At 43.2% G+C, this 105,148-nt stretch overlaps 2 protein-coding genes and 2 long non-coding RNA genes across 14 annotated transcripts; all 4 read left to right on the forward strand.

The window, feature by feature from the left end:
• Positions 1-4,666: 4,666 nt before the first annotated feature.
• On the forward strand, positions 4,667-86,291 carry RIN2 (Ras and Rab interactor 2). 7 transcript variants are annotated; one of them, XM_030021640.2, is made up of 12 exons: positions 4,667-4,741; positions 33,960-34,050; positions 47,306-47,400; positions 56,541-56,733; positions 57,506-57,617; positions 60,137-60,209; positions 63,152-63,243; positions 66,323-67,453; positions 76,431-76,736; positions 78,814-78,945; positions 81,093-81,256; positions 84,423-86,291. In XM_030021640.2, the coding sequence occupies exons 2-12, from the start codon at positions 33,997-33,999 to the stop codon at positions 84,738-84,740; spliced, it is 2,670 nt and encodes an 889-aa protein (XP_029877500.1). In that variant the 5' UTR covers positions 4,667-4,741; positions 33,960-33,996; the 3' UTR covers positions 84,741-86,291. The 7 variants fall into 7 exon arrangements, with proteins under 7 accessions (XP_029877500.1, XP_029877496.1, XP_029877498.1 ...); XM_030021636.2 differs by lacking the exon at positions 4,667-4,741 and adding an exon at positions 4,914-5,421; XM_030021638.2 differs by lacking the exon at positions 4,667-4,741 and adding an exon at positions 5,510-5,553.
• Positions 73,274-74,349, forward strand: LOC121233463. The gene is made up of 2 exons (XR_005932929.1): positions 73,274-73,317; positions 73,433-74,349. It is a non-coding gene; the product is annotated as an uncharacterized LOC121233463 (long non-coding RNA).
• Positions 86,292-87,683: 1,392 nt separating the features above from the next.
• Positions 87,684-93,160, forward strand: NAA20 (N-alpha-acetyltransferase 20, NatB catalytic subunit). Of its 5 annotated transcripts, none has more exons than XM_030021643.2 (7): positions 87,684-87,759; positions 87,807-87,868; positions 88,002-88,026; positions 88,115-88,205; positions 90,126-90,261; positions 91,265-91,410; positions 92,831-93,160. In XM_030021643.2, the coding sequence occupies exons 2-7, from the start codon at positions 87,816-87,818 to the stop codon at positions 92,914-92,916; spliced, it is 537 nt and encodes a 178-aa protein (XP_029877503.1). In that variant the 5' UTR covers positions 87,684-87,759; positions 87,807-87,815; the 3' UTR covers positions 92,917-93,160. The 5 variants fall into 5 exon arrangements, with proteins under 5 accessions (XP_029877503.1, XP_029877508.1, XP_029877507.1 ...); XM_030021644.2 differs by having other exon boundaries at positions 87,714-87,868; positions 92,831-92,918; positions 93,121-93,160; XM_030021648.2 differs by lacking the exon at positions 91,265-91,410 and having other exon boundaries at positions 87,699-87,868; positions 92,831-92,918; positions 93,121-93,160.
• A 2,724-nt stretch (positions 93,161-95,884) lies between these two features.
• On the forward strand, positions 95,885-97,544 carry LOC115344406. Its single transcript, XR_005932930.1, has 2 exons — positions 95,885-96,292; positions 97,088-97,544. It is a non-coding gene; the product is annotated as an uncharacterized LOC115344406 (long non-coding RNA).
• The last annotated feature ends 7,604 nt before the right edge of the window (positions 97,545-105,148 follow it).

Genomic DNA, 105,148 nt, shown 5'->3' on the forward strand with positions numbered 1-105,148 from the left:
TTCTTCCCAAGTTCCTGAGGATTACTCACAGCTAGTGTCTGGCAGTCATCCTCTCCCTGGACAGAGATCTCATCACTACTTTCATGTCACTTTGGCTCAGGCTGCAGAGAAAGGAATAGCTTTTGGCACATACACAGCTGGAATGAGCTTTCACTGGTGGCTGGAGGCTCGTTATTGCACCTTTCTTGCTCCGTGATTTAATGAGGCTGCTGGTGAGGATGATGGGATCAGATGCCCTGGCCCTCACGTCTTCCTTCCATGGTGCTTAGAGAGGGCAGGACGTGCATGGTGCCCCTGGGTTGCTCTTGGCCTGTGCTCTGCAGGGTTTTTTTGAGGAACTCGTGGTTCTGGTCCATGTGCTTTTTGAAAGCTGGGATGTCAAAGTGCTCCCACATCCCTGTACAAATATACATTTTATTTGAATACTGTTTTCAGAAAAATACTTCAAATTAAAGAGAAGGAAGGTAAAAAGTAAGTGCTACTGAGCTGGAAATGCAGTTATGCAGCATTTCCACTTACTCATTTCCTGGCTGTCAGGAAGACACATGAAGACTAGCTGCTGTCAGATCTCTCATCGGAACCCCACGATGCAAATCCGTCTTGATGTGGGGGAGTGTTGAAAAGATGTTGGCCAGATCTCCCTTCATGGGACAAGGCTGAGAGAATTGCACTTCAGAGCACAGCACCATGAAATAATAAAAGAGTAATTTCTTCCCATGGATGTAGTAACTAACAATCATAAACAACTTGATTCCAGTCCTTTGCTACCAACCTTAAAGAAGGGGGAAAAAAAATTGAAGCAAAAAGAGTGGCTCTGCGACGAGTACAGAAAATAGAAGACACGCATTTTCTCCTTCCATATTGGAGAAAGGCCATATGAAGAAGCAGAAGTGACCTGGGGCTTTTCTCATAACATTTGTCCAGCCTGTTTTTTATCCCATTTGTGTAGCCTTTAGTTCAATAAATACAAGAGCACTGTGTACTTTAATAAATGCATGCTAATGCCCTGCAGTTAATGGGATGACCAGTTAAAAGAGTTACTTGTTCAGAATTGTGCATGCGGAGCTGGGAAGGGAACTGAAATCTTTTGAAAACCAGGTTAATCTACAAGACATCGTCTCTTTCAAGAAGCATTCTCCGATATCATTGTCAAGCTTTTCACTGAGAGCAAGCAGGTAGCAATCAAACAAGACATGGGTGAATATGCTAGGCTCATCTGAGTACCAAGGCAAGTTTTTACGCAGTAAGAACTTTATCCAAATACAGTAATGAGGATGTGAAGCAAAGTGCAGTACTGGGGAGCTACTGTATTGCCTCAGAAGGGAGAACTGACAAGACACAAATCCCACTTTTGAAGCTATTTCTTTGCCTGACATTGGTGTCTGTGCTTATGGAAATGGCAAGAGGTAGGCATCAGCCAGAAGTCAAACAGTTCAACCTTCAGCCTTCTCACAACCCACCCTCAGGGTTTAAGTCACATCCCTTTGCCTGCTCCCTTCATTCAAACAGTGGCTCTGTCTGTGCAACAATCCAAGTGTGCCAGACAGCAACAAAATTAACCACTTTCTCATTTGCAGGATGTCAGCATCTCGTCTCGCTAATTTCGGGCCCCAGCACATTAATGATCAGCTCTATTTTATTCTCATATTGGCAGGATCACTCAGCCCAGGCTATCTGAAAGGACCAGGATCATTGTCCTATCCAGATACAGGGAACACCCGTGCCTACAGTGGTATCTCATGTTTGCTTTGTTCACACTGAGCAGTGTAACATGGCCAGGAGGTTGCTCTCGAAGGGGAAGTTATTTTTTTCAGGGGGAGAGGAGGCAAGATGGCTCTGCCACACGTACCAGGCAGGCATGGGTTAGCAGTAGGGCAAGCAATGCTCACAGCCAGCCAGCCTGAACAGCACCAGCAAGGCTATGTTGGAAAGGCTGCTTTTGGGGAATCCCCAGAGGTGGGAAGGAGCCAGCGTGGATTGCCCTGGCCTGGCATCCAGCTGCACATCTGCACCAGCTCTGAGCTCCCAGCTGCCTAGGACTTCTCTTGGCACTCTCCTTCCACTCAGCTTTTTGAGGTTCATGGTGTCTCTCTTGTGGCTTTTGACTATATGGAGTTTTGGAGTATATGGCTTACAGGGTCAGGATAGCCATCTACCTCAGCACTAGTGAATCTTGAACTACAAAGTACTCTCTGTGACACTGAAATTTTGATGAAGATGGAATATCCTCTGGATCTAGAAAATGAAGAGGTGGATAAGGAGAGATTGTGCCTCACCGTACACGGCAGGTCATGCCTGAGCCCAGAACAACTCAGGATCCCAATACGTTGCTTCCAGAAAAACTAGTTGGCTCAGTTCTATGGGTTTTGTTCACTTGTTGGTTTGCGGGTTGGTTTGGTGTTTTTTTTCCTTTCCGTGTGTGTAAGTATGTATATCCCCTCTGCTTACGGTATGAAAAAGTCATTAGGAAAACTAAGCAAAACAACTAGGTCTGTTTAGCTCTTAAGCAGTTTTTGCTGTGCCTCCTTCCTGCAGTTTGATTCTCATCTCCCTCCTCCTTTGTTATAAAACACAGCTAAGCACCAGTGTTGTTTTGCAAATCAGAACAAGAAATCCGACTTACAGCCCACAGTGTAATACGCACAATACTGCCAAGGGATAAGATTTTGAATGTACTGAAGTAATCGCTGTCACGTGCTATAAACTGAAATACACATCGTGTTTTAAGGTGAGAAAAGATCACTCTGAAGTCACCATTGAACATGACCAGGCTCTGGAGGGCTGGGGTGGATGCACCTCCACAGCTGGGAGACCGCACAGGTCTTCCTGTGGTGCAGCAGCAACGTGTTCAGCATGCAGGAGATAGATCCCAGTGACTCATCTGCCTTTCCTGTAAAAAAGTGCTGCAGTTTCTCCTCTCCCTCCTGCAGAACTCACAGCCTTGTGGCAGGCTTCTAGGGTAGGAGCCAGTGGAAGAGGAAAGTCTCTTATCGTAGGAATCTTCGCTACCACATGAGAAGCTAGCTGAAGGAATTGATAGTTGCTGCTCCTTGCTGCAGTTTCCAGGGTGTGACAACAGATAAGCAAGTCTGTTTCCTGTCCCCTCAGTATCCATTCAAGACACTGGAGATCCTGGTAACGCAGTTTTCCTCTGTGCTTGTGATGGAAATAAGAAACAGGTGTTTTGATTTGGAGAGCTAAAGTACATACTGCCCAGGCCCAGTCAAAACCAAATTACATGGGAAAACCTCCCTCACCTCACCTCACAGGGGTGTATGATGCAGCAATGCAGCAGCTTGGGAAAGGCTAAGTGCCATTTCTTGTCCAGACTAGCCAAGTCCTCTGGGCATCCCACCAATGCTTAAAGCCTTCTGCCTACATATTGGTCTCTGTCCCACACCCATATGATGATAAATACAGCCCAGCCATTCAGGGCCTGGAAAAATCTGCTTTTCTGCAGGCTTGCTGTATGTGTAGAAAATGACACCAAGCCCAATGCTCACAGCTGGAGTGAGTGAGTGAGAGAGTGTGTCTGTCTGTCTGTCTGTCTGTCTCAATCAGGGATAAATAAGAACACACAAGCCATGAAACTTCACCCAATATCTCAGGTACCTGAAAGGCTGTATGCAGCGAAGTATTTTCCAGTAAATTTCCCAGTCCTTAGAGCTCACTTCTGCCCCAGTTTGGCAGGACTGGCTATGTACTAACCTGCCTCTCATTTACTGCCTCTTGTTTGCTCTTGTTTTCCTCTGCAGCTGGCAGGCATCTTACTGAACCGCTCCCAAATGCATTTGAGGGGCAATGCTGTCTCGCTCGTCCTTGTAAGGGTAGCCAAGGGCTCTGACAGCTATGCCAAGTGAGGCACTGCAAAACTGGACTTCAGGACTATCTGCTAGGCTACCTGGATAAACGCCAAGAGCTTCCAGAGGTAGCAGGACTGAAAAGTCAGTCACAGTATCCCTTATGATAAATGCTTTTTAATGTTGAGGTTCTGTGTGGTGTGTGTGGCATGTGGAGCAGAAGGGTTTTCAGTGGCCCTTGGGACACCTTGCAGAACTTGCCACTGCTTTCACAACCAGCAAGCAGGATTACTTCAGCTGCCTCCAGCTCATGCCAGAAAAGCTTCACACCTCTCTGTCAAAAGACAGCTATAGATTACATGAAAGCTGCAGCAAGAGAAGCTGCTCAGATGCATTAAGCGGTTCGATCCCTGAGCCAACCAGGTCTCTTATGCCTGAAGATTAACAGCCACTTTCACGGAAGCCGTGGATTAATGTAAATGTCACCACCTTGTAAATAAGACAGCGTTGCTTTGCCCTACTTCCTGAAAACTAGGTAGTATCCACCTTTCATTTTAATGGTCTGAATTTTGGAATTGCCATACCCTCTTTAAGTAGGTTTTTTCCACTGCTGTGTGTCTTTGAATGCGTTCCTAATCACGCTTGACACGTTGGCTGCCGTCTTCAGTGTGGTTGCTAGCATTTTTAATGGGTACTCTATTTACGGAGAAAGCAGCTGCCAGACTGGGAGGAAAATCTTGCTCTCATTGTTTTGTTACTGAAATAACTTGCACTGAAATAAATCTAATAAACTTGTGACACACTGAGCGTTAGGATCCTGGAATGAACTGTGGAATGGGCGCATCCTAATGGCATCGACGCTGTAATTTATTTTCTCCCCGTTCGCCAGCCCAAGTCAGTGAAAAGCGTACATCGGACGAATCCTACAGCTGGCAAAAGAGGTATATGAGAAGAGCACCCCTTCCCCCCGAGAAGGTAACGGGCCATGCCTAGAGCAGGAGCTGGCGCCGGCCGTTCGGGCTGAAGACGGCGGGGCCGCTCCGCCGAGCAGCAGCGCACAGCGTCCTGCCCGGTTTTAAGCCCGGTCGGTCAGAGGAGGGGCCCGGGCTCCGGGAGCGCCTCGGGAGCCCACCCTGGCTCTCCGTCCTCGGGGCGTCCCTGATGCCGTTGCCGGCTCTTCGCGCTTCGCCCGCCGGGCGGCCAGGCGGCAGCGGGGGCCGGAGGGCCGGACGGCGGGCAGGCGAGCGGCGCCGGGAAGCTCCCCTCTGGCCCGCGGCAGCCCCCGCGCCGCGCAGCACCGCCTCCCGGCCCCCCGCGGCGCGGCCCGGCCCGGCCCGGCCCGGGGGAGGATCGCGTCGCCAGGCCGGCCGTGCGGAGCGACCCGGGCCCGGCTGCCGAGGGAAGGCCGGGAGCGGAGCGGGAGGCGGGCGCATGGCGCAGGCGCCTGGCCCCAGGGGGGAGCCGGCTCCGGGGTGAAGGGAGGGGCGGCCCGAGCCGAGCGGAGCCGAGCGGAGCGGAGCGGCGGGCACAAAGCCGCGGCCCCTCCCCGTGCCTCGGCCCGGCCCGGCCCGGCCGGGGGCGGCTCCCGCCAGCGCTGCCCGTTGCTGGCCGGCGGCGTGAGGTAAGTGAGGGGCGGGTGAGACGCGGGAGTCGGGCGGCTGCGGGGATCGCGGCCCGGCGGGCCCCCGGTGGCCGGGGACGAGCGGGGGCGCGCCCGCCGGCGCCGGGCGGAGGGGGGCCGCGGCGGCCGTCGGTAAGCCGCCTTCCCGAAAACGCGCCGCGGGAGCGGGCGGGCCGGGGGAGGCGAGGGCCGCGGAGCAGGCCGGGGCCGTGGCGGTGCCGGGCGCGGGCTGGCGCCGCGGGGCGCTGGGAAGCATCGCCTTCTGCCCCGCCGGGACGCAGGTGAGGAGCCGGGCTGCAGCCGGTGCTCTCTTCCTCACCCCCTTCTCCCCCCGGGCTGCCTCCTTCCTCCTGCGGCGGCCGCGGCCAAGGGAAGGCCGGGTCGGGGCCCGTCCCCCCGCGGCGGTTCCCGGGGGACGTGCTCCAGGTCCCGCGCAGCCCGGGCTGGTGGTCCGCCGCTCGGCGCCAGGCCTTTGCGCGGGGGGCTCGGGGCCGCTGCCTGCCTGGCGGGGGACTCCCCTGCCTGCCTTTGCCTGCCTGGCTGGGGACCCTCATTGCCCGCTTCCAGCCGTGCCGTCCGGCCAGCGTCCCTCCTGCTGCTCTTCCCTTCTGTGCAACTAGGTCACACAGCCTTGGAAGGAGAAGCTTCGCGCGTGTTCGCAGCGCGGTGCTAACCCAGCTTAGGGCCTGTGGGCAGTACAACAGTGCACACTGTAAAGAGTAGTTTAGCTAGGCTTAACGGAGAGTTCTCAGCCTGGGCATCTGCATCCCTTTTCTGACTGGAGTAGGGTTCCAAGGGCCCAAAAGATGGGGATACAGCGTATGTCTCGCCAGTTCCTCTTCTTCAATATTTTCTTGTAAATATTACGGTAAAAGTTTATTTTAAATCACACGGGTCTGATTTGATATATGTGGAAAAGCAGAAGGTGTGCTTTCCTCTGTTGGCTTGATTCCTCTGTCTTCTCATCCTTCCAAGCTACTCGGCTCTCATTTGTTTTATTTGCTTATTTCCTGAAGTGTAACTCTTAAGCCCTTTTAAGTAAAGAACATCTTTATGTGCCTTTCCCAGCACAGCTCTGTTGATGATGATTGAGCAAAACATGATTTCCACCTGGCTATTTCTGTGCGGGCAAAAGCCCCTGGGGGTAAACAGGACAGTGCTTGCAGGAGTGCCCTTTCTCCATTAGAACATAGCTTGTGGGGAACAGCTGAGGGACTTGTCAAGTGACTCAAGTTAATTGCATTTGCAGAAGTGCACGTTTGCCTAGGTATAGGCTATAAGGCTGATGAGGCAGTGCTTAGAAGGGCAGGTACTTGGAGCTAGCTGTAGACTCTACTGCTTTGCAGCAACTCCAACTTCAATTCGGCTACGTCTGTGCTGACTGAGTAATTCTGTGTTTTGCTGGGATAAAATATGCTAATTACTATGGAACCAAGCTCTTACCTTTCCTCAGGCCAGATCTATGTTAAGTTTCGTTAGTTTTAGATCTATTTAGCTCTAAAAATATTTAACTGTTAATAGCTTACTTGGGACCTGAAAATTTACCTAAATGAGCAGGAAGACTATGGTACATAGAGTTGTCTGTTAATCAGAGAGCTACGTGAGAAAATTGTGCTGTGGTTCTGAAGATGTTTATACGGAACAGTCCCCTGAGTTTTACCATGTGTAATCCTACAATGTATTTAACTTCATTGAGAGGATTTGTATTCAATCCACTGCCTCATTCTTTGTGTTAATTAAAAACATAAACTAAGTAATAAATACCAAGAATATCAGCAATATTGACTCTTCCGAAAATAATGGTTGAACAGCCATGTGGAACGAGATTCCTGTATATGTCTAGGAACGGACTTACCAAATGGGTTCTGAGGCTGACTTTTTTTTCTTCAAGGTATTTCTGTAGGTTTCCGTCTGTTTGTATTTGGTAAACTTGTAAATTGATTTTTTGTTTGTTTGCTTTTGCCCCTCACCAGGTTTGGAATCAGAGAGTACTGTTGTAAATGGGCTTCCAGGGTAAGGTATCCCTGGTAGGTCAGTCTGTCAAGACTGGTTTGTGCAGTAGCTGAGATGTAGGTTTCCTCTCTGGCTAAGACTTTAAAAGGACAGCTAGCGTAAATATTAGTCTGTGCTGAGAAATTGATCCTGTTAAGCTTCAGGATTTCAAGGTTGCTTGAAAAACTTCTGGTGGCTTGGGAGACTTTTGTGCTGAATAGGGTACAAACCTAGGAACGCATAATCTCTGCTATTCACACCACAGGTGGCCCAACTGTGGGGTTGTTTGGTGGGGTTGTATTTTTTTTGTTTGGGTTTTTTTTGGTTTTTGGTTTGGTTTTTTTTTTTTCCCAGAAGTTCAAATTCTCTTGCGTCAGGGCTATGCTACATGAGTGGTATGAGGCTGTGCTGGCCAGGGGTTTGCTGGCAGCCTGTGCTCCTGGCGCGGCTGGATAAGGTGTGTCGGGGGGCTCTTGTGGCTGATTTTGGTGGATTGCTCTATCACCCTGATATACTCCCAGCCAACTTGGTGTCCCTTGCTCCAGCTCTGAGGCCCTGGGAGGTGTGGTCGTGGTCTCTGTGTGAAACTCTGCTCCAGTGTCCCCCTCCCTAGCTCACTGAAACATATAGTGTGTGATCAGCTGTGTGAGTGGTTTGGTGTGTGGCTAACAGGACCAGGAAAGTTGGCTCTTGTTACTCTCAAGTATGTCTAATGTAGAAGATGACTCTAGCTCTTAAGGCTCAGGGCATTTTTGGATTGTTTCTAAAGATAGATCAAACATAGTAGTTACTAAGGCACCGAATCAAGAGTATGGTGACTGAATTTTTCACAAGGGAGCTACTGCTTTTAAAAAAGAAAAACAAAAAAAGGCAGAACAGTACTGTCAATATAGCAGTTGAAGAGCTTCTGTTATCTACTAGAATAATGTAGCTGTCACATCGTATTGATAAGTAACGTAAATAATCTCCCATCAGCAGGAAGGAATTGATAAGAGTACTATATGAAGTAGATGTGGTCTTGGTCATTCTCTCAGCAAACATTATGAAACTGCAGACACAGCTTATTAGCCCTGTAGGATCACTGAGGGGCTCTGGATCAGGAGCTGAAAGGGGCTTAACAGCAAAATCATGGTCTTACCTTCCAGACATAGTGACTCCAAGCACAGAGTGGAGCAACATACGGAAAACTGGTTCTGTGGTCATGTGTATTGCAGGCTCCATGGTTGTGCAGGACTTGCCTGTGGCTCTAAATACTTGGCATACCATACGGATCTTGAAAATAAGAGGTTTACGTACCTCTAATCTGTAATCGGAGATTTATCAAGATGTGTCTTAAAAAAACCTCTAAAATTCCTTACTTAAGAGTTGCTTGGGGAAAATGCTAAGCAGAGTCAAGTGTTGCCTGTTAAACTGTTTTGTTCAAGTTGCTTATCATTCAGTTAGTAGTGTGTATCGGGAGAGGGGATGGAAGTGTAACTAAATACTTGGCACCTTGTGTTATTTTGTCATTGTGTAACAAAACACAGAGGTGATGTAGTAGGAATTGGATGGATATGGGGCTCTAATTTCCAATACATGTCTTAGTTTAGAACACTGAGAATAAATTATTCCTGACACAAAATGCTACAGAAGACACTTAATGCAATACAGTTATCCTATATCTTCTTATGGAGCACATTAGTGAGAGCTGGAAGGGTTGTCATGTCCCCTTCTTAGCATTTATGGTGCTTATGACCTAGAGTAGGACTACTTATGGTCATTAGTTTTATCTGATGTTCTACCACCTGCAGTTACCCAATGCTAAGGCACGGTGGTTCAGCCTACCATACTTGTTCAGGAGTCTTGAGTATTTGCGGGTTGAGCAGGACAAGGAGAAGGGGCTGGCAGGGATGTGGAATTTTCTTTGTCTCTTGGCTGCTGTGAGCCGCAACACGGTTTGTTTGTGGAAGGGCGGCTGCTACTGCTTCGCATTCTTGGCTGTAGAATCTGAAGTGCTTATGTGGTCTGATCCTGCTTTTGGTCTGGGCCCTGTGTGATACTTACCTGGCAGGGGAGACGTTCTGTTCTATAACCCAGCCTGTTTTAATTTGGCTTAGAGGGCCTCTTGTAGATAGACCAAGACAAACACATACAGTCTTTCCTTTGCCTTCTTGTTCCGCAATGCTGCTGCAGAAATGAGAGGTGATGAAGGACCTACCAGGCATCATGGCGAGTCCCAGCCCACGGCTGCCTCCACACTGGACCTCCTGCCCTGAAAAGCACCTGCTCTCCCAGCTGATGATGTGGTTGGCAAGATGGAGACAAAGATTCGTGCAGTGTGGAAGCACAAGTCCTTTCCTCATCCAGGCGCTGCACTGCGCTGCTTGACCCAGTCACGGCAGCCCTTGTGAAAAGCGCGTGTAAAACACGCGCTGCCGCTCTGCGAGGAGGTGGTGCGTGTGGAGCTGCCCTGTGAGAGTACAGCAACAGGGAGGTGTTCATGCAGCGCAGGCCGTTTTGTGAGATGTCACGCTGCGCCTGCAGCGCTTTGTCAGAGAGGGTAAGGGTTGACTTGCTAAGCAGCAAATGTTGTCCTGACGAGTGTGCTCCTCCAGCCTGCCCGGCTGAGTGGCAGTGGGCCTGCACCTGTGGGGCCGGCTGGTGGTGGTGGAGGTGAGGGCCTCCCCCTCTGTGGCAGCGGCCTGCGTCCCCAGTGGTCCCTGTGGTGTGGACAGGCATGGCGGGCTCCAGGCTGTCCCCATCGCTTCAGCAGCTCTGGCCCAGGCTCCCCTTTGATGCCCTTCTTGTGGAAGCAGCGTTGCACATAAGCAGGTGTTGTCTTCCTGAGTTCTGAAAAGTCTGGAAGCGCTGAATCGTATTGTATGGTATTTAAAAACTAAGGGACAAATCCTTAGCTGCAAATTACTGTTGCTCCATTATAACCAGTGGAGCGCTGCAAATTGACTCTGGTGAGGGGTGCTAACAATCAGCTCCCCCAATCTCATATATACAGGCTTAGAGGCAGAAACAACTTTATTCTGATGGGCTTTCCTCAAAAAAAAAAAAAAAAAAAAAAAAAAAAAAAGCTATTCTTGCTCCTCACTCCACCAGCTCCAGAATGTGAATGTCATCTGGCCAAATGCCCAGGACTAAACACAGGGCTCTAAAGACAGTCTCACAAGTGGCTTGTAAAGGAAAAGAAAAACCAAAAACTTTTTGGACTTTTAAATGGTTCTCTTACTTTTTTTGCATCCAAAATGATGTCTTTGGCTTCTACTTTATATTTGCTGAATACAAATCTGTGCTTTCCAGTAATTAACTCCAGGGCTTTTTGACCCCGACTTTGTTGAAACATACTTCCAACATGAAAATAACCCAAAGTCTTACTGGTTCTCTTTTCATGCATGATGTGTATTACATATGCTGACATTCCGTTTCTTAACTTTCCTGCAGATCCATAGCCTTGTTGTCATCTTAATCCTTTGCTTAATAGTTTCTCTTAATGGGTGATGCTTTTTGAGCATATGCCAAAACCTGTATTTAAATACATTTGAGAATGAATGTGTGGAAGCAATGGAAGTATTTTCTTGGCTGACTTGACTGTGTTCCTCACTGAGCTTACTGGTTCAGATGAAGACTCAGAGCTGTGGAGCATGTGAGGATGGCAGAAGGCAGGTTTGAATGAGTGATCAGAGCAGCCCATTGAGTCAGTGCATGGAGAAATTTTATTTACCTTAGAAGAGTACCCTCTGTTATCTTCCTGCCCTGCACATGCCTGGTCAGGTGCTTAAGGCAGAAGCCAAATGTTCTGTCATGGGGTGGGTTTCTCCTGTGTGCAGCAATGGACAGAATTGCCAGCTGTTGTTTTCCAGCTCAACCTGTGCCCCTGGACCAATGTGGCAAGGTGCTGCCTTTTACTTAAGCTGCATGCTGATTCTGTAAGTGAGCCTTGTGATAACTTTAACTTAGGAATTAAGTAAGGCCCAGACTGAGGTCTTGGTATGCCTGCTGCCAGTTTTGGATCTGCTTGTGTGGGAAACTGCTCACCACTTTTTGCAAAGAAGTTAAATTTTTAAACTGAATTTATCTTTTTTCTTTTCTTTTTTTTTTTTTTTAAATACAACCATAAAACAAAACCATAACCTTCACAAAAATAAGCATGCGTCCTTTTGCCAGCTGGGGCCTTGGCATGCTTTATGACACATAACTTGCGGAGACTGTAATTTCTTAGGAAAACAGTTAGATATTGGCAACTATGAGATGCCAACACTCAGTAAAGTCTTGTAATAAGCTATTTTAGCTACAGCTGGGGATTTAAAAAATAATAATTTCTTCACAGTATTCATGGTAGTTAATACAAGATGAGAAATCATAATTTGAACACTTTGAATAGCTTGGGAGAAGGAAGCCAAGGTTCTTGCAGTGTGTTTGCTAAGGGCCACACCTGTTGGTTTGCCTGTCCGGGAACCTGCAGGGTGCTGTGGATTATTTAAATTATGTATGCCCATGTGCCACAGTATAACCCCAACTTTGTACATAAGCTTTCCTAGCATCTATCTAGAGACAGCTGTTTAAAATGGTCGTTGTTCTGGAAGTTGGCAAGAGTTCAGTTTTGGGAGTTGTGAGTAGAAAATGTGAATTTTCAGTCCTGTGACTTTTACTGCTAGTAGTTTGAACTTGATTGATTTAAATAGTAGCTGCAGTAAAACTCATATCTTGAAGTGTTTCTCTGGACATGTGTTAGACCTGGGAGTTGCTGCTGAAGTCTTCATAAACTGCTTTTAAATAACTGAAATTTTAGAAAATTATCTTTGAGCCATGAGTGAACTTTTCCAGTAGTTAAGTGTGTTGGACTTGTAAAACTGTTTAGTTAAGTCAGTTACGAATGTAGGTCAAGAGTCTACTACCTCCTCTCCCATGTCCCAGAAAGGTGCCATCCCTGCCTGCCCTGCCATGTGAGAAATAGACTGTGGCTCTACTTTAAAGTGGGGTAGAATCCAGGAACTTTTAATGCAATAAAAACAATGAACAAAAGTTATTGCATAGCAGCAATGTTAGAGTCTTACCAACTTGCCATGAGAAATTATGCAGAAAGCTTCAGTTCTGACTTGTATCAGTGGTCTTCATTTTATATAGTATATACTTCTTTGCAAACTGCATTGCTTGGAATTTTTGGCTTACTTGGTCAGAGAAAAAAAATGAAGATTCACCATCAAGCGAGCAGCTAGCTTTCCTTTGGTTAATTCAAATTTTCTATTTAGTGGTTCTGTAAAAATTCTTAATTCGTGTTTGTTGCACTGATAAATGCACAGCTCATCCGTTTTGGCAGGAATTCCCTACCAAGATATTCTCAGCATTTGTTCTGCAGTATGTCCCTTTAAAATGTTTAACTTTATTGCAAATTTTTTTCCAGAAGGTATGATCTGCCAAGATAAATATTTGGTTTGTTGTAGTGCGGATTAATTTTTTGATGGCTATGTGAAAAACGTTATTTCATCCCTTTGTATTTCGTGAATGACTGGACATATGTTAGCTATCACTTGCGGTGTATTTCCTATATTGTTAACAGCAGCTCTGGAAGCCAGAGAAGTGTTTTAGCTCTATCTTGCATGTCTTGTTCCTTGCTAAAGATAGTATACTAGCATGTGCACACCCTTTTGGCAGACATACTGGGCATTTTCCTTTACTGCTGGTAGTCTTCTATTTGCCATGCCATAGTCTAGGCTTGAGAACTATTGCATTTACTACTCCATGGTGAGCTGGAGGCGTGTTTTTTTTTTTTTTTTTTTCTTCATTTAGTATCACGGCCCGAGAGCTATGTCTAAATTCAACCTTTTATTTAAGGTTTATTTCAGGCCAAGGAATATGTACAATTTCACTGATGCTCTCTGTGTTGCTTTTGTAATGTTCTGTGTTTTGCTTGGGATTTAAAGTTGTTCTACATGTTTTAAGAACAGACAGTAGGTGATAGTTGTCTTTCAATAGTTACTAAAAATGTTCTAATAATGGCTAGAACATTATTAGTTCTAATGTTGACAATCTAATGATAATGTTCCTGGCAGGCTTTTGGTTACACCACTGGAGTACAGAATGTAGAACTAAGGAAAAGCCTTAGGATAGTAGTACGTCTAACTGAGGATTGCTGGACGGAGACACTAACTTGGAAGTAGTGAATTGAAGAAATTAGTCTTAATATCAACACATTGTTTCATACCACCTTTTCCTTCACAAAGGCATATGTTTATCAGTGTAGTTAAAACTTCTGCTAGGAGGCAATGAATCAGTTGTGATGGGAAGACTCTTTGGGTTTTTATTTTGGGCCTTCCATTTCCCATGTGGGTGGACATCGTGTTCCCTGAACAGTTCTGTCAGTCAGGATGTTTCCTTTTCAGGCAGGGATGGGTTTGTAACACTGATTACACGTGTTTCCTTGATGTCGAGGCAGAGTGTGCCCTTTGGGCCCAACAGAATGGGAAGATAGCCTCTATTTCGCTCGAGGAAATCTTCATTTGGAATATTTTACTGGTGCATTAAAAGGACAATGAATTTAAGAAAGATAGATCATAGGTTCAGCTCATGTCAGTAAGCTTTCCATTCAGCAAGGTGTTTATACTTTATATATGTATAATTTTAGCTATGGATGGTCCATCAGTTTTTCTCTGTTCGTGCTTTTCCTAATTGACGCACTTCGTTAAAGGAGCGCTAATGCAGCATAGGCCAACAGATCACATTTAACTCTTGAAAATATGGTAAAGGTCCTGACAAAAATAAAACACTAAGTCTAGCAACTTACAGGTTGTATACACTATCCCTGACATCTCTAAAGCCCTATTTAGTCTGAACGTGCAATCTCCACAAAGATAGCTCATGTGAAGTTTTGACAAAGTTCGTTATGTATGACGCTGTAGGGTGACTCTTTCAGCATGTTATGGGATCCCTTGCTTTTATTCATCCCCTGTCTGGTGGCTAGCATAGAAAGCTGGTTGTCAGTTGAAAGCTTTTTGTCTCAAGCTTGCCAGCTTTTAACTGAAGGCAATATGGTTATTTGCCTTGGCCACTTAAACCCATTTCTAGGCTAGCATCTTTTCCCTGCCTTTCAAACAATCATTAACCCCAGCAAGGCCTTAGACCTTCCTCTTTCAGATCCAGTTCAGCAAAGTACCTGCACTGGAGTCAGTGCCACTCTAGTGTGTTGAGTCCTTGGGTCTGTTGTGAATGTGTAGGCTAATTCCAAATTGCACATAAGATGAGCATCACTTAAATGCTGGACCTCCCAAGGCTACACATAAATGTCTTGGGTTGTTGGAAAGTGGCTAAGTTATCATTTCCAGGCACAGTCTCTTAAGTTCCAGCCTTGGTGGTCATGAAATGGCAAATTAAACTGTTACTATTCCAGGCCTGAACATGGCACAGTGGTGTTGGTGTAATTTGAATGTAGGTGTGAAATGTGCGAGTGCAAGGCTAGGTATGTTTCTGTGTGAATTTATGCATTTGAGGAGATTGGAGAGAGATGCTTTTTTGTGGCAAGCTGCTAAGAAGCATGGTAGCTGTTTGAAGGTGCTCGTGTGCTTGGAATGCATTTCTGATCAAGAGATTAATGAGTAGAACTTGTTGAATGTTCACTGAACATGCAAGCTTCAAACAAGTAGCTATTGCTGCTGAATTCTGCAGTGCTGGTAGCACAAGGTCGTCTGTGTTTGGTGCTGTACAAAGCAGCAATGGTAGAAAGCTTAGACTAATATGTCACTGGCAGGATGGGCAAAGCGTGGAAGGAGAAATGGAATTGCGGAGTGAAAAGTGTTTTTAAAGGTGTTTTCAAAGGTGGATTACAATCTGGGTCTCTTTCCACTATGCATTGCTGGTCGAACAATAGATTCCCTGGATGATGAGAGGGACCACTGCAGTTATATTCTGCAGAATATAACTTTTATCTGAAGGGGAGAAGGGGGAAAAAATTGGTTCTAGCCCTTCAGGCTAAGAATAAATGTGGGAAACATGAAATGAATGCAGTCAGACTGGCAGCTGACAGCAGCTGCTTCTATAACACTTTGGGCTGTAAAGGCAAGTGAAAGAGCTTTGCACCCGCTTGAACCCTGTAGCGGCATTAGGAAGCCCAACTGATTGTAACAGCCCTTCTGGGCTGTTGAAGGAGGGGATGGGAAGAGTAGACCTGCAGTCCCTCTAGGCTTACGCTTTCCTGGTTGTCAAGGGGTACTTGGCATCAAATGCCAGCTTGAGGGGCATGGGGTGTTGGCCTCAGCAGGGTCTTTCTGGACAGCTCCTGTTGTCCTGTGTGCGGGCCTTGGGGGAGATAATGGAGTATGCTTGATTTCTGTCTTTAGGAGGAGGCTGATACCAGCTCCTTGCTGAGCATTGTTCATGTTCACCTTCTCCAGTAGGGGTTGGGGTAGGACTTTGCAAGTAGGAGGAGATGCAGGACAGTGATCCTCTCCATGGACTGTGAAAGAAAGATGTTTATTTCCTCCTTGATTTGCCTTTTGGTGTGATGGTTTTGGAAGGAAGGCAGAATGCGAATGAAATAATGAGTTTTAGGGGTGGATTGAGTTCCCCTAGCTCAGTCACAGCAGGTCAAGTTACTCCCTAGAGAGATTTGTGACTCCCCAGAGACATGGGTTTGTGTTTGCGCAGGGGATACATCATAGCTGAGATACAGAAGAATAGAGAGAAATGAACTTGTTGGTGATTACTTTAAGAGTAGTTGATAGACTTTGAAGGTTTTTTTCCATGTTGCTGAATTTATACAAAGAAGCTGTATACAAATAACTGGCACCAGATGTAGAACCAATAAAATAATGCCGTGTTAAGTCTTGAAACTGTGGTGTGTAACCCCAAGAACTATTTTCATGCATTGGCAGTTTTCTCTTTATTATCTGCAGAAAGTGAATGATGGAATTTGTTAGCTGTTAAACAATTTAATTTTTCATTTGTAAAAGGACCAAGTAAACCTGTATCCCAGTATGCTTAGTCCCAGCTCCCCACATGCAATGATTGCCAATGTTTGTTGCTAGCAGTCATGGGAATCTTCTGGTACCAGTGTGTCAGCAAGAATAAAACCTAGAAAATATCTTGTCATCTGACTGCTGCCTCACTTTCTGCATTTTATCGCATTTGATTCAGATCAGAAAGAAAAAAAAAAAAAGCGACACTAACAAACCCTTTATCTGACCTATGTACATAATGTAACCCCTGATGCAGTAAACATGTGGAGTCACCAATGTGTTTTACTTGAGAATGGTCTGCTGTTGTCAGTACTTTGACCCAGTTTCAGTAAATGAGGCTTATTTTCTTCTAAAACACTTATTTTGAAACACTTTGTCCCAGGAGAGAGAAAACAAATTGTTTACACAAGCAAACTAACAGTGGAGAATTAAACACCCACACTTCCTTCTTCAGGAGTTCCCCTGCTAGTAGCTTCTATGAACTCATAAATCCAGCAAGGAAAGAGAAACTTTTAGTAGTAATCAGATGGGTCTTGATGTGACTGCTGATGCTGCTGAGGAAGCAAAGTTTGACGATGATGATATTCCCTATACCACTGGGGGATCAAAAATAGGTTGGTCAGAGAAGGGAAAACTCTTCATCCCAAAATCTAGGGAGGGGGGAGGACCTTCTTTCTTCCTTGTCTGGATGAAGACAGCCTGGGAGAGGCATTAAGCCTTTCTCTGTACTGTAAGAGCCAGTTGGTGGCTGTAGCGTCAGTACCTCCCTCTTTATATATGGGAGTATATATGTCCTGGTCTTTTGAGGGACTTGAGGAAAGAAGCAGATAGGTGAATTATTGGGGTGATCATCTTGGATGACCTTCTCAAATACAAATGTGGTGTTGGAAGAAGGGGAAGGGACGAGAAGGCTGCTCAAACCTGTGTAAAATGCCAGATCTTGGAGATGTCATATAATATGAAATACATCTGCCTTTCCAGGATGCTTATGCAGATGGCTAGGGAGAATGGGGTGGAAAAGAAGAGCTTTAGTAGGAAGTAGAAAATAGTGAAAACTGCAAAATGTGAAGAGAATTGGGTTAGTGGATGGAAGGCTTAAAGGTACAAGGAAGAAAGCTGACAAAGTCATGGGGTTTTATCCCCCAGCGTTCAGCTGCAAGAGTGAGGGCAAGTTGGGCGTATGGGCTGGGGGAGGAGAGGCTGGGGCTGGTCAGGATAAGCAGAGCGAGAGGAGAGAGCTAGTGATGGACAACCTGATGGAAAAAGGGAGGAGCACCAGGAAAGCAGCAGTAACCTTTGCATTGTTGATGAATTGCAAGTCAGTAGTGACAGAAGATGATGGAGGTACCAGAGATGGTTATCAGAGGGAAAAGTTACAGGGAGAGGTCAGAGGGAACAGTTGTCATCTGAAGGAGGATCAAGAAGAGCAACATGAGGACAGGAAGGATGACCTGTGTTTACATGACTTCGAAGTTACACAGATTGAAACGCAAGCCAGGAAGTTTAGTTGAGGCTAACATTGTCAGTCCCATGGTGTATATATAAAAAACAGGAAGAGGAGTGGAATTAACTTGGGACAGATATTTCAACAGCTTTCAGCTTTGAATTTCCTGGGTTTCACTGGTATGTGTCGTAACCTTTTTGTTTTCCCTATTTAATATTTTTTTCCATAAATAAATAGGATGGAAGAAGAAACAATAAACAGTGTTTATCAGAATAGTATGTCATGTTTGGCTTCTCATTTGGTGAAAGAATATTTAGAAACTGAATTGTAGATTCTAAATATTTGAGTATCTGAAACTCCCTTGTCCCTCAAAAAAAAAACCAAGCCATCTCCCAAATTAATACCCCCAGCCCCCCAAATATGCAGTAGTTCAGTTTTATGGGGGGGAGGGGGAATTTCAGAGCATAGTTGGTCAAAGTTGCGGGTGAATTTTTGTGTAAAACAGTCACTCTTTATAACCAGTCTTATAGTCTTGATCCTTATGGGAAATGTACAGGTGCCTCAAATGATTTTGATAATTTAAACTTCTTTCCCATTTTTTCCAAATAGGTCAGGTAGGGGCAATACATTGTATTGTGCTGTCTGCAGACTTGGTTCTGAAGAACTTTTAGATTGCCCTAGTTATGCCTCCCCTCTGCCTCCAACCAGATCCTCAAACAGGCAAGAAATAAAGACTGTTCAAATTAAGTTTTTTTTCTCCCTGGGATCTTGTGTGTTTTGTTTTGTTTGTTTTTTTGTTTTGTTTTGTTTTAACTCCTGGTAACATTATGAAATAAGTCTAGCCATTTTATCTCCTGTGATGTGTATACAGCATAGCTGAAAGGACAATGAGAACGCTGTGCTTTGGGGTTTATCCTGCTTGCTGTGTTGGCACACTTGTATGACAGTGAACTGACTCATGGACATGGCTCAGTCTGTTTTTTCCACTCTGTATAGTCAAAGTGTGGTTCAGGAACAAATTACACATTCTGAGCTTGATGGTAGCTTTCCCTCTACATAATACAGGTTAGCAGCACTGTGTTGTAGTAGTGCAGAAAGTGTGAAGTCTCTAGTGGCGCAAACCCAGTTCACCAGTCTGTCTGTCTAAAGCCAAGACAAACAATTATGCAAGCTTTCTACATTGGGTAGCTTATCTATTCATTGCTAGTGGATCCTAACTAGGTTACGTCAGTGAAAACTCTCTCTGGTGTAGGCATAAGAGTTTTGCTGTCTGGTATATTTACATGGGAGGTCTTTGTATGGAGAGCAATGAGTTTGGTTTAATTAAGTGAAAGATTTTCTTGCAGTATTTTCTGTGAACAAAACAAAATAAATAGATCAAGACATAAGCACAGTTCTTTTAAAATTTTTCTAGTGAAAATATTTTCTTTCATTCATTGAGAAATAAATCTTTTACTTGATACTCAACTTTATGGTTTGCTGCATTTGTGCACTGATTCCACAAGAAGAGTTGGTAACCGCTTTGGAAGTGTGCCACAAAAAGTGGTGCTTAAGGCAGCTGATAGCGTTCTGCAAAAATAAGTAGTGAGCACTGAGTGGATAAAGCAGCAAAGTGTCTGTAATGTCTATGATGCAGTTGCACTGTTCATTTTAAACAGCTGCACAAAAACTTACATGTGATTCTCCTCATATAGACTGTTTGATTACATTAGCCTCTTGGTCAGAAAGCAACAGTGGAAATGTAGCTAATGACATGCAAGTACATTTGTGGATTTGTTTTCTGTTCAAGAACAACTGCGTAGCTTGAGTTAGTCACTTGGTGTTGACCTGGTGTAATTCATTATGTAGGAAGCTTTGCATTCTTAAATAGGCATGTTGAAAATTGATCCTTTCAAGATCCAAGAATTTCAGTGGATTTACACTAGCTGACGCAGAACACTTAGTCTAATTATTTTAGGAGGGAAAAATCAAATTCAATTGCTCTAATTTTTTTGCATTTATTTAAGCTTAGATAAATGTTCACGTATCACTCACTAGGTGAGCTGCTAATTTTTTGGACGCGTTTTCCAGGGGTAGATAAATAATAGTTGTGGTTTGTTTAGTCAAGTTGTCCCTTTAGAAAACGAACATCCAAACTTTTCTTGCTCCTGCTGACACATAGCTCCAATAGTATGTTCAATTGTTTGCTCAGAGTTCAGAGCTTGCTGCACCTGGAGGTGCTTTCCCACCCAGCCTGTGTGTTTGTATACTTAGGCGTGTATCATTTGCTAATAAATACAAAGCTAGAAGTCTTATTTATGAATTATTTAAGCTGATGATGCTTTTTGATTTTGTGCTTTCTATTGGGTTATGCAAATCCTATGTGACGAAAAGTAAAAAAGGGTTTTGGAGGAGTGGGGGGCTCCCACCCCTGTGAAAAACTGATAAAGAAAAAATAATGCTTTACCTCTGATAACTTGTTCTTTCAAAACAAGCAAACAAGCTAGCAACAACAACAAAAAAGCAATCTGGAACATGAGGTCTTATGCTTGATTTTGTTATTTGTAGTGTACTAAATAGAAATTCAGGAAAATACTCCAGTGGTGAATGGGAACACACATACCTTTGTGAAGTCTTGGCAAAAACTAGAGGTTGGAAGGAACTTCCAGAGGTCAGCTAGTCCAGCCCTCCTTCCAGTCCGATCAGGGTGCTCAGAACCTTGGCCCACTGAGTTTTCAGTATCTCCAAAGGTGGCGATACCTCAGCCTCTCTGGGTCCCCGTTCCAGTGTTTGAACGCCCTTGTGGTAAAAATCTTTTTTTCTTATGTTGAGTTGAAAGCTACTGTGTTCCACTTTGCCCTTTGTCTCTTGTCCTTCTAGTAATGTGCTTTTGAGAAGAGTTTGGCTCTCTTCTCTACACCCTCCCATTAGGGAGTTGTAGACAGCATTAAGATCTCTCCTAGCAGAGCATTGCAGAACAAAGAAAATTTAATTGAAATGAGCCAAATGGGTGTAACACTTCTTCATAGTTTGGGGGTAATGTGTGTTTGTGTGTCTCAGTTGAAGTGAGTTTCCTTCACTCACACTTGATATTCATTCTTCTTTTACATGGTCTCCTCCCATTTCTTTGTGATATGTCACGCTCCTCCGATCATACCTTTCTTCCCTATTTATACGCACTGATGACAGTAAAGGGTTATCATACATCACTCCCATCATTACAGTATCGGAAACTGTCAGTGCTAAGTTGTTTACTCCTTGAAAAAACCTCTGAGGTAGAGCAGTACTGTTCCCAATTTTCATGGGAAACGAAGACTAGTTATGTATCAAAGTTCTCACGGAATCTGAGACCGGTTTCTTAAATCTTCAGAGTGCATTAACCACTGGGACTTTTTGTCTTAATGGAACTGTGCTTGGGGTCAAAGAGGGCACACATGCTTCCTGAAATCGCAAAAACATCATTCTCTTTTAAAGATGATGCCACTCTGTTTAGATTTGTCTCATTTTAGATCCACATGTAATCTGAAAAATGATTCAAATACTCCCCTTCCTGTTGGACTAATTCTTTTAAAAGTGGCTGGAGAATGAGACACCAGCAGGATTTGCAAAGCAAGCCAACCTGGGGTGCTAGTAGCGTGAGCGTCAATGCTAGCCAGTGCTACAGAACGTGATGACGGTTTTCTCCACTGCTCCAAGCAGTGAAGGCCGTTACTTTTGCACTGGTGCTACTTTTTGTATTGTTAAGGTAACTTAACCTGCTGGCTAATATGTCATCACGTGAGGACTGTGAGGACACTAGTATTGAGTACAGGCTCCCACAGCTATAGTATAGTATCCTGTGGGTTGTGTGTCTTGGGATGTGTTATTGTGCAGCTCCTCGATACTGTGAACATAGTTTTTGGTAGAGAGCCCAAGTTTATATGGTCCCCAAAATTACTATTTCATGTAATATGCTAATAGCTTGAATAAAGAAAAAGGGATGAAATTGTTCCGAACTAATACTAAGGGCTAAATTGAGAAGTGGCCCAGGTGGTTACGTGTCTTACTTGAATTTCTTTGTAAAAACTGTTATTAGCCCTTATCATGGACTCAGCTGAAATAAAGCTACTGTGTATTTAACTGCCTTAACTTATTACACTCAGAGGAAGAGCAACCTATGTACTGAAGAGTAGCAGCTGCTGTCACTGGGAGCCAGCTGAAAAACAAGGTGTCGAGCATAGTACATTTCCGATGACCTGATTTGTACCCAATAGGTAAAAACATTAGATCAGTGAGGGTCCAATGGCACAGTTTACATATTTACTTTTGAATGTGTCACATGGAAGATGAGCCTAAGGTCAACACCAGAATAAGAAAATGCTGTTTGTTCCCTAGTTAATTGTTGCCTCGATGTCTCATGCTGTGCTGAAGTTGAGGTGCGCAGCAAATGACGCTTTCAGCGTTTGTGTTCAACCATCTCAGGGTGAGCAGTACAAGCTTTTAAGTAGAGCTTGGAATAACAGATATGCTCAGTGACTTAGTGGTTTCTTATAGACTCTTCTTGCATACCATTTAGTGCACTCTATGCTGAACCTTGTTCCAACTTGTGGACATCGGTGGAGATCTTCCTATTGATTTTATGAAACACAGGATATAGCTTCTTAGGCATTGGCTACCTCCTGAACAATAGTTTACTACTTTTAGCTACAGAATTGACTAAAGAATAATCTTTGCAATTTCTTAAGGAATAATGAAACAGTTGCAATTATAAAACAGCTATTTTCTTATAGGGAGGTATCTATTAAGCAGATCAGTGATGCAACAAACACAACTAAAAAGTGCTGTGGCATTATAATTGAAAGAAGCTATGTTTTGTCATTGTTCAGGGGTGTACAAACTATTTACCATTTGATTTTATTATTTTTTTTAATAATGAGGAGCCTAAAAGGTATTTAGGGTTATCAATTAATTGGAAAAAAAAAAATTAAAAAAAAATGCAGCTTTTGCAGTTCTCTTAATGTCACTTTTCTATCTTGCAATCCATGGCTAATTTTTACTTTTAAGGTCAAACAAACAGCATTTTAGTTCTGTCTACCCTTCCCCCTCACCCCTTCTGTGTGCTGCTTTCAGTAAACAAATGGAATCCTTTTCAAAGAATTATATGAAGAAGAATTTTTCAAAAGCAATTTGTTTTGCCCTGTCTCTGAAAAGGGAATTGCTTTTACTTGAAATCAGCTGAAACTTACTGCTCAGTATTTCTGAAAACACTGAGCAAAACGAGCGAGAGCTTTGATGTACATAATACTCTGCCGCGCTGGAGAAATGTTTTAAAATGGGAGTCATGCACGGTTTAGAGTGCTGGAGAAATTGAGCCATCTGATGTTTATAAAACCGTTTGGACCTGATGATGAGTGCTAGAAATGCACTTATGCTAACCTGAGTAATGTTATAGGACAGTACACATAGTCTGTGGTGCCTGTTTCACTGCCTCTCATACCATACGCTGAAAGTATGTATTAGCACTTGATGGACCTGAGAGGAGGTTGTGCAAGTGCAGAATGCTGTAAGTAGTGTGCTTGACTGTGCAGAGAAGTTGTGCTTCTGTTACCAGACTAAGAAAATAGGTGAAATTAATTCCTGGCTGTTGTTTATAAGTCTCTGAGATGTCTCAGCAGCATGTGGGGAGTTCAAGATTGAAATTATCTAAAGAAAAGAGCATTTTGCGTGTGAGTTACTGATGTCCAATGTTAGAGGAGTGTGTTGGTTTTGTTTGTTTGTTTGTTTGTTTGTTTTTTCTTGAGGCAGGTGAACACTGTGACATTTCAGATTATGTTTTGTGAGGTTTCAAGTTGCCCAGTGAATTTAAGGTACCAGAAGTCAATTTGGGTTTAAAAACAGTTATCATAAGCACAGAGCATCAGCCACATCATCCTGGCTTTTATGTGTGGCTGGCCTGGGTTATTCTGTTGAATTGGAAAAGGTTTGATATGTACCTGCTAATCTTTCTCAAGAGCATCTTAGTTGTTTAATGGAAGAACTGGAAAAGGTTAACTTCAGCTGGGGCAGCTTCTGTCCCTAGGCTTTCCCTGTAGCCCAGGAGGGTAGAGGCAGGTTTAGAGGACCTCTGTTAAGTGTCTGTTCTGTGTCCTCCTCTCCAGAGTTACCCTTTCCCCGCTGACTGAGAGGCACCCGAGAGATTGTCTCTCTCTGAAGTAAAGGTAGTCCTTGTTACTGTCTACTGGTGTAATATAAAACTTTGCAAACAAGGAAAAGTAGAGCATGTATAGGGTTAATCCATCAGAGGAAAGACCCACAAACTCTGGCAAATAAATGGTAAACTACAAGGCATCTTTCCATATCTAGTGCTGAATTTATCATTGCTTCAAACAAGTATACCTCAATCATTAGGTAAGGATACCTTGTATGCAAGAATCCTCTTGCCGTAGTATGGATGTAAGTTCAAGTTTGCTCTGCTATATTATGGTGTTGCAGGATTTCTTTTCCTGTGTATTACGGATTTGCAGAATGGTGATAATGGAGAAAGAATATTGATCATTAAGTACTCCTAAAAATTTACAGATCTGGAGAATTGATAAATACCACATAGTAGTTTTAAGAATGTTGGTGTACATTTTGGCAAGTTCTTAAAAATGTAGGTGAGGGTATCCCTTTCCTTCCATCAGGTTGTTTATTTTAGCAGGAACATCTTATTTATACTTTCTCCCATCTTTTGAAGTTTTGCATATCTATGGATACTGTGTGTGCATTTAATAAACAGTGACATATACTTCAGGTGGTCATTTTCAAAAGCATGCTGCAGTGTCCTTACCTGGCTTTCAGCAGAGTCAGCATACCTGTAATTTTTTTTTTTCTAAACATGATGAAATAGAAATTATGGTGGATATCCGTAATTGTTAGGTGCAAAAGAATAAACTGTAGAAAAGGATGCTGTACTAGGTGCAGCTATCTAATACCAGAATAAGCATATCTAATCACTTAACCCTAGATCATGGAAATATTTGAGTAGATAGAAGTGTTTAAGCTCACTGAACTGGCAGTAGGTCAGGTCTCTGCTTCCCCCTTGCTGCGTGGAGGAATGTTATCTCTGGCAGTGGTATGATCAGAGCTTTGCTTGGTGCCTCTGTCAGGCAAGAAGGTAGGAGTTAAGAGCACTGAAAGCCTCATCCTTCACTGGGATTCATGGTACAGGAGATAGAGATATGCTTTTCCCAGGTGGCTAAAATAACCCACAGCCAAGCACAGCAGGTGGCTATCTTGTGCATCTCCATCTAGATGCAGGTGCTGTAACCCATCTCCCTCTGCATTTGACTTAATGCTTCATTATGAATTCTTGAAGCTTCTCCAGACCTTGAAGCTATATTGCACAATTACCTTTTCTTGCTTCTTCCAGGAACTGCAGCTCAATGTTAAATGCTTTTTAAGAGGGTTGAAAACATATTTCTGAATGTTTTCACTTTTATTATTCGCTGGTTTTGGCAGGAATAACAAATGGAAATTACGGAAATACTGCAAAGAATTCTAGTTTTGTGAGATATCCAGGCCAGGGAATTTGGGAAGAATATGAACCTCCTGAAAGGTTATCCAAATCAAAGCCAATCTTATAAATGTATTTCTCTGACATGTCTAGAGACAAAACAAGACTTGAATGTATCAATGTACAATCATTCTCTTATTAGAGATGTGGTAGTATCCTTCACAATTAAATGCTGTGCCAAAGGAAATGACTTGGGTTTTTATTCCTTTTCAGTAATGTGGAAAGTATGCCATGGGAGCAAGCAGGAAGAGGTTGTTTAGTGGAATAGAGGAAGAAGAAACTGTTTGGAAGGGGTGCAGAGAGACAGCACTAGCAGCAAACATAATCCTCTTGGTAGTGTGCCATTTTCAGCAAAGCTTAAGGATTGGATTTTCTGAGGCATTCGGTGTTTGCCTAACTGTACACTCCTATTGGAAAGAGTGATACAATGTCTGTTCATGTCAGTGGGAGCAGAGTCAAGCCAACTCTTGCACACTTTTCAGATAGGATTTTCAGATACTTTCATTTCTTCATTTATGACTTCAGCATAGATAAAAGAAGTGGGTAGACAGCTGGGAGACGGCAGATCTATCCAAAATCTAATGAGACTCAAAACCTCTCCTGAGAGTGCCATGCTGAAACAAGTTCAAGTAATTCTTCCTTATTCTCTTAAAAGACTGCCAGTGAGTAGGATCTGGAATCAAGGGTCAAAAATAAGCCTACAGGCAAAAGGTTGGTTGAGGCAGGAGTGATGACCAGCTGAAACCAGTTGTAGAAAGATCAATGTGTTAAGTTTAGCAGTGATGTTCCCACTTTAGATTCTAAAGTCAGATAAATATACCAAGCCTGATGCATGGACTGGTTCACAGCCCCTGAAGATCCAAGTCTGTCCAGGTAGTAGTTCCTTAAGCAGTTGCTGATATTTTAGGGCTTAATGCATAGTGAGGTGAAGGAGTCCTTGGAAAGATGGCTGTGATTTTAACAACATTGTTATGTTGTGTTAACCAGGATGCGGAGCATTGATACTTCAGGATACAAATACAGGTGTAAGAAAAGATCAGCCAAGGAAACTGAGAACAGCTGTGATCTGTAATAAATAAGCAAGTTGACAATATTGGGAGCTGAAGAGTAACCTCTGCATGATACAGTTTGGTATCTAGGAGAACATCACTGTAAGTCAAAGCTATGAACGGGGAGGGCAGTTTGCCAGCTATTTGTTTTAGGAAGGAGGACTCCTAGGAAAAAAGCAGCCATACTGCATCCAAGAGAGGGTCCCTCTAGCCCATTATCCTCCTGGTTATAAGGAGGGTATGAGGTTACAACGCTGTAAACTCTTCACTGCACCTTCAGATGCTACACCTTGCTCCTCAGACTCATTTGCCTGTTCTTAACCATCAGTTCTGCCTCAGGATTCACAGCTGCACTGCACCTTTCCCTCACATTCACATGAGCCAAGGCTGTGTTGGGTCTTGGCTAAGTTCTGGCTGTCCCCAGGGATGTGGGCACTGGTGCTAGCAGCCCCAGAAGCTCTTCTGCTTGAGGAGATCAGAGACTTCTGCAGACTCTGGGGTCACACTGCTGGCCGGGCTCTGGCCTCTTCTGTGCAGGCCTCCAAGAAGTTCAGGAAGGCCCAGATGGCTGAGGCTGCCAGCCCAGGAGTGGGCAAGTGCTCAGTGGCCTTCCCAAGCTGCCCCAGCTGCAGGCATGCACGGTAGGTCCCAGGGACAGGGATGCTACACAGTGCAGGCTGTGCTCTAGGGACTGGATCTCCTGCCTGCCTTGAAAAGGCGTCAGTAGGAAAGGGGTGAAGGGCACTGACTTTGTGCCTTGGCTCGGGGAAGCCTCTGATTTGTGAATTATCTGGATCCCTTCGCCAGGTCTCGAGACTCAGCTGTTCCTCTCTCATGTTAACCATTTTGCCATGCTCTCTGCCTTCCAGGGGTTTGCTGGAGCCCAGAGCTAGGGCTTCCTCCAGGCAGCCCCTTCAATGAGCAGAGCAGGCTTGCGTGGCCCTTGCTTGTTATCCCTATTGCAGGCCATAGGGCAGTGACCCTGCATGGATACCTACTCTCCCAGCCTCCAATGGGTTTGTGCACAGGTGATGTCCAGAGCCCAGATGTCACTGTAGTGATCCTCAGTGATTGTACTTGTCCTGTCCTCTCCCAACCCATGGAAATTCAGGTCTCGGATTAGCATTGCGAGTGAAATGAGAGACAAGGATTTGTCTGAAAGACGGGACTATAGTGAAGTCCATGACCTGGCTGCTTTTGTAACTCCCGTTTAATACTCAGGCTGTCTGACTGACTGTCCTGGTACAGACTTTGAACAAAAGGGAGCAAGAGGCAAGGCAGTCTTACAGAGGGAGCTTCGTACCCTGATGAGACTGCTCGCTGCTGTAATGGCCCGAGAGGAACAGCCGTTGCTGTGGGGATACGCAGTGCCTTGTTCTACCTGTACCAAGAAAAGAGGCTTAAGAGTGACAGTGCCTAATGTGACAAACGTAGCAACTGAAAACACTTAAAAGCATAAAATGGTCTATCAGCAGTTGGGACATAACCTTACATCACTGATCAGAATATTTGCACATCATTTAATTCTGCTGCTTGCCTTTAACTACCTTGTATCTTCTTTTCTTTTCTTCTTTATGGGAAGAGTAATAACTTCCTTGGAGGAATTAGTGAGAGGTGTGTAACTGGTGGAAAACTAAGTAGCGTTGCATTTCAGATTTTACAAAGATGCATTAAGAGGCACATTGGGGGAATAGTAAGCACAGTTCACCTGTGATCTCCTCGCTGTTTTTGAAAAGTTAATGTGTTGCATATTTCTGTTTCCTTTTTAGTTTTTAAAAAAAGTACTGTTTCCTGAAAAGGATTGCAAACAGTCATTTGTGGCCTTTCTGCCTACATGTGTACTGAGTGTCTGTCTTTGGAAGATTTTTTTTTTTTTTTTTTTTTTTTTTTTTTTTTTTTTAGCTCATTATGGGTAGAATACTGTTGCTCACTGACATTATACTGGTGGCAACTGGGCTTGCTTCAGGGGAGTAGCTCACACAAACTCATTATGTTCAGGTAGCAGAGATAAAAGTAAAAACAGAGCTTGAAGAAAAAGGAGGTTGATCAGAGAATGTTTGTAATTTCCAAGTTTTTTCAAACACTTTAATTAAAATGACAAAATACAGAAATATGACACTGTAAAGTAATGACAAAATATGACAAAAGTGTGAAGTAAAGAGTGACTTGTCACTTTTGCTGTATGCATTATTTGTTTTCTACAAGTAATGTGCCCTTGCATTATTTGAAGGAAAAAAAGAAAGGACTGTAAACCCTTTCTGCAGCCAGAAGAATGATGGAAGTTAGAATCCTTTTTGCATAATCCCCTCGCTTTTTGCTTGTGGATACAGCTGTGCTAACACAGTGCAACGTTTGAGTTGAGAGGTCTGCAAAATCCTGGCACCAATGATAGTTTTCAGACTGAGGCTCTTATTTGATAGATTTTCAAAGTGATACTGTGCTCAGTTGTGTCTGTGTCCCTGGAAGTAGGCTTTCAGTTAACTTCTCAGAGGAAATACTTTCAAAAGGAAAAATTTAATTTTGCCAAGAATCAGATAAGGTCAGAGTAATTAGACAAACCAGAGCTTTGTAGGTTAGAGATGAACACAACCTTCTCCATGGGGTAGTGCAAATGTGCTAGGGGAATAGGAAAATGAAATGCATGAGGATGCTTAAATTTGCTGAAAATCTGAAGTTCTGTGTATATCTCTTAGCATATTCTCAAGCGTAGGATTGCATTTTAGAAATACTGTTTTCACATTTTTAAAAAAAGTAAAATGTATTTATCCTTCCTGTTTCTGGTTTCCAGTTTAACCCACCAGAAAATGGGTCCACTGAATTAATTGTATTTTCTTTAATACTATATATTTATAAATTACTATTATAATTTGATTGTAATATATATGATGGTAATTCACCATAGGTTTTCAAGTACATAAGTAGTAGGCTTTACCTAGCTTCCATGCATTTCTGTTATGAGACAGTAGGGATTGTATTTTAGCTCCTCTGCTGTACACTGCGACTGGCAAAGTGGATGGCCTAAGGACTACATTGACAGGTGTCAATCAGTGTTAGTCTTCTGACATCAGCTGACCTTTGCCAGTTTATACTAAAGGTCTGGACTGATATTTTCTCCTGTTCTTCCTTGGCTGCACAATAGCAAAACCCTTTTTTGTTTGCCTAAAGTAGTTTCTGTGAGTGTCTATGCTCAGTAGTTGCATGGCCTTTACAGATTGAGAATGAAAGAGGGCAGCCAGTTCCTTCAGTGGGGTAACTTATGCTTAAAATACAAAAAAGTGGGTTCTGCTAATTCTGTTGGTCAGCTGGCAAAAGGAAGGCTGCAGATACCTCCTCTTCCTTCAGTGATGGCATTAATGGAGTCTCTTCCCTCTGTCCTTTTGTCAGTATTTGTAAACAGAGACTCTTTTCATCTGTCTGATCTTGTTAAGTTGGCCAAGAGATCAAAAATCATAGTTAAGAACTAAGGAATGGAAAACCGGTGCAGTTGTATAGCCTCAATTCCTTAGGAAACCAAGCAGAGGTGGGGTAAGAAGGATTGTGGGCAGCAACTTTTTAAGTTCCCCAGATTGCTGTGGCCTGAGGGGAGGAATACAGACTTTCTTATCTTTACTAGGACTTTTAGCTAAAGAAAATGGGATGTTTTGCCTTGTAAAAGCAAGATTGGAATGAGAGGATTAAAGGGAAGGATCCTGAGAAGTCCAGGAAGACAGTGATTGGCACTACTATGGTTAAGTATAAGAACATAGAAAATACCAAATAAAATTGCAGGAGAGGGAAGGAAGTAGGAGATGTTTTGATAAGAAGTCAGAAGTCTTGGTTACATCCAGGCACCTGAATGGTGCTCTGGCATTCCTGTGTGAATGAAAACCAGGAGGAGAAGGGAATGGAAGAAAGAAGATGAAAAGCACCAGGTTTTTTTGAAACATACAGCTTGTGTGGGTGTCAGCATCCATGGAGTAGCACTGCATTTCAGAGAAATTTGCCAAGCAGACAAATAATTCCTTTTCCTTGCCCTGTCTTGTCCTTTACACACATAAGCTTTGTCCTGGATTTGAAGAGCTGCGGGAAGACAGTGCTGCTTGCAGGAGAGGCTTGTGCTGCTGGAAGGGAGCCACCCGAACATCAGAGCAGCAGGCAGTAGTCTAGCACCTGCTGCCCTTTGAGAGCTAAGAGCTGTGGAGACTGCGAAGTAGGTAAAGTACTGACCACTTAAACACAGAAAAGGCTACCTTCCAGATGGCTAGACAAAAGGTCACATGAATTATACAGTGAGTTAGCTCCTGCAGCTTGATGACATTTTCAGATGGGTTTCTGAGCAGTCACCCAGGCAATGTCTAAGCAAATCTATCTAGACTGTCTGCCTCAGTCCTTAAAACACAGAGGAAGGAGAAAATGCTTGTCTCCAGTATGTACAGAAGAAGCCATCTTTCTCTACCTGCCTTCCCAATTAAAGAAGGGAGATTTTTTTCCTTTCTGACAGCCTCATACTGTCCGAACTCAACAAAGACAACTTCAGAGCAGTGTTTTTTCAGCCTGGTTTGGATCTGAATAAGTATCAGATGTGGACAGCTGTGTAGAGAAATGAAACCTCCTGACAGTAGGTTTGTCATTCTGCAGTTGTTTCTGTGCACTGTGTGGAGGAACCTCTGAATTCCGAGGTGGGAGATGGATAGGGGCCCAATCTCAGTTTTTGGAGTGTTGCACCCACCCCTGGCCATCCATTTTACCAGCAGAGGTCTTAATGTCTATTTGCATATTGGGTGGCCTGAAAAAAGCATATGCACAAAAAAAAAAAAAAAGGCAAAAAACCCAACAACAGTGTTTCCTACTGTGCTGATTTTCATCAGAAATACTAAAAACTACTCAAACATGGAACAGTATTCAGATTACCCTAAGTCAGTTTGAAGTTACACTGTAACCATAAAGGGTAGCGTGGATTCATTCACTGGCTATGTAGAGAGCGGAGAAGAGCAATTGAGTGACTTGAGCTCAGCTGAGGCTCAGAGTTACGGTCATACAGATAGTAATAATATCACATACGTAGTAACGGTAATAGCAGCTATGGAAAAGGTTAGAGCTTCAGAACCTCTTACAGGCAAAATAAGCAGTGATCTTATTTGAGGCTTTCTTCTGACTTAGTCATACACAGTTTGCCCTTCAAGGAGTAGTATTTGTATGTTTGTGTTCTTCTGTATGTTTGAGTGTGGAAGCTTATAAACTTCTGTTCTGTTTCAAAATAAGATCAATGTAAAAATCTTGGCATGGTCTTATTTTGGTAATAGGATTCATGTGGATGTCCTTGTGGTTAAATTAAAAAAAAATAATTAAAAAACATTAGATTTCCTGTGAAAGGGTGGTTGTTTGCAAATGGAATTATTAATGACTGAGATGAGAGATGCACATAAAACTACATGATCTTGCTCATGACCCCCTAATGTAACTCATTTAAAATCTCTGGGTTTTTTTCTGTGGAATTGAATTTGATATTGCCATTAAAAGGATAGCATCAACTTGGAAAACTGAATTTTTATTCTAATTTCTTTTGGGGTTTCCTGCTTCTCCCTCTACCTTAAGTCTTTCAGGTGCAAATTCCATTTCATTGAATTCATTGGAAGAAAACAGTTTTATAATTAAAAACCTCTTGTTATCTGGCAACCTTTAGATTGTTTAGAATAGCCAATATCAAATACCAAAAGTCTTTAAAATGTCTGATGCTCCCCGGAGTGGAACAACTGTTCTGTACCTGTGTGTATGTGGCAAATGATGACACAGAGCTCAACTAATTTAATAGCATCTGCAAGCCCACCCACTTCCCTGGACTTCAATCTCTTACAGGATTAGTGCAATCAAGTTATTTAGGCTGATTTTAAATAAAGCAACACAGATCACAGTGAAAGCTTTAGAGCCTCGTCAGGAATGTATGTATTCCTTTAAATGTGCTGGTATACAAAGAAAGTTTGATTTTATTTTTGTTAATTTTTTTTTTTCCAGTGCTGTTTTTGTCTTCTCTTGGTCATCCTCTAGTGTTTGGCTTTCACAAGAATGGAGAATTCAGGATTTTTCTTTCAACCTTTAAAGTCTGCAAACTCTGCCTGGAAAACAGGCTGGTTCCTGAGCTTCCTGGCACGGCTGCTTTTTAACCAGAATCGAAGTGGAAAAATGTAACCTTTTGTAGTGCTCTTGTGGTATGACCTCTGGAAACAGGGTGAACAATTTAAAGCTTCCTGCTACATGTTAAAACCAACAGAAAATGTTTTGGGTTTTTTTTTCCCCTGCTTCTACCTCTTACCCTCTTCCAATACTTTTGCTTGCCAGAGCTTTTCATTTAACCCTTTTTTTCTTTTAAGCTCTTCCTTCCTCCTTGGTCCTGTTTACCCTTGTTGATGCCCTCTCAAAAGGCATTAGAGGGAAGCAGAATAGTGTGTATGTATATGTGCGCAGGGCAGGGGGGACAGCAGGCGGGTATGTGTCAAATTTGTTTTTTTAACTGTCAGCATTCTCTGTCCCAGCTGCTTTGTTTTGCTCAAGCTCCATCTGCAGCCATGCCACTAAACTTGTTTTTCACTGCTGCTCACTGCCATTTATATTTTAATTTCTGCTTGTATCAAATCAAAAGCTGTGCCTCTATCTTAATCTATAATGTTTTGCACCTGCAATATTTACCATTTGGGTAACTGAAACTTCCAACATAACTACCTACTATGTGGTCAGTAAATGTGTGAGCGAGGAGAAGAGTTAGGCTATTTAAATGCAATTATAAGCTCACTGTTAAAAATCGTAGAAGGACTTTTTAGCCATGGAACTTGGCTCCTGTTTAGTTCAGAAGTTTGTTCACAAATTACTGGTGTGAATTGGTTGTGACTTTAGACGAACTCTACTAATCAGCTCAAGATCACCCCATGATATTTCTGATTATGTCCATATGTTCTAGTTATGTGTTATATTCGTCTGGGTGTTAAACCATTCGTTCAGTTTACCTGATAGTAGAAAATGCAGCTTCTTACTAACTGCATCTTCAGTTTCTCACTCGGATATGACTCTTGGAAGACTTAATTGCATTTTAGGAACTTCAAGCAGGATTTTTTTGGGGGGTGTTTGGGGTTGGTTGGTTTGGTTGGTTTTGTAGGGTGGGGTTTTTTTTTTTTTTTCTTTTACATTCATGGTAATGTGTTTTCTCCCTTGAGGGTGATGTTTAATTTTTTCCCCTGTATTAATACTGTAATATTTAAAAGCGGATTGTAGTGACATCTAACATTTTGTTCTAATTGTACTTCAGGCTGAGGTCAAGCAAACAAACAAAGCAATCGTTATGTTTTTAGCATTCTTTTTTTAATGAGCACATTAAAATCTACTCGCAGCTACACGATCAGCTGTGAAGAGAAGGGAGAAACATGGAACTCTGAGTAGCACTGTCTTTTTGAACCAATTTATGGAAAAATAATAGACTAAAGGGATATGTAAGGACTCTGGTGGGAAATAAATGGCATCATGTTGTTGACGGAAAGGGTTTTGGCATAAGGCTTGTTGTGACTGTTTCTGTGGCTTAGAAAGGAATTTCCTACAGACTGGACTAACCATTAAAAAAATGTCTCTACTTTTAGGAGTTCAAGGCATACAGTGGAGTCTTCCCCGGGGAAGATGTCTTTGACAATGAAAGCCCGTTGTCTGGACAAAAGAGGAAGTTTCTTTAAGGTAAATGGGATATTTATACAGAACATAAAGCACATGGTTTTATGTGAAATGAGTGCTGCAGAATGCACAGTACAGTCAGTGATATGTAGCAAGCCTTTTCTGTAAAATGGGAAGCACTTTCTTAAGCATCTCTTCTTACAGGTGGTATTCATGGTTAGATTACCACCCAGTTATTTCATGTGTATATCACTTTCCTGGACACCAAATAGAATATTTGGTGTAAAACAGCTTGTGGCTTTCTTTGCTGCTAATGCTGAGAACTTTATTATGCACAGGCATAAAATTATTAGAGCTTTCATAAACTGGCTTTGTGTAGCTTAAAGTTGTGGTACAGGTTTATGATTTCCATTATTGGATTGAAAATTGGTTTCATTTCCTTGCCTATTTTAAGAAAAATTGGTGGGAGCTCCTTGTTTCTGTGTAATCTGAACACTCAAAAAAATACTGTCTTTGTATTCTCAATGTATATTTCAGTCCTTTTTGTGTTTTGGTGTTTTTGCTTTGTTTGTAGGTTTTGGCTGGTTGGTTTTTTTAAAGTCTAAGTGCATCTTGTTTGAAATCAACACGAAGCTGGTGCTTAGCTCACTGCCATACTCTCAAAAAATGCAGCAAGGCAGATGTCTGTGTCTTTGGGTGCCTACGTACTTTTTTAAAAGAGTCTAATGCTTCCTCCCTTAAGATACTGAGCCCAGCTTCCTGCATGATACAGGCACTGAAAGCTGGTAGTTCTGTTCTGGCATGGATGTGCTTATAGAGAGAAAACGGAAATAATTCCATTTACTGTTTCTGTGTTCTGGGGGCTGTTTTGAGATGTTGTGTGGCTTACAGCACACCTAATACAGCATATTCCAGTGAGAAATATGTTTCAGGTGAGAGCCCTTCTGTCTCCCCTCAATTCCATTCCATCACAGAATAGAGTTGATGCATGGCAATGTACAAAAGGGGCCAGGAAGGCAGGATGCAACATATGGTCTCCTAATGCCCCTGGGAAACACCTGGGAATACAGGGATGGGTAGAGAGGTCTCTCCAGACTTGAGGTGGTACTCAGAGATGCAGGGAGGTAGAGCCCTCTGTTGAAGCACCTTCAAATACTCCCTGGAACTCTTTAGAAATGCATTTCTGCTTGGGTGTGAATATCTCATTTTTCTCCCACTAACCTCATTATAGCTGGAAACTGGAACCTTGAGAACTGCATGAGAAAAGAGGTACTTCAGAGTCACTGCCTGCAGTCATTAGGTTTTGTGCATCTTATGTGATCATCTTCACTTCTACATAGTTATAAATCACTTCTGTCTCTGGGAACTTCTGTCAAGGATTAAACTTGATGACTTAACTTTGCTTTTTCCCAGTATTTCCTGCAGAGTTAACTTGCATGATTGGCCCCAGATTTGCTGAGCAGCAGTAGCTTAGCTCAGGTGTGAACAATCACACTGCAAAAGTAAGCATGGGTAACAGTGTCCTCTCTCCTGCCTCCTGCTCTATGTGATGTTTGTTAAGGCTTTGGGGGATCAGTCAGAGGGCTTTCGGGGCTGCAGTGAGCTTACTGTTTTCTAGGGGAATGTAGGAACATGTCTTGGTCTTTTTATATGACAGAGGCTGACTTTGGAGAACTGTCATCTTTCAGGTTGGCGTCACAAAAAGCAGAGGTGCAGCAGGAGTTATCAGTACATTTTTCAAAAGACAACTGAATCCCATTAACTTTTTTTTCATTTATGCATAATGGAGGAGGTCTGGAGGCAGTGCTGAAATTAATTGTAGAGAAGGCTGTAGTTAAAATTTTCTTCCAGAAAAAGGATTAGTTGATCTGAAATGTAGTTAACAAAGCCTTCATGTGCACTGTGTGAGTACAGCTGCAAAGACCATATACTTCTAGAGAGCAGGACAGGAAGAATAGTGTCCAGGCAGTGCCACTGTACTGAAAGCATGCTGACCTATCAAACTGTGGTGTCCTGCCACTGGCCAGGAAGATATGTGTATCTTTTTGATGTGAGGAGGAGAGTAAACTGTCACATAGACCAGCTTGGCATCAGGGTTAAATACAACAGAGTTGAACTTGCCTGTTCTGCACTGGAATTTTGCTTTTTATATAATGCCAGGGTTACAGTGGCTGTCTTGCTGGGCAAGGCTTTGCTCTAGGGAGCAATCAAAATTTACAGGTGCTTCTGAGCACTGAATTAACTTACCTTGATTGCTTCCCTTAGAATATTGGTTGCCTGGTGTAGCTTCTTCCAGTGAAAGATGCTAATACTTGCTGCCATCTCAGCTTATATTAAGAAAAAGCATACTGCTTTTCTTTTTCTAGTACTGCAGCAAATGTGATTGATCATCCAAAGCTCTAAGTAGTGGCAAGCAGCTGCCACTTTACTGACTGTTCCTAGCTCCTGCCTCCTCTGCTGCTCCCAGTGCACCATGCTCTCCTCACGGGTCCCATGCCACACATTGCAGGTGTTGCTGTTTCCATTCCCTCTATTCCTCTGGGACAGAAATGCCGTTCTGCTGCTGCCTGAATCTGAGCATAATGCTTGGAGGGGTAGAGGGTGGGGGTGGGTGTTCTAGCAGATGATAAATACGCTCATGATAGGTTACAGGCAAAGGGGAACAAGCAAGTGGTGGCTGGTGCCTTTAGCACATGGAGAGCTATAATGACTGCCGGTGCAGTGTGCAGGACCAGTTTCTGTGTCAGCAGCTTCATAGTGCTGTTGTAGTGACACAGAAGCACATTGAAGTGTTTTTCATGTGTTGCATGTTTTCTTTATCTTAAGGCAATCTTACCAGGCCAATCTTTAGGAAACAAATGATCAGTGCTGCAGTGACAATATGTTTTCCTCTTTGGCTTGCCCAGAGCTTCATGTGGTCAGCAATAAACAGGGTCTTCTGGAGACAGGAACCACTTCTCGGTTTTGCAACGCACCTTTGTTACATCTTGTATCTCATAAGCACAAACATTATCCTTGTTTGGCAGTCCACAGACATATAGGGAGAAAGGTCATATTTTCAAGTCATAGCAAGCAACTGTCTCAGTTATGAGGAGTATTTCTAGGTTGTCACTTATGTGTGTGCTGAAGGAATCACGATGTCAGTGGGACTGTAAGCAAGTGCCCGTGTCGTTTTCTGCAGGCTTTTGGTATCTCCTTGTGTAAGTAATTCTTGTGTGGAACATAGATGCTGGAATAGCTATTTTGTGTGCCTCCTGTTCATGATGTGATGGCTGTAGCTACTCAAAATGATTATGAATGCAGTATGCTGGAGCAATTTCAATACACCAAACTCTTAAGGCCATAAGAAACATTGTCAATTAAGAAACTACGTTTGTCCTAAATTTTCCTAAAGACAGCCGGACAGAGGAATGGCCTGAAGAATACTGGGAATAAAAGATGCCTCGAAGATACCTTTTCAGACCTGTCACCACTGCTGGGAAGTTGCACTGTTGGACCACTGTTCTGAACCTACAGTGTCGAACTGGAAACTGCAGGCAGTCAGTGTATCCGGCCTGTGCGTATCATACCCGGTGTCTGTGTGTGTGCATTTGTGTGTACAGCAAAATTACCTTCTCTTTCTTTCCCTCCCCCACGTGTGTAAAATTGTGACAATTTACATTTGCTACAGCTGGATGGGTTAGCAAAGGAAACACTTGGCACATCAGATTTTTTTGGTTTACATTATTTTAATTTGCTTTGTCTTGTCTGTGTTTAGGAGACCTAGTAATTAAGATATAGCCTTTTACCCGTGCTGACCTGTACTTCAGAATGCTGTCCTACATACACAGACTGTGTAGTGTACTTCTGCATAGGGCTCTCATGTTGTGCTTGTTACTTTACAGTTGCCCAAGAAACCTTCAGCATGCTGGCATGCAGTTTCTCAGGGCACTTAAATCTAAAAAGACTATCTTACCACTATCAGCAACACTTATGAGAAAATTCATTGACAAATACCAGTGGGAAATTCCAACTTTACTTTTCTTTCTGGTTCTTAAATAGTTCCCATTGCTGTAGCTTCTAACCACCCCTTAGTTTTTTCACGTTGATTTTTTTGATGGTTAGTACACCAGGAAAACAGTATTGTCCCCATTTTACAAAGAGCAAAGGTCTGTAGTTTTATAGGCTAAATTGTCTGGAGTCTTTATACCTTGCAATTGATGAAGGCTCAGAGGCAGCAAGTAGTAAAAATGAAGCAAAGATGGAGTTAGGCTTGGGTAATTCTGGGACTGAATAGTCTGCCAGTGGTTACAGAGGGAGTCTGTGGTAAAGCAAGGAACTGCATGTATGTCTGACAAACATCCTTTTTACTGAACCATCCTCCTTCTCATTAAAATGTTCCAATCTTTATTGAACTGGCATCAGAGGTTTTAGACCATTAAAGCTTTTCTGTCCCAAAATCAAACATCAGGTAAAACTTTGTTGCTTACTGATGAATAAGACACTGAATAACATTAGTGGTCTTGAGAATTCATATCTCACTGTGCAAAATAACCAGAAATGGCAGCCATGTATCAAAATATTTGATTGTATTCAGACATTTGGACAAGTCCAGAAATAGCATTCCCAGTTTGGCTCATCTCTGGCGCTTTGCCACCTTGTCACACAGGGTGCTCTTTGAGGGTTGCTACGCTCTGCTTATCAAAACAGGAAGGAACAGATGTGATGCCAAAGAGGATGCAGGTTGCCAGAAAGAATGAAAAATGAGATGCTGGCAGGATGGGGGCGGGTTGTGGTGGTAAATGCTGAGGCTCATTTGTCCAGTCTCATACTGATCCTTGCTGTCTTCAGCCCGTGTTCCCTTGCCAGATTAGAAGCGCTGATCTTACCTTTTCCTCTTTAGCTGTTGTAAATCGTGGGGCTTTGAAACATCCTGCAGTGGTCACCTTGGCTGACTCTATCAGTGCACTCTCAGAAAGATGGCAGTTTTGTTAATTTTCTGTACAAGCTTATTTACATTTCAACACAAAAACCAGGAATTCAGTTGCTGTGCAGTGATGGATGAGTGATTTTTCTAAAAATGGCCTGAAACAGACATCAAGTCAAAGCTACCTGTTTTCCTCTTGGGACTGGGAAACTCTTCATGAGTTGAATGAGTAAGATAAAAGGTGACTGTAGCTCCTTGGGAGTGTGTTGCTTCTAGCGAACATGCTTGCTCTGATTTTTGTTGCTTATATGACATCCTGAAAGATGTAAAACATAAAAATGGAATATATGTGTTCTGGTGAGAGCACTGGGGAGCTCAGATATGTTTGTGGTCTGTATGTAGGCATTACATTGTCACCCCTGCCAGCTTCTAAAAGCTGAGATCAGTCTTGTTGAATGAAGAATCAGTTGGCAGCAAGCATGGCGTGATATGTTGTGAAAGGAAACGTTGTGGTTTAAGATGTTTGCATTTCATTATTTCATTCATGGAGTTTAGGAATGTAAACAGTTAGTAAATGGGTATTTGTGGCAATCTAATGTTTAGGATAGGTTTGGTTAGGGAATACTGTACTGGGCTGCTATGTGAATTCATGCTGAGTCATAATTATTATTTGGGTTTACAGTGGTTGTATTGTAGTTTCTTTTTAACTTACAGAGCAGTGCTTTATCAGAAATAGACTCCAAAGGAAAAACATTAGACACAAAAATGGCTACTTATCATGCTATATAAAGTCTCCTTATAATTTTGTGGGTTTTTTAAATGTTAAATAATCTACCACCTGAGAAGATGTCATACTTTAAAATACATTTCTTTTCATGTAAACCTCTTTTTTCTGTAGCGTAGCAGGGTAATATCTATTTCATAGTCCTAAACAATCCACTACAGATTTCTTCAGATTACTTTTTAAGTCTTGGGGCTCATATATGTTGCTTTATGCTAACAGGGGCCTCTGGCAAATATATCCATCCACTTCAGTTGTATTTTCCTTTGGAAACTGCCTCTTATGGTCTTGATTTCAAGTCTGTTGAAACCAATGGGTGAGTTTTCCCATTATTTCCAGCAAAATAGGAATCGCAGTCTTTGTGAATAGAGAAATTTGTTGGACGAATTCAAATATTCTGAGCCTTCCACTAAGAACAAGGCAGCCTTCTGCTGCTGCTTGTTTTCTCAGGGTTGGATCTAATAATAGTACACACCCAGGGTCCTTCCTGCATTTTGTAGAAATGGATTATTAACAGCTCATCTTGTATAATGCTAATCATGCAAGCATCATGTACACTGTATAATGACCAGAAATTTCATTGATCTTAAATACTTCAGAAACTATGTCATAAAATCAATGAGTACACCTTATGTTATTTGACAAAAAATTATTTTTCAGGTGCTGTTGTAACAGTATATGTCAGTTAATTGCAAGAATACCCAAATGATGCAACTCCAAGAGAATTTTTTTTTTTTTTTAAATCAGGAGAAGAGTAGCTTTTTTTTTTTCCCCATGAAAAAGAATTTAAGGACAATTAATTGCCATTTGCAAAAAATATTGGCAGTTTATTAAAAAAAATGAGGTTTTTATTCCTGAAGATAAATGTTTTAGTTCAGGTGTGGTACCTGCTGGTAGCTGACGAGTCAGTTTGACTGCAGAGTGTGTTCTGTTCTGGGGGACTTTGTAGGTCAGGTTCAGGTTTGATGCTAAGCACTTGACCTAGTTGCCTTTTCCAGGATATACTGACTTTTCATAGACTAAGGGAAGACTACCTTGTGTCATGGAGGATATGTAGTATACTCAAGAAATTTGGCCTTTAGAAGAGAATGTGAGCATAAGACTGCTTGAAATGTGCCATTTTGTTTAAGTTCTCATTAGAAAAACAAAAAATAAAATTGCTAAACACATAAAAATTCCTCTCAAGAAAGACAGTTTCTGGCAAGTTCTCTTCAAGGCAGACATACAAATTAAAAAGTGTTAAGATTACAACGTCTTCAAGATAAAACTGTTCTGCAGTGCTTGCCTTATGCTATTCTGATTTAAAGCGTTAATAAGTTAAAACCCATTTTAAAATATTTGTTTTCAAGAACTTTAATCTTATATAAGCTAGTACCTTTCCCAGACAAAGATGTAAAAGGCAGTTGTGTTAAAGAGGCTGAACATGGCAGCCATACAAAAATAACTGCAAATAACTTCCGAAGGTAAATTGAATGTTGGAAAGCATCAGAAAACATACTGCCATGGTTAGCTTTTAGGTACAAGTAAACAAAAGAAGCGCGATGTAGGAAGGTTATACAGTATTTAAATTCCTTTGCATTGTAGATCCGTTCCATCTTCCAGGGTCAAACCGATATATGAAATGATAGCGTGAAGTATGGAGTGTCAGATTGAATTTTTGAGCATGTTATTGTGCTATTAGTACAAGTTGGGTTAGAATTCTTTGCTGTAGTGCCCAGAGATTTTGTTTTCTGGGAGGGAGTTGTTTTGTGAAATTTTTTTTTTCTCCCTCCCCCCCTGCCCAACTCTGGTCAAATCCAGTTAACACAGTTAAGTCAGTTAACAGCCAGGTAGCAACACAGCAAGGTAGGTGTTGAGGCGGTGGCTGAAAGCCCATGGATGCTTCTGTGGAGAGCTCCTTGTATTCTATACTTTTCAGGGAAAGATGCTGAAAAAGACTTTTGTTGTGCAAACCATTGGCCTGTGAGCCACTTGCTCTCTGCAGATGTGTTGGAGAACAGGGCATGTTTGCTGCTGTGATGGTTCTTTATGGCTACAACTGGCCTTGTGGGTGCAAAGACTAAGGTGATGTTGCCCATGAAGAGGAGCTACTTCGCAGAGCTGATTCATCCTGTTGTGTCTAGCAGCTGGTTCATGGGCAACAGCAGTTTAGCTTTCTTGCAGTTGCTAGTATAGGAAGTTTTGCAGGGAAAGAAGTCTGGGCTGTGGTGCTGGCAGCTTATGATTCAAAAGCAGCTGCTAATGGAACAGATGGTTGCTCCGCTTTGCTTACTGTTTCCCCTTTCTGTCTTTGAAGCAGAAGCACGTGCTTCTCATGCTACTTCTCACAATACCTAGTGCCTCTCTATCTCCAACCAGCTGCCAAAATCTCCCCCTTGCCATCTTTACAGCTTCTGAGTTATGGACAAATCCACTAGCCGCTGTGGTGGGGTGTGCAGTCAGCATCAGGCTGGCTTCCCGTGCCCAGCCTGCAGACCACCACACGTGAGCGTTCCTGAGGCATCTCGGCTCCCTGCCTCTCCTCGAGTGCAGGTCCAGGGAAAGTAAATGCTGGGTAGACTTTGGGAGTTAGGTGGAGCATTGACTCGCCCTCCTCTTATTCCTGATCAGCTTCTCTGTTTGGATGGATGATTTATTTGAAGAAGCCAGGGAATTGCCAAGCAGTCTGTCTCCTGCTCTACTTTAACCTTAAGCAAACAGCTGACGTTTCAAGGAAGGCTGTTGAGACACATCTGTTGCCAGGCAGAGCTGAGAGAACCCCTTTCAGCAGTTTGATGATAATCCCTTGAAAACGAATAGATGGTCAATTCCAGCTTGATTGTGCTGAGACTGACTGTCTTTAAGATGCTTGTGTGATTGGCCTTAGGTTTTACCATGCTCCATGCAGTGGAAGGAGCTGGGGGTGGGGTGATTCCTCTGGTTTTATGCTCTCCCTGGGCCCTTTGTGATCGCCCTGCAGCAGGGGATCAGACAGGGTGACCAGCGCATGTAGCACTGGAGTAGACTTACATTGCTAATTCAATGAAAAGGCTGCTCTGCTGACCTTATTCAATATTGCATATGGCAGAGCTCTTACCTACAGTAGGTCTGTTTCATTAACAGAGTAAATCCTTGAATAGTGTTTAATAATATGTTGAACTTCAGGTAATGATTTCCATCACGAGTTCCTATTTTAAATGGTCAAATATAGTTGCAGATCATTGTGAATCAGTTGCCATCTATAATGAGACTCCAGGTGCTGACTCATGTTGTGTGCTGGTAGCCGACTAGTGGTGCCTTCCTTCTGAGATGGTTCCGTGACAGGAAGCCCTAATATACTTAGAGCTGGCTAAATTGCTCATATTCGTGACTACTTGGTGCTTGAAAAACTTAACATTCTCACAGTGAATAGGAAGCATCTTCAGGGAATACTGTGATTTAAAACTAAAAACTGAGCCTTGCTTCATCCGTTAGAAAAGTTAATGTTTTAGCTGTTACTGCAGGATGAAGCACGTAAGTTGGTTCTGTTCCTGAATGTAGCTGCGTTCATGACTCCACAGACAATGTCAGAGCCTTTGTGGCTATCTGGTGGGAAGAGAGAAAAGGCTGTAATCTGTTCAGTTCAAATAATAATTCAACTGTCGGTTGCGTTCAGGTGCAACTTTGGAAAGGTTTTAACATTGGCAGAGGGTTGCTGCAGCAAGGAAGGGCTGCACACTACCTTATTGCAGCAGTTGGGAGGTTAGGAGATCTGAAAATACTAGAAATTTCACGGTAAACAGAGAATGAATTCCACTTTACTCATTCACCTGCCAGAGAGACTGGGAGGGTTTAATTTGAGAAACCTACTGTTTGGAGGCTAATATGGAAGGTGGAAACTAGTGCCCAGTGTGGCTGGGAAGAGAAGGATATTGCCTTAATTTAAGTCCATCTACTTCTTAATCTAAAAATTCAATATCCTGGCACTGAAGTCAATTACAATTTGCAAGTCTTGTGTTTGCGTACTTGAAAAAGGGGCTAAGTTGAAGCATGTTGCTCCTGAATGGAGGACAGAAAATATAGGGCAGGGAAGCAGTAAGATGTATGCCAAGACATGTAGGTAAAGGTGTGAACGATAAAGGAGTAAAAAAAGCAAGCAGAAGATTGTGCTGAGCAATTACAAGCTGTTTTAAGGAACTGAAATGAAAAGCTTCAGCAGAAGCAGAAGGGATAAGAAGGCTACAAAAGCTGTAGAGACATAGTAAGACTTGCATCAGCAGGGTTATATCTTATTTAGCAGTAACAACTTGTATGGTTGTTTGACTACCTCACTGCACTTAGCAAACCTAATAATGAATGAAGACTGGGGAAATTTAGCAGGTACTTAAAAGTGAGTATTTTTTTCTTCTGTTTGACATTGGAACTTCTCTTTAATAAAGCAAGCTCTTGGCTGTGTTCTCCACTGTGAAGTGCTGTCAGTTATGAAATGTGATTTTAATCCAGGAAGAGGAAATCCTAATTTAAGTAATTGATAGGCTGTAATTAAACCTGGAATGGATTTTGTCCACCAAAGGTGTGCTCTGGTGTCACACCCCTTATTTAAAAATGGCAAATTGTGTATTTCTTTCCAAACATATATTTATTAGGGTTTTGTGACTTGTGTTTTGTACATCTTGATACAAATAACAAGAAATCCATTGTGTCAGTATTTTAGAATGCCATTAGTTATTTAACACTAACTTTAAGAGGGCACATTCATGTTTGAAACTGGTTGAATAGTTTAAGAGTGATCATTGTAGCTAGAGACTGTAATGGATTGCTTATCAGAGATTTAGGCCTAAGAGAGTTGATCCTTCCACTTCTACTGCTCAGCCAAAGCTTGGAAGAGAAATGCAGTTTTCCTGTCTTTTTACACTTGTAGTCAGCTTCTCTGTTTTGAATTCATTGACTGTTGAACTGAATTAGTGAATACCTCTCTCTACAGGTACGGAAGGATTACTGTGCAGAAGGATTGCTGTTAAAAAAATTGGCTAAGTCTATCAGCTGCAGTTTGGGTTTGTAGCCAAAGACTTTCCATAGATCAATTGCTTTCTTCCTTAAAATATGAACAGCAATCCACATGATTAAAAAGTTTATTTAAATTTCATTCGTTTAATGGTTGACTTGAAATCTTGGCATGGCTTGTTGTAATTTCAGGTGTTACTTTAAACAGAAAAATATTTGATTTAAATATCCTGGGAGTTGTTTCTTAGACTGTCATGTGCACACACCCACTCTGAATACAATGCATGGTAGGGGTGTGCAGCTTTTTATTCCCTGTGGAGGCTGGTAGTTGGTTTTTGGGGTTTTTTTTCATTAGGAAGTGTCAGCCCAAAAGCATGTTTCCTGCTACTGAGTAGATGGCTGGAAGACCTGGGTGGTCTGAATTCCAGAGGTGTCCTGGTCAGATTGCAGTTTTGGGTGGCTGATCCAATTATTGGCTAGTTTGGGGTACCTAAACCAGGGCATAGGTTCTGTGTTCCAAGGTCAGCACAAAACAGCCCAAAACCTGGGCTATTTGCTAGGGTGGCTGAGCAACAGAGCATGATTTCACATTGGGGCTGATGAGATCTAGTGACTTGCTGAAAGGGGCAAACATACTACTAGCCTGGTGCTGTCCTCTGTTTCCAGGTGTCTGCTCTGGAGCTTGTCTGGCCCCCTCTGAGATTAGATTCAGGTCATTAAGCCAGCAGAAAACTAACAAAAATACAAGGTGAAAAAGTCTTCCAACCTTTTAGCAAGCTGAAGCAGCTAACAGGGCTAGATGAACAGCCAAGCCAGCCCAAGGGAAGAAGTGGAACCTCCCTGTTTGGGGGCAGCACACCATAGAGTGAAACTCCCCCTCCATCAGGTCAGTGAGAATTGCAGCTGTATTGCATTTCAGAGGATTGCAAGAATAAATACATTAAGGATGATGATGCTAAGGCGGTAGAGGCTTTAAAAGAGAAAAAACAATGCAGTGTGATCTGCAAGATGCAGTCAGCCGTGTACTGGCTAGAGCCAGGTACTGCTCTCTGAGCATCCAAGTCAAAGCTTCCCTCTAAGGCGATGCTGCTGCCCATAACCACTGTCAGATGTGCATGATGATGCAATGGCTTTCTAGTGAGGCTCATCTGACAGCAGCGGCATGTGTATTTTTCACAGTGTAAAGCCAATGTGGGGGCTGGATTCATCCCTTATGCAGAAAGAGGAATGAATTTACCCGTGCCTAGCAGGTGCTGTTTCATGGGCGTGCCGAGTGCCGCAGTGAGGTGCAAGGCTGCTCCGTCAGGACGACGTGGGTTCCTCCTGCTGCTCTTTGTCATGGTCAGGAAGGCATTGCTCACATCTTGCCACAGTGACTCAGGGGGTATTTGAGAGTCAGCAGGTGGAAGATCTTTATAAACTGTGATGCCAGTGGTACAGTATGGCTGGGAGCTCTGATCTTGACAGAAAGAAACCTATGGTGTGGATGTAGTAGATGGTAACTTATTCTCACTTAAGGTATATTTAATGGTGTTGGCCTATTGTAAGCAGAAACTGAAACTTCTTTTGAATTGATTGGAATAATGCTGCACAGCAAAGGAGGGTGTGAATTTTTGAGGTAGAGGAGAACTTCCAATAAAACAGTATAGGAGAATGTTGCCTGCAATTCTTTGAAAATGCTGCTGTACTGAGCTACCTAACACTAGTGGGACTCAGGGTTGTGTCTTGTGGGTGACTATGAAGACTGTTCTAACTTGGACTGGAAAGCTGTTTTTACTTCGTCTGCCAGGGTTTTTGTTTGTTTGTTCTGAGGTGTGGGAGTGGTGGTAGAGGAGGTGGCATCACTGCAAACCTTTTCATTAGGTTTCGCTACAGGCAGGAGAGAGGGAACACTGCCAGGGTTTATATACTGTCATGGTGCGGTGTGTCAAGCAAACTTGATGCAGTTGCCGCAAAGAATGTCCAAGGCAGCGTGCTTTGCAAACTTCATAGTTGGTTTCTGCTCAACAAAACATTTCCCAGACATCTGGCTAGCAAATGCTGTAGTTCTCAGGATACACCCCTACTGCTAATCTCACCTGCTTTAAAATGAGTTCTTGTCCTTGTGTCCAAAATTAGGATTGTGTTCCACCTGAGCTGAAGTGTTACAAGGCAGTTCTCTTTTAATTGAGTTGTTCTGTTCGAGTGCAGTCCAGGACCTAATGTGAAAAGCAGCCACCCATTTCCTTCTTGCTTTGTTACTTTTCATCTACCACAATGTCGTAATGCTGGCTTAGTGTCCCTTCTGAAATAACTCTTGCAGATGGAACTCTTCTAATTATATCTTTTTCTTTTTATTTGAGAAAGGAAATGCTACAAATGATCAAATAATTTAGTTCTTTTAAGCTGCTGTATAATATGTTGAGGCTGCAGGTTTAATATATTCAAATAAAAAAGCTAGCCAACCTGGAAGGTTTTGTACTGGCACAAAACAGGAATTATTCTTCCTCCAAGAACGATTATAAGTGGCCCCAACCCTGACATTTTCCTTTGCAAGGGGAAGTCCAAATAGGATGCGATTTAAAAAAAAAAAAAAAAAGTTTGTGATCTCTGGTGACTAAACTTGCCCGGGCTTCTTTTCCACGCCTCTTCCACTCACTTGACGTCATACTATTTTTGTCCCTTTCTAGCTCATTGACACAATTGCCTCAGAAATCGGAGAACTGAAACAGGAGATGGTACAGACAGATCTCACAGTGGAAGATGAATCTGCTGATTTGCGAAGGTGATTAAAATGTTTATTTTCATAGTTCCTGGAGGTGTACCATGGCAGGAATGTTTTCATTGTGCTCTCTTCTTGGGTGACTTATGTCCTAGCACTTTTCGTCCTAGCAACATAGGGGGTGTAGATTGTCTTGCTCTTGATTCAAGGAATTTGCTTTTGTGCAGGAGGAGTGCCCAGAGATTCAGTTGTTCTGTGTATTTGCCTTAATATCTTCTAAAAGCAACTGAACTTCACTTCTACTTCCTTGTTACAAATCTTGGGTACTGATGAATGTCTAAAGCAGGAAGCTACTAATGTTATTCCCATTGTCTATGGCAATGAGCTTTGCTTTCAGGCTGTAAAGACTAAAAATGTCCGCTGCTTCAAGTGGCTCTGTGAAGATTCAACATACAATAACATGACTTATTTTAGGAAGTAAAATATTGACTGTTGGGAGCTGATGCTTGTGGGTTATGTGTTTAAGTTCATTTATATGTGAGTATCTTGCACATAAAAAAAAAAAAAAAAAGTAAAAAATTAAGTAGATGGGGACATTTCCTTAACTTAAAATTATTTGAGATGCATATTACAGTGCAGATAAAAGTTCTGGCTTTTTAAAATAGATCATGCCACGTAGGTGTGGACTGTGGAAATTTGTAACGTTAAAGTTGTACCTTTAAGTGGGCATAGTGGGACCCCAGAATTTTGGCTTTGCTGTGGCTGTTGTGCTTGATTGGTAATGTCTGTTAAATTGACATCTGGAGGATATTCAATATTTTAATCATTGTGTTAACAAGAGAACACATTTTTATACTTATTGTTGAAATATTTGTTGCAAGAGGAAAGCAACCAATGCAGGTGTTCTGTTTTATCTGACTGCATAGTCTGGGCCACCTCTGGAGCTGGTAGGTTTTGTTCTTCAAGGCAGTGAGTTAATGAAGTGGATGATAAATTGTTATTTAGAATTGCATCCATGTTTTTTAGCTTTTTTTTTTCTTTCTAGAAATACTTTTGAAATGTGCTAAAACTTACTACAAAATATATTTAAATTATTTAAATAAAACACTGAGCAGCACCTTTGTTGCCCAAGTGGTAAAGAACATGAGACAGCTGAACTAATTAAAGTCCTTGGCTATGCCCCTGGTTATGCATTATTCAAGTTTTAAAGCTTTTGAAGGCACAGTTCTTTTACAGGGGCGGGAAGGCTACTTTCTCCATTTTGGTGGATTCAGCTAATTAATTTCAACAATTATTAGCTAATTTTCAGTTAAGAAGAGGCTTCTTGTATCTTTGAATACACCATATGCATGAAAGACTAAGATCTATTGGTTCTAAAATCCTGGTGGAAACACTTAGCTGGAAACAGTCAATTAAATCTCCCCATTTTACTGATTGTGGGGGTTTTTTTGTACGGATTTTTTTTTAATGAATTTTTTTTAACTGTATTTGTTAATTTTGAGTGCAAAATATATTTTGATTAGAATATATAAGTAAAGCTAACATAAAGTGAATAATGCACTTTCCATGACTATATAACTGAATTCAATTCATATTGAAATAATAGCCATCCAATAAAAAAAGAAATTTATTCTTTTCTGTCGCTTTTAAGATGCTAAATGTAAAATATGAAATCTGAATAAATGAATTAAGGCCAATTTTTGTATGACTATATAAATCTAAACTGTGTGCTTTTATGTAAGGAAGAAGTATCAAAGTTGGTATAAATTATATAATTAGTTGTGCACTGATATCTTTTGTTTATATAGAACTACAGAGCAAGATTACAGTAATTTCAACTAAGGTTTTCCAGAGTTCTTATTTAAACTAGACTCCCTACAAAGATGTCTTTACTATCATAACTTTATTTCTTTGTAGTTAATTTAAAACTTCGTAATTAATGTAGGTTGCTTTTATTATTGTGTGTTCTGCTGTTCAGAACTTGGTATCGTGATGTAGCATTTGGATTTGCATCTAGAGAAATTTGAGCTAAAAGGAATGTCTATTTGCCTTGCTCATTTTTCACCTTAGCATATATCCACATCTCCCAGAACAGTTTTAGAAAGGCAGTGGTTGCAAGAGCTCTCAACTGTATTCAGAAAAATAAGTGCATGAAATCATGTGTCTGCAACTTTAGTGGTGTGGTGTGTGGTTTTGTTTGTTTGTTTTTGTTGTTTTGGTTTTGGTCTTTGGTTGGGTGTTTTTGTGGTTGTGTGGTGACTTTCAGATTTATGCTCCTCCCCCAGTTATATTTTCAACTTGTCTCCCCTTTTTACCTCTATGGCCCAAGTAATATTGAGAATGATTCGAATAACTGGGCCTACAACTTTGGCTTGTAAGCATGTAAAAGCCAGGTGAAAAAGAGGCTTGTAAAAATGTGGTTTAAGTGGGATGCTCATGCCATCTGTTTCAGTATTCCACGGTGTTTGATGCCTGGACTTTTTCCCGGCACAGGCATATGTCTCAGTAATGCAAATGAGTGGAGTTGTCAGAAAAGGGCATAAATGGGATACATTTCTGACCTGCACTGTACTGGTGACCTTTGAAAGGGTAACTGGAGAGCTTCTGCATGCAGTGGCAGCCCAAGTCCACATAGGGTGGGGGAGCACATGTGATGTGGCTGGTGGCATCCAGGTGGTCTTTTAGGAGGTACTTGGTCTCCCTTGAGGGCCCTAGGACCCCTGCATGTCTGTTGTCTTTGTCAGTGATGGTGAGGGGGAAAAAACTCACTGCTGTCCCTCTGTAGGGAAGGCTGTAAAGCCCCAGTCTTCCTGGAACATTTGGTGCCTGTGAAAGATTCGGGGATGCTTTGCTGGTGGTGGCAGCTGCTACAGCGTATTCCCTTCCTGCTCTGTTAGTCACCATGACAGAAACAAGGGCGGAACTTTGCTCCCTCCCATATGTTTTGCACTGAGCAGCCCTCGCACCTCTGTCTTCTACATTTTTCCACAGTAGTTATTAAGTAGCTTTGTCTTCTGTGTCTTGCATGGTGAATTGCTTCTGTTACTGTTGACAGGTAGGCAAGTATCCAGCAACCTTTTCCCCAGCAGCTTTGTCCTGTCCATTCAGCTGTAATGGGATGGAGAAGAAAATGACAGACCAGCTGCTGAGGAATGGAAATAATGCTCAGCAGAGGCTTTATGCCATCTCCCAGCTGATGCTTGATAGGCTAGGCTTGTGCGATTAAGGCCTGCTAGATTGCAGGATTTACAGAAATCCAGGCACTTTTGCAGTGGAGAATCAAACTGGGTTAACTGTGGGGAGCCTTTGGTGGGACTGGAGCAAGGTTCATACTCATCTGAAATTTTAGAAAGATTCACTTTACCTGCTTGTTGCTGTTCTAATTGTCCTTGTGACTGGGGAAGAAACAAGGAATATTCCTCGCTGCTGAGTAACAATGGAGTGGGAGAATGATGAATCTAGACACAGAACTGTGCTTTGCAAACCTTTGCACCGTGGCAAAGAGTTGGCAGCAAGACTTGTTAAGTTGCATTACTGGGGAGATGCTGAGCATCCTACTGCCATGGGCAAAGAGCAGACCTGTTCTCTCTCTCTCCTTCCCCCTGGGTAACATGATCCTGGTGTGCAAGTACCCTAAAAACAGAGGCCAATCCAGGCAAAAAATGGAGTGAGAAAATGTGGATGCATTCAAGTGCAAGTTAGAGTCCTTATCGTCATTATACTATCAAAACTCGTCTCTCATTATGACCCTCTTCCTGGCTAGTGAGTGCATCTGGGATGATAGGCTAAACCCAGGGTTGGTCTTTCATTTGGGCTGATAACCAGCCTTCTCTCTAGTGTGGGAGCAGACTGAATCCCTCAAATCCTGATGGTCTGTCCTACAACTCCTCTCATGCCCTCAGAAGGGTGGGTAAGCTCCTCTACAGAGGCAGGTGTATGTGTAAATCCTACAGCAGCTGGCTTAGTTTAATTCAACACAGCAAACCCATGTAACAGCATTGGTCATCTTGAGAAGACGTGCACGAAAGCTGGATGCACCTTTGCTGTGTCCGTAATCCCAAAGAGAGAAAAGTCCATTCCTCAAGCCAGTGTTTGTCAATGCAGGAGGCTGGGGAGACTGGCAGTAGTTTCAGGGAGCAGATTGGCTCGTTATCCAAAGTCCCACAAAAAAAAAGGGAGAAATGTTAGAAGTTTAGGTTTTACAAGGTTAGAGCAAGAGGCATAGGTAGGATTTGAGACCAAAAGAAAATTGCAGTAGCAAGAAGGAGGGCAGGAGCATTTGCTTCGTAGATACAGGATCGAGGTGTATGTTATAGCCCTGTGGGTACAAGGGAGAGGATGATCCTGGTTACAGGCTTCAACCTGTTCCTCGTCCTCTTTACTGTGAGCTAAGTCTAATCAGGATGCAGGACATCATTGTTTGTCTTGGCAGTTACCTCTATTTACTTCCCACATCCTTATGGGTTTTCTAAAATCTAAGGAAACTTGCATGAATCATTTATTTTCTTTAATTCATTGTGAGTTGCATTGAAACTCCTCTCCCACTGTAGAGGAACCAGAGTAGTGCCCCTGCATTAAAGTAGACCATCCATGGAGGTTGATTTGTGTCTTGATTTTGAGTTTAATGTGAGCTAGTCAGATTGTCTTTTATTGGGAATCACTGTAAAAAAACAAAACAAAACAAAAACCCCAAACAACAACAACAACAAAAAACCCCACCCAAACAAAAAAAACCCAAACAAAACCCCCCGAAAACCTAAAAGTAAAACCAGGAGAGAAATTTAATTGTTGCATAATATACAGCATATTTTGCTAGTGTTTAGGTTACAGCAACTTCTTATTCTGTACACTGGAATTAATCAGGTGATCATGAGGAACTCAAATGGTCCTTCTTTCCATGGGGTTGTTTCCAAAGAAGTTACACACACATCCCCGTCTCAAATAATTTTACAGTCTAACTTTAAGACGTGACAAATTTCAAGAACTCCCATGTGTCAGGGTTTGACTGTGTATTTAGTGCCCAGATCATTAATTAAAATAATTTTAAGAATGAAAAACAAACTCAGATTATGATGCTCAGTAGTGCTAGACCATTGCAAATAGGCTGTCAAAACAGACTAATGGACTTTTAACTGCATTTACCTCATGGACCTTGGGAACTGGCTTCTCATAGGTTGTATGTGGTTTGCCAGATATGATTTTTCCAAACTATGCTCTTGCCAGAGTTCACCAGGTCTGATAGTTCTCTCTGCCTCTTTCTTTATTATTTGGATAGGAAATAATTTTTTGAAGTGTTGTTTGTTCGTAGTTTACCTGCCTGCAGATTGCAGTAACGTACTAGTACTGATCTAGCTGAGGTGCATCGGGGTTGTCGTGGTTTCAGCCCAGCCAGCAACAAAGCACCAGGAGGCTGCTTGTTCACTGCCTCCCCCAGTGGGATGGGGAGCATAAAACAGAAAGAAAAGCTCATGGGTCAAGACAAGGACAGGGAGGGATCACTTACCAGTTACAGTCATGGGCAAAAAACAGACTCACCTTGGGGAAAAAACAAAATCAGTTTAATTTACTACCAATCAAATAAAAACAGGATCATGAGAAGTAAACCCAAAATCTTTAAAAACCTTCCCCCCACCCCTTCCTTTTTCCCAGGCTCAACTCCACTCCCCATTTTCTCCACCTCCTCCCCCCTAGCAGTGCAGGGGGACAGGGGAATGGGGGTCGGGGTCAGTTTGTCACACGTTATCTCTGCCGCTCCTTCCTCCTCAGGGGGAGGACTCCTCACTCTTCCCCTGCTCCAGCGTGGGGTCTCTCCCATGGGAGACAGTCCTCCACGACTTCCCCAATGTGGGTCCTTCCATGGGCTGCAGTTCTTCACGAACTGCTTCAGTGTGGGTCCCTTCCGTGGGCTGCAGTCCTTCAGGAACAGACTGCTCCAGCACAGGCTTTCCCATGGAGTCACAGCCATCTTTGGGGGCATCCCCCTGCTTGGCGTGGGCTCCTCCATGGGCTGCAGGTGGGCATCTGCTCCCCCGCTCACCTCCATGGGCTGGGGGGGGGTGACAGCCTGCCATCTCACCAGGGGCTGCAGGGGCATCCCCTCCTCTGGCGCTCCTCCTCCCCCTCCTTCTTCACTGACCTCCGTATCTGCATAGGGGTTTATCTTGCATTCCACTCCCCCCTCTGCTACAGGTTTCCCTTCTTAAATGTGTTATCCCAGTGGCACTACCACCATCACTGATGGGCTCAGCCTTGGCCAGAGGTGGGTCTGACTTGGAACCGGGGAAGCTTCTAGCAGTTTCTCACAGGAGCCACCCTTGCAGCCCCTTCCATGCTACCAAAAACCCACCACACAAACCCAAAACAGGGGTCATTTGAACTGGTAGTGTTTAGGAGTGTCAGAAAGTCTCATCATGATCAGATGCTTATAATCTTTGGCTTATTTCTTGAGGGGGCAGAAGCAGCCGCAAAAAGGAGGTGCGTGTGTATCTAGGTTAGTAAGGTGTGGGCTCACATGTCGCATTCCTCCTTGGATCCCAGCATGTGGGAAGGATTGTGCATATAAGTACCTGGAGGTTCCAAAAACCCAACAGCTCCCTGTTCAAATTAATCTTCCAATTTATAATGGTTTGGGTGTGTTTGACAACATTAAGCCAGACACACTGAAGAGGAACACTGTGACCCTACATACGTGTGCAAACTCTTACTAGCTTTAGGTTGTTTCCTGGTAGCAAGCAGTGCCAGGCCTTATAGCAGATACCAGTCACGCACCTCCTTTTGCATGTGATGTAACTTTCTTCTGTAGGCAAAAAATTTTTCCCTTGCAGACATGTTCCCTCTGCAACATGTTTAGTTTCCACCTCTTGACCGAGGAATGAAAATAAGTTATATCTTGTTAAGCCTGCAGCCAGTGTCGGTGTATAACTTGCACTTTGCCATAGCTATCTTTGATTTGTAACTTTGCTAACTGGCTCTGAAGGTGAGTGGAAAGTTTCTGAGCAATACTTACTGGAGGTACAGCTCATGAAAACACTTTTGTGATTCATGATTTGACTTTTGTGGAGATTCATACATTACAACACTAGGTTCTGCTGGGACCATGGTTGAAAGGGGAACCCAGGATTCCTATTGTGGCATTTTCAGAGCCCTGTCATAACTGATGTAAACACTACTTCCCTTCTGAACACAACATGTTTCTGTGTATTTTGTGCCCCTTGAAGGCATACTGGCAGTTACTAACAGCTTTTGACACTCGGGGAGGGAAGATCATCTGCATTTTAGATGCTTTACAAATCTAAAAGGCATCACATCATAAATAAGCAAACTGAGAAAGAGGACAAAAAGGAAGGGAGAGGCACACAGGTGATCTGGTAGTGATAACTGATCGAAGTAGTGAAAAGTTTGAGTGATTGTGCCTGTTCTTATCTGATCATGCAGTGAAAGTTCTCTATCCCGTTTACTTTCCTTTCTAGCCCTGTCCAGAGATGCTGCAAGTAGCTGACCAAAGCTAGAAAAAAAGCAGTTTGGTTGGTTGGGGTTTTTGTTGTTTGGCTGGTGGGTTTTGTTTTGGGGTAGGGTTATTGGGGGGTGGAGGAAGCAGATTTTTGTGTTTGGTTTTAAGCATTCCGTGCTCCTGTGCTTGTGAAGTCTCTACCCACTTGCTCTGGGTACAGTAACTGGCATAATGAAGGTGGTAAACGCTGTTAATGATGTTTACTGCCTGTCCAAAAGACGAAGTTGAGAAGAGCTGCGAGACAGTTTGCAATGGGGAGATGCAGCTGCGTTGCCCTCTGCTGCTCAGGGCCTCTTCTGCCATCAGAAAAGGTCTGTAGGGAGAACACAACCTCTGTGCCTGATGTCTTAGCGGGTCAGATCTTGAGCTTGCAGGGCATTTTTGGTCTATGCTCAAATATTGTCATCAGGAAGCTGTTACCAGAGTAGCTGTTCTGTAGTGATTCCTAGCACTGGAAGAATCTTAGGATGTACTTCTAGCTCAAAGATGAGGAATTTTAACCACCAACACACGTGCAATTGTACTGGGTGTTCTGTGTTATATGAATGATGGCAAAGCTTTGCATAACAAAAGGAGTTCTCAAAGTGTTCCATTTATTTGGATTTTTAATGCATAACAAGTATCTATAGCCTCCAAGAACTGTACTTCATTACTGAGTTTAGCAGTAACTTTAGCTGCTCTGCCCCAAATAAATTTTAACCTTACACTAGTTTGCCACATTCACACTTAGTTTAGCCTTTATTCCTCACATAGGAGTCGATCCAGAGCCAAAGGAATTAAGAGCATAAATATACAATTCCTTACTTGCTTCTGATCCTGGGAAGTGTAGTACTAAAATGTGAGGTAAGGACCTTTCATAATAAAATGGCAAAAATGTAAATATTTAGAGAATTTAGAGCATGGCCCATAAAAAAAATTACCACCACTTAGGATGATTTCTTAGTGAAGCTGTGCCTTAGGGAGGGTTATTTAGGGCATTTAACTTCTTTGTCCTTGTCCTTTCCCTTTCTCCTGACTGAGGTCTCTGACCACGCATTAATAGAGGGGAATGAAGATGGATACACAGCTGTGAAGATGACTGGGCTGGTAGAGCAGAGACAGTAGTCCGGGGATAAGATGAAGTGATGCTAGTTTGTGGGCTTCTGTTGTGAAAATAATCCACAAGCAAACAGAGAAAGTGCTTGTGTTTGGTGCAGTGATCACCAACAGGTAGTGAGTTGCTCCATTGTCAGAATATTGAACAGATTTTTCTGGCAGGCAGGACAGAGGAAGATTTCTGTAAGTTGCAGCTTTTGCAATCTATTTGGGAATAAAAATTTCTCAATTGTATAAATACCTTTGAAGAGAAGTTTTTCCAAATGTGAACATAACAAAGAAAGGAGGTGAAATGTTCAATTGATCACATATGCATATACACCTGTATCTGAAGAGACTGCCGAATTTCAACAAGCTAGAAGAAGAATGCTAAGGCTTATCTTAAAGGTAGCTGTTAAGTTGAGGATAAGTGAAAGAAAGAAATTTTATGGATAAGAGTATTTTTGTGTGTACTAATTGTATGAATTCTCAGTGGGAGAAATACAAGTCCAGGGTGCCAGCTGCACCATTAGCTTTGTGATAACTGCTGAACTGAGTGATTGTTTATAGGAGGTTAGCATGTCTAATTTAAATTTTTTATTTTTTTTATTTTTCACAGTCTAGTAAAGGACATGGATAATGTCTCTCCTGAGAAAAATGATGTAAAAAGCTGCCCCCGGGACTCTGGATATGACAGCCTATCCAACAAGCTAAGCATATTGGACAAGCTCCTCCATACTCACCCTGTGTGGCTGCAGCTTGGTCTGAATGACGCTGAAGCCAGGGAAATTCTGCAGGCCCAGCCTCCTGGGGTAAGAAGTTACATTTCAATTTATTTGATGCAAGTTTAAAAAAAAAAAAAAAAAAAAAACAACCAACATTCCACCCCCATTTCTTTTGTACTTTGGATATCCAAGCAAGGGCTTCCTGAGTACTCGGCAGCTGGACTGGTTGGAGTGTGACCCATTACCTGAGCTGATATGTTGGGGGACTGGTTTGGGGTCCTCTGGAGCTGAGAACTAGACTGCTGCAATTACAGCTCCAAAGCTGGACCTTGCCAGCCAGGGTTGTATGTAACAGATGTATTTCCCCAATAATGAGAAAGCCATTTTATTCTTCAGCGGTGCCTGCATTAAAGTTGCTATGATGGAAACCAGGCCCTGTCTGCTTGGATAAGGCTGATGGCATGTTTCTAATGCTGCCTCCATCCTGGTGCAGCAGGATTGCATGAATGGGCTGGTGGGACACAGGAGCACTCCACCATCAGTCTCTTCCAGACTCTGCAGCTTGACTCAAACCTTGGGATTTGCTGCATGTTAAACTGGAGAGCTCAGAGAAGGGCATAATGGACTTGGTGTTACGTGTGTCTGTTATACAAGGATGAGACGCTTTGCTAAATATTCTGCTGCCATCTTACACCAAGCCGTTGGTCGCTACTGTATCAGGTCCAAGTAAAATTCTGAGATGTTTTATGTAGATTGGAGATCGTGAAGTTGTTCTGGTTCCTTTTGTCTATAAAATCTGTCTCTGTTAAGGCATCTGTGATGAAGCTAAATCCATGTCCTTTTGCCTTCTCCACAACAGATATTTCTGGTTAGGAAATCCCCGAGATTGCAGAAGAAAGTAATCTCTCTGCGTCTGCCCAGTGACTGTGGGTCCTGCCTAAAAGAATTTGCAGTAAAAGAAAGCACATACAGTAAGTTGTGAGTTACGTACTTTTCAGCTATTTGTCACCCTGTATGATCCAGGAGCACTCTGCATTGGTGAAATGCACAGCAGAAGATACCCAAAGTCATGCAAATAGTGTCACAGACTGCCTACAGTGCTCCCTGAGGAGGGCTCTGCGAGTGGGTCAGGCATATCCTGGAGAAGGGAAGATATACAGAAACCCTTAAGTCTGTGCTGGATACAACTGGAATATTTCTTTTATGTACCTTGCTGAATCCAGGACTCACTGATTATTATGGGTAGTTACCCTCTTCTGTAGAAGCACAGTCTCTAATCCTGTCTCCCGTTAATGAAATGTCCTTGCGTTTCCTTGTACTCAGGGGACTGTTGTTGGGTGCAACTGTGTCATGAGTGCTCTCTGTCTACAAATTGGGGTGTGGTGGGGTTTTTTTGGTTTTTTTTTTAAATGTAATAACTAAATGGATTTTAACCCTTTGGAACTGTTTCTGATGCGAGATCATTTTTTTTTCTCCTTTAATTCCAACTATATTTGCTCTCTGTTTTCTGACAGAAATGAGCAAATGTTAGAGTTCCAGTCAGTTTCAAAACAATACTAACCTCATCTCTTTAGAGGGAGGGTGTGAAAAATATGTTTGAGAGATAGGAATGAAAAAAGGAAGCTGCAGCTGGTGAGTGCATGTGGTGCAGAAGCTGCAAGTGGAGCAAATGGTTCATTTTAACAAGAAAGTGAAAACTGGAGAAAATTGGCAACAATTTCAGTTAAACTTCCCTGAAGCAGAGGGTCTATAGTTAACTTCTATTTCTATTAGTAAACTGAGATAATTTTAGTTGAGTTTTTTTCCTTTTTACCTCTCCCTTCCCCACACCGAGCAACAGAAGTTAATTCTATGTGTCTTGTTTTGGTTCCAGTTACAAATAAGGCATGGCAAAGAGAAGAGAAAGCTATCAATGATAGTTGATCTAAGTGGGATCTAAGGCTGTGTTTGTAGGCTTGTTAAACTAATGAATTCCCTCTCTCCCATCTAGAAAATAAAATAATAATATATTGTCTTTCATGAATAATATTTTACCACAAGGGGGAAGTATCTACTGATGTTTTTACTCACCAGTCATAACTGAGGTTTTAATTGTAGTTGGGGATCTGAACACTTGTCTTTTCTTAGCTCGCCCCCAGATCACCTGCATGCTTATTGTCTCCACTGGTAGCATCTCTCTTAAAGAAATCCCTTTTTCTAGGCACAAAAATGACCAGGTTGACCTGTCTTTGAGTGTAAAGGTTGGATAAAAGATCAGTACCTGACTTAAGTTTTACTCTGGTTCATGTGCAGACTTTATTGTCAGTAGCACTGGAACTTTGGCATGGGGAAGCTGGCCTTGCAGCATGGAGTACTGACAAAATTATGCCTTCGCTACTCACTGAGAGGCGTTGCTGAGGTATCCAAAGCTGCTGCATGGCTTTTGGCTTTCCCCACCAAGCCCAGGAGTCTGCCTTGTTTCAGCCCAGCTGTCTGAAGCATCTGAAGCAGTGGAGGTACTCTCCCTGGGAGATGAATTTCAAAAGCATTCCTCTGCCCGTGAAGCAGTGACAGTGTGCGCACCACGCCAGCTGGAGATTCACCCTCGTGATCTGGCTTTTCTAACTCAGAGATGGGCTGAAGCAATCAGACTTCACGTTCACCACTTTGTAGAAGTTGTCCGAGGCTGCAAGAGGCTGATGTTTATGTACTTCAGGAACCTGTCTTACGCTACCGTTATATTTCATAAATGCTCTTCCTTCTGTTCTGGTCTCAGTCATGTCTAGAGGCGAAAGATCTACATTGTTTCACTCTAGGAACTTCTTCCGCTTTATCTTTGTAGTCATTGGGTGAGATTTGCCACTGGAGTCAGAGCTTAATGTAAGTGAGGTGGCAATCATTTCTATGTCATTATTACTGTGAACAAGTATTTATATCAATAAGAAACAATGGTATGGAGTGGGGGGAAAAAATGAAAGCCATTGCTTGTGTCTTCCTCCCCCATTGTGCAAGGCAATGGCATGAAGCAGAATTGTCTTGAGGTTTTTTTTAAAGGGTTTTCAGGTTAAATGGTTTTCTTAAAGTGAATAAAAATTTATCTCCCATTAGGTGCTAACACATCTGGGGAGAAGACAAGTGAGTAAATGGAATGCAAGAGGAGGAAATGAGAGATTTAAGATGAGGTAGTACACTGGGCAAACAAAGCCTCGGTTATTGATTTATTAGCAAAACATTGTGCAATTCTAATCACACTTGATCTGTTTCCCAGGAATTAGACCATATGTTTGGAATACAGAAACAAACCCACCACCAGGATTATCAGTATGTTCTTGAAAACACCTTTAGCAGAGACATGTTTTCCTCCACACAGCTGTTTTCTCTTAAACAAACAGTAGCTAGTTTGATGGTGTAAACTTAGTAATTTTATGCAAAAATCTGAGATGCATTTTATTAAGCTTTTCTAAGAAATGGTGGATAGATGTGTGATTCTTTCTCTCTTGTAACTTTGCAGCATTTTCCTTGGAGGGGTCTGGAATAAGTTTTGCTGATTTATTCAGGCTCATTGCTTTCTACTGTATTAGCAGGTAAGATGGTGTTATGTCCTGAGTTGCATTTGCTAGACTGTCTTGAAATAAGAGACTCTTGATGACTTGGTTCAGCATGATACTTATGTTGCCAATCTACAAATATTCCTGGGTAGTCTTAGAAAGTAATGGGAGAAATAAGAGATGAGAATTGGAAGCAAGTCTCTCTGTCTTATTTGGTGCTGATTATTGGAAGGCTGGTGTTATGTTACCCACCCAACTGTGAGGTGTTGCCAAGTTGAACTTTACTTTAGTTGATACCTTGTAATGCTTTCTTAGCTGCTCTGTAACTCATTTAATAAGCACCATAAACTATCTTGCAATGTCTGTTTCTTGGAATTGCTAGTAAAAAGCATTTTTTGGAGCATAATGGAAAAATGTTAGATCACACTGTAGAATATGACAACTGAGATGTGAATCTAAATTGTGAACAACAAAAATGGCCTCATGAGCTTTCCAGTTATGGTTGCCGAGCTTGTTTTCCAGGTAGTATGCAGAGGAAAAATAGCTGGTGTTTTTTATCTTTTAAGTTGTTTTTCAATTTGACTTTAGTTTACTGGTGAAAACTTCCAGACTGATACTCAAGCCTTACATTTATCCACAGACAGGACATGGCCAAACTGTACATCTGCACGTTTTCTGAAGGAAGCAGAGAGAGGCAACTTTGATGGTCTTGGTCCTTTTACTGCGATGAAGTTGCTAATTAGTGCTGACAATGGTGATTTCTGGTGTGGGAAATGCTCACTAGGGATACACTTAGGTTGCTGTGCTTACTGTTTTTGTTTGTGGTGGAGAAGCATCTAGACCCCCTTTGTTACAGGCCTCCATTTTGCCGAGCTGTACATGCACATGATGAAAGAAATGTTTATACCCCATAAGGAATTGGTCAGCATTCAGATGAGAAATGAGCTGAAACTGCATTTAAAAGCAGTTTAATGATGAGATGCCTTGGCTTGTCACCCTTTCAGTTCTGCACACTAGCCAGGCTCTGGTAAATTCCCTTGAAGTGCCTATAGGGAGCATGCAGCAAATGTAGGTTTCTTTGCATTAGTTTTATCCATTTTCTTTCACTGAAGGCTCCAAGTTGCTTTGCATTTGCTAAAGGTAAGCCCACAAACACACAGTAGCTTGTTGCCTTGCTCATGAGTCTTGTACCTGAGAGTCTCTCTGCAAAGTGGCTTTAATTTTCATAATGGTATTTCAGTCAGCCAAGTGTGAATTTAGTATTCTGATGCAGTCAGGCCTCCCATTCAGGAGGCAATACAAAACTGCATAAACAGGCTCTTCACCTGTTTATTGTTCTGTTCCTTTTCTTGTTGCCCTTTGGAGAAAGGGAAGGAAGTGAAAAGAGCGGTGATCACAACTTAGACATGGTGTTAAAGCTTTCCTACTGCATCTTTTTATACACAACTTTAGCTGCAAACCCATCCACAGATACCAGTAATAAATACAATTTCAGCTGCAAACCTGTCCAGAGGTTTCAGTAGATGAAGCTTACTCTTTGAATGTGGGTATGCTTTCGGAAGCACGTGCTTATTTCTGCATTCAGTGGAGAAGCATCCTAAGTGTTTCTGTTTGCCTAATGTTTCTTAAGTGTCAGCATCTACCCAGCATTCTTGTCCTCTTCAGGCAGCAGTCTAGGATTGCAGGGGGTGCAAGAAGAAAATGTATAGACTTCTTAGGGAAACAGATAGGCAGCTATCATGAGAAAGAGAGAGTACCATTTGGTACATCACAGCAAAACCAGGAGGATTTCCTAAAACCAGAGGAAATTTCTTCCAATAGATACCCAGTCAGTTTGTAGGAGGAGTCAAGGGTTACCTGTCTTTGTACTGAGTCCATGATGATGTTCTAGACTAGATTATCTGTGGTACTACGTTGAAAGTGTCTTTTCAAATACTTTTTAGTTAGTGTATCAGTCTCGTGCATATGCTTGATTTAAATTTGAGTGGCGTTCTGAGATCCTGTTTTTTCAACAACTTAACAAACACCATAGAGAATATTTATGTGATAAAACCCACTATCTGTCTGTGCTACAACAGATGTTTGGCTTGTTCACAACCTTAACAAAAAGATTATGCTGACACCAGTTGTATGTAGGATTCCTGTGCTCCATTTGTTCTCATTGACTCTTAATTACACAGGCACTTCTACAGCAGATTTTGCAGTTTAGCATGCACTCTTGTTTGAGGGTGTACCAATTGGGTAGGCAAGAGGTATAGTATTGGTTGATGGTACTACTCATACAATGTACATATGGTTAAGTAGCTTTGTCCCTTAAAATCTCTGTCAAAGCTTTTTACACGGGATTTAGCTTATGCTATTGTTCATGCATTCAGGCATCTCCCTTTGTAAACATCCATTGAACTGGTAGGCAGTGAAGAGAAACCACATATAAGAATAAATTATAAAGACTTTCTTAAATGAAGTGTGTTTTCAGCCTAGGACAGAGTAGCACCAAAACATCCTAGCTTAGAAATTTGTAGGGTAGCTGCCCAAGTACTCATCTGAATTTTTATTCTGAGAACTGGAATTCAACTTTGAGAGCAAACAACAGCGTATTCAAAAACTAAGAAGCTTCTTTGAAGGGTAAAGTGCAGATAACACTTTTGCATCTCACTGGTATGCTTGTAAAAGACCAGGTGTAAAAGCTTCTGCTGTAATGGGAGAAAATATTGGATGGCTCTGTGGAAATGAGCCTAAAGAGAGTCTTGGGGACTTGACTGTCACTTGCACTTCATACCACTTTCCAATATAAAGGAGCCCTGGGGTTGGTCATGTTTTCACTGTGTGCTGTGTGTTTAAGGCACTTGCTACCTGCCACAGCTTAAGAAGAAAATTAAAAGAATTAGAGCTCAGCCACTGCCAGTGTTGCAAACAAATGCTTTTAAAACTATGGATGTTGTTGTGAAAACTGTAATTGTTTTTCTCTTCGACAACAGGGATGTCCTTCCATTCACCCTGAAGTTGCCTCGTGCTATTGCTGCAGCAAAGACAGAAGCTGAACTTGAAGAGATTGCTCAGCTTGGACTGAGTAAGTAGTTCTCTACGTATATGTCATTTCCTGTAGCATTCTTTAAGCTTGAAGAAATAGTCTGTATCATTAAGTAGTTCATATTGGTCAGTGATGATACAGATTTCATTTAGAAAAGCAGTTTCTCTTATTGGGAAGGCCAGACCTTGTACTTGCCAAATGGTGACCTTGGTGCTCTTCCTTCCTTCTGTGCCTTCTGTGATATTTTTGTAAGTGCTGTTTCTTCCTTCTCCTCTCCCCTCTTTGGGCAGCCCTTGGGCAAAGCAAGTCTTACAGTCCCCAGACAGACGTTTGATGTAGCTTTTCCTCCAAGGGCTAATGTTGGCTGCAGGCTCACATAGCAGGCACTAGCCTGATAATTTGCTGGAGTTGCCAGGAGAGTGTAGGAACTGAGGTTCACTGTTAATAAAACTTCTGTTCAGATTGACATGTGATCTTAGAATGGTGATTTTTGAGATCAGTGGCTCAGTGCAGTAGCATATTAATAAAAGGAGGATTGTATACATAGGATCTGCAGGACATATCCATGTGCATTGGTTTGGTGAAATTTTTAAAATAGCAAAAGAAAATGCAAGGGTATGTCCTTGCATTGCTTGACTGCTACAACCAAATACAGGCTCATTGTAAAATGTACCTTGGGCTTGCAGGAGACGCAAAGCCTGGCGGGATTTGAAACATGGGCTCCACCCAGATGAATCGTTGAGCAACTTCTGCAAAGTGCTGAATGGCCTCATTTCCTTTTGCAGGAAGGGAGGATTGACTGTCAGCAGTCTTTGTCCCAGTAGATTTTTGAATCGTCTTTGATTTGGAAATGGATCCTCACTAAATCAGTGTTAATATGAGGCTCTCTAGAACTATTTGGTGGGACTGCAGCAAAGCCATACACAGGGAAGTATTGCACTGCTTTGCGTTTTGTTTTGCTTCAGTAGCAATGCAATTAAGGGTTTTGTTTTAGAGAGGAGACAAATGACTTCTGCAGTGCTTATCTGCAAGTTTAGATAATTAGGCGCAAGTACGGATTTTCATGGGAATAGAGGCAAACATGGAACTGTTGATTAGGTGAATGTTTGGATAGAAAAAAAAAAAAAAAGGTCTAATTGGGATACAGCATAGTGAAGACAGTCTCCTAGTGACGCCTGGAAGCCTTAAAGTAATATTAGGTGAGTTTCTCCATAGAAGATGATAATGGTGGTGTTGAGCAAGCTTTCCAGACTAACCACACTTTGTCCTCAGTACCCGAGAGCACCATGGCCTACTTGCTGTGGAGTTAGTCTTGCTCTTGAACAGTCTCTGTCTACATTGTTGTGTGTTGTTTCTTTAAGCTAATAAATTTGAAAGCTGAGGAGAGTGATGGATCAGCGTCTAACTGTGTGGTTGGTATATTTGGGATCAATTACCTACTATACACCAGATTAAGAGCACAGTTTCTGTGAGCAAAAACCAGATGACAAAGTTGAGATTTTGACGGAGTTTAGGTGTCCACATGCAAAAGAGCACACAAAGAAGTCAGCCCTTCAACACTGCGGACCCAAGAGGTGCCTAAAAACTCCCAAGGGCCATTCCTGTTAAGTGTGAGCTTTCCTTAAGCAACATGTAGGCACAAAACACCCTGGTCTGAACATGGAGGGTTGTAGCTCCTGTCAGAGCTCTGTTATGCCACAGGCTCAGAGAGGGAACTGTACAAGGCAGGTCAACAGCATGTAGCCCAGCAAATCACATCAGGAAGAACTGGTGGTAAAGGTTTCAAGGCTGTTGCCAACCTGTAAGGTTTCACGTGCTGAACATAAGAGTCCCTCTCTGTCTGTCTTGTGTTTCACCTGCAGCAGCACTTATATCATGCGTGTTTGCAACAGCCCACGTGCCAGGCACACTGGCCAGTCTGCTGAGGGAGCTGCAGGCAGGATGTGAAGTCATGGAGCTGGAAAACACCAGCAGCATTGCATGACTATGTAGAGAAATATGTCTGTGTCAACATAGGTTCTCTGGCAGTGGCCTGTCACCACGGGCCATTTCCTGTCTTCTGCCCTGTAGGCAAGACACAGCTGTTGGGCATGGACCCTGTTGTGGAGTGCTTGGCATTCATGCAGTTGGGCCCAGGTGTCATTGCTCAACAGCCCAAATGAGGCATCTTCACAGTATGGGAAAAGGGGCCACATCAAGATTGGCAAATTTTAGCAAAATCATCCTACTCTGGCATTCCTCTGTTATTTCAGTCAGATTGCTGTCCTCAAGGGCTTGTCTGGTTTCAATCTTCATACTTTCAGGAGCTGATGGGCTTTACCGTTGACTCAGTTTCACAAACATGCTGATGCTTTGCTGGGACAAGTGTGAAGGCTGCAGCTGAAATTTATTGGTTTAGCACAGGTTTTCCACACTGCTGGTGTGGGACGGCACATTCGGTCTATTTATGTGCTGCTGAGTGTCTAAAACCTCAGGAAACTGTGTCGCCATTGCAAAGGCAGGGCTGCAGGCCAGTGCTCTTAGAGACGCAAGCATTTGGTCTGCATAGCTAAAGATTATGGGTGCACCCATCACAGCAAAATGTGAGCTGTCTGTTCATGTGTAGTTTCATTTGTTCGCTATCAAAAGAAACCAAACCAAATTTTTTGTTGAGTTGCCATAAGTGGCCATCAACTGGTGTAAATCAGCCTAACTGTTGTCTTTAATGGAGTGAGTTTATTAATACCAGCTGAGAATCTAGGCTTATTTCTCCTGAGTGAGATGCTAGTGAGTAGTTTATGTTCATTTCAGTCTCAAGTTGGTAAGAATTACTGTGTTACAGTCTCCATTCCTTTCTTTGATTCTGAGTTTATTTTTAAGCTTAGTTCAGTGGACTGATTTGAAGCTATGCGTTGGTGATGATATTTATAAATGAGTAAGAGCAGCCCCAGGAGTGTAACATGCAGTTATGTCTGGTGGTGCTTTAAGAGTTTCACTTGGAATTTTTTTTTTCCCCTTGAATTAATAAAAGCTTGTCTAAATTTCTTGATACTTGAAATGGGTGATGTTGAGCTGAATGTTCTGAAAGCCATGTGCATGCTCTTTTGCATTCTTATGCTAACGCAATAATGATTTTCAGATTTCTGGAGCTCCCCAGCTAACAGCAACCCCCCGGACCCTCCAGCTCCCCGTAGGCCTGTGCCTTTGGATAGTGCTTGTAAAGACTCGCGTCAGCTCTGCCTTATAAATGGAGTGCATTCTATACGAACCAGAACGCCTTCAGAGCTGGAGTGCAGCCAGACCAACGGAGCGCTGTGTTTCATTAATCCCCTCTTCTTAAAAGTGCACAGCCAGGATGTCGGTGGAAGTCTGAAAAGGCAGAGCCCGAGAACTCAAGACGTGAATGGCACAGCGAGGCCTCGCTCCCCCCCACCCCGGCCGCCACCTCCTTCTATTAATAGCATCCTCACGAGTCCTCAGCTTTCCAGGACTATAAAGCAGGCGAGCATGCCAGAAACAGTCAACCATAAGAAAGAGAGAGGCTTGGATTTGCTGCAGAATAAACCAACCCCTATTCCGCCTCCTCGGCTGAAGAAGCAGGCTGTTTGCTCAGAGGTGGAAGGTAGCTCAAAGACCGCAGCGGTAATTCGACCTGACTGCAGCTCGGTGCATGTGCCCGAAGCTGCTGGCATTCCAGGTGAAACCCTGCCTGAGCCGGCTCCAGCAGCTGCCAAAAAGACGGTAGCTAGCAGCTCTGAGTCACACATACCGTGGAATGGAGGCAGGCAGAGACTGAGCGACATGAGCATTTCCACCTCCTCGTCTGACTCGCTGGACTTCGATCGGAGCATGCCGTTGTTTGGCTATGAGGGGGACACTAACAGCAGCCTGGAGGATTTTGAGGGGGAAAGCGACCAAGAGAGCATGGCACCCCCTTTGAAGCCCAAGAAGAAAAGAAACAGTTCGTTTGTTCTCCCCAAGATTGTGAAATCTCAGCTACGGAAAGTCAGTGGAGTTTTCAGTTCCTTCATGACCCCTGAAAAGAGGATGATCAAGAAAATTGCAGAGATGTCCCAGGACAAACGCACTTATTTTGGATGCCTAGTGCAGGACTATGTCAGCTTTCTTCAGGAAAACAAGGAGTGCCATGTTTCAAGCACTGATATGCTGCAAACGATTCGGCAGTTCATGACCCAAGTCAAGAACTATTTGTCCCAAAGCTCCGAACTTGATCCCCCAATTGAATCTCTGATTCCTGAGGACCAAATAGGTAAGAAGCACTGTCCCGTGTTTTGGGGGAAGGTGAAAATGTGTAATCTGTGTTTATAGTGATAGTCTTTGTGCCAGTTTGGAAAGGTGGGGTTGACTTTGCTAGCAGAGTTCGAGCCATTGAGTATTTAAGTCTTAAAACAAAACAACCCCCATACCCCCTGCCCCCAAGCACCCCAGTAATTCAGAAGAACTATGAACTATGCTACAAAGTTGTTCATAAAAAGTTATCCTTAAAATAGCTGCAATGTGGACGTTTTACCTGTGATTATTACCTTTTTTTTTTTTAAGCTGCTGTACTGTTAACAATACAGAATCCTTTATTTGCTGGTACACGTGTACTTTTCCCTGAATAGTTCTCAGTGCTTTGACCAAAACTGTGCCAATTTTAACCATATGGATTAATAGCTGTAAAACTAGAATTTATTTGAAACCAGTGACAGTTAAGAGCAGAGATGTTTCATAGCAACTTACTTTTGAAATAAATCTCATTCTTCCAAACATTCTCATTCACTCCTAGCAAAGCTGCAATGTGCCTACACTTGAAGCTAAATAAAAATGTATATAAGAGTTTTAAAAAACAAACGTGTGCAAGAGAAGGGGCTGCTAATCTCAGGTTTTCTATACCTCTGTTACATGTACATGTTTATAAATGGTTGCAGATGAGCTATATGTTTGAATACATGTTTTAACAACAGAGACAGACTTGTGTATCCACAGAAGTAAAATCATTGTTGCTGCATAAAATCTCACTGCCCTTCTATCTTGCGGAGTCTGAGCAGTATTTGTAAAAGAGCCTTATAAGCCACATTTAGGAAGTAAACATCCCTCAGGGCAGAATACTTTCCTTGTGAGCTCACTTCAGTCCTAATTTGCTTGTTTTTCTCCTGTACCCCAGTGTCCCAACAGTTGGCCTGGTGCAACATTGGCAGATAGTTCTTTCTCTGGGACTAGAGGGTGATTTTATGTTGACGTTTCTGTCTGTCCTTGACTGAGAGGAAGTATTCTCATGTAACCTCAACTTCATTTACACAAAGTCAAGCAAAAGTAGCAAGCACTGCTAAAGGAAATACAACACTACGAAGAGCGTCCTTGAAATCGAGACTTTTTCAAAGACGTGTAATATTCTCACTAGAATAATAAAGACTATTTATGTGGGTGTTATATGAAAGAAAAAATGGCGAATTGAGCAGTGGTGCAGGCACATTTCTGCCTGGGTTTCTGCAGAGTACTGGATAGCTGACAAAGAAATACAGATCTAGTTTGCTTGTAATTTTGTGAATGCTTAGTTTGACTTGCACTTTTCATTGTAAGGGTGTGGTGTTAAATCAGACTGTGGGTCTCTGAAGACTGGCAAAGTGCTGTCTGCTTTTAAATGTTTCAGTAGTTTGGAGTAGCATAGGCTGTGAAATGTAATAACTACATTGGTTTTCTTCAGCGACAGAAAGTCTGGCTTTGATCATGTGATTAAATGCAATTAATTTATGAAGTGGGATAGTTTAAACAAAGGAAGAACTTGCTTTTGAATCATCTACTGCCTATGGCTCGAGCCTGCAAACAACCACAGTGGATCAGGAGCATCAGATGTTGCTGATCTAAGCAGATAACTATGTGACAGCAAGATTTAGTCATCTCTATAGAGAACTTTTTATGGTGTAGCCCTGCCTATTATCCGTGGTTTTGCTTGACTATTTCAGTATGGAATTGCAGCCTGAATTTTAACTTCCTGAGTATTCATATATCCTCTCTTGTCAGTTTACACTTCTCTGGCGCAGGTTTTTCTTGCAACATGTCAGCCTAGGGCTGGATGTACGCTGCTGGGAAAATACTCCTCCTTTCTGTTTATCATGTACTGTCCCACAGTGGTGGCAGGTCATTGTCAGAGCTCAGAGGCTCTGGTCAGGCCTGGTGACTGCTGAGTTAGAGCAGGGCACAGCGGCCGTGCCCAGCTGGGGACTTGCAGGAAGAGGCGCCAGCCACACTTGTGTAACAGCAGCTTCACCCTGCAGCTGGGACTCGGACGCTGCTGGTGCTGACGGGGCAGGGAGGGAGCCTGTAGCAGAAAATGTTCAGGCCTCTCAGCTTCCCGGGCCAGTCCTGCCTCTGTGGAGAGGAGCTGGGGCCAGTCCTCGCCTCCCTCTCCCACCCAGCAGAACTGCTGCTGCTGGTCACCTGTTCTGGGGCAGCCAGACTTCACCTTATCCCGCTGTTGTCTCCTGAATTTCGGTAGGTGCTGGAGCAGCACCCCCCCCAGGCTTAGTGAAGCCCTTGGTGCCTGGGACTTTCTCCCATGTCTGTGTAGTGATCTTTGTGATAGTGTAGCTTTTCTTCTAGAACTGCATCATGGACTTTGCAGAGTCCTGCAAGCAAAAGACTTTTGTGGGAGATTTTTTTAAGATTCCCAGACAGGGGGCACATCAAATTGTTTAACTTTTTCCAAATCATCAGGAGAATGTGCATCAGCATTTCTAATTATTCCTGACAGGTGCATCCTAATCTTAGCACTGAAGGCTGTTAACCCTTCCTGAAACAATGGGATTCCCAGTGTTGGGACAGAAATAAGACTAAGGCACATGGCTTTTTATCATTTCAGGACGAATGCAAAGTATTTTTTTAAGTCGTCCACATCTGAATGTGTATCCACAGAATAAAGACCTGGGCTGGTCAGAGAAGACCCTGATAGTCCATAGCTGCTTGAATAGCAAATATTTGCAAGTTTTTTGTTTGTGTTTCTTCTTTTCCTGGCTGTGAACAGGAGTCAAGTTGACTGTCATTGCTTCACGAAGTGATCACCAGGCAGGATCTAACACCTGAAAAACTTCAGTCTCAATGCTCAAATCTGGGCCTAGCCCAAGAAATGACCGGTTCAAATAATTTGGCAATACGGTATTAACTGGTCCTGTGGGAAGGTGCCTGAACAACACTGCCTGTTACTTGTTTTGTATTTCTAATCCGTAACCCCTTTTTAAATATTGAATGTTAAAAAAGGCTTGGAGAGAACTTGTTGGCCCCTTACTGGCAGGACATGCCTTGTTGCAGGGACTTGGGTCTGTATGGAGGAGTTGCAGGCAGGCAGAGCTGGAGGCTGTACTGAGGAGCGTAGTCCATTCCCCATGGGAGCCAGTGTGCCAGCCACTCTGAGGGAGGCTTCTCTGGGCGGGCTTTTGCCTTTGTATTCCTCCTGCTGAGAGGCAATGTTTTACTTTTGTTCTTAGGAGATTTTTATCATGTTAGCTTTAGGCCTGTTTCCCCGTTTGTGAAGGTAACTTTAAACCTGGTCTCCAAAGGACTGGTGATGCTCTTCTCCCATCCCTGCCATTATATCACATGTGGATTTTGTATGTGAACTCTCTGCTTTATCATCCAAATTTTTAATGAAAATACTAAATATACTAAAGCCCAGGGCTGACCCCCATGGTACCTCTTTTCAAATATCTGTCTTGTTTAACAGTCAACCATTGATAATTGGGCTCTCAGTGCAGTATTTTATGCACCCACCTTACAGTAATTACAGCAAGACAGTATTTCCTTTGTTTGCTTATAGGAAAGTTGCATGGAATAGGGTTATGGGTCTTAAAAAGGTTAAGATACAGCCCACCCCCTGCTCCGCTCTTCTTCAGTGATCCAGTTATCCTCTTAAAGGAATTAGAGTGGTATGCCACTATTTTGTCTTGAAAAACTTCTGTTGGCTGTTTTTAACTGTTGGCTGTTTTTAACACACTGTGTTACTTTTTAGGTGCTTGTACATTTGTTTTGGTGTCCCGTCCCCGTACCCTGTTGTTCATCCTAGTATCTTTTCATGTTGAGTTGAGGCTGCTCAACGTGTCCCCCAGCAGTCCTCCCTTCACTACAGGAGCAGGGGGATAGGGCAAGTAAGAAGCAGTGGTAAAAGCGCTGAGCCAGAGGCAGAGGATTTGGTTCTCCCTTTCCTGACCATCCCTTTGATTTGCTTTGTGACTTATTCTCTGCTCCTTTATTACTTCTTCTTTAAGAGAAGGCATGTGTTTACCACACAGCCATAGTGTGATTTTTAATTAACCCACAGCTGATTAAAGCAAAACAAACCTAGCACAGATGGTTCTGTGATTCATGGGTGTGCTTTATGTAGGTAAAATGAGGGGAGGTTTACCCTAGAGCCTTTGGGGGAGGTTTACCCTTTCTTCCCTAGTTGCTCAACTTCTGCCACTGCTGCCTCACCACTGCCCACCTCAGTCCTACCTCTGCTTTCAGGATTGTGCAGATTATCAAGGAATGCGGGTTGTGCGAGTTCTTACTTTCAAGTCTTGCTCCTTTGGAGGAGATGCCCTTGTCTGCACCATGGGCATGTGTCATTGTAGACATCCACCAAGTACTGGACACTTGGCCATCCTGACATGAGCTGTCTTAAAATAGATCCGTATCAGTCATGCCAGTCTATGAACATGCAAGATATTAGGAAAACGCAAAACAAAGCAAATGCAGTGTAGTCGGGTGTCCTGCACGTACATGCCATGGTGTTCCAAAGCAATCTTCTGCTTGCAGTCTCCCAGGCAATGTTACTTGTGCAGGACTGTGCCTTTTTGTGATGGTTCCCAGGCTTGCTCAGTCTCTTACTAAGCCCTTCTTTTACTGATGAATGGTTTGGCCATTGTAGATGATAAACAGGGCTTGTGTGTAAATCCAGGGACTGGAATCTAACAGATGATCTCAGTGGAGCAAAAACCGTTGGTAACAGGTAAACTGGCAGCCTGGAAAAGGTGAGAGCGCGCCTGCAATTTCAGGCAGTGAGGGTAGCAAAGAGGCTGCGTAAGGACACTGGTGATGACTAATATGTTGTCGTCTCTAGATGCAGACTTGTGTGGTTTGCAGCAAAACAAAATAGCATGTCAGCACAGGATACAGATGTGTTTCCACAAGTCACAACGAAACTAGCTGGCTGGCCTTTACAATTCATTTATCAAAGCATTTCCAGTTCCCATTTTGAGGCTGGAGGCTAATTATAAGTATCGTTTCAGGAATGCTACATGGCACTCAGCTCCAGTGGTACTCAATTTAAAATAAATAAATAAATAAAAAAATCATGAAGAGTGTCTGGTTTGGTTTTGGAGTATTAAGCATCCTGGGAGGATATTTGAAAACACTTTGTGTATGCTGAAGTAAACAGGAATTTTTGTTGTCAATTTGGATCTGAGAAATATACAGAGATGTAAAGGCAAAGGATCAGTCCTCAATTCACGACTTAGATGCTAATTTGCCTGGCAGACCCTCCTATACTTTTTTGTGGCCATTAAAAGTTAAGCAGTGAAAGCTGCTGCTGGCTGGGAGTTGTTTTGTGGGATCATATCCAGAAACACCTTTCTCTGAAAGGGGCCAGTAACAGCAGTTCAGAAGAAAGGGTAAATAGTTGGATGGTCTGATCCCAAACATGCTTATAGTTGTCTTGTGACACTGAATATTGGTCTAAGACGCAGATCACAAGAAATGCTGTCCTTCTAAGCTTTAATAATAATATAAATATTTATGTAGGTTTTATATTAATTAGGATACATATGGGTATCATTATTGACTGTTTAAAAAAAACCCAGTCCAGTCCTTATCAATCTTGCTATGTTTTTGGCCTCATCAAATTGCTAGAATTTGCCACTTTTTAATTTGAGGGCAGAACTCCATGGTTCTTATGTCTATGCCAAGAATTCATAAGGGAGAAGAAAAGGTTGTGAGGTGGTTTTGCGGGTTTTTTTGGTTTTTTGCTTGGTGTTTATTTTGTTGGGGTTTTTTGTTTTGTTTTTTAAAACAACTGTGCAAACATGCTGCATTAAAATGACAGTTTCACTTGGTCTACCCTTACCAAGCCAAGGCAGTTAGTGTGTCTTCGAAATCACAGCTGTAAGTCCTTTATTTCGTTTGTCTCCTATTAGCTGTAATATAGTCACTGAACAGCACTGAAGGATGCTTTACTAAATATCCTGTCCTTTGTTTTTTTACCTGATTGCATTAACAGCACAGGAACCATTAGGAACAGCCTTCAGCAATAACTGCTTGGACCCTGTGCGGAGCTTTGAGCACAGCCACAAGTTATCTGCTCTCTTCTTCTGTGCTGCTTCAAATTGATTTAAGTTCCTGGAGAAATTGTGGAATGTGATCGAGTAAATTTCAAAGCAATTTCCAGGCACCACTTTTGGAGCCTGTCACCAACTGCAAATATGAAAGAACGCCTCCTCACCATCTTGCACAGCCGTAAAAATCTGTGCGATTCATTTGTACGGGAAGCTGTGGGAGTGGCACTAACTTACTAAGGGTTGAGGGCAGAAGAATTGAGGCTTCTACTTCTTGCCTGTAGATAACAAGCCTGGCCCCAACCAAGGACTGTGGTTCTGTGGGGGAATTTTCCCTCCCAGCAGCATCGAGTTCCTGTAGCCTCTGGGGGGAGACTGCTTCTGCAGCTCCTTCCATACTGACACTGCAGGCAGCAGCTGAACCAGCTCTAGCCTGGAGCCTATAGGGGATCAGTCACAGAAGCGTACTGAGTTTTCCAATTTCCCATCCCAGGCTAGGTGCCTCCCTCATTATCAGACCAAGGGCTCTGAGGACCCGTGCTGAATTCTTTACAATTTATTGAGTTTCCTGTGACCAAATGTAGTAGTGACCCTGCTTTACTGAGGTGAAGGATAGCTGATGCTAACTATTCATGTGCAGAACTTTCAGTGGAAGCCTGTGGGAGTTAAAATTTCATGGGGATAGAGAGTTCTCTTGCTTAATGTAACGTTTGGCAGCACTGACTGCTTTAATTTTGACATAAATGAGACCAGGTGGTTGGAATGCAAACTGCAGAGGTGTTCTGCTTACAAGCAAAGCAGTTGGTGTTTTTGCTATTTAAAAAAATTAAACAGGCAGTAGAAATAAAGTAAGCTGGATTGTCAAAAAAAAAAAATCATCATCAGTGAAGCTAGCAAGGAACTATGTGTATCCTCTAGAAATTTAGCTAGCTAACACACCTATGGGTGAGATTTGTGCATTTTTCTTAGTGGAAAGATATTTCTACTCCATGAGCCCTGAGGATGATTTTGATGGCAGGGAGAGGCAGTTTGTCATGCGCAGAAGGGTGATGCTTCTGCTTTCCTGACTGGGTTTGGTAGTACTGTCAGTAGTGATTGTGTGGCGCTACCAAGTACAATAGGTAAGGATCAGTCATTTGAAATGTTGCTGCTTGTTATGTATAATTGGTGGCTCTGGTCTGGTGGGAAGCTGGATCTACCCCTCAAGCTGCGTGATAGGCCATCAAGAACATGTGTCAGACTGGTTATGCCTTTACTGGTGGCCATAGGGAAATCTAGAAAAATTAGAGGGCAAATGCTGCTCCTCACATGCATTCTTTCTACCTTCCAGCAGCTTTTGCAGTCTCCATTTTGAGAGAAAGCCCAGATGCATTGAAGGCATCTGGGAATGAAGCAGACATGGCTTTGCCACCTCCATCAGGGTCTCGGGAGGGGGAAATAGCAAGAGAAGCTTCAGAAGCCCCAGCAGAATTGGGATAGGGGAGATGGGAGCTCCCCAACAGAGTTGGATGTTCAGGAATTGCATGCCAGACAAACACAGAATAAATGCTACATATGAAGCAAAGGCACCGTAAGAGGAGTGTGTGAAGGACATGTGTGTATGGGAAAGAGAGGTATGAAGACCCAAAAGGAAAAATGGCTGAACACAAGGATAAAATAAATGAAATCATAAAGCAAAAGCAAGAAAACAGAAGGAGGTAATGCTTGTTTGAAGGGGGTGTGTGTGTAAATCCCAAACCTTAGAAATAGTCTGCAATTTAAAAAAAGGTGGGAGGGGGAGAAAGAGACTATGGTCTAAGAAAAACACATAAGAACAGGCAAAGCACCTGGAAGGGGCATGAAGTTTAATGAAACTTTAATGAGTCACCACTAGCAGCAGGAATGTCCGCTGCTAGCTTGTATAAATGTGTGATCTAGCAGTGACACAGTCTCTGCTCTCAGTCCCTGTGCTCCCCTAGTACATCTGCCTACTCTAGGCTCTGGTCCTGCCCCACCGTCAGGGTGTTGGTGCAGTGGCCAGGCTGAAGGGTCCCCAGTTTCTTTGTGCTTGTGGGAGTTCACTATGGTACAAATAACTGATGTAAGCTAATTATTAATGTAAGCTGTGTTGCCATAGGAATGCTGAGTGGGAGAAGAAATTAGCTTATAAAGTAAAGGTTTGCAGAGAAAATCTTTAGCAAAGAGCTTTCTCTGTTGATGTGGTCTGTGCTTTGAAAATGGAGAATGACTGTTAAAGAAAAACTTGAGTAGAACAAGAATAATAAAAAAAAACAACTACTAAGTTAGTGGTTACTGTGCCACGTGCACACTATTGCCAAACAAAGAACTTCAAACTTGATGACAAAGCTGTATATAAGCTTGCATGATGAAATCCAAAGCTGGACAAACACAGCTTTGTTTTCATTTGTAGTTTAAAGCCTATAATCTGTCCAACTTCATAAAGATCTTGACAAAGCTGAGCCAAGTTTTAGGAGACCTTGGTTGAGTTATAGTTTCTGATGGAAACTATGCAAAAAGGATGGGCTTTCATGCCAAAGCAGACAAAAGTTATGGTTTTGACTGTGTTTAAGTTTGGGAGTTAAAGCCTAAGCTCAAAGTAAAATAAAACTCGGAGACTTCTGGCCAACAAAAGACTGGAGGTGCAGCTTGCTTTTTTCTTTTTCTCTCTCTCTCTTTTTTTTTTTTTTTTTTTTTTTTTGTGTGACAGTCTGTAGTCTGTCTTTGTGATGTTTTTTGTATTTACCACACTGCCATAAATGAAAATGGAATACAGATTCTGCTCAGCCTTTTGTTTTCTTTTTAACAAACATCTGGAAACTCAGCTTGTATAATAAATAGGCCTTAGCAAGTAGGTTTTGCTCTACAGTGTCTCTTTTGGGAATGGTTATATTAATACTGGCTCTGCTCTAGAGGAGGAAGTCAGCTTGTGTTTTCCCGTTGCAGATGTTGTCCTGGAGAAGGCCATGCATAAGTGCATTCTGAAGCCATTGAAGGGCCACATTGAAGCGATGTTGAAAGAGTTTCATACTGCAGATGGTTCTTGGAAACAGCTAAAGGAAAACCTGCAGTTGGTGCGGCAGAGGAATCCTCAGGAACTGGGCGTGTTTGTTCCAACACCAGACTTTGTGGATGTTGAAAAGATTAAAGTGAAGTTCATGACCATGCAGAAAATGTATTCACCTGAAAAGAAAGTCATGCTGCTGCTGCGAGTTTGCAAATTGATTTACACTGTTATGGAGAATAACTCAGGTATGGTGCTTCTCATGGTTCAAGTTCACTGATACTCCAAACCTGGGGTTGTCTTTTGGCGGAGGAAATCAGACCACCTGATTCTGCAGATATATCTCCTTCTCCTGGAGCTCTTGTAGCATCTCCTTGCCCTTTTGAGAGGGATTCTTCCTCTCTGCTTCTTTCCTGATATCTCTGATGCATCTGCCAGCACATCTTACAAATTCAGTGTGAAGCAGCTTAAAAAAAAAACAGCTTTGCTTAACTGTAGTCTTTGAAGTTGGCTGTCAGAAAGGCTGTCCTGTGAACCTTGAATTTGACACTGGTTCTAAATGAGTATTTTTCTGGAAATTGTAATAGAGGTAACACCCTGTATTTAGCTGTAGTAATTCAACAGCGTGTAGGCAATATGACAACTACAAGGGCTCTGTGTTAATGGCTGGCGGAAAGCAGCCTCTCATCCAGTATTTTTGGCTTGCTGTGCCTCTGTTCTCATTTGGACGCTTTCTTTCCTATTTTTGGAACAGAAATAACATCTATTTCTACACTGTAGCAAGAATCCAAAAGTTACCTTGAAACCTAGATAATGAAGGGGAACTACAGACTAGTGAAGACCTGCTGAGCAGTCAGTGGCACAATTAAAATGCTGTGCTGGATGGCATGAATTTATAGGTGCAACTCTGTTGCCTGATGTCTTATCACGCACTGCTGTGGTAGGTCACAAGCTAAGGTGAAGCAGTGCTGGTAGTAGTGGGAGATTTTATTTTTTTTCCCTAAGCAAGTATAAGCTGCTGCAGGTGGCTGGCAGTTTTCTTTCTGAGTGAGTGTTGAATGTGTAGCTGGGTCCAGTGCTGATCAAGAAGCCTACTTTCTTTTGAGATTTGAGATAAATGGTGAAAGCTTGTGGCTGTTAAAGATGCCCAAGCACTTTTGCAAGATCTAGATCCGAGCTCCTGCCCAGCTTATTATTTCTGTGCAAAATTCTGCATTTTAAAATGGATATAAGAATCTTGGCCTGAAGCGCTGTAAACTCTTTTATCCATGCTGTGTTACTACATTGACTAAGGTATTTCCAACATGCAGAAGAAAAATATTGAGAGGCTGCTGCTGGTTAACTGTTGCACTGAGGAGCTTGGACTAAGATATGGCAAATGCACCTTGGGTTGTCTTGTTTTGTCATGTGAAGTTGTAAAACATGGCATTGAACCAGCAGCTGTTTGAGTATCTGCTTTGTCTTGTACTCTCAGCCAGATAATAGTGTAATACCTGGAGGGTGTGCCTTAGCTGGTGTGACTTCAGATATCAGCCCTTCAGTCATCTGGAGTTTCACCAAAGTTTAAGTTGGCTCCTGCTCTTGGTGGTTTTAAGTGACCATCACACCAGTTCTGCAGTGAACACAGTTTGGCCACATAGTGTTTCCTAAACAGAAAGTTTAAATGCAATAAAAGTGATAGGAACACAGACAGACCTAGGTACAGCATAGTCTCTGTGTGTTAGCTGTGTGCTGCCATTGCCGATGATGCTTCACTGGCTAGTTTGGAATGATATGAGGCTTTGCTCACTGGTGTTTTTAACTGTGCTCAGTCAAGGAAATAAGCTCACTTCTCATGTCAAATCTAATAGGCTTTTATATTTGGGCTTCTCTGCTGGGATTCAGACTCAAATTGGCATTTATGGCTGGATCCTTCCAGAAAGTGGACGCTGTCCCTGCATGTATAAAGAAAATGCCTATTCATCATCTCTTAGCCAGTGACAGAAGTGCAGGTGGAGGTCAGGCCAGACTGGCATGGCAGCCTTTTGTGAGTTCACCAGTTGAGCTGATGCCAAGGTGAGCCCAGTCTTTAAATTCCCTTGCATGCCTCAAGGTGTGCATCATCAGATTTGTGCTTGTTAGAAGTACGGGACGAAGCTGGTGTTGGTCTCCTGTCCAGCGAGTGTCAGATGACATTCTTTTTGCTGCACATTGGTAACAGGAGGCTCTAGAGTAATACAAGCATGCTGGTTAGTGAAGGCAGCAAAATAATGCTTTCCTTTCAAACACTGAAACTGATAAAAGGCTGTGGTTTGTCTATCACTGTCTGTGTTCCCTTCAACCCAGGGAGGCTGTATGGAGCTGATGACTTCTTGCCTGTGTTGACATACGTACTAGCCCAGTGTGATATGCTGGAGCTGGATACTGAAATTGAATACATGATGGAATTGCTGGATCCATCTTTGCTGCATGGAGAAGGTAATTATTTATTTTTATTAGAATTGAGTGAAGGACTGGGGAAGGGGGGATTCTTCCTCATAGCACAGTTGCCGTTAACCTTGTTTGAGTAGAAATCCTTTCAAGGGAAGTCCTAAAGTCAGTGATGTCAGTAATGTAACAAGAGAATCTTATAATTATTTCCACCTTAAAGTAAGAGAAAGCTCGTTAGCTTGCAGAGTATAGGCCTGAGTGACCTGGGAATCTACTGATGTATACTACCTTATGAGGCAATATGTTGTTTTCAACCAAGAAGGGGGAGGCATTGTGACTTAGCAAACACAAACACAGTACAGGTGCCATAGTGGTTATCCTTCTGTGCCTGAAAATATCCTGAGAGTATTTATAGGGCCACAGCATTCGGTTAAATTGTGAGACACAAAGTGGGACTTGGGTTAGGTGCTTTGTAAAAACTTCTGGGGGAATTCTCTACCCTCCGGGGGAAGTGCTTTTAAGAATACTGCCCCCCTTAATGATCTTCTCTTCTTCCCAATATTTGCTTCTCACAAAGTATTTTTATGAGTCCTAGGAATATGTTTCCTAAGGCACTCTTGAATGACGGCTGAAGTCCACTGGAGGCAAGGAAATCTCCCTCCTTTCTCTTTTTGTGGTGGTGTTTGTAACAGGTATTCTGCAAGCCCTTGGTAGACCCCAAAATCTATCAGTTTATGAGGAAGTTTAAAGGTTCTTGTGACCAAGCTCAGCTGTGAGTTTAAGTATATGTTTCCCATTCTTGCTGTCTCTTGGCTTGCTGAAATTGCTGTGTCCTCTTACATGCCAGTATGCATGACAGAACCATGCCAGGATTCCTCCGAGCTGGCACTAGTCTGTTCCCTGCTGTGTGTACAGAGCATCCTCTATTGCATTGTTCAGGAATCTTAGCACAGAAAATACTTGAGATGTGAAGCTGGAGATAATTAACATGCTTGAAAGGCAGAAACATTTACTGGACTATTAAGTCATGTTGTTTTTAATGCAGCAAAAGAAGTCCATCCATTGGCTGGGTCTCTCTTTGGCACCAGCTGAACTCTACTGTGCAGGAAAAACTGTTTAGTGCTTTGGGGTTGTGCAGTTCAAATGTAACGTATTGTCCAATTTGTTTTATGGGTCTTGCATGTGGTTTATGTATTGAATTTGTTGCAAAGCTGAAGGCCAAGAGTGTGCTATCAGTAATACAGAAAATACTACTGCAAACATAGAATGTATCCTTGAATGACTCCATGAATAGACTGTGCTGCCTCTTAATTGGACATTCCCCTTCAAATAGTTTAATCAAAAAAAAAAAAAAAAAAAAGTGAGAGAAATAAATGACAGCATGTCTTTTGTTTCTCCATGTTGTTGAGAACTGTCACCTCCTGTTGAGACTCCTTTTGCTTTGTGACCTGCAGCTTCTTTTGTACATCGGCAACTCTGTCATGGCTTTAATTGTTCTCCAATCATGTAATAAAGGTGAAGTATGAAGGACTGTACGCATCACCTCCTGAACTAGTTGGACATTATGGGGAATGCTAAAAAGCTGACAAACACGGTCTTCATTTTAAAACCAAAAGCAAACTCTTCGGGATGCTTCCAGGGTACAAATCACACACTCAGTTGTTTCACTGCCAGTAAGGGTGGTTGCTGAACACTGGTAGATAGTCTTTTACTTTGTTTAAACAACTATGTTTATTTCATCCACGCTGGAAGCTCAGGAAGAAAACAAATCACTGTTTGGAAGTTGTTTAGAAGAAAACTCATGTTCCAACTTTGTAATTAAAAAAAAAAAAAAAAAAAAAAATCCAAAAAACTCAGGAGTAAAGGAGTGACACCAGTCATTTAAGTAAGCAGCCATCCCCTGCAGTAGTGGACCCAGAGTTAGATACTGTTGTGCTGTTTGATAATACAGAGTGCGTGCAACCATTGCATGTCTTGTAGCAGCTGAGAACACACCATCCAGTATTTCACAGGCCAGTGAGCTGTTTTTCTCTATGTATAAATATTTTGGCAATAGAGTACAGGGGCTTTCATATATATATATGTGTGTGTGTATATATATTAAAATTGTGTTTGTACTTCTGACTGTGACCAGTTGGAACTAGCGTGGTGTTTGTGACCACTCTGAAAAGTTCTTCCCTTGCTGTCCTTCACAGGAGGCTATTACTTGACAAGCGCTTATGGAGCACTTTCACTGATCAAAAACTTCCAGGAAGAACAAGCTGCCCGACTGCTAAGTTCAGAAGCCAGAGATACTCTCCGGCAATGGCACAAGAGGAGGACAACTAACAGGACGATACCTTCAGTTGATGATTTTCAGGTAGAGCTCAGGGCTGAAGAAAAAAACAGGGGTTTGTTATTTTGTTGGAACTCCCCATCTGAGAGGTATGATTCATAACGATTCCTTTGGGGCCGCAAGGTAAGTGGAGCGAAGCAGTGCTGAGAATATGGAGGGCAAATTTGCCTCAGTTTTGAAATCTTTGCACTTTATAATAGAGTTTGATTATGATGGTCTGAAGAAAACACTAAATAATGGAGCTTTCCCACCCTCCCTTCTATTTAAGTCACGCACAGTGAGGACAAACTGAATCATATCTTAGATTCAGCTTCTTTGTATGCTTTACTGTTAAAAAGAACAAATCCAGATTTCCAGTGGTATAAATCAGCACAACTCCCCAGTAGCTAATGGTGGCATACAGTAGGTAATAGAGAGGAGAGGTGGGAGAAAAGCTTGCCTACAGTTTTAAAGTGTAAGCAAGGAGTAGAGTTCTCTACTATGGATGTCTTCACATTTGTTTGTTTGTTTGTTTGTTTTCCCTCCCCTCCATTTCTTGCTGCTCTTTCAGAGTAGGGCAATAACTTCAACTGAAGAATAACAAAACAGTCGGGATTACTTCATCTTTTAAAACCAGGCCTGCATGTCTTTCATATAGTATGCTGTTGATTGTCTGTTCAGATGCATCAGTTTGTGGACTGAAGCAAGGAGGATGTTGGAACCGAGAAGAAAGGATTTACTCCTTTGTGTGTTCAGTTGTTTACAGTTCATACCACAGCGCAAAGTTGCCAGAGAGGCTAATGACAACCATCAATTAGATGTTATATAGTTATGAGCTTGAGAAACGAAGGTGTGGGGTCATCAGGAGATAATGAAACCTTTCAGTTGAGGCTCCTTTTACTTTATCAGTGTCCATTCAAACATCTACAGCACAACACTGAACAGGAAGGAGTTGGGAAAAGAAGCAGTCTTCCACAATTTGCCTCTCTTGAGAAGAGGAGAACCAATTAACAGAAATTCCACACTATGGCCAGTGCACAAAGCTAGCCCATCTTACTGGGATCCATTTTATATTCTGCTTACCTGTAGTTAGGTGTCACATTCAAGTAGCTTGAGTCTTTGTTCTTTCTAGCAAAACACTACACTTTTCATTGGAAAATTCATCATCTTGTATTTCTGCTGGATGACTAAATGACAGAAGATTCTTTCAGCAGGATCTTGTATTCTGTTTCACCTTCTCTTCCTCGGCAAATGAACTTCAGCCAAGCTAATTGTACAGCTGGATGCCATGCTGGATGTGGGAAGATGCTGGGGGGTGGGGGAAGAGCTGGCACAGAGTGTGTCCAGTGCTGCTGCTTCTGTTGTCTCTTTTGAAAGAGAGCTTCAAATCAGTAAGATCACACCACTTCCAGGCTATGCTTGGCACAAATTCAAGCGTTTTGCTGCCTGCTCAGAATGCCAGTTTTCCGTCTCCTTTCTCCACGTCCTGCATTTCTGAAATGCAGCACCTTCCCCACAGCCAACGTGTAACACAACTTAAGCGCAACTCGTCTTTCCCACATTGAACCAGGATGTGATCACTGAGTTTCTGTAATGCAGCCTCACAGCCTTATCAGCTTTTGGGCCCTGCAAGGCCTTCATCCTCCCTTCTTCAAAAGGATGGAAAAGCAAAAAATCCCATATTTTGATGATGACTAAGTACAACTTTCTGATACTGCATATATAATTTTGATATTTAGTATGTGAGTTACAGGCATTGGTACAAACTTCAGCCTCTCCTTGAAGCAATCCGGTCTGTCTAAAAGCATATGCATTTAAAAACAGGTCTTCTGTGTGTTAACTACATTAGAAATTAAAACTGTAGTGTATTTTGCCTTATCTAGGGCTGATTTTTTGATCATTTTTTCATGCTGGGTAACAAAAACAGATTAGTTTTGTTCAGTCCCAATGGTTTAAGTGCTGTTGCGAAGCTTCAGTGTTTCAGTCTGCAAGCTATCAAAAAATACTTTATTAAAGACAAGAGTGCTCTTTGGAACTTATGTCATATGAACATTCTTCTTGGTCTTAGCTTTTAACAGCTCGTTTCTATGAAATGTAAATTTCTACCATTGTGATTTAGCATGCTTAATTTATCCAGCATACAAGCGTAGGTACCAGCTCAGTCAATAAACAGGTCTTTCTCACTGTCCTGTTTTTTCTACCTCCTTTAATTTTACTGCTTTTGAGTCTTTAATTGCAGTTAATTTCTTTTAAAAAAAAAAAGCACATGACACCAGGCTGCTTTGTTCATGTGTCCAAAACACATTTTTGGTTTTTTTTCCTAGTTGTTGCTTTTTATTTTACTTTTTAAATGCTTTTTGAAAGGTAGAACTGCATTTCCTTGTAGGGCATATTTAGAATTTATCCATGTTAACAGAGCTGTGGGCATGCGTCAATTTCAACAGAGAAAAAAGATCCAGCTTTTGCCTCAAGAGCATATGGATTTACTCTAATGTTGCAGAGTAAATTTTCTTTCCCCATCCCTCTAAGCCTTATTTTAAAAACCAGAAAATGCTGTCACATGAAACTTGGTTACATCAGGCTCAGATACCAAATTGCCACTGGTTAATGCGATGAAAATGTCCTACATGTGGATGGATTACCTTTTGCATACTGCAGTGTAAGAGTGCAAACAGTTTATCGTGCAGTAACTTGCAGATCAACACCCTTGTGTGCTGCTGGCAGAGGCTTTTTTTTTCTTTTTTTTTTTTTTTTTTTCTTTTTCCTTCTGACTAACATACTGCGTGAAGCTTCTGTTCTATAGTATTGACCCAGCCAGCAGTGGCAGCATCATCTCTCGGGCGTGCTGCCTCAGATGTTTATTTTGCTTCACAGCATTTTGTTTCCTAGTATGGCCAAACATCAAGTCCCATTAAAACCACTGGTGTTTTCCATGTGGCTTTAAGGCTGTATCTATTTACTCTTAATTGCAGTGTTAGAATGTAAGCCAAGGAAAGGAGAATGTCAGCTTATGAATTTCTGTTATGCCCACCACAGGCTTGCCACGGTTTTACCACCACCATCACAATTCATGAGGTGGCCATAATGTACAGGAATCACTGGTCTGTGTTTCACAACTAGAACATGGAGAGGCTTGCTGTTTGTTGCTGACTCCTCAGTTTTCAGAGTTTTGGTTTTTTGAGTTTCTGATGTCTGTTTTCTCATTCTACAGAACTATCTTCGTGTTGCATTCCAGGAAGTTAACAGTGGATGTACAGGAAAGACCTTACTAGTAAGACCATATATCACTACCGAAGATGTATGTCAGCTTTGTGCTGAAAAGTTTAAAGTGGACAATCCAGAAGAATATAGCCTGTTTCTTTTTGTTGATGACACCTGGCAGCAACTGACAGAGGATACCTACCCTCAGAAAATTAAGGCAGAGTTGCACAGCCGTCCGCAACCCCAGGTGTTTCACTTTGTCTACAAGCGCATTAACAGTGATCCATATGGTGCCATTTTTCAAAACAACGATGACTCAGCTTCTTAAAACCAGCAACTCATCATTTAATTTCTGTTCCTTGTTAACTGTTGAAAACATCTTTGTTGGCTGGCTGCCTTAGGAGCTAAAACAGGTCTTAAACCATAAATGCCTAGTAAAATACACGCAGACATGCCTAGCATTGCTTACAAAAACCCATGTAAACCATGCATATGGCCAGTTATGCGGAATAGTCCACCAGCGTGTTTGAGTAAACAGCACATGAGGCTGAATTTCTTGTACCACAGACTCTTTTGAAGCATATTATACTGTGGCCCTCTGCAGGTCTTTTGCTGTAGTGTTCAAAAATCTATTTTCCTACACTCATCCTTTAGCCAAATGCCATTTTGATTTAAATATATGTACGCTAGACAAGTATTTCAGTAAACTGGCTGGTATGAGCTCAGTTTCACCAGCATGAGTTTGACAAGACTGTCCGATGCAGGGCATCAGTTAACTCATAATTACCTGGATGATTGCATCCTTTCCTAATTTTTTTAATTACAGAAAATCACCATTTTTTTATATATATATATATATATATATATCATAGAAATTTTATAGCAGTTGCAGGTAAACTGTCAGGGTTGGTTTTTGAAATATTTTTTTAACTATAAAGTATTCTATAATTATGCATGTGATTTTAACATTTAATATACAAGAATAAATCTCTTGCTGGTTTTAGAGTATTGCATTAAAAGTCTCTGGTTTCTCTTCCTGTTACAGGAGAGGTCTTATGAAACTTCTGTTATCTGTAAGAAGATTGTAACATTGGCACTGGTGATTTCAGTGCCTTCATCTGAACTTGATGTACTGTTATCTGGATTATTGTTTATATGCATTGTTTTAGACAGAACGAGGGAGTTGGAAGAGGAAATTGAGAGAAAAGGATGTAGAGAAGGGGCAGAGAAAGAATGTAGAGAACCTAATATAGAATTAAAATGTGCTAAGTCTGCTGGTTCAGGCTCCTTGCAGAAAATAAGCGAAGGAGGTTGGTAAGGAACTTTTATGTAAGCAGTATTGTAGATTTGCGGAGGGATTTGACAGCATCTATCCCAGATACTATTTGTGTTAGCAGAGGATTAAATATATCACTAAGGTGAAGGAGAACACTAACTATTTTTTACAGTCTTGTCACCACATCAAAACGTGTCTTGGACTGAAGAATGTGTTGTAGCATTTTATGGTTCTAAGTTACTCAGTGAGTGAGATGTGAAAGTCAGTCCTACATATGCAAAGATAAAATGGTATTAAATGTGTGTGTTCTATAGATTTGTCCAAGATAGGCCATGCCGTGGGTGACGCTCTGGACCCTACTTAAGTCAATTAGGGCTATTCTTTTTAGAGGGACATGGGGTTCTCCCCAAGTCTGGTGTGAGCAGCGCAACGTAAGGCAGATGATTACAAAAACGTCATGAGCAGCATATGTATTGTACATACAGAGATCTGTAGCATTTTTGTCAGTTTGCCCTGTATCTGAAACCCCTGGCACATGTTTGTATTTCATTTTGTAAATGGTGAGTTTTGCACATAATAATACATTGTAATATTGAGCTATGATTTGGGATGTTGTGTGCTGTGGTTTTTGGGTTGTGTTTTTTCTTTTTGTTTTAAGAAATGGTTCACACTTGAATGTTTGTGTGTCAGTAGACTCTGATACTCCTTGCTGCTTTTCATACTGTTCGGCCCACTTTAAACTGTTTGCAAAGGAAAGATGCAATAACAGTATTATCTAGTTAGTGTGCTTGACCTGAACAGTCAGTAGAAGAAGCAGGCAGGTATCTTGACTGCTGAGCCATTTCTTTGTGAAGTTAAGACAGATGTTCAGTGCTAAAGAAAATTCCACTATTTTCATGTGATGGTGGCTCTGCTAGGGGAGGGAAGGACTGGGGCAGAGAGGCAAAGTATTAAGAAACTCAGAATTTCAGGCGTGAAACGAAGGAAAGCAAAGCGTGCAAAAAGGGAAACGCGTGCCCAAACCACCTCAAGATGATTCCGCTGTCTTTTCTTGTGCAATTGTTTCTTTTGAAAATTAGAACATTTTATTCACTGTGCTGTGCAAAACACTTCCCACTTCTCATAATGCCAGGAAACAGATGACACAAGAACTTTGGAAGGAATTTGGACTTGTAAAAATAAGCTATTCAGTCTTCTCCAGTGTGAGGTGTTTGATATTATGAAATACTGAAAAGCAAGAAAAAGCTTATAGTTGAGGTAGTCTCTTTTTATTTATTACTCCCTCTTTTTGAAATAGAGAAGTAACTGGAAAGGCTAATGGGAATAAAGCTGGAGGTAATAAATCCCTAAATCTTACTAGTGAAAGAGGCTTAATAGAAAAGTTAACACTACATTAGGGGGATTATTTGTGAGTTCACAGAAAGTACATACTGCAAAATCATAGAATGCCACCTGCAGCCAGCTGGAATTAAATCTAACTTCTTGTCATTTTGCCATGTTGTTTTTCTTGGTTTTCATCTTAAAGGCTGCCATCCTTCCTTGCAGTCTCAGCCTTCCAGCCAAGTCTTAAGAGTCACTGGATTGTTCTTTCTCTGCTGGAGCTGCAGTATCACAAAGTGGGTGAGGATTCATTACAGGGGTGGGGGGGAGGCCATTTCTGTAGTACCAGAAAACTAAGAGTGCACAAAGCCTGCTGTACCCTGATTAAAAAAAAAAAAAAAAAAAAGTTACTGTGCGGCGCTCCTAGCTCTTGCCAAGATTGGGGACATACAGGCGAGAGGGGTAAGGGAAGGTGACCCAAATCAAGCTACTGAAGCAGCGCGAAGGCTGTATTTTTCGTAAAATACTGTCTGGTAGAGAGTTTTTGTGAGACCGCCCCTTTTCGACGGGAAGATAAGGCCGAGAGCACCCAGCTCTCAGCCGCTGCTGCCAGCGGTAGCCCCCCCCGGCGCCGCCCCTGGCGCCGCACACGCTCTCCCCGCCCCCGGAGCCAGGCTCCGACCGCCTCCCGCCGCTGCGGCCTTCCGCTTCCGCCTCTCCGTGGCGGAAGGGCCCTTGGGCGGCGGGAGCGTTTCCGGGCCGGCGGCGGCAGCAGCAGCAGCAACAGGAGCGGCGGCAGCAGCGATAATGACGACGCTCCGCGCCTTCACCTGCGACGACCTCTTCCGCTTCAACAACATGTGAGCGCCCGCCGCCTTTCGCGCTCCTCTCCCTGCCCCCCCCCCGAGCCCCGAGCTCGCTCCCCGCCCCGCTCGGCCCCTCGGGGCCCGGCCCGGGCCCGTGGCGAGCGTCGCTCTCCCCCCCGCCCCGCAGCAACCTGGACCCGCTGACGGAGACCGTATCCTTCCGGCGGCCGCGGAGGAGGCGCGGGGCCTAGGGCGGGCGGCGGCGGCGGCGACAGCTTGGTCCTTAACCCAGCGCCCCAGTACGGGATACCCTTCTACCTGCAGTACCTGGCCCACTGGCCCGAGTATTTCGTCGTCGCCGAGGCGCCCGGCGGGGAGCTGATGGGTTACAGTGAGTGCGGTGCGGCTTCGGCTGCTCCAGCCGCCTTCGCCTCCCGCTGCGTGGCGCGTTCGTGGCGGGGGGGGGGGGGGGGGTGTTATAACGCGGGAGCTCTTCTTCCTCTTCGCGTTTTTCAGGTGCCCGGCAGGGAAGGGGAACGTTACGCGTCACCTTCCCGCCTCACAAGTGTCTAAAGGGTGTTACGTGGGTCTCGGAGCAGCGGTTTTCGGTTTGGTGTTCCGAGCGCCGCAAAGAGTCTTGAGTGTGGTAACGTCCACCCGCGTGTTACACGGGTGAATGTACGTGAATGTACGCGTGCGAGCGTTTCTGTAATCCTGGAACTGGGTCCCTGCGCTCGGCTCCGATCTCACACGCTGTCAGTCATCAGTGAGTAAAAACGCGGGGCTTGGGTTCCACATTGTCCTGTGAGGGAGTGCTCTGGGTCTGGATGTCAGTTGCTTGTTTGCTGTGGAATAGTCGTGGTCTTCAGAAGTCGTTCTGCATAGAGCTGTTGGTTTGTTTAGTCCTTCCAGGCTTTTTTCCCCTCTTCTGGGGAGGGCGTGCGGGGCAGAATAAGGGTCTTTGCAGGGACCTGGGAAATAAAGTATTTAACATAGTAAAGCTTAAACTTTTTGCTGTACAGAAGGTTTCTCCGTACCCAACCAGTTGCTTATTAGCAACGACTGTGGTGTTTATAAGAGTACCATGTGGAAGCATGAATATTCATTAGTGAACTAATACTGGTTTGGCTCTGCATATATGGGAGAGGAACTACAAAGAAGTCCCCCAAAACAACATTCACTTCCCTCCCCCCCCCCCCCCCCCCGCCCCGTTTTGGGTTTTTTTTCCCTTAAACATACCGTGTTCACAGGGCCTTAGCTTTCTGTTGCCACATTGGCAAAGCTTCCCAAGCTCTATTCCCCTATGGTCACCAAAACTCTTCAGTAGTTGCTGGGATGGTTAGTCTGGGGCTTCTAGCCCTCTGTTCCTCCACTATTTTAGTCAGATCCTGAATTCCGCTCAGTTAAAGACTCACAAGAGTTGCTTAAAATTTGCATTTGGAAGTCATGCCTCAAACAATGAATTTGAAAAAATTAATTTTTTTTTGCACTAGTCAAGACACTACTGTAATACTTGAGCAAAATGACGTTTTTAGTGGTTGCTGAATCACAGAATGATAATGTAGACATCCCTGTTTGAGCTTTGACCACGATCATTGCAACGTGTCCTGGTTTCGGCTGGGATAGAGTTAATTTTCTTCTTAGTAGCTGGTACAGTGTGGCTTGGATTTAGTGCGAGAATAATGTTGATAACACACCGATGTTTTAGTTGTTGCTAAGTAGCGCTTATCCTAAGTTAAGGATTTTTCAGTTTCCTATGCTCTGCCAGCAAGCAGGTGTACCAGAAGCTGGGAGGGAGCGTGGCCAGGACAGCTGACCTGAACTAGCCAGAGGGATAGTCCATACCTCAGAATGTCATGCTCAGTATATAAACTGGGGGGAGTTGGCCAGGAGGGGCGGATCGCTGCTCGGGCATCGGTCAGCGGGTGGTGAGCAATTGCATTCTGCATCACTTGTCTTTTCTTGGGGTTTTTAATTACTATTTTATTTTATTATATTCCTTTTCATTACAATTATTATTATATTTTTATTATTATTGTTAGTATTAATTTTATTTTACTTGAGTTATTAAATTGTTCTTATCTCAACCCACAAGTTTTACTTTTTTTTTTTTTCCCCCTGATTCTCCTTCCCATCCCTCTGGGAGGGGAGGGAGTGAGCGAGTGGCTGCGTGGTGCCTAGTTGCTGGCTGGGCTTAAACCAGGACACAATGTTTGTTTATACAGTGCTTGGTTCCTTTGTAAAGATGTATAGCTGTGGGTGGTGTGTTATTTCAAAGGTGCTACTGCGCTGATGTTATGTATGTTCACAGTAATGGGTAAAGCAGAAGGCTCTGTGGCTAGGGAAGAGTGGCATGGACACGTTACTGCTCTCTCTGTTGCACCAGAATTTCGACGGCTGGGTTTGGCCGCTAAATTGATGGAACTACTGGAAGAAATTTCAGAAAAGTGAGTACTATGCTTATCTTTATCTTTTAAAGTAATCTTTCTACAGACACCTCTTCATGGCTTCGGTATTTGATTTGCACGAAACAGACCCAGAATTTTGCTTTAAGTAGTGTTCTGATTCGCTGAAATTCCCCGTAGGTAGAGAACAAAAATTTTGAATGTTGCTCGGCGATTTAAAATCTCAAGGTTTCTCTGAAAGCTAACTTGCCAGAATGAGTAGGAAGTAGCCTGAATTCCAGTAGAGATACTGTATAAAATGTCATTTTCTTGACAGGAGAAGAGCTTCACGAAATATCAACACTGTTTCCTGTAGGGCCTCCAACATACTTGTTTAGTAATTGTGGGCTTTGTGCGATTCCCTCAGGCACAATCTGGGAACAAATTTTGTACGGCAGACAGTATCTTAGCTTACTTTCTGTCTCATGCTTGGTTACTTGTACCTGCAGAACATTTAATTTAGCATGAAGTGAACCCACAGAGAAATGTCCCCAACTCATGCTGGTAGGGCAACCCCACTGTAGTTGGTAAAATCGGAAAATAGTATGAAGTTTTGAAAAATTTGCTTTGTGAGGAGAAGGGCTGTCTCCTGTTAGGCAACTGAATTTTGTGACTGATTCCACCACTCTCCTCAGCCATGCACTTTGAAGGATGCAGTCCCTAAGCCAATGCAATCTAAAATGTGGATTTTTTTTTAAATATAATTTCTTACGGGTATGAGGCTTGTGGGTGTTTAGCTTGTCCTCTTCTTTCTGTTCATAATTCTGAACCCAATGGCTGGTGTAAAAGAATGGTCATGTGACAAAAATAAAATGAAATTTGTGCCTATACTGGATTTGTCCCTTTGTAAAGGAATGCACCTGTTGTTACAGTGTGAAAAGTGTTTGATTAGTGTACCTCATCATCAGACCTGCTCTTGGTCTCATTACAAGTTATGGGTTATTATTTAGAAATACATTCACCTGCTATTCCTTACTGTGATTTTTTGGTTTTTATTTCTTCAAAGAAAGGGTGGATTTTTCGTCGATCTTTTTGTGAGAGTATCAAATCAGGTTGCGGTAAATATGTATAAGCAACTAGGCTACAGTGTGTACCGGACTGTATTAGAGTACTACTCTGCTAGCAGTGGAGAGCCAGATGAAGATGCTTATGGTAAGTGCTTGTTCTGCCTCAAGTTGAAGAATGGAATGATTCTCATGTTGAGGGTTCCTGGGTTGGTTTATATGATTTTTTTTTTTTTTTAATATGAAACAAGTTCAGATAGTTGTTGATGAATGGGATTTTTGTATACGCCTTTAGATAGCTTTCCCTACTGAAGATTCTGTTAGTTACAAAACTGAATCTTGCCGTTTACACATTTTGTAGCATTTGTGGCAAAATAACCTATGAAACAAGAATAAATTAGTAAGTACAAAGACACTTACCCTGTAGGTAAGATGAAAGTTAAAATGTAGTTTCTTACCTAATTTTTCTTTCCAAGGAATGCTCACAACCAGTGGCTGGGCTTCCTGCTAATGTTATTTGGGGAAGGAATTGCAGTGCTTTCCTCATTTCTTCCCATATGAGGGACTTGAAACTTTTGTTTTTCTCAGATGTCTAACTACAAATTTACAAGTGTCGATGGTCAACAGTGGCAAAGAATTGGGTGGCATTTTCAATTTAAAAGGGGAGGAACACAGAAATTCAAGTATGTTAATGTTAATTCTGTTAACAAAACTGAGGTAGCAGCTGCTTCCTCTTTGTAGACCTTCTTTCCTTTAAGTATCTTCCCCAAAGGGTTAAATGGCCATGCTGTACATCTTTTTTTTCTTGCACTATTCATTTGATGTGCAGGAGTACTCTGAAATACAGGAGCTACAGGCAGACAGCTACCATTGTTGCAGATGCCTTAAATCATGTATTTGTCCTTTTAGCCTGCCATTTCCTTTCTGTTCAGTTGAGTTTCATGCAGTGTTACATTCCAATTGATAACATTGCTGCTGAACAACATTAAGGACATCAAACTATTAGTGTGTCCAGAGAAGGGTGACCAAGATGGTGAAAGGTCTTGAGGGCAAGACTTAGGAGCATTGGCTGAGGTCACTTGGCTTGTTCAGCTTGGAGAAGAGAAGGCTGAGGGGGGACCTCGTTGCAGTCTACAGCTTCCTCAAGGGGCGCAGCGGAGGGGGAGGTGCTGATCTCCTCTCTCTGGTGACCAGCGATAGAACATGAGGAAATGGAATGAAGCTGCATCAGGGGAAGTTCAGGCTGGACATAAGGAAAAGGTTCTTCACTGAGTGGGTGGTTGGTCCCTGGAACAGGCTTCCCAGGGAAGTGGTCACAGCACCAAGCCTGTCAGTACAAGGAGCATCTGGACGATGCTCTTAGTCATACGGTTTAGTTTTAGGTAGTCCCGTGAGGAGCAGGGAGTTAGACTCGATGATCCTTGTGGGTCCTTTCCAACTTGAGATGCTCTATGATTCTATGAAATCTTCTTGATTAAAAATGATCTTATTGTACTAGAGAATTCACTTAATATGACATTGTGCAATGACTGCCTTATTATAATAGTTTTTGTTTTCTTTTGTCACAGATATGAGAAAAGCTCTTTCCAGAGATACGGAGAAGAAATCAATTATACCTCTGCCTCATCCTGTGAGACCAGAAGACATTGAGTAACTGTAAGCTGTGATTCTCAGGCAACTTACTAAGAGCATCAGGTTCCTTCTTCCCCCAGCCTCCAAGAACATACGGATGAGAAATCTTAGGCTCAGTGTTTTTCCCCATGAAATATTAAAAAGCAATATTGAGAAGCTTACTAATCCTGCTTCTGTTGGTAATGGCTGCATACTCCTGCACTTACCACATTATTTTTCCTTTCAGATATTGGAAATTCAGAGACTATTAAAATGGAATTACCTCACGTATGGCGTTTTCTTGGTTTTCTTTCAAACCAAAAATAACTGAAGTCAGTAACAGTAAAAACTCTTCAAATGCATTAATTCATGACCAATGAAAATACTGTACAATACCCACAGAGGGGGAGGCAATGTATTAATACTTGCATAGAAAATAAACCCATTATACATAATGTAGGAATATCTTTCCCCTCTTCATGGCACAGGCATGGGACTGAACTTAGGTTCACTGTTGATTTGAAAAAGCCACACAATCAAAGCAGTTGAGGCTTTCTCTTCACCGTGGACCAGATTCAAGACAAATTCTGTGTTCTGGGTACCCATACATAGCTTAACATGCTATGTCCGCTGAAGTAATCTGCAGTAAAGATTTCTTGTTTTCTCATACTCTTCTTGCTCAAAGTCAGTGTAGGATTTCAAAAGAACCTGCAAAAGAGAAATCTCTCCTTATCTTCACAGCATCTTCGAACAACCCTATATCTGACACTGAGATGATGCAATTTTTTTTTTTTAAATGGAGAAGCATGGATTAATGTAGAATTTGCAGAAATGAAATTCAGTGATCAGAGTATTAATTGACCGTACAAACTGGGATTAAGACTTAAGTAATATCAAATCTTATGTTTCTCCCTCCATGTTTTATTATGGGTTTTTATAGTCCTGCATACCCTGCCAAGAAACGTGCTAACTTCGACGAGATACAGGCTAAGCCAGTATTGTGAGCAGTTCTGTTCAAGCTGGTAGATTATTTGTGTTTTAATTAGCTACACTGTGTAATAAATACTGGGTTTGTTCCTGTTTACCTTGTATCCAGCTTTCCCTTTTTTCCTCACTTTCTGTCTGGTGTCCTGTCTCTCTTGTTCTGCACTTGTTTCATCCGCCCTCCATCCTTATCCTGTTCCCCATTACTATTTCGCTCTCTTTTGTTTTTTCTTCTTTTTAAAAAAGTTCCCTGTGCCTTTTCTTTCACTCCCTCATTCCTCTGTCTTGTGCCATGTCCCATTTTTGAGGCCATGGAATTGACATCAAGAGTGACAGGCTGTCAGAAGCAGGTCCTGTGGCCTGTCCCTGTTTTTACTTTCTCCATCTTTGTACCAATCTGCATCTCTCTCTGTATAACTCAGTTCCTCTCCCCTGTTCTCTGTCCTACTTTTTCTCTCTCCGTATGTCCCACTCCCTATCCCCATCTTTCCTTCCTTCTTCCTCACCTTTTTCTCTGTCTGTCCTTTTGTCCTGCTCCCTGACCCTATTTCTTTTTCCATCTCGCCATCCTTTTTTCCCCTGTACCTTTCTGTCTGCTCCTCAGTCCTTGTCTTTTCTGTTTATAACCCTCTGTCCTGCTCCCCATCCCTCTTTTCTCCATCCCTCTCTGCTGCTCCCTGCCCCTGTCTCTCTCCCCCCTCGTCTCCCTCTTTGTCTCTCTCTCTGTCCTTCTTGCGTCTTTACTGCTGTCCTGCTCACTGCCCCTCTTTTTCTCATTCTATCCCAGTGTCCTGCTCCCTGACCCTCTTTCCCTCTGTTCCTTTGTCCTTCTATCTGTCCTTCTTCCCCCCAGTTTCTCTCATGCTCCCTCTTCTTTTTTTATTCTCTGTTGCTTTATCCTGCTCTCTGTGCCGTCATGTCTCAACTGTATCTCTCTGTCTTGCTCCCTGCCCCTGTTCTTTTTTAATCCCTCTCTGTTATGCTGCCCATCCCAGGTTTTTTTTCCCTTTCTCCAGCCTGCTCCCTGTCCTTATTTTTCTTTCTCTGTCCTGCTTCCACTCCCTCTTTCTGCCTCTCCCTCCATCCCTGCTGCTTCTTTCTCCATCTCTGTCCTGTTCCCTTCCTCCCCCCCTTGCTGTGCCTCTGTCCTTTTTTCTTGTCCCTGTCTTTTCTGTCTTTCTCTTGCTGTCCTGCTCCCTGCCTCATGCTGTCTTGCTACACCTCCACTGTCCAGCCAGCTGCCGCTTTTCTCCTCTCTTCTAGTGTCCTGTGCCCTGCTCCTCATTTTTGGCAGCCCTCGCCTCTGCCCAGCAGCCCATCGCTCCAGGAGCCATCCGACCAGCCGTCCGTTCCCCGATGGACCGAGGAGCGAGGCTCTGGGACCGGCTGCCAACACGTCCCGGGGCAGGGGGAGCATCGGGGGCCCGAGCCCCGAAGCGGACTCGCTCCCGGCACTTGTTAGGTGCTTGACTGAATAAACACTCGCCGGACCGTTTGAGCTCCCTTTGCACCGGGCGAGGGAGCCCAGGGGAGGAGGCCATGTGCTGTGGGGGTCGGGCGATGCCCCCCCCCCCGCCCCGTTCCTGCTGGGCTCCAGCTGTGGGCAGTGAGGCTGATGGCGACGGCCCCTCCCTGTGAAGGCGGGGGGGCTGCCCGGTCCCGGGTGGCCGTGGCGGAGCCGGTGGGAGCCGAGGGAGGAGCGGAGCCGGGCGCCCCTCGGACCGGGGGAGGTGGGGGGCGCCTGTGCCGAGGCCGGGCCGGGCGCTGGGGGCTTCACTGGGGGGGGGGGCGCAAAAAGCGGTGGGACCGCGACGCCACGCGACAGAAGCGCCCTACTGCGTGTAACAGGACGCGCATGCGCAGTGGCTCTCGCGTCGCGGAGCTCGCTGCTGCCGCCCAGCGAGGAAGCGTTAGTACTGCAGGTGGAGTGCCGCGCACGCGCAGTGGCGCGCTCTCACTGCTGCCGCCCGGCGCCCAAAAGCCGGTGCTGCAGCTCGGGCGCCGCGCATGCGCAGAGGCGCCACCGTGTGGTGCCCGTTCTGTCCGCCGTAACGGCGCTGCGGTGCCTGCTGGCCGCTGCCGCCGCGCTCGTGCTGCCGCCTGGCGGCCGAAACGCCGTACTGCGGCCCGGCCCTCGCCGTCCCCGGGAGCAGCGCGGCGGCGCGCTCAAGCGCTTGTCAAGCATCTTGTATCACTGTCTCCCTTTCCCTGTTTTTCAGTCCCCCCTCTCTGCCCTGCAGCCGATCGCTGTTGCAGTGGGTTTGTGCGGCAAGCGGGGGCGGGGGAGCGGGCAGGGGCTGCAGGGGTGGGTTCCGTGAGGAGACACCGGGACTCGCCCCGTGTTGGGCACAGCCAGTTCCAGCTCCAAGATGGATCTGCTACGGGTCAAAGCTGAGCCAACCGGCAACGCTGGTAGCCCCTCTGTGATACTTAATGTGATAAATGATTTTTAGTCTCAAACAGGATTCCAATCAAAGTTTACAATTTATTAAATGAATAAAGGCAAGCAAACAGCCCTGGGCACGCCGGGAGCCTCTGCTCTACCAAGACGAAAACCAACACAGCTTCTTTTATAGTCTAACATTAGTTACATATTCATACTAGGGGTGTCCTTCCAAAAGACTCTCCACCTCCTGGTTGTGCAGGTGCAGTAGTTCTCCTAGAAACTTCTCAAACTCTCCTCATCATTGGCTGAGGGGTCTTCAGTTCTAGAAACTTCTCGAACTCTCCTCAGTGGCTGAGGGGTCTTCTATACAATGTATCTCCGACCAAGCTCCTCACTGCTCGGGCATGGCAGCAGACATCCTGTGCAACAGGCGACACCCTGCACAGCACCAGCTGTGGCCATCAAAACCCAAGCAAGTTCGCAACAGACACCTCCCCCCCACAACAAATGCATATAACAGATTGCTTACACACTGCCACTTCAATACACCCTCTATTCGTACATACTAAAGATCACCCCGTTCGTAACCTCGCTTAATACTATGATAAATGCCTCAGTTCTCCCCTAGGATCTCTTGTTTAACACTGCGCAGTTAACAATAAAACCAGTTTTGGGCTGGCAAAAAAGAACTATATACATATCATCTGTTTCCTCCTGGTGTGCGGTTATACGAGGACCGACAAAATGGTTAAAGATTACATATACAGTGAGGGTCACATTTTATTATGCGGCCCTAGCATTGTTTTTATTGACACGAATCAGATGAACATATTTCACACTTAAGAACGGCTAAAAAAATGCCGTGCAGAAGCTGGGATAGAGAAAATGGGAGTGTGACACAGCCCTGCAGACCCCCAGGTCAGTGAAGAAGGAGAGGGGGGAGGTGATGCAGGAGCCGGAGCAGAGATTCCCCTGCAGCCCGTGGGGAAGACCGTGGTGAGGCAGGCTGTCCCCCTGCAACCCACAGAGGACCCCACGCCAGAGCAGGCGGATGCACCCGAAGGAGGCTGTGACGCTGTGTGTGACGCTGTGGAGAGGAGCCCACACCGGAGCAGGTTTTTCTGGCAGGACCTGCGGCCCCATGGGAGTGACCCCACACTGGAACAGAAGAAGAGCGTGAAGGAGGAAGGAGCAGCAGAGACAACTTGTGATGAGCTGACTGCAACCCCCGCTCCCTCTCCCCCTGTGCTGCTCGGCGGGAGGAGGCAGAGAAGTCAGGAGTGAAGATGACCCCAGGAAAAGGAGAGGGGTGGGGGGAAGGTGTTTTTTCAGATTTGTTCCTATTTCTCATTATCATACTCTGATTTTAATTGACAATAAATTCATTTCCCCAAGTCGAGTCTGTTTTGCCTGTGACAGTAATTGGTGAGTGATCTCTTTGTCCTCATCTCGACCCACAAGCTTTTCTGTTGTATTTTCTACCCCCCTGTCTTGTTGAGGAGGCGGAATGATAGAGCAGCTTGGTGGGTACCCGTCGGCCAGCCAAGGTCAACCCACCTCAGTTTCCTTCTATCAATCATGCTCCCTGTCCCTATTTTTTAAATCTTGCCTATGTTTCTTGTATGCCATCGCTTCTGAAACTTTCTTTCTACCTCTCCATTCCTATTTAAATTCTTGCATATGTTTCTTAAACCCAGTTGCTTTTTAAATTTTCTTGCTACCTTTCCCTCTCTCGGTCTCCCTGACCTTATTTTAATTTCTCGCCTGTGTTTCTTGTACCCTGTTGCTTTTCAAAGTTCGTTCTTACATCTCCCTCTATGCAGCTCTGTGTACCTACTTTTTGATTCTTGTATCCTGTTGCTTTTAAAATTTTCTTTCTATGTTGCTCTCTATCCATCTCCCTGTCTCTAGTTCTTAACTCTTCCCTCTCTGTCCTGCACCCTGTCACTTCTTACATTTTCTTTCTACATTTCTCTCTTTCTATCTCCCTGTGCCTATTGTTAGTTCTTGCCTATGTTTCTTGTATGCTGTTGCTTTTTGAAATTTTTCTGCATCTACCTGGCTCCCTGTTTCTGTTTTCTAGTTCTTGCTGTTTCTTCTCCCCTATCACTTTAGAATTTTTCCGTCCCTTGTCCTGTGTCCATCTTGTTGTCCTGCCAGTCCCTTCCCCTTCTCTCCCCTGCTTCCTATTATTTATTCCTCCATCCCTGTTGTTTTGCTCAGTCTCTCCGCTCTCCTCTCTCTACACCCTTGTCCTGCTCCTTGTCCCTCTCTTGTTCCCAGCATCCCATTTTCTGGCTCCCTGTCTCACACCTCTATGTCCCTCTGTCCTTCCTCCTGCTTTTCTCTTCCCTTTTATCCCCCCGTCCTGCTGCCTTTGGGCACTGAGCCTTGTAGCCAACTCACTGCCAGGATTTCTTACGTGCATTAATGAATCAATTTTTCCCACCTCCTCTGTGTCCCTGGCTGTGGGCAAGGTGCAGGGGAGGGGGTGATGTGCTGTGGGGCTTTGGCAACGGCCCCTGTTCCCGATGGGCTGGGGCAGCCCCAGGTGCGGCCAGGGAGGCTGGGGATGGAGCTGGCCCTGCTGTGTGAAGGGGCTCCGGCTGTAAAGGGGGCTGCCTGGGCAAGCCTGCCCGAGGGAGCTGATGGAGGCGAACGGGCTGAGGAGGGAGGCTAAGGGGGTCCTGCTGGCAGGTGCCTCCAGCCAGGAACGGCCAGTCCTTGTGGCGAGGAAGGATCCCTCTGGGCCATGCCTGACAGAGCAGGCCACCAGCACGCAGCGGTGGGCGCTCGGCAGCTCTGTCGACTGTGTGCATGAGCCACCATGTATGGAGGAAGCCTTGTGAATGAAGAGCATTGAGGTGTCCGCTACGTGCTGCCGAGTGGGTGAGGGTCAGGCAGGCGGCACTATGGAAGAGGAAGGGGCAGAGGCGGAGAAAGAAGCGTGCTGGTGGTGAAGGTCTCCTGCTGGCACCAAGAGCTGTGGCGAGTCACGCGTCCTCTCCCGCGCATCTTGGTCCATCTTTGCTGCCCTGCCCCAGATCCCTGCCCGTCCCCGCTGCTGTACCCCTCTCCGCCAGCCCGCCTACCCGTCCGGCTCCCTGAAACTTGTTACTCTTCTGCCAACATTGCCCTGTACCACTTCACCTGTTAATTTTTTTTCTAGGATTCCCTCTCTGCGGCTCCCTCTCCCTATTTTTTAATTCCTCCCTCTGTCCTGTACCCTGTTGCTTTTTAAATTTTCTTTCTATGTTTCCTTCCATCCATCTCTGTGTCCCTATTTTTTCATTATTTCCTGTGGGGTTTTTGTACCCCCATCACTTTTAAAGTTTTCTTATTGTGGTTCCTTCTATCCATCTCCCTGTCCCTGTTTTTTTAATATGCCTGCGTTTCTTGTACCCAATCACATTTTACATTTTCTTTCTTTGTTGTCCTGTATCCATGTCCCTGTCCCTATGTTTTAATTCTTGTCTATGTTTCTTGTATTCAGTTGCTTTTTAAAATTCCTTCTATGTTTCCCTCTATCCGGCTCCCTTTCTTGATTTTTTTAAAAATTCTTCCCTATATTTCTTGTACTCCATTGCTATCTAATTTCTCTTTCAACAGCTGCCTTTATCTGGCTCCTTTTCCCTATTTTTTAATTTCTCCCTTTCTTCTGCATACTCTGTCACTTTGTAAATTTCCTTTCAATGTTTACTTCTATTCCCATCCCTGTTCCTATTTTTTTTTTTTCCTATGTTTCCTGTAGCCTGTCACTCTGTAAAATTTCTCTCTATGTCTCCCTCTATCTGACTCTCTGTCCCTATTTTTTAATTTCTGTCCTATACTCCATCAATTTTAAATTTTGTTTCTATGGCTACTTTTATCCAGGTCACTGTCTTTATTCTCCAATTCTCTCCTGCCTGTCCCGTATGCTGTCACTTCTTCACTTTTCTTTCTATGTCTACTTTTATCAAGCTCCCTATCGGTATTATTTAATTCTTTCCTGTGCCGTGTACCCCTGTTCTTATTGTTTAATTTATTCTTGTCTTTCCTTAAAGCCATTGCATTTTAAATTTTCTTTCTATGTCAATGTTTATCCACTTTGCTGTCCCCATTTTTTGTTTTCCTGTCTATTCTGTACCTCGTAGCTTTAAAAATGTTCTTTCTGTGTCTACTTTAACCGATTCATTGTCTGTCTTTTCTGTTTCTCTTGCCTGTCCTGTACCCCATTGCTTTTAAAATTTTCTTCCTGTCTCCTGTATGTTTTCTCCCTGTTCTTATTTTGTAACTTTTTCTTCTTCCCATAATGCCTCTGCTTTTAAAATTTTCTTCCTACGTCTCTATCACCCTACCCTTATTTTGACATTTTTCTTGTCTTGCCTTAATGCCTTTTTCTTTTTAAATTTTCTTTCTACGTCAACTTCTATCCAGTTTTCTGTCCCATTTTTAATTTTTTTCTTCCTGCTTGTCCTTTACCAAGTTGCTTTTTAAATTCTTCTTTCTATTATGTCTACTTTAACCAATTCACTGTCTTTATTTTTAAATTTTTTCTTGTCTGTCCTGAACCTTGTTCCTTTTTCATTTGTCATTCTATGTCTATTTTTATCAAGCTCCCTATCCAAATTTTTCATTTATTCCTGTCTGTCCTTTACCCTGTCACTTTTAAAATTTTATATTTCCATGTGCGTGTCTCTTTTTTTACCCATCCTTTTTTTTTTTTTCTTGTCTGTCTTAATGCCATTGCTTATTGCATTTTCTTTCTATGCCAACATTTATTATGTTTGCTGTCCCTATTTTTTATTCTTTTCCTGTCTTTCCCGTACCCCGCCCTCTTTAAATTTTCTCTCTATGTCTCTGTTTATCTAGTTTTCTGTCCCCATTTTTTAGTTTTTTCCTGTGTTTCCTGTACCACTTTTAACTTTCTAACTTTTATTTCTGCGTGTGCTGGTTTTGGATAGGATGGAGTTAGTTTTCTTCACAGTAGCTGGTACGGGGCTACATTTTAGATTGGTGCTGAAAACAGTGTTGATAACACAGGGATGTTTTTGTTATCACTGAGCAGTGCTTGCACAGAGCCAAGGGCTGTTCTGCTTCTCACCCCACCCCACCAGCGAGTACACTGGGGGTGACAAGGAGTTGGGGGAGGACAGAGCTGGGACAGCTGACCCCAACTGACCCAAGGGATATTCCAGACCGTATGACATCATGCTCAGCATATAAACCTGGGGGAAGGAGAAGGAAGGGGGGATGTTCAGAGGGATGGCATTTGTCCTCCCGAGTAACCCTTACTCATGATGGAGCCCTGCTTTCCTGGAGATAGCTGAACACCTGCCTGCCGATGGGAAGTAGTGAATTAATTCCTTGTTTTGCTTTGCTTGCGTGCGTGGTTTTTGCTTTACCTATTAAACTGCCTTTATCTCAACCCACGAGGTTTACTTATTTTTCCCCGATTCTCTTCCCCATCCTGCTGGGGGTGGGGATTGGGAAAGCGGCTGTGTGGTGCTTAGTTGCTGGCTGGGGTTAAACCACGACGGTCTTTTTTGGCACCCAATGTAGGGCTCGAAAGGTTCAAGATAACGACAGATTTGATTTGAATGCACTCGATCAAATTTCTAGCTGTTATTGCTGTTTAGCTATTAATTGATAGGCTTCTGTGCTTGCCTTGGCGCTTGCTTGCCTTACTGTATGTTAGAGTCTAGTGCTCATCAGCAGCCGCTTTTTGCTTTCGCTGCTTGCTGTAGAGCTGTACTGCTTGTCATCTTACTCTGCTGCGCCTGGGAACGTTTTGATAACAGCGATGGTGATGCACCGGGGCCGGCAGATGGCCAGGGCATCGCTGCGGTTTCTGTGGTGCTGTACTGGACAGGCTGGAGCTCCAGTGTGAACTCGAGTTGAAGGGACTGTGACCTGTGAATGAGTTCACGTGGGAGCAGGACACCCTGAAGCGTCTGTGGCCGTGGATAAGCCCATGCCAGAGCAGGTACATCTCGAAGCGTCTGTGGCTGCAGTTATGTCTGTGCCGCAGCAGGTATACCTCTGAAGGGATCGTGATCCAAGGATAAGTCCACGCTGCAGCAGGTACGCCTTGAAGTATCAGTGGCTGTGCATGAGGTCGTGCTGGAGCACCTCAAAGTGTGTGGCCATGGATAAGGAGCAGGTACACCCCTGGAGAGACTGCAGCCGTGGGTAAGGCCATGTTGGAGCAGGTTTACTTCTGAAGGGACTGTGGCTGCGGGTAAGGCCACGCTGGAGGAGGTGTATCTCTGAAGGCATTGTAGCCCATGGATAATGCCACACTGGAACAGGCGCACCTCAAGGCAACTGTGGCTGCGGATAAGTCTCTGCCACAGCAGGTACACCCCTGAAGAGACTGTGGCTCATAGATAAGGCTCCACTCGGAGCAGGTACACCCCTGAGGGACTGCAGTCTGTGGAGAAGTCCAAGCCGGAGCATGGGCAAAGCGAGGAGTTCATTGCAATGTTAAACCCTGTGGTCTGGTCCAAAGGGACCAGGGGTGGACATTGTAATGGAAATAACTTTAAATTGTTGTGACCCGTGATTTGAGTTGCATGTTATAGGAATTACTATAGCAGGAACCACCTGAACCAAGGGAGGCCAAGCCTTAGAAGCAGCAGTGCAAGCGCAGCAGCGACCCAGCCTGAGCTGTCTTGGTGCCCAGTAACTCCACGCGACACACCACCTCTGCTGTCCTGAGTGACCACCGTAACAGACGGAGCCCAAAGTCATGGCCTAAATGAACTCAATGGACATTTTGTGGATGTTTTATGGACGTTTTAGAGGGGTGGTCCATAGGCTAAGAGAATGATATCTGTATATTGTATTCTCTTACTCCCTTTTGTTTCTACGTCTACGATTCCTATCTCCGTATTTTATTTCTTTCCTGTCTGTCATGTACCCTGTCGCTTTTAAAATGTACTTGCTATATCTGCATTTATTTAATTTGCTGTAACTATTTTTCAATTTTTTCCTCTCTTAGTCCCATGGCTTTTAAAGCTTTTTTAATGTCTACTTTTATTTAGCTTTCTGTCTCTTTCAATTTTTTCCTCTCTTAATCCCCACCACTTTAAAAATTTACTTTCTATGTTTCTGTTTATTTGGTCAGCTGTCCTTATTTTTCTTTTTTTTTCCTTTATTTTCTCAATTCTTTTTTAAAATTTTCTTTCTATGTCTACTTTTATCCCATTCACCGTCTTTATTTTTTAAGTGTTTCTTGTCTTAGTGCCGTCACTTTTAAAATTTTCTTTCTATGTCTACTTTTATCAAACTCTCTATCTCTATTTTTTAATTCTTTCTTGTTTGTCACATACTCCATTGTTTTTTAAGTTTTCTTAGTGTCTTTTTTTTTGTTTTCTTTTTTCTTCTTTTCTCTCAGTTCATCTTAAGGCTTCAGAGGGTCTCCTCAGCACACTTTTATCTCTGGAGAGTCTTTTGCACCCCTCTAAGTTTGTCAGAACATTGCCTCTTCCTTAGAGCAGTCTTTTTATCCTCTCCTCCATCTCGCTTGACTCCAGTGGGTCAGTGTCTCCCTCATGACATCTGTACTCTGTTCAAATCCTCTCCCGAGTATCTCTGTGCCCTCAAGCCTTCTTCTGTGTCTCTGGCCACCTCAGCACCCCTCTATTTCCTTCAGGATGCTTCCTGTGAGCGTCCTTGGGTTCCACCACTATCCTTGAGTTCTGCAGCAGGCTTTGTACCTCTCTCATTCAGAGACAACTCTTCCTCAGGCTTTCCTTGTGCCCCAGAGCACTCTTACCTTATTCACTGCCATCTTGGATGCCTCCATTCAGTCGCTCATCCCCTGAGGACATCTGTACATTGCTGGGACACCTGAGTTTTGCATTGTGTCCCAGAGCCACCTTCTGTCTTTCACTCTCAGCACCCTTCTTCTCCCATCATCATGCCTCCCGAGGCCATCCTTGTGCCCCACAGCCCTCTTTTGGCTCTATTGTGCTCTTTGCGCCCTTCTCCCTCCCTGAGAATTTTTCCTGATGCCATCTTTCATCTCCAGAATGCTCATGTTGTCCTCTATGCTATCTAGGATACTTCTGTTCATTCCCTGGTCCCTCAAGGGCATCTGTGGTCTGTTCAAATCCCTTCTGGATGACTTCATCATGTCCTCGAGCCTTCTTTTGTCTGTCCCTCTCAGAAGCCCTCTGTTACTGTCACAATGGCTCCCAAAGTCCTAGATGTTCTCTGCAGCACACTTTTAGCTCTGTAAGCCCCCTTTGGACTCATTTTGTTGCAACTGCACCTCTCCTAAGATCTCAGTTCCCAAAAAAGAGCATTCTTTTTTCTTCTCTATGCCATCTAGGATGCCTCCTGAGACCTTCCTTGACCTCCACAGCATTTTGGTAGCATTTTGCCTCCCTTTCAAACTCTCTTATCCCACTGAGCCTTTCGTGACCCCTCTGCTCCCAGTCCCCATGCCTACCTAGACCTTCTTTGTGTACCACAGCCCTGTTTTAGCTCTGTAGCGGACTTTGATCCTCTCATTCCCTCAGAGGCCCGTCCTCGGCTTTCTTTGCACCTCAGAGCGCTCTTACTGTCTTCTCTGCCATCTAGGGTGCCTCTCTTTGGACCCCAGCCTCCTGAGGACATCCGTATTTTGTTCAGATCCCCTCCAGACTTCCTCCTTGTGTCCCTGAGTCTTCTTTGGTGTGTTTGGCCCAATTGGGGCCCCTCTGATGGTGTCACAATACCTATTGATGCCTTTGAGGTTGCCCTTAGCACACTTTTAGCTCTGTAGCACACCTGACATCCCTCTCATTTACATAATTTTTGATAACAACATTGTTACTGCATTTAACGAACTACTTTTTCTTACATAGCTTGGTAGGACATGTATCTTTTTTGATTGGCGCCCCAGAACAATTGAGTTTAATTCCCTACCTGGTCACGT

Source organism: Aquila chrysaetos, chromosome 8 (assembly GCF_900496995.4).
Source record: "Aquila chrysaetos chrysaetos chromosome 8, bAquChr1.4, whole genome shotgun sequence".
Classification (NCBI taxonomy): Eukaryota; Metazoa; Chordata; class Aves; order Accipitriformes; family Accipitridae; genus Aquila; species Aquila chrysaetos.

What these genes read in the sequence shown, in the direction of transcription:
- RIN2 (XM_030021635.2), top strand. Translation starts at nt 9,598, where the DNA reads ATGAAGGACCTACCAGGCATCATGGCGAGTCCCAGCCCACGGCTGCCT. An exon ending in AAAGAGGAAGTTTCTTTAAG is followed by an intron (nt 34,051 to 47,305) that starts GTAAATGGGATA and finishes GTCCCTTTCTAG; the next exon opens with CTCATTGACACAATTGCCTC. An exon ending in GATTCCTGAGGACCAAATAG is followed by an intron (nt 67,454 to 76,430) that starts GTAAGAAGCACT and finishes TTCCCGTTGCAG; the next exon opens with ATGTTGTCCTGGAGAAGGCC.
- NAA20 (XM_030021643.2), top strand. Translation starts at nt 87,816, where the DNA reads ATGACGACGCTCCGCGCCTTCACCTGCGACGACCTCTTCCGCTTCAAC. An exon ending in TGGACCCGCTGACGGAGACC is followed by an intron (nt 88,027 to 88,114) that starts GTATCCTTCCGG and finishes CCAGCGCCCCAG; the next exon opens with TACGGGATACCCTTCTACCT. An exon ending in CGGGGAGCTGATGGGTTACA is followed by an intron (nt 88,206 to 90,125) that starts GTGAGTGCGGTG and finishes GTATGTTCACAG; the next exon opens with TAATGGGTAAAGCAGAAGGC.